We start from the raw sequence: 144,179 nt of genomic DNA, 5'->3' as shown, positions 1-144,179 counted from the left end.
TTTTGAAACACAGTGCAGGGCAGTCAGTCCTCCATGTTGGACAACATTTATCCTTCGACAACAAAGTGGTGATCTGGTCATTGCTGTGGGTTTCTGTGGGAGCTTGCTGTGTACCAATTGGCTGCCAGATTTTCTCCATTAAACCAGCTCAAAAGAATTGGCTGTGAAGCCATGCTTTTAGACATGCCAGTGTATAAAAGGCGTTACACAAATGTATATCCTTCCTACAGAAAACAGAGACTGGAGACAGACATTTTCACAAGTGGTGTGTTTTGCCAAACACCACCCCCATCCAGGGGAGAAACGTTGTACCAGCTGACTGCACTTCATCTGCCCCGGGACAGCCTACCCTCTTTGGAGCTGAAGGGATTCAGCGGCTTGCTGACGATGGTCGACTCTTTCTCCAGGAATGCCTTGACTTTGGTCTCCTTCTCAGCCTTCGCCAGTTCTGCCAGCTCCGTCTTCTTGACATTCTTCTGTTTCTCGTAAGCCTGGGAAATTAAGAGAGAAAACAAATTTTACAATTCTAAATACACGTAACCGAAGCGCAGGGTAATACCCACAATTGCCTGTGCAACAACAAGTCCCTGATGTCTCTTATGTCGATCAAATTGTCAGAATATAGTGCAACAGTTAGCACTCTGGAATTTGAATTCTGCCACCTGAGTTCAAATCTCAACGGAACCATGTTTCATGTTGACCGAGCAATTGTTAAATCTGGGAAGATACCTCTGGGTTATCGTAGCTGAGGGACCGTTTACTGGAGTCAGTGGTCTAGTGCTATTGTCGTTGAATCCAGAGACTGATGTTCTGGGAAGCTGGGCTCAAATCCAACCATGGCAGATGGCAGAATTTGAATGCAATAAAAATCTGGAGTTAAAAATCTAACGATGACCATGAAACCTGCCATTAAAACTCCATCACCAATGGCGTTTTAGGGAAGAAAATGTGCCATCCTTACCCAGTCTGGCCTCCATGTAACTTCAGACCCACAGCAATGTGGTTGACTCTTAACCACCCCTCTGGCTGAATGACACAGCTGTCTGACACAATCTCAAGGGCAACTAATGAGGTCACAACGCCTACAACCCATGAGTGATATATATTAAAAAAGCAAACACCAAAGCCTTTCCCACAAGTCACCAGGAACATGTCCAGGTGTAATCACTGTGGGCATTTATATACAACATGCATTTCTTCTGCCCTAATGGAGCTATCCGACACTATCCATAAAGAGCAGAGAAACTCTGAACAACACGTGGTTAAGATACTTTACTAAATCAATGTAACGTTAGTAACTTGAGCAATGCATCCAGTTCTGGTTGACTTTATCGAAGGACATGAGAATGTGAAGGATTTTTTTTTTAAAAACCAGAAATGGTACCACTATTGGGTCAGGTTGGAGAAAGTAGAGTTGTTCTTCATGGAGATTGAGGGGAGCTCTGATCAAAGTGTACAAAATTATGACAAGTTTGGACAAGATAGATTAAAAAATAAAAGCTCTTCACATTAACTGATGGTATAAGGGCTGGAACATGAGGAAGAACTTTTTTTAACATAAATGCAGTAAGTGGCAATGACCAAACAGAGCAGATAGGAAGAAACGGTTTCCACTCCTGCAAGGATTGAAATCGAGACAGCACAGGTTTAAAATAACTGGCAATACAAGCAAAAATAATATAGGATAAAAGCTTTAACATGCAGTGAGCATTTAAGGCCCTGCAAAACACAGTGTGCTGGAAGCATTCAGAAGAGAAATCAGCTGCTCACTGAAAAGGTGCCACAGACAGTCCCAGTTCATGAATGAGATCCCTTACAGGGGTATATTAACATTAATTACAATTAATATTAATGTTAATATTTATTGGCTTCCTCATTCTTATAAATGGTTCTGTATTGGGTTACAACTTCTATCAAACCGCCTTGCGATCGTATCGAGAATGGAACCTCACAGCCTGAGGACTGCCCGGGATTACAGGGAGAAGGGCACAAAGTAAGATATTCATTCAGAGAACCAGGTACAGATTGAAGAGGCCAGATTGGCATCCTTCTGCACCATAATGATTCGGTGATAACTCCTTCTGTACTGTGTATACTGGATTTAACCACAAACTCTGACAGGGGCTGGTTGACTCAAAATGACTGGATTGAAATGTCTCTCCCTTTATCCTGATATATTTGTATAAATGTGCGAATTAGAAGCAGGAGTAGGGCATTCGCCCCTCTCTAGCTTGCTAGGCTTGTCAATAAGTCAGTGGCTGAGCTGATTACTCTACATGCCCAGCTATCCTTAATAATCTACTCCCAACAATCTCTCACTGCCTTAAAATATGAAAGAATCTGCTCCCAAAATCTTTCAAGAAAGATTTTCAAACCACTGAGAAAAAAAATTCTCCTGGTCTGACTTAACTGGGTAGCTCCAATATTGTAAACCAGTGGCCCCTAGTTCTAGATTCTACCACAAGAAAAAACAGCCTCTCTACGTTTATCCTGGGCAGCATGGTGGCTCAGTGGTTAGCACTGCTGCCTCACAGCGCCAGGGACCGGAGTTCAATTCCAGCCTCAGCCAACTGTCTGTGTGGAGTTTGCACATTCTCCCCGTGTCTGTGTGGGTTTCCTCTCACAATCCAAAGATGTGCTAGCCAGGTGAATTGGCCGTGCTAAATTGCCCATAGTGTTAGGTGCATTAGTCAGGAGTAAACATAAGGAAGTGGAATGGATCTGGATGGGTTGCTCTTCGGAGGGTCAGTGTGGACTTGTTGGGCCGAAGGGCCGGTTTCCATACCGTAGATAATTTAATCTCGGGATCCTATGTTCCGGGAATATCATCTCATATCCTTACGTGCCATATTCTTACTGAGGAGGATGCAAAAAGTATCTAGGCAAGCTCAGTGAGAGGCATGAACATGGCAGATGGAGTATAGTGTGGCAAAATGTAAATTTATTCACAATGGTAAGAATAACAGAAATGCATGGATTTTGTAAATGATTTAGATTGGGAAATGTTGATGTCCAAAACAGACCAAAGTGTCTTTATCCATGTCATTAAAAGTTAACATACAGGTGCAGCTGCTGGAAGGTAAATGGCAAATTGGCTTTTATTTAAGGCAGATTGAGTACAGGAGGAGAGATGTCTCACTACAACTACATAAAAACTCGGTGAGGTGGCACCTGGAGTATTGTGTAGCAGTTTTAGATCCCTTATCCAAGGAATGGCACACTGTCTATTGAGGATAGATGCAGGAAAGATGCCTCTCCTGGCTGGAGGGTCTAGAACCAGGGATAGAGTATTGGAATAAGGGATCAGCTATTTAGTACTGAGATAAGGAAAACTGTCTTCACCCAGAGGCCAGTAAATATTTAGAATTCTTTCCCCCAGAGGGTTGTGGAGGTTTAGTCATTCAAGACAAATATCTGTGGGTGTCTAGATATTAAAAGGTACAAAAAGCTATGGGGATAATGCAGGAAAATAGCATTTTTAAGGAAAATGGTGGAGCAGGCTCAAGGGACTTCAGTCCTGACCTGAAATATCAACTCTCCTGCTCCTCTGATGCTGTTTGACCAGCTGTGCTTTTTCCAGCTCCACATTTTATTGACTCAGGCTCAAGGGCCAGCTATATTTCCTATTGTCCATTACATGGAGCAAACATGTGCTAGAAACCATTGTACACAGGACAGTTTCAATCTGTTCATTTGGTGTCGCGCTCTGTTGGGTCTGCTTTCAATGTGTTATCTCTTCCGATCTTTATAATAAAGAATCAGAGTCTCTATCAAGGGCGAATCAAAATTTCACTCCACATTCCTTCTTGCTATAATAAAAACTTGCCCATATGCGTCCTTCCAATAAACAAGGTCAACCTCAGCCAGAGGGTCTGGAGAATTCATGTCAGCCCGGTGCTCCCAGTCACAACACCATCCATCAGCTGCATTCTACCCAAACAAAAATTCATTCATGGACAAAAGGGCAGATTTCAATTTGACTCCAATTACAGTCATTAGCAAATCAGCACCTACTCACTTGACCCACACTGAAAAATAGGTATTTGAACAAATAGAAAGCTTCGGAGGCTGATGGGTGACCTTAAAGAGGTTTATAAGATCATGAAGGACATGAATAGGGTGAACAGACAAAGTCTTTTCCCCAGGTGGCAGAGTCCAAAGCTAGAACACATAGGTTTAAGGTGAGAGGGAAAATATTTAAAAGGGACTTAAGGGGCAACTGTTTCATACTGAGGATGGTGCACATGTGGAATTAGTCAAAGGAAGTGATGGACACTGGGACAATTACAATAGTCAAAAGGATCTGGATGGGTATATGAATAGGAAGGGTTTAAAGGGATATAGGCCAAATGCTGACAAACGGGACTAAGTTGGGTTAGGATACCTGGTTGACATGGACAGGTTGGACCAGTGGGTCTGTTTCCATGCTGTACAGCTCTATGACTAATTCCTGTGGAACATCATCCCACACAAACAAACAACTTCTGGCAGGGAGTGTATGGTTATCAATAGCAACATCCTCTCAATTCATAGATCGCAAGAAAGGAAGAGAAAGAGGAAAATTGGGGAAGAATGCAGACAGAGTTTGAGAGAGGCAGTGGGAGAGTGAGAAAGGGAGACAGACAGAAATGATAGAAAAGAATGATATTCAGGTGAAGGGGGTAGCAGGATGAAGAGTTGAGAAAGGGAAATCTACCTTTATTTTCTTAGCAATTTCAGTTTTCTGGTGCAAGATATATTCCAGAATTGCTTCCTTTTCATATATATAACCATCAGGCCTGCATAATGAAAAAAAAACAAGAAATATTTAGGGACAAATCCTTCACCTTTTCAGCATTAAACACCAATGGATTTACGTTGAATAATATTCTGACCAGGCAGAGGATAAATACGCTGAGGAATACACTTTTAAAGGTTTAATGCAGAAACGGCATCATGTTAAGAAAGATCTTTCATTTTTAATCAGGTCTGTTACAAGCTCAGTGCCAAAGCACTTGACAGCCAATGGAATGCTTCTGAAGCATAGACATTGTGGTAAAGTAGGAAATATGGACAGAAGTTCTCACAAACAACAATGAGATTATGGGAGTACAACAACAGCATGATTACAATAAAGGTCTGGCAACCCAGAGTCCTGCATCAATAGCCAAATTCATGAGTTCAAGTTCCACTGCAGAGGCTGAGGAATTTGAAGGCATGTAATTAATTGAGAACATGAAATCTGAAACTGCAAGAGTGACCATAAAACTTCTGAACTGTTGAACAAACACCAGAGAGAACTCCAGTGTTACTGTCTATTTCTGGTTGTAACCATTGAGTATCCTGCAACTATTCGTTACCGAGACAAGTATAGGCAGATTTGCTCATTTTGATGGGAAGAGTGTTCAGAATTACAGAGAGCAATCCCAAAATACAATGATCTTGGGAATCTGATCTAATAAAAATGTGATTGAATCACTTGCTTGCAGAGAGCTCCAAGACTGACATAGAGAGACCGGGCACCAAAATGTTTTGTCTTGCACCCATCATCAGGATAAATGCGAGAATGTCAAATTTTAAACTGTCACAACAATTCATACTAAAAGGAGGAAAGCATGTTGATTGGTTAACAAGTTGAATCTGATTCTCTGTGGCAATGTCTCAGCCAAAGTATCAGCAAGCAGATAGGCTCCCGTGTAACCCAAAGACAATGCAAGGCTTGGGCATATTCCTTCTTTTTGCAGAGAATGGATCCCTGTAAATGAATGTACGTCATTTCTGGTAAGTGTAAACGAGCCATGTTGCAAGTTCAACTTATTACATAATACGCTGTCTATGTAGATATTAATGCACTTAAAATCTGAATTTTTAAAAAAATTCAATTAGGGGGTTGACAACCTCACAGGCTAGGCCAACATTTCCTGCCAACATAGGGCAGCTAACAGTCAACCACATTGCTGTGGGTCTGGAGTCACATGTAGTCCAGACCAGATAAGGATGGAAGCTTCCTTTCCTAATCAACATTAATGAACCAGATTGGTTTTCCGACAATCAACAAGCAGATTCTTAACTCCAGGTTATTTTTTCAAAATTGAATTCAAATACCATCATCTGCCATGGCAGGATTTGAACCATAGTTCCTAGAATATTACCTGGGTCCCTGAATTAACAGTGCAGCAATAATACCACTAGGCCATTGCCTTTCGCAATAAATACCATCAACCATATTCAAGAAGTGTAGAGGACAGTGAAGAAGGTTACCTCAAATTACAATATGATCTTAATCAGATGGACCAAAGGGCTGAGCAGTGGCAAATGGAGTTTAATTTAGATAAACGCGAGGTGCTGCATTTTGGAAAAGCAAATGTTAGCAGGACTTATACACTTAATCGTAAGCTCTGAGGAGGTGTTGCTGAACAAAGAGACCTTGGAGTACAGATAGCTCCTTGAGAGTAGTCGCAGGTAGATAGGATAGTGAACAGGCGTTTGGTATGTTTTCTTTTATTGGTCAGAGTATTGAGTACAGGAGTTGGGAGGTCATGTTGTGGCTGTACAGGGCATTGGTTAGGCCACCTTTGGAATATTGCATGCAATTCTGATCTCCTTCTTACCGGAAGGATGTTGTGAAACTTGAAATGGGTCAGAAATGACTTACAAGGATGTTGGCAGGGTTGGAGGATTTGAACTGTAGAGAGAGAGGGTGAATAGGCTGATCGGTTTTCCCTGGAGCATCGAAGGCTGAGGGGTGACCTCAGAGGTTTATAAAATCATGAGGAATATGGATAGGATAAATAGACAAAGTCTTTTCCCTGGGGTGGGGAAGTCCAGAACTAGAGGGCATTGGTTTAGGTTGAGAGGGGAAAGACATAAAAGGGACCTAAGGGTAACTTTTTCACACAGAGGGTGGAGCATATATGGAATGAGCTGCCAGAGGAAGTGGTGGAGGCTGGTACAATTGCAACATTTAAAAGGCATCTGGATGGGTACTTGAAAGGAAGGGTTGAGGGATATGGGCCAAATGCCGGCAAATGGGACGAGATTAGGTAGGGATATCTGGTCAGCATAGACAGGTTGGACCAGAGGGTCTATTTCCATGCTGTACATCTCTGACTCTATGACTCTAATTTGATTTGCTCAGTCACCATTAACCTGATTGCAGATACAGGAGCTACTACCACGCATGGAGACCCCAGCAGGAGTTAGATTTGATTCCAAGGGATCTACAGCTTCCAAGAGAGGAATACCAAAGGGTGGGAAAATGAGAAGGACTCACGTTATAACTGGATCTGTGCAGGGTTGCAATGACAAACAGCAGCAGTCAAAATCCTTGATGGCATCTTTACTGAGGCGCAGGGATTGTGTCCCATACCCCGAAACAGCTGAGGGAGAAGGGAGAATCAGTCAGTTTATTGGGATCACAGCAGCAACCTTAACCATGGCAAACCTAATTCTGTAGCTATATGGACAACACCGATCTAATCCCGCTGAATACACTTCAGACCTCAGCGCTTGCTTGATCATGCTCCACAGCAGAGCACTGTGCACCTGTCTGGCAAAGGTCATGGCACTGATACATCTTGCCGACACAGAACTGAATGCAACACTGCAGCATCATAATCTCCTGCTCCACACCGCTCCTCGGTTTCCTGGCTTCACAAACCATGCTGCTGCACACATCCACTGTGATGAAAATCCACGAGCTGGTTGAATGCTTCCGTGCTGTGCCTTCCTTACCCCTTCCTCATCCACAATGACCTGCTCAAGCCACTTACTGCCAGCCTTCCATCTCAGCCTGACACAGAGCAACCTTCCTGAGTAGGTCCATCCACAAACACCCTTCGGATCAAGGACACAAATTCATGAATAAATTCCTTGTGACAAACCCCCTCTGTCAATTGGTAGACTTGGAACTACAATGGCACAAGTAGCAGCTCTTGTTAAGCAGGTTCAGGACAAACAAGACTCCTGCACAGATAACTTACACCACGGAGGCCTCAGTACAAAATCTCTTTAGCACTTCTGGAGAGGCAGAGATACTGCACATTATTGAGGAGTAACCCCTTTATAGAATGTAGCAACTAATAACCTTAAACTCAACAAATAATGAGGCAATCGCTTGGATCCAGGGATTTGCATTCACTAAATAAATAATTCTTGAGAGAAACAGAGCAAACAGTTCAGGGTGATCATTGGTTTTGGCTCAGACTATGTCATAATATCTTTGATCTGAAAATGTTAGCTCTGTGTGTTTCTCTTTTCACAGATGTTGCCTGACCTGTGGAGTGGTTTCCAGTTATTCACCTATTAGTTCCAATTGTTAATATCGGGTAGACCATAGATGCTTTTATTACAAAGCCAGTTTCATCCTCATCTCCATCTCTCTCCCTCGCTGCTCTCTCAAAGTGACCTGAACTATGGGCAATCTCAGCGAGTTGCTCAACCCAGAAGATCTCTTTAGAGATGTCTGATCCTGGCTGTTCCTTCCACTCAACCTGCAGCATGTCTCCTCCCACTTGGCCCCACATCCTGAAGAAAAATAACCCTAGTTGCCATTGAGAAGGTGATGGGGAATGAATTACCTCTTGTTCTACTGTAGTCTGTTCATCTGAACGATTGTATGGTGACGATGTTCCTGCAAGACTGAAGGAAGATTCAGAATTTGACCAGGTGACAGTAAAGGAGCAGACTAGCTACATCTTCCAGTCAGTGGCTTGGAGGGGGACTTGGAGGCATGGGCCTTGGGACACCTCCCATTTATAACTCATGTACAATATCAAATTCACCCTCCAATCTCCATCCCCGTACCTGTGTCCTTTTTCTTCTCGTAATAGGTATATACAGCCCCCGCTGTGCAGTTCTTCCCGTGTCTTGTCATCACTTATACATCAGCCGTATGACCTGTAGGGACAAAAAGATTTTCAGCAAGCTATAAGGAAGGCTAATGGAACATTCACCCTTATTGCAGCATGAATTGAGTACAGGAATGATGAAGCTTTGCCTCAATTGTATAGGAGCTTGATTTAGTTGCACCCGTGTGTAGTTTTGGTCCCTTTATCTCAGGAAAGATATTATTTACATAAACAAAGTGCAGCAAACAACTTAACCAGAATTGTTCCAGGGACAACTGGACTATCCTTACGAAAAGAAATTGAGCAAACTTGGCTTTTATTCTCTCAAGTTTAAAAAAAAAGAGAGGTGATCTCTCTTAAAATAGATGCAGGCAAGATGTTTCCCTGGTTGGAAACTGGTTGAGTTCAGAAACAAGGGACATAATTTTAAAATAAATGGGATGAGAGATGAGATTTTTTTTTTAACTCAGAGCACTGTGAATCTTTGGACTTCTCTATCACAGATGATCATATAAATTGAGTCTTTGAGTCTGTTGAAGGTAGAAATTGATAGATTTTTGACATCCAAGTGTTCAGGGTTAAAGATGGGAGTGAAGAAAGGCATTGAAGTGTTCAATCAACCATGATCGTTTGAATGGTAGGGCAGGCTTGACGAGCTGAATAGCCTATTCCAGTTCCTATATTCCTCAACATCAGTGAATACAATGTCAATGGGGAGATAGTGACAAAGCATAATGTCACTGCACGAGTAGTCCAGACACCCAGTCTAATATGCTGGGATCATGGGGACTTTAAAATTGAATTAATAAATCTGGAACACAGAGTTTCAATAACAGACCATATTAACAATCATCAATTGTTGTTAAAGACAGTTTGGTTCACTAATGTCCTTTAAGGAAGGAAATATGCCATCCTCAACCAGTCTGGGCGAAACACATCTCCAGACCCACAGCAATGTGACTCTTAACTGTCCTCCAAAATGGTCTAGAAGTCACTCAGTCCAAGTGTAAGTAGGACTGATCACATTTCATAAAAGAACAACAAAAATCAATTAAGCTTTTCAGCCCATCAAAACTCAACAAGCAAAATCTTAAGTAGAAAGGAGTTAAAATCAAAACATGATTACTTCACTGTTAAATACAGAGTGTTCCTATAGAAACTCTTGACATTTGAAAAACATCCATTTCATATGCATTAAATGTCAGGATAGCTTATAATCTCTGACAAAGAACACAACATTTTGCATTAATCTGAGAAACCACAACTGACCAGTGAAACCATTCTCTTTTAAACAAAATTTGGTGAGGGATAAATATTGGCCAGGACACAAGTGAGAACTGCATTCTTCTTCTTCAGACAGTGACCATGGGATCTGGTACATCCACTGCGGGACAGACATTTCTACTTGAACGGCTGCAGCATATTGTTGGGAGAGAGAGAGAGAGAGAGAGATCCAAGTGTTTGGCCCACCAATACTGAAGAAATGACAATGTAGTCGTGGCTTGGAGGGGAACTTGAGGTGTTCCTACATCCAAAAGGTGGCTCCTCTGACAGTCCATGAATACTGCACTGGATTGTCAACTCAGGGCTATGGGCTCCATCGAGGTATCCCTAATGTACAGGCTGAAAGATGCATTTAAAAACGCACAATAATACATAGAATAAGGCTATTCGGCCCACAGTAGCTGCACTAGTACTTTCATATACACAGCCTCAGAGCCTTACAAAGGTTCCCCTTCAAGCATTTATATTTAATGCCTTATTCAAAATTATTACTTCTTCTATTATTACAAACAAACATTTACCAAAATACCCCTTTAATTATAGACTGCTTGACTATTTTCATCCAAACCTGTACCTTTAATTCTCGTCTCAGATTCACCCAAACAGCACAGGGCCCCAAACAGGAAGTGCGTTTGTCTTGCCTCAACCGGAAGGAAACGGAGGCACCGGTGCAAGGGCGGATGTGATTCCAAGGGCGGTGCTGGCGGCCGATGAGCATGCGCACGCTTCTACGTACGTGCCGTAAATATTAAATTACTCGGCGTGAATATTGACATGAAACACGGTAACACATTCTAACAAAGAGACAGAAAGTTGGGGCCGGTTCGCTGTTGTATTTGCAGCAAGTGGTCGGGGGCCTTCAGCCGATGGTCAGCGACTGGCCAGTGTCAACCTGCGCGCGCCCCCTACAGCTCTGGAGGACCACTGGTCCCTGCAGCTCCCCTTATGTCCACCTGACACTATACCTGGCCAACTGTGCTCCTAATTACCTGTATTATTAAACTTCCTTGTGAGATCTGTATTGAGTATCACAGATTGTTACACTGTAGAAAGAGAACTTTCAACTTTGTGGGCGGCACGGTGGCACAGTGGTTAGCACTGCTGCCTCATGGCGCCAGAGACCCGGTTTTTTTTTAGATTAGATTACTTACAGTGTGGAAACAGGCCCTTCGGCCCAACAAGTCCACACCGACCCGCCGAAGCGCAACCCACCCATACCCCTACATATACCCCTTACCTAACACTACGGGCAATTTAGCATGGCCAATTCACCTGGCCCGCACATCTTTGTGACTGTGGGAGGAAACCGGAGCACCCGGAGGAAACCCACGCAGACACGGGGAGAATGTGCAAACTCCACACAGTCAGTCGCCTGAGGCGGGAATTGAACCCAGGTCCCTGGCGCTGTGAGGCAGCAGTGCTAACCACTGTGCCACCGTGCTGCTTGGGTTCTATTCCCAACTCAGGCGACTGACTGTGTGGAGTTTGCACATTCTCCCTGTGTCTGTGTGGGTTTCCTCCAGGTGCTCCAGTTTCCTCCCACAGTCCAAAGATGTGCAGGTTAGGTGAATTGGTCGTGCTAAATTGCCCGCAGTGTTGGGTAAATGTAGGGGAATGGGTGGGTTGCGCTTCGGCGGGTCGGTGTGGACTTGTTGGGCTGAAGGGCCTGTTTCCACACTGTAAGTAATCTAATCTAATCAACCCATCCTATCTGCTCTGTTTTTCCAAATGACCACAAGATGAATGTAGGCCATTCAGCCATTGAATCTGCTCCACCATCCAATTAGATCATGTTTTTCTGACACCAGGTTATAGTTCAACAGGTTTAATTGGAAGCACTAGCTTTCGGAGCTGCTGCTTCATCAGGTGGATGAAGGAACAGCGCACTGAAAGCGAGTGCTTCTAATTAAACCTGTTGGACTATAACGTGTTGTGTGATTTTTAATTTTGTACGCACCAATCCAACACCGGCATCTCCAAATCATGGTTTTTCTGATAATCCTAAACTCCACTTTCCTCCCTTTTTCCCATAACCTTTGTTTCCCTGACTGAGTAAAAACTCTCAGCCTTGAATATACCAAAAGACCCAGCCTCGACAGCCTTCTGAGGTAATGAATTCCATAGATTCACTACCATCTGAGGCAAGACCCCTCTCAGCTCTGTTAAATGGGCATCTATGATTTAGCATCTCAATATCCTACCTTATTTCCATAACCTTGCACATTACTCTTATTCGAATAAACATCTTATGCCCTCTTGAATGTCTTGATTAGACCTGCCTCCACTATACGACCAGAACGTGCATTCCAGACCCTAACTAGTATTTGAATTCTCTTTCTCTCACATTTAATTTTATTATTTTGTCAATTACTTTAAACCCATGCCCTCTCATTCTTGATCCTTTTTAGAAGCAGGAATAATTTCTCATTATCGTCTCTGTCCACAACTCATGATTTTGAAAATTTTAATCAAATCTCTTTTTGGGATTAGTCAGCATCTGTTCATAAAACAAAAATCCAGTTTGGGCTCATGCCCACTTTTCTTCTTCTTCTGTTTCAGCTTTCCAATGGTTGCAGTTCTCTTTTCTCTCCACATCTTTACACAATTGTTGACAAAGTTGATATCTATATTTTTCTTTATTCTTTCAAGGGTAAGGGTGTCACTGGCTAGGCAAAATTTAATACCATCCTTAATTGCCCAGAGGGAGGTTAAGAATCAACCACATTGCTGTGGGTCTGAAGTCACATGTAGGCCAGACCCAGTAAGGATGGCAGATTCCTTCCCTAAAAGATGTTAGTGAACCTGACGGGTTTTTCCAACAATTGACAATGGATTCATAGTCACTACTAGACTCTAAATTTCAGATTTTTATTGAATTCAAATTCAACAATCTGCCATGGCGGAATTCAAATCTGGGTCCCGAAAACATTATCTGCGTCTGTGGATGAACAGTTCAGCAATAATACCACTAAGTCATCGCCTCCCCCTATAAACAAATTATTCATGGGCATGGACATCACTGGTAAGGACAGCATTTATTATCTATCCTCTTTTCTCAGGCAGTAATCAGGATCAAGGCTGACTTCCTTCCACTCCAGTGTTTTGAGTTGACTAAAACAGTTCAACGCCCAAATTAGGTGGGTGGTATTTTCTGAAGCGGGGTTGTTGGGACGATCATATTTCACACACTCCTTACATTTGGCACTTCGCACTTGGCCTCCATCTAGGTATATCGGAGACTTTAAAAATAATTGGCACCTTCCTGGATGATCCTTTTCCAATTTTTGCAGTGGGCATGTTTTATTTCTTTCAGAAAAGCTTTGAGGAAGCCCTTGAAGCATTTCCTTTGCTCTCCTGGTAACCGTTTGCCATGACAAAGCTCGGAGTAAAGAGCTTGCTTTCAGTGTCTCATGTCAGAACAGTCTATCCTGTTTTAAAGACTGTTCCAGTTCAAGTCAGGTCACCATATTCTCAAGGAGGAGTAAGCAGTTGGGACTAGTTTAGTTTGGGATTATGTTCAGCATGAACTGGCCAGACCAAAGGATCCACATCCATGCTGTTTAAATCTTTGACTATGACAATTACAAAAGGGCAATTCATGCTGACCCGACCAGCAAATACCCATGTCCCATTAAAAAGGATTTTAAAATGCCTAATTCCTTGAGAAGTTGGTACTTACTTACACCCCACACTTCTTGAATCATTGCAATCTATGTAATGAATGTGCTCCTATAGTGCTGTTAAGAAGGGAGTACCACAGTTTTAACACGATTGTGAAGGAAAATTGAAGCTATTTTTCTAAGTAAGTATGGCAATCTTTAGGAATTTGAGATTGTGGAATGGAGAATTGCTAGCAAAACATCTGATGCAAGTGCAAAGTTAGTGATACAGTCATTCTGCACAGAAGCAGACCCTTTGGTCCAACTCATCCACACCGACTACGTTTCCCAAACTAAACTGGTCCCACTTGCCTGCATTTGGCCCATATCCTTTCCTATTCATGTACTTCTTCAAATGTCTTTCAAATGTTTTAACTGTACCTACATCCACCACTTCCTCTGGCAGTTCATTCCACATATGAACTATCCTCCATGTGAAAAAGCTGCCTGTCAGGTCCATTTTAGATCTTTCTCCTCTCACCTTAAAAATATGCTCCCTAGTTTTGAAATCACCCACTTGAGGGAAAATACTTTTGCTATTTAGCTTATCCAAACCCCTTATGATTTTTTAAACCTCCTATGCTCCAGCCTATCCAGCCTCTCCTCATAACTCAAAACCTCCAGTTCCAGCAACATCCTGGTAAATCTTTTCTGAACCATCTCCAATTTAATAATATGCTTCTTATAGTAGGGTGACCAGAACTGTAGACAGTACTCTAAATGTGGCCTCACCAACGTCCTGTACAACGTCAACATGACATCCCAACTCTTATAACGATGGTCTGAGCAGGCGTAGTAAACACATTCTTAACCACCCTGTCTACTTGTGATACTGTATGGGTGGCATGGTGGCTCAATGGTTTGCGCTGCTGCCTCACAGCACTCGGGTTCCCAGCCTTGGGTGACTGTCTGTGTGGGGTTTGCACATTCTCCCCGTATTTCCTCTGGGTGCTCTAGTTCCTTCCCACAGTCCAAAGATATGCGGATCAGGTGAATTGGCCATATTAAATAGCCCATAGTGGGTGCATTAGTCAGAGGTGGATGGGTTGCTCGCTCATCGGAGGATTGGTGTTGTTGGGCAGAAGGACCTGTTCCCACCCTGTAGGGAATCTAATTCTGAAAGAACCTTGTACCTGAACTCTTACGTCTTTCTCTTCAATAGCACTCCCTAGTGGAGTCATGTGCTTTTGCTAACATTGAATCACAGTTGGATTTAGATTGGGTAAAGAGAAAACAACATCAATGCATTCTCCTCCTGATCCTGATAAAGATCTATTGGCAACATATGCTCCTTAGACATCACCTTCCAAAACCCTCAACCCCTACAATCTCGAAGGACAAGGTACATGGGATCACCACCACCTGCAAGTTCCCCTCCAAACCACACACCATCCTGACTTGGGAATATATCAGCTGTGCCTTCATCATCATGGAGTCAAATTCCTGAAAGTCTCTCCCTCACAGTAATCTGGGTGTCCTTACACCAAATGGACTGCACCACTTCAAGAAGGTGGCAGTTGAGGTAATAAAAGCTGGTCCAGCCAGCGGGACCGCATCCCATGAATTTTGTCAGATAAATGTGGGATTGGCAGTCAAACAGGGGGCTGATGATCCAGTACAACTGAGATCCCGGAGAAGAACAGCCGATAGGACATGGATGGCCATTGGCACCCATGGGAATCCACACTACAAAATAAGTCAGTAGAATTTATGAAGTTAAAAACTCTATTTATCAAAAATAAAGTTACGCTCGGCCGACTTATCACTGAAAAGTCACTTGACTGTGATGTCTAGGCAATGGAAAACAGACACCAGGGAATCTGGTTATGAACACAGCTTCTTTTGTTTGAAACTACCTTGATGTCTGAAAATGTGGAGGTCTCAGATCAGCAGCAAAGAAACGAGGAGCAAGGGATGGGGAGCAGGGTGGCAGGAAGAAAATGGAGGGAAAATTACAGGCCACATTTTACACCGGTGAGCTCGCTGCCTTCTCTAGAGTTCTTCTCAAATATGGAAATATAGAACTAAAGGTATGAGAGTATAAAGACAGAGATAAGACTGGTCTGTGGTTAACCTGATGACTGGAGGGAGATGGTGTGGTGACAGTAATTCACACACACTCTCATCTAACAGGAGCAATTGACTCATTCTCACTATCACAGAGTGTTAGAGATAGGATCCCACCACTTCCTCTTACCATAATTCTACACCCTAAGTTGAAAATGAGTCTACCTTTTTGCAAAAAAAATGTAATTTTTCATAACAAACTTACAACAGTTTAGTACATGTCAGCTAGGGATCGAAATAAGAACTTCATGTGACTCATGTGAAATCCCGTAGCCCCTACCAAAAACACACTACAAACTAATGACAGCCCCAAACTTTGTTGGTGCCCCCTCCCCCGAACCAGTGGACTTGCCAACTTCACCAGCTGCAACCTGGTGATGGACCCAAGTGTCGAAATCTTAGGTTTGCAAGGACCTTCCATGGAAAACTTGTAGAACTCTCAACCACTTTGAGGATTTGCAGGAGGCATATCTCCAATGTGGCCATTTCCCCTATGAGTTGAACAAACTGACATTGTGACTGTGGCCAATCATTTCCAGAGGACTGCCCACAGACTGAACCCCTTATAGATCCATCCCTGGTAGCTTCATAGCCATTCACACTGTAGCGGATAAAGCTATTGAATGGATTGATATCCTCAACATTGATTTATAACTCTTTCACCAGCCATGTACTGTTATGTCTCACTGACGTGGCAAGATCAAAACCAAATCCTGCTATTGCCAAAATCGTAGCAAAAGTTAAAGATTTTTAAATGTATACAGAATTCCTCAATTTACCTCCCTTTTAGACCAAGTTTACTGGAATCCACAGGCCAGGTTTCTGCATGTACCAAGGAATGACTATTAATTGCAAATAATTCAACTGCAACTCCAGGGCAGCAATATTGGACTGTCAACATATAACTTTACCAGTTAAAACTCCCTTATAAGCTCCCCCTCTCCAAGCAAACATAGACAGGAAAAACCAACTTGTGTGTTCTAGCAGAGGATAAGACCGGGCAGACAGTTCAGTTGGGATCTGGATCAGTGGTGCTGGAAGAGCACAGCAGTTCAGGCAGCATCCAACAAGTAGCGTTCAGTTGTCCTTGTCCACAAGGTTTGCTAAAATGATTCTTGTGCTGATCAGAATACAGCTTCTCCATTATCTTTCTCCAGATATTTTCATCTGTAAGATCAAAACAAATAGGAACAAGTGTAGGCAGTTCAGCCCCTCGAGCCTGCTCTCCCATTCAATATGATCATGACTGATCTAACATTCTGCACGTCCACTTTCTTTCCCTGTTCCCCATAAACCTTAATTCCCCAACTGATTAAGAATCTATCCGTCTCAGCCTTAAATATACACATGGATTCTGGCCTTGCACATCTCTGTGAAAAGGTGTTTCCAAGATTTAAAACTGTCCAAGAGAAGAAATTCCTTCTCAACTCAGTCTTAATTCTGAGACTGTGCCCTCGGGTTCTAGACTGTCCGTGAGGGAAACATCCTCTCAGTATTTACCTTGTCAAACCTTTTAAGAATCTTACATATTTCCGTTGGATCTCCTCTCATTCTTCTAAATCCCACTGAGTACAGTCCCAACCTGTTTAACCTTTGCTCATAAAACAGTCCATCCATACTGAGGATCATCCTGGGGAACCTTCTCTGAACCGCCTCCAAAGAAATAATATCTTTTAAATAAATGGACCAAAACTGTTCACTGAATTCCAGATGTTGTCTCACCAGCATCTTGTACACTTGCACTAACAGGTCACCTGTTTGCAGGATGCATGGAGCAACTGGTTTCCAATTATTAAGGTCCTTAATTTGTCAATGAAAAGTCACGGCTTGCAGTAAGGTAACACAGCTTATATAAGGGGGACCAAATTGGCTCTCCTCAAATGCTTTTTACTGCAAAGAGCAGCTTCTCCTCTTCCAAAGATCCGATAGCTTCTAACAAAACATTCACAACCCAAAGTTGTTCAGCTACATGAGAGCTGATCCCGTAATTGTTGACAGGTCGAAGGTCTTTGTCATCGTTAATCGGTAACTAGTCCATAGACCAATCAGTTATTTTGTCAGCCAGAGCCTCATTTGTGCACATTCCTTGGCTCCAGCTCAACTGCAAACTAGGCTTGCACTACTGCCATGTAAACAGTACTTATAATGGGTTTTGTGTTATAAAGTGCAGCAATCCTTTAATCTTTGATTTTCAAAACAATACATTTCACAATGAAAAACCCAGAAAAATAAAAAGATATGTCTTTCTAATCCACAAGTTACAGGATACTCACCTCTGAATCACAAGTTTCTGGGTTCATGTTCCACTCCAGGGGCACACTGGCACTGCAGTGCTGAAGGAGTGCCATCCTTCAGTTAAGATGTTAAACTGATGCCCCATCTGCCTGCTCAGGTAAATGTAAAAGACCATGTATTACTATTTTGAAGAACAGCAAAGAAATTATCCTTGGTGACCTGGCCAACACTGAGCCCTCAAACAACATCATAACAAATTGAGATTATCACATTGCCTTTTGCAGGAGCTTGTGGTGTGCAAATTGGATATTTGACATTATATAAGTGACTGTGCTCCAAACAAAATTCTTAAATAGCTGAAAGGTGCTCAGAGCAATGCAATGGCTGTTAAAGGTGCAATTATTGCAATCGTCTTTTTCTTACGATCTTCTTCCTTCTTAGCCTGTCCTTCAGGATCGATAAGTCCTATGTGTGACTCAGCTACGTGTTAGCAGACGTTTGGAGGGTTTGGTGTACAGCTGTTGGGCTGCCTCCAAAGCCTCAACTTCACTCCTGCAACTTGACAAAGTCTTTTGAAATATTCAATGCCTTGCTGAATGAGCTTGGAGTGGGAAAGTCCATGCCTTGATCTTCTGTGCATTGGCAAGGATGTTTGATCTCTTCAGAGCTGGTCTGAGGATGACATTTACAGTGCAGTTCCATGGGTCGTAGTTGATGGCCATTGATTCACCCAATTGAGCATCACTGTTATGTGTGGCTTGATATCGAGTGGGCAGTGGGCAATTCAACCATGTGGAGGATGTGGCATTATTGCTGATATACACATTCAATCCTATGGAGGCTGGGAATTTAGCTCCTCCTCCCTTAAAGGTCCAGGACAAGGAAGTACATCAGAGCTCAAGAACTGAGGCCGTAGGGAACCCATTGTGCTTGAGTTGAGGGTGAGGCCACCTATTTAAGACAGGAGCTCATGACTTCTGTCCCTGATGTCCCACTACAACCCAGAACCCTTGAGTTTAGAAGTAGCCACCTAAATAACAACATAGTTGAAATGATTTTATTGCAAATTGGAAATGCAAGCTGACTTGCATTTTTGTTTGAGCTCACAGGGTTATTTTCTACGTAGCTCACAAAGAATTATAATACTGGAAAATTTATCGCCATGGTGACAAGCAATTTTTTGATGCCATAATTGAAAACAAGCCACACAATTTTCTCTCATCTTTCCCCCTTGAAAAGAAAAACTTGCATTAATTTCACAACCTTCTTGTTATGGGAACATCTCAAAAATGCTTTGTAACCAATGGAGTGGTATTATTGTAGTGTTGTAAGAAACAGGGCAATTTATCACCGCAAGCACCTACAAACAATGCCATAATCACCAGATCATCTGCTTTTGTGATACGGGTTGAGTATCAGGGAGGAGAACAGAGAGAACACCGTATCTCTGGGAATGTGCAGGTAATGTGCAGAACACAACAGCTAATTTATATTAGTTAATTTTATTCAGTAAGCTTCACAAGGTCAAGAAGGAGACATCCCATCCAAAGTGAGATATGGTTTGGGGAATTTAAACATAGAACATTACAGCACAGTATAGGCCCTTTGGCCCTCGATGTTGCGCTGACCTATGAAACCAATTTGAAGCCCATCTAACCTACATTGTTCTATTTTCATCCATATGTCTATCCAAAGACCATTTAATTACCCTTAAAGTTGGCAAGTCTACTACTGTTACAGGCAGTGCATTCTATACCCCCACTACTCTCTGAGTAAAGAAACTACCTCTGACATCTGTCCTTTATCTATCATCCCTCAACTTAAAGCTATGTCCTCTCATACTAGCCATCACCATCCAAGGAAAAAGGATCTCACTGTCCACCCTATCTAACCCTCTGATTATCTTATATGTCTCAATTAAGTTACCTCCCAACCTTCTTCTCTCCAACAAAAACAGTCTCAAGTCTCTCGGCTTTTCCTCATAAGACCTTCCCTCCACGCCAAACAACATCCTAGTAAATCTCCTCTGAATCCTTTCCAAAGCTTCCATATTTTTCCTATAATGCGGTGACCATTACTGTAAGCAATACTTCAAATGCAGCTGCACCAGAGTTTTGTACAGCTGCAGCTTGACCTCATGGTTAGAAAACTCAATCCCTCTTCCAATAAAAGCTAACACACTGTATGCCTTCTTAACAACCCTATCAACTTGGGTGGCAACTTTCAGGGATCTATGATCCCTCTGCTCATCTACACTACCAAGAATTTTACGATTAGCCCAGTACTCTGCATTCCTGTTGCTCCTTCCAAAGTGAATCAACTCACACTTTTCCACGTTAAACTCCATTTGCCACCTCTCAGCTCAACTCCGCAGCTTATCTAGGTCCCTCTGTAACCTACAACATCCTTCTGCACTATCCACAACTGTACTGATCTTAGTGTCATCCGCAAATTTACTAACCTATTCTTCTACGCCCTCATCGAGGTCATTTTATAAAAATGACAAACATCATTGGACCCAAAACAGATCCTTGCAGTACACCACTAGTAACTGAACTCCAGGATGAATATTTCCCATCAACCACCAACCTCTGTCTTCTTTCAGCTAACCAATTACTGATCCGAACCGTTAAATCACCTTCAACCCCATGCAAGTGCAATAGCCCACCACGGGAACCTTATCCAACACCTTACTGAAATTCATATATGCCATATCTAATATGCCATATCAACTTCTTTACCCTCATCACCTGTTTGGTCACCTTTCTCAAAGAAAAATTGGGGTAGGCAATGTGGGAATTCAGTACAGAAGAATAGAGGATCACTTTGCTTGCTTTTTTTGGTTCATAGTTTGGAAGGTTATATTACAGGATAAGTTGAAGCTTAGGATTCAGGGCCGAGCACAAAGCAGTGACATCACAGGAAACGCGTATGTTCATTGGTTGGTGTTAGTTACTAATTTACCTAGGTAAATAGGGATATATTTACAGAATACAAAATAAAAGAATGGTATGAAATTTTTAAAAATCTAATTAAAGACTAAGGATTTAAAATAGAGATACCAGGCCGGACAATGTATAGTAATTGCACGATGTGGGACCTGTTGGACTCATTGTGGTTCCTAGTTTGCAAGTGCTGGTTGCTTGAGGAAGTCCAGCTCAGAATCTGAGCTTGGAACACTGCGACACAACTTGGAGGGAAAGAGTTACCTGAAAGCTGTGTTTCAGGAGGGAGTCACACCCCTTAGATTAACTGCCTTAAGTTCGGTCAGTGGTCAGGGGCAGGAGGGTATGACTATAGGCAAGGCAAATAGAGGGATCCAGGAGGTAGTGCTGAAGGAGTCTCAGCCCTTGAGCTTGTGTCTAACAGGTTTAAGGTTCTCACTCCCTGTGTGGATGAGAGTGGGGGCTGTAGAGAGGGTGAGCAAACTGACTATAGCATCATTGTAAAGCCATTCAAAAGGGGGAAGAAAAGAAAAATGTAATTATAATAGAAGATAGTATAGTCAGGAGAATAGACACTGTTCTCTGTAACCAGGATCGAGAGTCCCAAAAACTGTATTGCCTGCCTGGTGCCCGAGTTCAGGATATCTTATCTGGGCTGGAGAGGAAGGGAAAGATCCAGTTGTTGTGGTCCACATGGGTACCAACGATATAGACAGAAAGAGGAAAGGGGTTCTCTGAGGGAATATGAACAGCTAGGGGCTAAATTGAAAGGGAGAACCAAAAAGGTAATAATCTCTGGATTACTACCTGAGCCACAAGAAAACTGGCACAGGGTCAACAAGATTAAAGAGGTAAACATGTGCTCCAGAGATTGGTGTGGGAAAAATGAGTTTGAATTCATAGGACATTGCATCAGTACTGGAGGAGGAGGGAGCTATTCCAATGGGATGGGCTCCACCTGAATCATGCTGTGACCAGAGACCTTGTGAATCACATAACTAGGACTGTGAGTAGGGCTTTAAACCAAACAGTGGGGTGTGGGTTCAGTTGCATGGAAAGTTATGGAAAAGGTTAAAGGTGGGGACGGCTCAGCAGAGGTTTCAAGAATAAGCAATAGGACAGAACAAATGGAAAGAGTCAGACGTCTAACTTCAGGTACAACAGATAAGGTGACAATTATGAGAAGGGGGCAGTCAATACAGGACTGAGGGTGTTGTACTTAAATGCATTCAGTATACAAAACAGGGTAAATGAGCTTATAGCGCAGATTGAAATTGGTATGAATGATGTTGTGGGTATCACAGAGACGTGGCTGCAAGGGGATCAGGGCTAAGAACTAAATATCCAATGTGCCTGATAGAAAGGACAGGCAGATGGGCAGAGGGAGCGGAGTTACCTTGTTCATGATAAGTGAAATTAAATCAACAGCAACAAGTGGTATAGAGTCGGAAGATATAAAATCTGTATGGATAGAGTTGAGGAACCACAAAGGACAAAGACCCTGATGGGAGTTGTGTACAGGCCTCTGAGCAGTAGGCAGGGTGTAGGAAAGGAAATAAATCAGGAGATAGAAAAGGTATGTGTAAGAAAGGCACTGTTACAATCATCATGGGGGACTTCAATATGCAGGTGGACTGTAAAAATCATTTCGATAGTGGATCTCAAGAGAAGGAATTTGTGGAATGTCTATTAGATGATGTTTTGGAGCAGCTTGTTGTAGAACCCATGAGGGAACGGACAAATCTGGATTTGGTGATGTGTAATGAGGCAGACTTGATTAGGGAGCTGAAGGTGAATGACCATAACATGATAGAATTCATCCTGAGAGTGAGAGGGAGAAGACTGGATCAGATGTAATGGTATTACAATTAAGTAAAAGTAACTACAAAGTCATGAAGGAGGAGTGGCCAGAGCTGATTAGAAGGGGAGCCAAGCAGGGAAGACAGTGGAGCAGGAATGTGGTAAAAACAATGACTGCAGATGCTGGAAACCAGATTCTGGATTAGTGGTGCTGGAAGAGCACAGCAGTTCAGGCAGCATCCAAAGTGCAGCGAAATCGACGTTTCGGGCAAAAGCCCTTCATCAGGAATAAAGGAGCAGGAATGGCAGGAGTTTCTGGGGTAATTTGGGAGGCTCAGTGGAAATTAATCCCAAAGAAGAAAAAACATGTTAAGTGGAGGATGAGGCAACCATGGCTGACAAGGGAAGTCGGGGACAGCATAAAAGTAAAAGAAAAAGAATAGTGGGAAGCCAGAGGATTGAGAATCTTTTTAAAAATCAGCAGAGGATAACTAAAAAAAGCAATAAGGGGATTAAGATGAAAAATGAGAGTAAGCTAGCTAGTAATATAAAAGAAGATTGCAAGAGTCTTTTTAGATATCGAAAAGGTAAGAGAGAGCAAAGAGTGGCCATTGGACTGCTGGATAATGAGGCAGTGATAATGGGGAATAAAGAAATGATGGAGGAGCTGATTAGGTATTTTGTTTCACTTTTCACAATGGAAGACATCAGCAGCACAGCAGAACTTTAAGAGAGTCATGGAGCAGAGGAAAGTGTAGTGGCCATCATTAAGGAGAAGGTGCGAGGGAAACTAAAAGGTTTGAAGGCCAATAAATCACTCAGACTAGATGGACTACACCCCAAGGTTCTGAAGGAGGTAGCTGAGGAGATTGGAAAGGCATTGGTGGTGATATTTCAGAAATTACTGGAGTCAGGGACCATCCCAGAGGACTGGAAAATGGCTAATATTACATCCCTATTTAAGAATGGAGAGAGTTAGAAGACAGGAAACTGTAGGCCAGTTAGCCTAACATCAGTCATTGGTCAGACTTTAGAGTCCATTATCAAGAATGAGATTGCGGAGTACTTGGAAGTGCATGGTAAAGTAGGGTGGAGTCAGTACAGGTTTGTCAAGGCGAGGCCATGCCTGCCAAATCTGTTAGAATTCTTTGAGGAGGTAATGAGCCCTTTGACAAAGTGGGTGGGGGGAAGCAGTGGATGTGATTTACTTAGATTTCCAAAAAGCCTTTGATGCGGTGCAGCACAGGCAGCTGCTAATAAGGTAAGAGCCCATGGTGTTAGGGACAAGGACTGTGGGGCATGGATAGAAGATTGGAAGACTGGCAGAAGGCAGAGACTAAGAATAAAGGAGTCTTCTTCAGGATGGTAGCCAGTGACTAGGTGATAAATTTTTCAGAGTAAAATTTGAACCCATTGCCTTCTGACTCATGAAGAAGTCCTTTCCATGGTTGATAATTTGGCAGTCGTTCTTGTAAAAAAGCCCCAATGATTAGTTCCAGGTTGGGTGACAAAACTGACAAAGGCAAAAGTCATGTTATGTTCAAACCATTTACTGTAAATAAGGAACAAGAATTGATCAGGAATGGGCCATTGAGCCCTCAACCCTGCTCCTCCAATCATGGCTAAACTAACTCAACAACTACTCAAGCACATCAGAATTTTGGAAGACTTGGCAGTTGACGGAACACTAGTTTAGTGCAACGCATGATCTTACACAGCATGAGCATACCATGACTATATTGGATTGGCTGCCACATATAGTCCAGTGCTGAAAATGTGTTGCTGGTTAAAGCGCAGCAGGTCAGGCAGCATCCAAGGAACAGGAAATTCGACGTTTCGGGCAAAAGCCCTTCATCAGGCTTTTGCCCGAAATGTCAAATTTCCTGTTCCTTGGATGCTGCCTGACCTGCTGTGCTTTAACCAGCAACACATTTTCAGCTCTGATCTCCAGCATCTGCAGACCTCACTTTTTACATATAGTCCAGTGGCAAACAGACAAATCAAACGAGCCTTTCTGGATGGCTTCAAGCTGCTTGCTTGTTTTTGAAGCTGCACTCAGAAAATTAAGGAAAGACTTGCATTTTTATAGCACTTATCACAGCCACTGATTGTCTCAAAGTGTTTCATAAGCGATGAAATGCCCTTTGAAGTGTAGTCACTATTGTCATGTATGGAACACAACACTTAATTTGTGTTTAGTGAGCCAACAAATTTGTAAAAAAAAAAGTATATATTCAATTTTCAAAATGTTGTTCACTTGTTTGTGAATTTTAAAGGGGTGGCATGGTGGCTCAATGGTTAGCACTGGTGCCTCACAGCACCAGGAATCTGGGTTTGATTCCAGCCCTGGGTAACTGTCTGTGTGGTGTTTGCACATCCTCCCTGTGTCTGTGTGGGTTTCCTCCCACAGCCCAAAGATGTGCAGGTCAGGTGAATTGACCATTCTAAATTGCCCCTAGAGCTAGGGGGAATGGGTCTGGGTGGGTTACTCTTTGGAGGGTTGGTGTGGACTCGTTGGGCTGGAGGGCCTGTTTCCACACTAGAGGGAATCTAAATGCGAGCAAATAATGGATTTTTTTTCAAAATATCCTGCATTCCATCAAATTTGTATTTCTCTAGAGTATGATAAGTTTTTGCCTCATGGTGTATCCCCATATTGTGATAGTTGGTTATGTGCAGTAGAAAATATATAGAACAAATAATTGTTGAACCAACAAGTTGTATCTAAGTGTGCACAATATTTGTATGAAACAAGAAACATACTGCTCAAACCATGCCTTGCAGCAGCTGCCTATTGTGCTTGCTACATCAATCACCTTCCCTGATAACTCTGGCCTGACTATCCTTGGGTGAAATATCCATCCCCAGATTTCAACTCTGCCCATTTCTCACTGTGTCCACTTTGGCCTCAACAGGTTTTTCAGCAAGAAAGTTGCAGATTTCCACCATCCTGTGTGTAACCGCACTTTCCAAATCTGCAATCTTGACCAACGGGAATGATAAGGGCAGCAGTTGCATGGTAACATCACTACCCACAAGCCCCCATTCCAAGTCATAGAGATTTCTGACTGGGAACTATATCCCCATTCTTTCAATTTCACCAGGTCAAAAATCCTGGAAGTCCCTCCCTAACATCACAGTGGATGTCCCTACACCACAGGGAATGCAGTGGTTCAAAAAGGCAGCTCACTATCCTTTTCTCAGAAGCAACTAGGCATAGGCAATAAATGGTGTTGCCCATATCCTAGGAATAGTTTTTAAAATGCTTGATCCTGACTTTATCTCTGAACAGCAAAAATCTAATTTGAAGTTGATCTATTGTTTCCCACTGGACAAGAATGGTGCATTTTAATTGTAGTTAATTAGCAAGAAAACACTTTGAGGCCTCCGAAGGTCACGAAAGGTGCTATAGAAATGCAAGGATTTTTCTTCCTTGTATTGGGCTTCCCCACCGGATGATAAAGATTTTCTCCAAACACCCGATCCAAATAACTCCTTGAATCATCTCAAAAAACCTCACAGATTGGCCCCATGCGAGAGGGATACAAATTACTGCGGATGCTGGAATCTGAAACTAAAAGAGAAAATGCTGGAAAATCTCAGCAGGTCTGGCTGCATCCGTAAGGAGAGAAAAGAGCTGACGTTTCGAGTCTAACTGTTAGACTTGAAACGTCAGCTCTTTTCTCTCCTGACAGATGCTGCCAGACCTGCTGAGATTTTCCAGCATTTTCTCTTTTGGTAGCAAGTATATCATATCAGTTGCATGACACTGTAATCTTTCTGCTATAAATTCTGTGTCTTATTATTCTGCTCCACAGCTACCTACTTAAGGGGCAGCACTCTGAAAGCTAGTGCTTCCAAATAAACCTATTGTTACCTGGTGTTGTGTGATTTTTAACTTTGCCCAGTGAAATAGATTCGAGTAAAAAATGAGGTCTGCAGATGCTGGAGATCACAGCTGAAAATGTGTTGCTGGTTAAAGCACAGCAGGTTAGGCAGCATCTCAGGAATAGGGAATTCGACATTTCGAGCATAAGCCCTTCATCAGGAATCTTTCCCTCCCCAAGATTCCTGATGAAGGGCTCCTGCCCGAAATGTCGATTCTCCTGCTCCTCGGATGCTGCCTGACCTGCTGTGCTTTTCCAGCACCACTCTCATCTTGACTCCCTCCCCCCCCAACTACCATCACCAAAAGTTCGGTATCGAGAGAGTGGCGAACGAAAAGATGAGAAATTAAATTGATTTAGTTTCCCCCCCTTTCTTTGTTTTCTAGGAATTGCTCGCAAGAGGTTTTTCCATCCCTCGAATCTCCAGGGCCTGTCCTGGGAAGGTGGCAAGGCAGAATCGTGTGGCGACTGTGGGGGGGAGGAGAAGGAGGAGGAGGAAAGGCGCTACATAAATGCACTGTGATCGCTGCTGCATTTCCTTGTTACCTGTCGCGAGCACGTGATGGGCGGCTGAGTTAACCCAGTCAATGATCAGCGCGTTTTTTTTTATTCTGTCTCTTTTTTTGGGGGGGAAGGTTGTTTTCCTCCCGTCTCCTGTTTACACCGATCTGAGCTGTGGGAGGAGGAAGAGGGAAGTTGGCGATTTGTGGAGAGGGCGAGCCGCTGCTGCCGAGGATCCGGGAGGTTTTAATTTCACTCCAATCAATTGGTCCTTTCCTCGCTCACCCGAAACTGGACCCAGAGAAGGTCAGGCGGGGATCGTGGGTTTCATGCTGTAAGTTACAACTCAACTCGCAACAGTTTTCGGTTCAAATGTGTCCTTTTATTTCCGTCGGGAGAGGGAACCGTCTCTCCCCTAAATCAGCGAAAAGAAAAAGATTAGTTTTTCCAAACACTTATTACTTTTTTAAACGTGAGCGAGCGTCAAACTCCGCTGTCAGACTCGGTTCTCCTGTTTATTCAGGTTTTTTTTCCCCCCTCACTTTAATTTTGTTCTTTTATTGTTTAACTCCCTCGTCCCCGGGAGGATTCCATTTCTGGATTCAGATACGAATCGGTATTTTAATTCTGTCGTAACCCGCGCTCCCACGCACAGGCAAAAGGTGGGACCTTTTTTTGGTGAGTCAGTTGTAAATAAAAGCCGAAAGTGGGAGATCAATGGGGTCTGGGAAAGGCCGGAGCTCTGTCCAGGCTGGTTTCCAGTGAGTTTGTGTTTAACCCCCTTTTACCCCTTCCACATGGATCCTCTCCGGAGTCCTGTTTTGCCACGGCCCCTCTGCACTGGCTAGTTTGTATTTCCCCATTCGGTTCTGGGGAGGGTGTTGGGAGGGAAGCTGTTTGGTTAAAAAGTGCAATTAAGGCGAGCACACTTGTTTTGTCCTTCCGTCCAGGGAAGCTACTTAAGTTGAGCCCATCAGGAAAAGTTCAGGGCATTCCTTTCAGGCCAGTTGGGTTGCCTTTTCAAGGTTCTGGCACGGACCCAGTGGGCTGAATGGCCTCTCTCTGGGAAGAGGCAAAGTTTTTTTTTAAAAAAAACAAAATGATCACTGGATGTGGGCTAGACAGCACTTAGTGCCCATCCCTAATTGCCCAGAAGGCAGCTAAGAGTCAGTGGTGTTGTTGTGGGATCCTGTGTAGGCCAGACCCAGGTGAGGAAGGACATATGCCATCACTAGAAGGTGTTAGCGACATAGAAGGGATGGTTACATGGTGAGATTCAAACCCATGTCCCCCAAACGTTAGCCTAATTACCCAGAACCTTAGTCGAGGGCATTTCCTACTGCATCAACACTCCCCAGTGAAGAGGCAATGGGGAAAGAGTCAGGGATTAACATACAGGCTTATGTATGGACAAAGCTGACATGTGTGAGTATATTGGCTGGCTGGAGCCTGGGATAGTGGGCTGAATGATGACCTTCTGTGCTGTCGGTGTGTTAATTCCATGTAAAATAGAACTATTTTTTTTCAACCATTGTCAGTAAGGACTTGTTGGGCTGAGTGGCCTGTTTCCATATTGTAGAGATTCCATAGATTATTTCAAGATATTCCTCCCTCCCTGGGATTTTAGTCCATTTGTCCATCACTTCTTGCAGGTAACAATTTGTTTTTGGAATTTGTTTGCAACAAGATAGAATTTACAGCTCCTTACTGTTCCTGAGATTTGAATTTAAAGGACTATTTCAGATTCCCCATTCTGTTCTCTGTGAGGCACCTCTGTGATATCACCTGTTGGATACTAAGCTGGCTACGCAGAAGGAGAGCTACACACTGTGCTGAAGCCAGGAGGCCATAGGAGCACGACCCCCTCCAGAGACCTGAGCACAAAGTGCAGGCTGACACCCCTTGGCAGGGGTGAGCTCTGAGGGAGTGCAGACCGGCCAGAGTTGCTACTTTTTGAATAGTGAGACCAGATGGAGACCACATCTGTCATTCTTGAGGGTGGTTGCGGAAGACACTATAGCACTGTTTTGAGAAGGAACAGGAGAACCCCAGGGTCTAAGCTGGTATTTATCCCTCGATTGACATCACAAAGTTAACTGGTTGTTATCACAGTGCTGCCTGTGAGATCTTGCTGTGCTCTGGCTAAAACCTTTTCTCCATTCCAACAGCACTTCATTGCATTGGGATACCCCCCATGTAGTGAGGGGTACTATACAAACGCAAGTCTTCTGATATTCATTTCAATTTTTAGATTTTGGAGGAGAAAGAGGTGCCTTGATTGGACAATATAAGATCCTGGGAGGTTTTGACAGGGTGGATGTGAAGGGGCTGATTCCTCCTCGGAGAGTCTGAAACCAGGGGTCATTGCTTACAAAAATAAGAGGTTCCCCCCTTTTAAAACAGATGTTCTCAAAAATGGAAAACTGCTTTCACAGCGTTTTGAGGAAGTGAGTGTGTTTTTACAAATACTTTGAGACATCTTGAGCAAACGGGTGAAAGGATATTTGGGGGGAGGGGGAGGTGGGAATGTGGAGTACATGTATTTGGAACAGCCTTAATCTCAGCAGAGAAAGCTTGAGGGGCAGAGTGGCCTACACCCATTCCTAATGTGTAGGTTCATGGATTCCAGCTGGGATCTCAGGACAGTGATTTGGAATGGAATCCTTTTCTGATCATTGCCCACCTGATTTCTCATTAATAGGGGTACTGAGGCCAATGCTAGCCCTCTGAACATGGGGCACCTGAGACCAGATCATTTAGTACAGCTAGCAATTAGGAAACATGACTCACATACTCCAGTTGGACTTGGCTTGGCCAACTGACTGAAATGTACAGAATTGCACAATTTGACTTTCCCACTTGTTCACCAGGCACATCTGCAGTTGGTTCAGACACCCAGAGGTTAAAGGGAGGGTGAAGTCCACCTGCACTGAATCATATTGGCCGAATCAAGACCGAAGGCAAACAATAGGCTCAGGTCAGGATAGGGAGTGGCGGGAAGGGCAGAAGTAGGGAGAAAGTAGGAGGACCAAAACAAAGTGGAAACAGAAACCCTGTCCATCCATATTGTGAATGTCTTCAGCCCAGCGAGGAATGCTCACAGCCATATGAAATATTTTATCACTGGCTCATTACAATTGTCAGTGACTATTTGTACTTTAGTTCATCTATGCGGATAAAACCTACAGTCAACCTCTTGCAAATCACTTTCATTTTAAACGATTCCAGAGTTGTCACTTCCACCACAGAATTCATTCTGTACTTTGACAATGCTGTGTCATATAAAATACTGCGTTCAGTCCTATGAAATATCTGGAACGTGTGCACAGTTTATTACAAGTTAATATCCAGATGCCAATTCTTGCTGTATTTTTAACCACCTTCACATCTGATGTACAGCGGAAGTCGATTATAAAACGTAGAACAATCCAGTAAAGGCCCTTTGCCCATCACGTCCAGGGCAAAATCAGAGGTCACATGACACCAGGTTATAGTCCAACAGATTTATTTGAAATCACCAACATTTGGAGCGCTGCTCCTTCATCACGTGAAGTCCATTTCACCTGACAAAGGAGAAGCACTCGGAAAGCTTGTGATTTCAAATAAACCTGCTGGTCTACAACCTGGTGTCATGTGACTTCAGACTTTGTCCATCCCAGTCCAACACCAGCCCCTCCGCATCACTTCTATGCAAATCATGATGCCATTCTAAACCAATCCTGTCAGCCAGTACATGGTCTGTATTCCTCTGTTCCCTGCCTATTTGTGTCTAAAAGCCACTTAAACATTGCTATTGTTATTTGCATCGACCATCTCCCTTGGCAACATGTTCCAGGCACCTACCATTTTCTGCCTTTTTAAAACAAAACTTGCCTCTCACAAGTCCTTTTAAACTCCTCTGATTATCCACCCTGTCTATGGCTACCATAATTTCATATATTTCTATCAGGTTGCCCCTCAGCCTCTGACACTCTAGCAAACTCAATTCAAGTTTTCTAATCTCTCCCCAAAGCTAATATACACCAATTGAGGCAATGGCATGGTAAACCTCCCCTTTACCCCCTCTGAAGCCCACTTCTTTCCGCTCCCCCCCCATTGTATAGCATGGATATTGGGATCCAAAAATTAGACTGCAATATACATGGGCCAGGTTATTTTCCTAAAAGTCTATTTATAACTAGGAAAATGAAGACAAATAAAGATTTGCCGATTTTGGGAGATATGAAACACCGTGTGCTGTAACTAAGTATGAACCTTGTTATAATGAAATTCCATTGATTTATTGCACTTATATAGCACCATTCACTACCTTCATTTACAACCAATAAAGCTGCCATTGGCAATCACTTGCTAATGAGTTTGATTGTCCACCTGGGAAATTCCAATAAAGTAGCTTTCAAACAAAAAACGAAATCCTGCTGGAAATCTGAAATAGCAACAAAGAAAATCTGAAAAGCTCGTCAGATCACACAGCTTTCTGAGGAGGGAAGGTTTCTGTTTGTCTCCACAGATACTGCCTGACTTCTCAGTTTTTCCAAATAACATTTAAAGTTACTGCTGTAATGTAGGGACATGCAGCAACTCATTTCTGATTAGCTTGCAAGCAATGAGATAATTATATAGATACCTGTTTGGTTTTAAGTTGATGTTGGTTTGAGGGATAAGTAATGGCCCTGAGACTAGTTAGGGCTTCACAGCTCCTCCATTGAAATAGTTCCTTGGGATCTTCTACAATGCACTGAAAGTTGCGATATAGACTTAACCAAAAGACGAATCATCCAATACTCCAGAATTGATTGTATTTTAAAAGTTGAGAATCTCCCATTTAACTCTGGAAATATGGATCTTTCTATATTTCAGGGGCCATCCTTTTCAAGGTAGATGAGAATTTTATTTCTCCCCTCAAGGGTGTTGACAGTTTGCAGCATTCTCTTCCCTAAAGGATCAGTGAAGGCTGGATCATTGAATATGTTCAAGTCTGAGCTGAACGGATTTTTTGACTGAGGGTTAACGGGACGGACAGGAAGGGGAGCTGAGGCCACAATCTGATCAGCCACTGACTTCTCAAATGGCAGAGGAGGTTAGAAGGACCTGAATGGTTGATTCTTAAATCTTATTTCTTGAGTTGTGTGCTCAAGTATGTGAAAGAGAAATTGAATCCACTGCTTTCTGGCTTCAGGAGTACAGCAATGTCCTCTCTAATCCGTTAAAACCTCATGCTTCCTTCGGTGGAAGATTAATATTGGAAATTTGTAATGTAGGGGCTAAATACGAGCCAGCTGAGGTGATGTTTTCATACTGTTTGGTAGAGTGGTTCTATCCACCTGACAAGCTAGGCAGAGTCTCCGTTTAGCATCTCGTCCAGAAAGACAGTGCCTCTGACCATAGAGCTCCCTTGGTGCTGCACTGAAGTGTCAAGGTGGGTTCTTCACTCAAAACTCTGCCCCGTTAGGCATGAAACCATAATCATAGAATCCCTACAGTGGAAACAGGCCTTTGAGTCCCACAAGTCCACACGGACACTCTGAAGAGATACCCATTCCCCTACCCAATATTTACCGCCTGTAAACTGCACCTAACCTATACATTCCTGAACATTGTGGGCAATTTATCACGGCCAGTTCACCTAATCTGCACCTCTTTGGACTGTGGGAGGAAACTGGAACAAACCCACGTAGACACAGGGAGAACATGCAAACTCCATACAGACAGCTGCCCAACGCTAGGATCGAAGCTGGGTCCCTAGCGCTGTGAGGCAGCAGTGCTAACCACTGAGCTACCGTGTTGCCGACTTAGGGTTCAATTGAGCCAAAAGACGAGAGTAATTTTTGTTGTGAGGCCGCACATGGCAGAATATTCACTATCGAAGGTTCAAGTATGAAGGACTATTCAGTCAAGGTTCCTGAGGCAGCTTGGAAAGTTTGGCTCTGAGATTCAATCAGAATTGGGGGCAAAAAGGTATTTTAAATTCACACCTGGATTCTGTTTTTTATTTTGTAAAAACGATCCAGCCTTTAAGAGGTATGAGGGTGTGAGATTGGAGGTTGGAAATAGTTGAGAGTTGTCAGCACTGCTGTTGGGTTGAATCTGATAGTTTACATTGAGGCAGGGGTGAAAGGTCAATGGGCTTAGCGCTGGACAACGACAACACACACGTCTCTATCAGAAAGTCGAGACTGGATCTGACACCAAGCACTCGAAGTGGGAATGTTTCAGCATCTGTTTGCTTGACACAGTTGCTTTTAAAATTAATTTATTCTCCATCTGTTATAAAATTATTCTAATTTTGTTGGTGTGAATCTTGCTGACAGTTGGGAGATGTCAATTAAGAGTTTGTCCGTGGTGATTGAAAGCTTGATAGTCGCTGCAGCCAACTGTTGGTTCATAAAGTTGTCTTCTTGTGGTTAGCCTCCCAGCCGGCTCTGTGTTTGGTTTGCGAATATCTGTCTGTTTGAACAGTGAGTGCTGACAACTGGACCTTCCAGAAAAACAGACGCCTGACCGCACAAGGTAGCTGAGTCAATGGGGATGCAGTCACTTCCCTGGGCGGCCCTAAGTGCAAGTTCAGCATAATTTGAATCACCTTTCTTTTAGCTGTTGACAGCTGCAACTAATTACATTTCTATAGCACCTTTTTTTTTGTGTGGCTGTGGAATGTTGCTTTGTTGTTGTTGTTGTTGCGCTATGGGGAACACTGGGCTTGGGCCCTTGTGTCCCTGTTACTGAATTGTGGGAATGCAATAAGAAAAAGGCAGAGATCCAACTGCACAAGCTTCCCATCCCAGGCACTAACACTTTTCTATCTGGAGATGAATCTTCAGCCCTCATTTCCACCAGTATTCTCTCGCGCTGTGCACTGTTTACTTACTCACTTGATACTTGCCTCCCTTCCATTCTGGCCTCTTTCCCTCCCCCACTTCCCACCCCCCGCAGTGTAACCTTTACTGTGAAAGATCCCACCAACATTCAGGAATGGGGAACGCAAAAATCATTGGCTGGTTCATTGTGGCAAACCCCATCTGTTGAACAGTGGGCTTTGAACTGATGAGAGTGGTCTTTGCCAAACAGGTTCAGGACAGAACAGGGTCCCTGTGCAACCAACATCCACCACTGAGACCTCTGTACAAACCCCTTCCACACTTGTGGAGAGGCACCTACAATGCTGCACCTTACCCAGAGTGTCCCTTCCTTAGACTCAGTAGTCGATTCATCAGTTTAAACTCAGCAAGTAAGGAAGTGATTGCTTGGGGTCAGGGATTTGCAGTCACTGGATAAATAACTATGCTGTACTGCAGGATCTGACTGTTTGCTGAGATAACCATTATCCAACGAGACTGTCACTACATGTAACCCAGATCACCAAATCTTGGCAAGCTGTTTAACTTTACACAATCTCTTACAAGTTGGTGTATGGGGACACTCCATGTAGTTTAGAATGTGACACACTGCAACAGGCCTGGTGTAGTATAAACTTGCTGTAACTTGCTTGGTAGACACAATGGAACTGAATTTGGGTAGTTGTTCTTGATTTTCAGGGCGTGTCCCCAAAGGGTGACTCAGTTTGTCGACAGGATTATCAATACTTGAAAGCTATGACGGGAAGGAAACCAGTTTTTTTTTAGTTTCACTTTCACATCTGTGGTCTCGGTTTTACGTTTAAGATATGACAAGTTATGTAATATAGTTCTCTTTGTTTTAATGAAAACATCCCCCTCTTACTGTGTGTGGAGACTTCCCATCACAATTAATCTGAACATAAATCTTCTCTTTGAAGTTTGGTTGATTAATGAATACCATTCCAATGAAGGAGATACAAACATGCAAAATAGGAGCCATCTGCATACTGCTCTGTAAGACCATCTGTGATCTGCCCCAGGCCTCCAGTCCTCTTTTGTGCCAGTTCCTTGTAGCCCTCAACTCCTATTTCAAATGTCTATTTAGTGCTTCCTTCAACCCTGTCAGTGATCTACCCTCCACAGCTCTCTGGGGTAGAGAATCCCATGCATTACCTACGCTCTGGGGGAGGAAATTCCTTTGCATCTCAGTTTTAAATGAGAGCCCCCTTATTCTGTAATTCTGCCCCTACTTTGAGATTTCCCCACTAGTGGAAACACCAAACATCTAATCTGCTGAGCACATTCCTTGACAGTGACCTTGTCATGTTGCTGTTTTTTGGGATCTTGCTCTGTAACTTGGCAGCCGTGTTTCCTACATTAATATGGTCACTCTTCCTTTATTCTAGTAAGGTCATGGGGAGTGCTGCTGCATAAAGAGACCTTGGCATGCAGGTTTATAGTTCCGTGAAAGTGGAGTCGCAGGTAGATAGGATAGTGAAGAAGGCATTTGGTATGCTTTCCTTTTATTGGTCAGAGCATTGATTATAGGAGTTGGGAAGTCTTGTTGTGGCTGTACAGGACATTGGTTAGGCCACTTTTGGAATATTATGTGCAATTCTGGTCTCCTTCCTATCTGAATGATATTGAAACTTGAAAGGGTTCAGAAAAGATTCACAAGGATGTTGTTGGGGTTGGAGGGTTTGAGCTATAGGGAGAGGCTGAATAGGCTGGGGCTGTTTTCCCTGGAGCATCGGAGGCTGAGGGGTGACCTTATAGAGGTTAATAAAATCATGAGGGGCATGGATAGCATAAAAAGGCAAGGTCTTTTTTCCCTCAGTACGGGACTCCAGAACTAGAGGGCATAGGTTTAGGGTGAGAGGGGAAAGATATAAAAGGGACATAAGGGGCAACTTTTTCACGCAGAGAGTTGTACATGTTTGGAATGAGTTGCCAGAGGAAGTGGTGGAGGCTGGTACAATTGCAACATTTAAAAGGCATCCGGATGGGTATATGAAAAGAAAGGGTTTGGAGGAATAAGGGCCAAGTGCTGGCAAATGGGACTAGATTAGGTTGGGATATCTCGTCAGCATGGATGAGTTGGACTGAAGGGTCTGTTTCTGCTGTACGTCTCTATGACTCTCCTTCCTGTGATGTGGGGATTGTCAGCGAGGTCAGCATTTTTTTTTAAACCCATCCTTAATTGTTTTGAATAGAGGTACTCACTGGGTCATTTCAGAGAGCAATTAAGAATCAGCCACATTGCTGCAGGCCTGGAGTCACATGTAGGCCAGACCTGATCAGGATAGTATATTTGCTTTCCTAAAAGAGATTCGTGAACCAGATGAGTTTTTTTTAAATCAATCAAGGATTGTCATTGTGGTCTTTTAATGTTTGCTTTCTACAATTGAGATGGTTGCCTTATGAGGAGAGATTGAGTAGACTGGGACAATACTCAATGGAATTTAGAAGAATGAGGGGGGATCTTATAGAAACACATAAAATTATGAAGGGAATAGATAAGATAGTAGCAAGACGGTTGTTGGCAGGTGGATCTAGAATGAGGGAACACAGCTTCAAAATAAGGGGGAGCAAAGGGTTGTGAATCTGTGGAATTCCCTGCCCAGTGAAGCAGTGGAGGCTACCTCATTGAATGTTTTTAAGGTGAAGATATGTTTTGAACAGTAGAGGAATTAAGGGTTATGGTGAACTGACAGGTAAGTGGAGCTAAGTCCACAAAAAGATCAGCCATGACCTTATTGAATGGCAGAGCAGGCTCGATGGGCCCAGATGGTTTACTCCTGCCCCTGGTTTAATGTTAGTATTGATGGAGTTGAAATCCCACCAGCTGCAGTTGTGATTTGAATCCATGTAACTAGGGAATAAGCCTGGGCCTCTGGGTTACCCGTACAGTGACATTGCCACTACACCCCCGTTACAATTCATTTTGGAACAGTGCACGGCTAATTAAGCTTCGCTATCCCACAGGCCATCTCTGGTGTGTAACTACCCAATTAAAGTATCAAGATGATCAGTTTGTCTGACTGACAGATATTCAGGACAAACATAATTTCACAAGGGTTTCATCATTAACATGAAAATAATAATTATAAACACTATTTTAACAAATACCACAAGAGAGATGATTAAATTACTATTATGTAGCTTAAACCAAGTCCCTTTGATCTCCTCACTCCTCCCTTGCGTTCCCCCCACCTGATCCCCAATAAGGTGGACAAAACAAATCATTTGTTTGTTTGATGCAGATGTGAGCAGGAAATGCAGACCAAGAAAACAATTTCTGTAGGTCACAAGTCCTGACTACAAAGATTAGATTCCCTACGGTGTGGAAACAGCTCCTTCGGCCCAACAAGTCCACACCGACCTCCTAAGAGTAACCCATCTAGCTTCCCTCTGACTAATGCACCTAACACTACGGGCAGTCTAGCATGGCCAATTCACCTAACCTGCACATCTTTGGATTGTGGGAGGAAACCGGAGCACCCGAAGGAAACGCACGCAGACACGGGGAGAATGTGCAAACTCCACACAGTCGCCCGATGCTAGAATCAAACCTGGGTCCCTGGTGCTTTGAAGTAGCAGTGCTAACCACTGAGCCACCGTGCCAACCCAGAGATGGAGAGCTATTTCTCATAGTTGTTTTGCATTTAGCAATAACGTTATGATTGTCAATTAATCGGATGGGTCTCATACAAGGAAGGTTCTTGACTTTCCTTTTGAGTCTGCAGTTCTTTTTTTATTTTGCCTGACAGAGATGCCCCGGACTGGACTGCATTGTGCTTGCAACTTTCTAACAAACTACAGCTGAACCAATCCAAAGACATCACCAGGCAACCTTTCCAAATTCAAAGAGCCCTGGTGCTGTAGTGTCTCACTGTACCTGCCTCCCTGCTCCAAAAAGTAACATTGGCATTGTTTAGATAAACTGTTCAGCACATGATCCCAGTGAATCTTGAAATCTGTGGGGAAAAAAAAACTCTCCTGGTACTTTCAAGGCTGCTATACAGATAAACTGTAAAATGCAAGTTTTTTAAAAAATGCCCAAAAGGGAAAATACGTGGTCACTTACCCCCTACCTCACACAAGACCACATTTCAAAAGTGCATCATTGCATCTAAAACACTTTTTCTTTACAATTTTCAAGATCACAGAAGCAGCTATAGAAATGTGATTTTTTTCCAACTTTTCACGTTTTGTTACATTATTCACAGTTTCTTCTACCTCTCTATCTCTGACATTTTGTCTTTAACTTTTAATGCCCTCAAAGGTGGTCCAGCAAGCCATTTATTTATTACTTTAAACCAAAGTAAAAAAAAGACAGGCACCGAGATAATGGGCTGAATGGCCTCCTTCTGTTTTTCAAATTCTAATGGCTTGGGAAAATAAAAGAGGGACTGAGTTATAATTAGCTTGACACCGCTCTCAGGCTCAAAAGCTGCTAGCTCAGGCTACTGATGATTGCTTGTCCTGAATTCACTGGAAATTAACAATTCTTCTTCATTGACTGGCCATTGCCTTTGACAGCACCTTCCAAACCCATGATCGCTCCCACCTGGAAGGTCAAGAGTGGCAGATGCATGGAAACACCACCATCTGCAATTTCCCCATAAGGTTCTCACAATCCTGACTTGGAAATATCTCGCTGTTCCTTTGGTGTCACTGTGTCAAAATCTTGGTGTACTCACCCGAACAGCATTGTGGGTGTACCTACGCCCCTACATGGACTGCAGTTATTAAAATAGGCAGCTCGCTACCGTGTTGTCCAGGGTAATTAGGGACAGAGAGAGGCCAGGGTAATTAGGGAGGTTAAACGCTTCTCATGAATTACTAAAAAGTTATTTCCAGGATTTTTATAGGAGCAACAACACAGTAAAACCATATGGCAATTTAACAAACTAAATTGAGTTATTTTAATTGTATAACATTGTTATTAAATATCTTTTAAAAATGATTATGGATAAGGCCTATTTGGCATAGAGTCATCCAGAGACCACAGGGATTGGGGGGAGCTTTCGGTGAAACCATACATAGAAAGCTCTGGTATTGAGTCAGAGATGTACAGCATGGAAACAGACCCTTCGATCCAACTTGTCCATGCCGACCAGATATCCCATCCCATCTAGTCCCACCTGCCAGAACCTGGCCCTTGCATTCTACCTTGACCATACACTGGAGTCTAGGAGGTTGGGTGAAGGACATCGGAGATCTGCGGGGTTTTTCACAACAAAAATGGTCTATTTCTTTCTTTCAATAGTTTATATTTATATAGCAACCCCTTTTTGTTTTGAACGTAAGTGGCTTGACGGTACACAACTTGCAAATTACTGAAAAAAGAGGTTGTTTGAAGGTTTTATTTGATTGCTTAACAAATCAATGCTGTCCAAGGCATTACCCTGGAGAGAACAACTGGGAACGATAGCCTGCCCACACTCCAGGGAATTTAAAATAAAAAATCTCATAGCTAGAACATACTCCTTTCATTTACAGAGAATGGCTCACCGTATCTGAATTTATGTCACTTCCAGCCAGTGCAAAAGAGCCATGTTGCCAATCCTTTCCCAATGTAGAAACACAAATTGTTGTGATTGATGGAAATGTTGATATTTTGCCCTGATGAGTACAAGGCAAACTGCATTTCCTCCTTTCCCTCTTTATTTAACCCCATCAATACGTGATATGTCAAAGCTTCATATGTCTCTCTCTTTTCAGTAATGAAACATTCAAATGTGCTTCATAAACTCTTTATATACAGAAGGTCACTCTGAGAAGAAACAGATTTTTAGATCAAATGACCAAAAGATGGTCAAAGGAGGAGGGAGGTGTTGCGAGAGTGTTTGAGTTAAGAGACCAGATAACTTTTTGGGGAGGGGCATGGTGTTGGCCACCAATAGTAGAGCAATAAAGTTTGAGGATGTACAAGAAGTCACATTGAGTTAAGCACTGATTATCTCAGTTGTGGGACTAGAGGAGATTGGAGATCAGGAGGGGTCTGTGCTATGGAGGGATTTGAAAACAAGGGTAACAAGCAAATCGAGATGTTACTTAACCAGGAACCAGGATCCAGTAGCCAGGGCAGGGGATGAAACTTGTTGTGGCATAGATAGTCGAGTTTTGGATGGCCTGGTGACGTGATCAAATCTAGAGCCTTTGAATGACTGACCCAAACTTTCTCTCCGTAGTGGTAACCAGTGTACCTTCTGTCATTTTGTTGGAACTAGGGGCTCCTCCAGAATGGTTACCAGTCAGTTATTATATGTGGTCCTTCTAATCTCCACTCTCTCCGAGACTCCTTTGATCGATGCACGGACACTGCCGCAACAAGGAGACATTCAGGATGAAGGTATGTCCACTTTCTATGTCCTTTCCCTTTCTGTACCTGTTCCATAAATAAATCCTTCTAAAATAAGAAAACCGTTTTGCTGTACATTGACACAGGGCATTATGTAAGAAGATTGAGAGGGTAGATGTGATGAAGATGTTTCCAATTGCACAACCCAGTGCCATAAAGATAACACGGTCATTAATAAATCCAAAAGGGGATTGCAGAGGAAGCTCTTTATTCAGAGTGTGGTAGAATGTGGAATTCGCTCACACAAGGAGTGGTTAACGTGAATAGAACAGATACTTTTAATGGTGACTGGATAAACAAGACAGAAATTGGAAGTTATATTGATGGGGTTAAATAAAGAGGGATAGGAGGAAGCTCTTGTGGAGAATAGACACTGCTATGAAGCAATTAGGCATGTTTTTGTGCTTTGAATTAAGTGTAAGTTTTCAAATCTCATGGCCAAAGCTTTCTATGACTTGAATCTCAATTCCATTAGAATGAGTCTTTATGAACATTTCATATTAAGGGTTTAAAATTCATATGTATTTATATATTTTTTCTCTCCTCCAATTGCATCCAGTGTTCCTCGAGGAAAGCCAAGCAACTGGCTTCTTGCGTCGGAAGCTGATGTACAATAGCTGGGATTTTGAACTCATCACCCCTGGAAATCTGCAGCGAGAATGCTATGAAGAAATCTGCAATTATGAGGAAGCTCACGAAATCTTTGAGGATGACGCGAAGACAGTGGGTATCATTTGAGAGCTGAGGGACTAGAGGCTCTTTGCTTTGAAGGGCCTGAGGTTGGTGACCTTTCCGAATGAATGGCCTTTAAGACAATGGGCCCTAATTGTTGCCCTGGCATGGCATTTTGTGGTTTCAGTTCTGTAATGGCCTAATCTGTCAACGTGTCACAACTGCCAGCTGATCCAACATCAAAGGATCTTTTTTCATGGACTTAATCATGGCCCTTCCTTGCCACATATTGTAAAGTAGATTTGGTGCGAAGGGGATGGTTTGGATGATGTGCAGGCACCACACTCTCCTTCACTCCACCCTAGAGCTGTTAAATGAGGCTGCGTAATGGACTGGAAAATCAGATTCAGGATCCAGACGACTGATAGCACGGCCTCATCCAGTCAGGGACCAGGATGGGTAGCTGGTCAAGGCATCAGAGTTGGAGGAATTTGGGGGTGGGAGGGGGGGATTCTTGTCTGCTGGGTTGGAATTGTAACTCCAGTCCCAAAGGTGAAAGAGCAATGCCTTTAACAACAGGGCCTTGCAACATTAAAGACTTGTACCATCACGGCTACGATGTTACCATGCATTCTCTGTCAGATCTGAAATGATTCTGCCTTTTTAACACTTCAGGACGTCCTAAAGTGCTGTATAGCTGCTTAAGTTCTTTTTGAAGTGTAGTCACTGTTATGATTAGATTAGATTCCCTACAGTGTGGAAACAGGCCCTTCAGCCCAACCAGTCCACACTGACCCTCTGAAGAGTAACCCACCCAGATCCATTTCCCTCTGACTAATACACCTAACACTGTGGACAATTTAGCATGGCCAATTCACCTGACCTGACCACATTTTTTTTGGACTGTGGGAGGAAACTGGAGAACTCGGAGGAAACCCACACAGACACGGGGAGAATGTGCAAACTGCACACAGACAGTCGCCTCACTGCTGCCTCACAGCACCTGGGACCCTGGTGAGGCTGTGAGGCAGCAGTGCTAACCACTGAGCCACCGTGCTGATGTCGAAATTGTGGTACTGTATTTGCACACAGCAAGCTCCCACATTGGGATATGAATAGTTCATATTTTAGTGTGGGTGATAATTGAGGAATACATTTCATCTGGGACACTAGGATGAACCCCTTGTTCCCTCTAACCACCACTGCTCCACCGCCAACTCCTCTTTGAACTGTGGATGTGGGAATTTTTTTAATATCCATCTGAGACATGGTTTGACATCACGTTATTTTGTTATTCAAGTTTATTTTGTTTTTCAGCAAGCGTTTTGGGAGAAGTATGTGAAAGGTATGAAACCAGGTAAGCAACAGCGAGCTTCATTGTAACTGACTAACTATATCAGATTAGCACATGATCTATGCCAATTGGTGAACTTTAGCGAATGGAGAGTTGGGGTGTGGCTGAAGCCACTCTTTAGGGAGCGTCTCAAAGCCTTTGAGAGGACAGAAGAGACTTGTTGGGATTGGAACAGGAGGAACTGGAGAAGACAGTGCTGTGCTGCTTGGGTAGAGTAAGAGCAGGGATAGTGGAGGTGTTCAAGATTTTGAATAGCTTTTATGGGGTACTTGAGAAATTGGTTTCACTGGCTGGTGGGTCAGTATCCAGAGGGCAAAGATTTAGAAGTAATTGTCAAAAGAAATCGAAGCAACGCACGCAAAACATTTGTTATGAAGCTGAGAGGAGATCCTAATTGAATTATTCAAAATCATGAGTGTTCTGGACAGAGTACATTGGGAGAAAATGTTCCTATTCCTGAAAGGATTAAGAACAAGAGGGCGTTGATTTAATGGAATTTGTAAAAGAAGCCAAAGTGATGTGAGGAAAATCTTTTCCTCTCACGAGGCAAGTCTGGAACACTCTGTCAGAGAGTGTGGAGGCAGATTCAGTCAAAGCATTTGAAAGAGACTTTGATGGTTATTTGAAAAGGAACAGTTTGCAGGATGCTATGGAGTAGCACTAAGTAGTGATCATTTGGACAGCAGACGTATTCACGATGGGCTGAATGGCCCCCTGCATTGTAATGCATCTCATCTGGAGTGTGCTCAGCTCAGGACATTCAAGGTATACTTGTGATCACTATGCACTTTGGTAATGTGGTAAAAGATGGGGGGGGGGGGGCTTCTGTTTTCTTTGAACCTTCATCAGAAATGGTTGAGTTACGTCCAGCCAGGAAGGCAGACGGGACAGAGGAAAGGCAGCACCTTTGACTGTGCAGCACTCCCTCAGTACCTTACAGGGAGTGAGATAACTTTATGCTGTGCTGTCTGGAGTAAGACTTGAACCCACAACCTTGGGGCGAAATTGCTACCCCCAAAGCAGGAAATGGGTTCACCTTTTTTCTCATTAATTTAGCCAAGCAGCCAAGCCCTCCTGATCTTCAAAGTGTCCCTGAAATGGTTCAACTTGGATTTATAGATTATTTTTAAACAAACTATTCTGGGGCAGGTCAGATTTGAACTTCTGGCCCAGAGATAGGGCACTACCACTGCATTACGTTAGCTTCAGTGTGGAGCTGAGTGTTTGTAATTAGCAGGAGTTGTTGTGTAATTGTATTTGTTGCTCATCTTGAATTGCCCTTGAACTGAATAGGTTATTTTGAGTCAACCCCATTGCATTAGAGTCACACATAGGCCAAATGCAGTAAAGACAGCAGATTTCCTTCTCTCTTAAAACAAAAATTAGTGAACCAGATGGGTTTTTTTTTCAACAACAACTAATAATAATTTCATGGTCAGCATTGATTAGCTTTCAATTCCAGATTTTACATATTGGATTCTGATAGCCATTCCAGTGGGATATGAACCCATGTATTCAGAATATGTTCCCGACGACCAGTCAACCCAGAACAAAAGGTCACAATTTAAGAATTTGGGGTCGGCCATTAGGACTGAGATGAGGAGGAATATCTTTAGCCAGAGAGTGTGAGCCAGTGGAATCCTCTGCTTCAGAAAGCAGTTGAGGCCAAAACATTGAAGGTTTTCAAGAAGGAGAGAGTTATAGTTCTTAGTTCTTTTAAAGGTGTCAAATGGTATCTGGACAAAGTGGGAACAGGGGACTGAGTTGATTGATCAGCTATGATCATGTTGAATAGTGGAGCAGGCTTGAAGGGCCGAATTTATCTATTAACTGGGACTCTGGAACTCTAGCCCAGTGACATTACCATGACTCCATTCTGTCTCTCTTTTCCACCACCGATGTCCAGACTGAATCTTCGTTGTTTGTTCCTCAGATGGCCCCACTGCTCACAGGTTTGACGTCGCTGGGCTGGTAGCAGGACTGATTGGTGGATTTGTTCTCCTCATCCTCATTGGGCTGCTCGTCATCTACTTTTGCAAACAAAGGGGGAAGAGAGCTGACAGGTCAGTCCCGGAGTTTAAACAGAGTCCATCTACTTCTGACTTAAAAAGTATTCTGCTTCCACCATCCTTTCTTGGAAAAAGTGTTCTAAAGACTCATAGCACATGCCTCATCTCCATTTGAAATGGGTGACCCCTGGTTTTATAAATAGCTCCCACCCCAGTTCCGTGTCCTCCCATAAGGGGAAGCTCTACTCTGTATTCACTCTGTCAAGAGCCTTCGGGATCTTGTGTGGTAAAGCTGTGTGTGTCTATGTGTGAATTTTGCCAAATGGACGGAGACTGTTCAGCCCATGGTGGCTGTGTTGGCACTCTTTTGAAAATTGTATCCAATCTGTTCCCACACTCTTTGCTTTACTCACACTGCCTTGCAGACGTTTTCTGATTCCTTTTTGAAAGTTACTGTTGGATCTGTCCAGATCCCATGGAAGACTAAAGAACACACCCGAAACATGTTGCTCGCCTTCTCCCTATTGGTTATGGACCTTGCTTTCCTTGTCCTTGAGGAATAGGCCACAGATTGATGGAACCAAGTTGTGGTAAACAGCTGGGGTTCAATAGTCCCAAATCGCTGGGCCCACATCTCCAGAAGGACACGGGCACAGAGCACATCGGAATCTGGACAACTCGGCACAGAGTCCGCACTCTGTAATGGTCCACCCAACAGCACCACAGACCACAACACACAAATGGTAGCGTTTCCAGAAGATGTCTCACTGTCCTCTTCAAGGGTAGCCAGATGGTGAGCAATGAATGCCAGCCTTGTTTACATCCCAAAAATTAGAAGGGACAATTTAAAAAGAGAAATGCGAGAGACTGCAGAAGCTGTGATTGCTTTCCTTCCTGTAGAGAAGTCCAGGAAGAGATTTAATCGAGTGGTTCCGATGGACCAGTTTCCTCCAGTAGAATGATCAATAACAAGAGGACCCGGATTTAAGATCAAGAACTTGACAAGAGAGGAATTTTACAGTGTTATTGTGATTTGGAAACTATTGCCTGCAAGGGCAAGGAAAGCAGATTTCATAATAACTTCCCTAAAGGACATTAATGAACCAGATGAGTTTTTTAAAAAATTATATTCGTTGTCACCATTACTGAATGGAGTTTCCTGTTCAGGTTTACTAATTGAATTTTATTTTGTGGTGGGTGTTGAACCTATTGTCCCCAAGGGCACGGGTCAGGCCTTGTAGTTGGATGTCACAGTGAGTCGGGCAGCCTCCGTGGAGAGAGAGCAAACTAATGTTTTGAGTCTAGATAACTCTTCATCATCTAGCAGCCCTTGTGATAGAATGCAGAAAAGTCCATTGCAATACGGAACTAGAGAGCTGTGAATCCCACCACAGATGAACAGTCTGCTGTCACCCATTTGGAGGCAGAGTGGCTGCTCTTGTTAACTTGCCTGATGTCTTTGTACTCCTACCACCCAGGCCTCTTTTTCAGGAGAGAAAATTGTGGCATGGTGTGAGTTTGCAGGTGGGGGGAGCGAGAGTCTCCATGGACGTGCAACGGTTTCTCTTCCATCCTGGTTTCTAAACGTGTTTAATTTTCTTCCAGACCACCCGAGTATCGCGGGCGAACCTCCAACCCAGCCAACCAATCGGCTGCTGAGCCAAGTGAAGAGCTGCCCTTGACCAATCTGGAGACGAATGCCCCTGGGCTTCCCTCGTATGAGGAGGCATTGACGAAATCAGGACATTATGATGCCCCTCCCCCACCATACGCAGGGTCTGTATATTTACTCTTTGTTTTCTAGTTCTAAAACGTCTCACTTTGCATGAAAATTTTGTTTTGTCCCAAAGTCAAAGAGGCAAATTCCCAGAACAAACTGCTCAGTGCTAGTGGGGAGTTAAAAATTTGCCCCAAACTCATTTACTTGATTTTCTCAGTCCTTTTTTTTCCTTTAGGTTATTGTGGGGAGCTGGGTTATTTATTCATTCCCACTAATGCTGATACAAACACATTTTCTGTCACTACTATCAGTATTGTAGTGACTCCTTTATTTGAGTTTCAGTCCTTGGCTCAGTTGGTGGAACTCTAAGCGGCAAGCTTCCTGGTTCAAATCCACTCTGAGGCTTGAGCACAAAGGTGAAGTCTGACCTAATCCAATGGGAGTGCTGCACTGTCAGAGTGCCGTGCTTTGGTGAAACACAACACTAATTTTGAAGCTGGAGTGTACCCTGCTGCACGCCAATTGATCTATCTCCACCAACGTGGTGCTGGGCCGAATGGCCGCCTCCTCTTGGAATCCCCTCATTGAGGAAAGAGGCTATTTAGTCCGCACCAACCCTCTAAACAGCATCCCACTCGGACCCAACCCCAACCCTATCCCTGGAACCCTGCGTACTTTGGGCAGTTTATTATGGCCTATACCACCAAACCTGCATATCTTTGGATTGTGGGAGAAAACCCGGGCAGTCACAGGGAGAATATGCAAACTCCATACAGTCATCTGAAGGTTGAATTGAACCTGGGTCCCTGGTGCTGTGAGGCAGCAGAGCTAACCATTGAGCCACCGTGCTGCCCGCTTCCACATCATGTACTCCCGTGATCAGGTTACCTAGCTACTGCCTCGTGACTGTTGGTAGGTTCATGCTGAGCGCACATTGGCTGCCACATTGCCACAATACAATAGCACGCTTTGTCAGCTGTAAAATGTTCCGAGGTGGCTGGTGGTTATGAAAAGTGCTATATAAATGCAAATCTTGTGTAACTTTAGTTTTTTCAAATTTAGGATCAGGACCTATGGGAGTGCCCCATTATATCATAAAAGCTCCCTGATGGGAGGCATTCCTTGTAGGATGTCAATATTTGTCAGGATGGATTTCAGGAGTGTGCCGACTCTCCCTGGCTGCAGGGAGACAAAGAATGAGTGTACAAGAAGCGAAGGTGTCCACCTATTAATCTGTCTGCTCTCGTTCTTTCTCTCTCTGTGCAGTGGAGCTACACGTGAGCAGCAACCAAGCTGAAACTCAGCACCTTTGCAGTTTGAATCTGTGAGTCAAGTTTTGAGACATGGAGAAGGGAAGGAACGAGCTGCTGGACAGTATTTTGAGGATCATCATAATCATAAATGAAGATCATGATTTTACCAAACGAAATCTCCCCCCCCCACTCGGGCACCTGGCATCACATTCCTCCAACTAATCTTCTTGAGCCAACAAGTCGATCGGTTTCTTCAGGCGCCTTTTAAGTTGTAGCTCGTCTCTTCTCTTTCTTTTAAAACTTTGTAAATAATTTGTTGCTCCAGAACTGAACACTGGACTTTGCAAGTGCTGTTGAAATATTTCTCTGGGTAACCCATGGCTGGGTCTGAGGTGCCGTTCAGATGGAAGCACGGCTGGAGGTCTGATTTGCTTCGACTTCACTTGAAATTGCATCCCTTGGAGTCTCCTTTCAATCTGAGTAGCAGGACAGCAGCTGCAATTGGACTCGGTACCTCTGACCTCTTCTCTCTCTTTTTACTTCCCTCCACCACCTCCTCCCAGCCCATTATTGGGAGAGGGTGTGGATGCGCAATGGAATCGGGCACTATTTTCAATCCTGATTGCTAACCAGTGATTTGCGTTGCCAGGTTTTGAGTGTGCTGGGGAAATAGTGTTTGAAGGCAAAGCCCCATTTCAGGTGGCATTGTGTGAACGAGCAATTTGCCTTTAGGGACCAAGGGTTTTACCCTCTGCCCTCATCCTCTGGAGGGAGCATCACCTTAGGGAACCAAGGGGCAGAATGTGAGTAACAAGGGACTTTTTTTTTTCTCTCTCCCTATTTTGTAACCAAGAACAGGATTTCTCTTTGGACTGTCCAATTCCTCTGACAACTGAATGGTTTACTTGACTCCAGACTTCAGTTTCCTATGCCTCACCTGTTTCCAAAAGTCTGGAGGGAAATGCCAGTTAATCCTGATGAAGCCCTCCTCCTGATAATGATGTTGACCTTGACCCCGATCTATTGCGCCTCTTGCTGAAAAGAGAAGCAAAATAAAACAAACCATAAACGTTTACTGTTTGAAGCAATTCTGCATTTGGGTAGCAATTACTAAGCAGTCCCAAGTGTGCTAATGGCTGCACTAACCACCAATTTAAGGTCATCCATCAAGCTCATATGTAGCTTATTCACATTTGATAGCTGGAACATGCCTTCACTTGCATGTTCTCTGTAAAGAAAGGAAATTGTCCAAGACTTCCATCATTTTGTTTTGAATTTCCTGGGAGTATGGGAAGCCTGTTGCTTTCTCCATGGCAAGGCTTCACCCAACGAGAGTTGATTTGCCAATCAGCCGGCACTATTTTCTCCTGCAGTGTAAATTGTTGTGATCATGCCAAATTTGGCGTTCTTGCATTTGTCCTGATAAGCACAAGATGACAAGTTTGAACAACATGTCTGCCTTTTTAGCAGAATTTAACTTTTGTCCTACAGTGAGTAACCACTGTGACAAAGTGCTTTTCTGTATGTCCCAGGCAGTAGTGTATTAAGCTCAGAGTTGCTGCAGCCACATGTGCTTATTACCTACACGTTGTAGCCCAGAGTTACAGATAGTGATAGTGGAGGCTCCAGTATTCTTTTCATCAAACAACTAACCCAGAAATCTCTCCTGCCATTGCCACTTGCCTTTGGCAGTTTTTGAAAGGATTTACAGATTGATACTTAATCTGTTTGGTCACATTATGAACACACCTTCCTTGATTGTTGATCCTGGACTGAGACTTGAACCTGGAGCTTCTGAGTTAACAGGCAGAGGTGCAACCCACTGCACTACCAGTTGTCCTCTGCAGAAGCCTACTCTGGCTCCTATTTGGTACTTACGTTCCCTCACAGACTGTAAAAGCTCCCTTTGTATTATTAGCAAGAGAGGTTGGGAAGTCTCTCTGGTGTCCTGGCCAATATTTGTCCCTCTACTAAGATCAACACAGACAAAAACACGAGACGATCTGGCCATTTATCATACTGCTGTTTTGGGAGCTTGCTGTGCGCAAGTTGGCTGTTTGCTTTCACTACATCACAGCAACTACACCTCAAAAACGGTCAGTAAGATCCGAGGCCCACTTTCTCTCCTGTCTGTCCATCTTCACAGCCTGACCGTCAACATAGGCCTGTGAACACCCCACTGTCCTCAAACAAACCATGTACAGCTTTAACCTGAGCTCAGGAGCCACTGGCTTGCCTTTCCTGACCACTCCCCTTAGATACTAATAGCAAGACAGGTGGTGTGTAGGGGGTAGAATTGGGAATGTGTATTAGGTCAGGTTGATGCAGGTCACCAGAGAAATATGACCATTTTTTGCACCTCAGCTGAGTACAGACCATTTGCCCACTTTAGCCTTCCTACCATAGGTTTGAGTTGGCACTATGCTGCACCATGCTGACCTTTGCTTTGACCTGAACATGAATGCCATCCCTATGGAGTTCCACAATACTGGTTTGGGAAGGGAGGGGTCAGGAACAGTGCAGGGGTGGGTAGTGGGTACTGAACTCTGAGACAGTGCGGCACTAGGACTAAGTGGAGACTTTCTGTCTGCACCTGAGCCCTTCCTTCCAAGGGACATGCTGTCACAATGATGTCACCTTAGGATGGGGATTAGTTTTTGGAGGAGGGGCAGTCACATACCTTTATTGTCAAATGGTAAGGATGAAAGGAGAGAGAATGGACCTCCATCTGATATGAGAATGACCAGTGATTTCACTGCATTTGAAACAATTTTTCTTTGTATTGACACTGCCAATAGGAACTAGACTTATAAACTCTCCTCATAGATACAATGTAGTGATACCCATCAAGAAAACAAAAATGAGTGGGCCCTCTATTTAAGGTTAGGTGAGTGTCAATGACTGAGCTGGGGATGGGGAGCAGAATATGACCCTGTGAGATGCTACATGTACCACAGGTCTCTGTTTAGACTCATGGCCCTCAAGTAAAGCCTGAACCAGGGCCTTCTTGGGTGAGGACAGCCTGGATCTGTGAAGATGTCGCCAAGCAGAAGTTAAATGATTGTAGGGTTGCCAAAACCCATCAGCAGCCTTAAGCCAGACAATGGTGGAGGGAACAAAAAAGTCTTCCCTCCAAATTTGGGAAGCACATACTTGTGGATGTGAAGGTAGAATGTGGGATAGGCTGGTGTTACTGACTGTAATTAGGCCTACATTGGACCTTTGGCTAAAGAGTAAAATATTATTTCTCCCCCTGCCATTGCCAAAAATCTTAATGATAAGTGTTCAGTGAATATGGAAAATTATTTATTTCTGCTCAGAGGGGAAAAAAGGGGTAAAGAGGGTAGGTGGTGGCAGGAGAAAAGGCTAACTTTTGCGGTGTTGACAACCTCTGACCCTCATATACATGCGTTGATCACGGAGCAAGCCCACCCAGTTTTAATGAAATCTGTCACTGCAAACAAAATGCAAATTGGTTCAAGAATGTTAGACTCTTAAAGAGAATAACCTGAATGTTTACAGAAAACAAGTGATTAACACTTTTCTGGACTAACCCCCACCTCAACACAGCCCGTCTTGGAATTAATCCCAGAAATGGGAACTGTTGTCAGGGAAAAAACAGTCATTCCTGTATCCAACCTAATAAATTACGAATGGGGGTGGGGATGAAATGGTATGATTTCTGAACCTAAATTGTGGAAGGACTGGGCCTTGGTATTCATGTTTGGGTTTCCATGGTAACCAGGCCTTGACTTAATAACAGCACCTTGCCCATGCTAATTGATTTAATAAAGGAAGGTACAGGGAGGGTTCTGAGGACTTGGGACTAAGTGACAAAATTGCACCAGAGTGCACAATTTTTCAGAAATATTCCCAAAATAAGGTGAGGGAGGTGGGATTGAGGATGATTATTGCTTGTTATGTAATCTTTAGAGTAAAAGGAGTTTTTTTTTCCCCAAGCAGTAGTTCTCATTCCTGCCTACAGAGGGTGGGTTTAATTCTGATGTGGGGTTTGAGGGGGGAGGTCTCACTACAGCTTATCAAAACTTTAGTAAATCCTGTAAGTTATTTGTAAGACTGCGCACTGTACTAATGTCCTCAATTTTAGCAGAGCAGTGTGTGTTTCGGTATTGTCCTCTTGGCTTGCTTCATTGGGTAGTAGGGAAAAGGCGACACTTTGTTATAACAGACTGACTTCCTTTTCTTTGAATTGGGTGAATAATTTCCAAAGTGGATCACACTCATGTCACATTTTTGTCTCAAACTCTGCCCTCTTGCTGAAGGTTCAGTGACCCATGTTGTACTTGATTCCTATTTCAGCCTCCTTTCAGGGCACTGCGAGTCTACCAGCTCATGTGGAGCACCAGGTAAAACTTTTGGCTCATTTTTAAACAAAATATTAATAAAAACAATGCCATTCTGAGTTCAGCTTCCAGAATGTGAAGGGTAGACAAGAGACAATAGGTGCAGGAGTAGGCCATTCTACCCTTTTGAGCCTGAACCACCATTCAATATGATCATGGCTGATCATCCTTAATCAGTGTCTGGATTAGTGGTGCTGGAAGAGCACAGCAGTTCAGGCAGCATCCAAGGACCAGGGAAATCAATGTTTTGGGCAAAAGCCCTTCATCAGGAATAAAGGCAGAGAGCCTGAAGTGTGGAGAGATAAGCTAGAGGAGGGTGGGGGTGGGGAGAAAGTAGCATAGAGTACAATAGGTGAGGGGGGGGGGGGGATGAAGGTGTTAGGTCAGGGAGAAGAGGGTGGAGTGGATAGGTGGAAAAGGAGATAGGCAGGTAGGACAAATCATGGGGACAGTGCTGAGCTGGAAGTTTGGAACTAGGGTGAGGTGGGGGAAGGGGAAATGAGGAAACTGTTGAAGCCCACATTGATGCCCTGGGGTTGAAGTGTTCCGAGGCGGAAGATGAGGTGTTCTTCCTCCAGGCGTCTGGTGGTGAGGGAGCAGCGTTGGAGACGACCCAGGACCTCCATGTCCTCGGCAGAGTGGGAGGTGGAGTTGAACTGTTGGGCCACGGGGCGGTGTGGTTGATTGGTGCGGGTGTCCCGGAGATGTTCCCTTAAGCGCTGTGGTAGGAGGCGCCCAGTCTCCCCAATGTAGAGGAGACCGCATCGGGAGCAATGGATACAATAAATGATATTAGTGGATGTGCAGGTAGAACTTTGATGGATGTGGAAGGCTCCTTTAGAGCCTTGGATAGAGGTGAGGGAGGAGGTGTGGGCGCAGGTTTTACATCCTTAATCCATATCCTGTTCCTGCCTTATCTCCATAACAGTTGATTCCACTATCCTTGAGAGCTCTATCCAACTCTTTCTTAAATGAATCCAGAGACTGGGCCTCCACTGCCCGCTGGGGCAGAGCATTCCACACAGCCACCACTCTCTGGGTGAAGAAGTTTCTCCTCATCTCTGTTCTAAATAGTCTACCCTGTATTTTTAAGCTGTGTCCTCTGGTTCGGCACTCCCCCATCAGCGGAAACATGTTTCCTGCTGCCAGAGGGTCCAATCCTTTAATAATCTTATATGTCTCAATCAGATCCCCTCTCAGTCTTCTAAACTCAAGGGTATACAAGCCCAGTCGCTCCAGTCTTTCAGCGTAAGGTAGTCCTGCCATTCCAGGAATTGATCTCGTGAATCTACGCTGCACTCCCTCAATAGCCAGAATGTCTTTCCTCAAATTTGGAGACCAGAACTGCACACAGTACCCAAGGTGTGGTCTCACCAGGGCCCTGTACAGCTGCAGAAGAACCTCTTTGCTTCTATACTCAATACCTCTGGTTATGAAGGCCAGCATGCTATTAGCCTTCTTCATTACCTGCTGTACCTGCATGCTTACCTTCATTGACTGGTGTACAAAAACTAGTGTTGTTATAGTGTCACAGTCTGTGCACATTACAGTCTGGAGCTATGGGATATGATGGGATAGGCTTCATTGTTCTCTCCATTGTATTCCTGACCAGGAATCTCTCTTGCTCTTCCCACCTGAGTACAGTAGAGGGATTTGCAGCGTGCAACTTAACCTGAATGGCCAGCTTGAGAACGTGCCTTTCTTGGCCAGCATGTTTGCGAATGGGACTTGAATCCAGATCCTCTGGTTTATAGTGAGGACCTCTGGACCATAAGTGCAAGACTGTGTTTTTAAAAACTAACCTACCATACCTATTAGTGACTTGTCCCCCCAATTGCATAGAAAATGGGTGAGCAGGAAAAGGAGCTTTGTGACTGGATGCTCAATCCCTCTTCCATTTTCCCCCTACAATCATATGATATCCTTGGAAACCCAAACTTCCCTTAGACAAACTGACACTGGTAATTAGGTGGGAAAAATCCAGAAAACTGTTTGGGATATTGCAGGCTTTTCAATAAAGATCTTACCTTTCTAACATGATTTCTACCTCTGTCAGTATCCAGTTCATCTGCTCCTGGAAAGCTGTCCTATCTAATGTATTTGTCAGAGACTAAGCTTGCCAACCGTAGAATAATTTGACTTCTCAAAGCTGATGTTCTGCTACCTCCACATGGAGACTGTGGGACTAGCTGTGCCTGATCCAAACATACAAAATGCTGGAGAAACTCAGCAGGTCTGGCAGTATCTGTGCAGAGAAAATCAAAGGCTCTGAAGAAGAGTCATGTCATTAACTCTATTTCTCTCTACAGACATTGCCAGACCTGCTGGGTTTCTCCAATATTTTCTATGCCTGGTTTAGATCTCTAGCATCTTTTTGCTTTTATTATATGTGTGCCTGATTGCTGGTGGGGTAAACCAGTGTCTCCTACAGCGAATTGGGAGAATTGCACATTGTCTAGCAGATAAATGCAGGGATCTGAGATCTGCAGATAGCTGTTGTGCTCCATACCCAGTCTGTATCAAATTGGCTGATCTCGGTCACGTTGGGATGTCATGCTTAACTTAGCTTTAGGATGAGGGAAGGTTATTCCGCCAGTCTTGGTTTAATTTTAAGGACGCTAGGAGGAATAAAAGTCGGTTACCTTTTTGTATTCTGACCACGATCCATCAACATCAAGTTGTGTTTGCCTCCAAACTCTTGTTCTTGGCCCACACCAGAGATTGTCTGCTCTGGATCTACCGAAATTCCCTGAAACCATACCTCCGCAATAGTCAACATGAGGATGGCCGACAATTTTTAATCAAACCTGCCCTTCGCATCAGGTACATGTATGGTCCATCGAAGGTAATTCAATAAAACCAGGACTCCAGCTGACACTGTGGGCATCTCCCTTCTGTGAAATAAGCTAAACTTATCCATTACATCTTCTAGTGCAATGTTAGTGTCCTGACCTCTGAGCCAGCAGACCTGGGTTCAAGCCTCAGAGGTGTATAATGACAGGCCTGAGGTTGATTAGAAATTATCTATGGAAAGGAATTGACTGGGTCTGCAGAAATATGGAAACAAAAATTTGAGCAAGGTTATTCTGCAAACTAGGTCTCCGTACAAAACAGAACCACTTTACCTTGTGCTAGTTATTATGTTGGCATTTGACATACTTTATACAGTTCTGTAAGAGCTCTGTAATAAAATGGCTTTAACTTCACATCTTTTGTTTAATAAATTTCAATTTAAAAAGTCATTTTTTTTTCCCAGTGCAAGGATCATCATGGATTATCCCCAGTTTTCCCAAGTCAGTCTGTCAGTTACTCTTAATTATTCTTCTCTCATCAGTCTGGATTTGCCTTAGGTATTGAGTACAGTTAACGGTTTCAACTGGGTTTGGTAGCCATCCTGACTCAGAAAAGCATGGTTTCAATCCCCACACCAGAGGCTTGAGCCATAAAGTATGAAGGAATGCTTTCTATGTGGTACTGAGGGAGTGCTGCATTTCTGGAGGTCATGTTTGACAGATTCCCAAACCTGCTCTAATATTGTTTGAAGAACAAAGACTGTTCTTTTCGTCATGGGCCAGCAATTGTCCCATTAGTTACCTGGTCATTGATTAATTTCTGTTTGTGTGTAAACAGGCTGCACTTGCCCACTTGAGGAGGGAAGAAAATCCATTGATTACAAACACTTTGAGACCTTCTGTGGTCTGGCTATAACATGAATGTAACTTAGCAAGTTTTGAGAAGATTTGTAGCTCAGGTTGAGGTTCTGGATGTAGGTTTGATTAGATTAGATTACTTACTTGTTTGCTTGCTAAGCTGGAAGGTTCATCTCCCGACGTTTCATCACCCTACTGGGTAACATCTTCAGCGGACCTCTGAGTAAAGCACTGTTGATGATTCCTGCTTTATCAGTAATTATCAACAGTGCTTCAGCCAGAAACCCGCTGACGATGTTACCTAGTATGATGATGAAATGTCTGGAAATGAACCTTCCAGCTCAGCGAGCAAACCTACATCTATGAAAGTAAACTATACATGGTGGAGGATCGGGTGGGTCAAGAACTACCCAGCCTGTTCAGCAAGGGTAGGCTGTGTCATTGTAACGTCACCAGGTTAATTCACTGGGGAATTGGGTTTAAATTTCATCATGACTGCTGATAAAATTTGAATTCAGTAAAAAGCTGGTCTAATGATGACCATTGTCATTTGTGGGGAGGAAAACAACATCATCTGATTCGCATGTGGCATTCTCGGAAGGTGGATCCGCCTGATCTGTGACTCCAGACCTACAGCAATGTAACTGACACTTAACTGTCCTCAATAACCGGGGAGAGGCAATACCTAGTGACCTCGGTGACAGCCACATACCATAAATGAAGAAAGTAAAGCCTGGGTCACACTCGTAGAATCATACAATCGCTACAGTGTGGAAGCAAGCCATTCGGCCCAGCGGTTCCACGTATCTGAGAAACGTCCTACCCAGCCCCACATGATCTCTGCAACTATGCATTTCCTATGGCTAATACACCTAGCCTGAACACTCTGGGCAGTTTAGCATGGTCAATTGACCTAGTCCTTCTTTAGACTGTGGGAGCTAACTCTGGAGTTTACAGGGATAGGGTGGGTCTGGTTGGATATGTGGGCCTAATGGGCTGAATGGCCTGCTTCCACGCTGTAGTGATTATATGATTCTAGAGTGTGACCCAGGCTTTTATTTTCTTTGTTTATGGTATTTATTGCCTCTCCCCAATTGCTGAGGACAGTTAAGCATCAGTTACATTGCTGTAAGCTTGGAGTCACATGTCTGTCACCTGGAGGAAACCCACCCAGACACTGGGAGAATTTGCAAACTCCTGGCTACGCAGTCAGAACTGGACATTTCCCAAGCCCACACAATCTCATCACAGTGTATCCTCCAGCTAACACAACAAAGGCTGCCACACTGTCCCCAGTCAAACACCTCCAGCACAGGGACAGTGGAGGGTTAGATACAGCATAAAACTCCCTCTCCTCTTTTAAACTGAAAGTAAGTACACCTTTGTCTACTCTTTTAATCTGAAAGTAAAGCTTCTGCTCTTGTGAGCTGAAAGTGAAGCTCTCTATATTGTGCCATCAAACACTTTCAGGGCAGGTACAGCATGGGGCTAGATACAGAGTAAAGTTTTTTGAACTGAAAGTAAAACTCTCCTGACACTGTACACTTCAAACGTTCCCAAGAAGGGATAATATGGTCTAAAGAAGAGAGTAAAGCCTCCTTTTACTCTTTTAGATAGAAAGTAAAAGCCCCTCAATGTTCTCTCCGTCAAACACTCCCAGGTCAGATACAGGGAATTAAATACAGGGTATTCTCTCTACTCTTTTATACTAAAGTTGAACTGAAACTAAAGTTTTCTCCACACTGTTCCCATCAAATGCTGCTAAGACAGGTATAATATTAGGTTAGACACCGAGTAAAGCTACTTCCAGTCTTATCAAGTGAAATTAAAGCTCCCTCTGCACTGTCCTCATCAAACATTCCCAGGACAGGCATGGCATGGAGTTAGATTTAGAGTGAAGCTACCTCTACACTGTCCAGATCAAACACTGGGTTAAGAGTAATGCTTTCTCGACCCTGTCTCTAACAAACACTCTCAGGATAGGTACAGCACACAGATCAAATCCAGAGTAAAGCTAAAAATGTAGCCCCATATAGTTCTGGTCACTCTGCTATAGGAAGGATGTTATTTAATTGGAGATTTACCAGGATGTTGCTGGGACTGGAGGATCCGAGTTATAAAGATAGACTCTTGACTCTTGTCATTGGTGTACAGGAAGCTGAGAGGTGACTTTATAGAGATTTATAAATCATGAGGGGCATAGATAAAGTGAATAGCAAAGGTTTTTCCCTAGGGTGGGTGAGTTCAAAAGTAGGGGACATATTTTTAATGTGAGAGGAGGAAGATTTGAAATGAACTTGAGGTGCAACTTTTACACAGGTATGGTTCATGTGGGATGAACTGCCAGAGGAAGTAGTAGATGCAAGTACACTTACAAAATTTAAAAGACATTTGGGTGGGTTTAGGAATGAGTTAGAGGGAAATGGGCCAAACACAAGCAGGTGGGATTGGTTTAATTTGGGAAACTTGGTCAGCACGGATGGATTGGATCAAAGGGACTGTTTCTGTGCTCTATGATTATGACCCAACAATGTGTTTAACATTTTACTTAACCGCTTGCTTCAGTATTCTGAGGTTGTTCTGCTACATGGAAATGAGGAAGGGGGTCAGATGTGCAAACCTATTTCACATAGGCCCTGTTTGTCCACAGGGCAGATGGGGGACTGGTGGTCACTGCTGTGCTGATCCTCTGCTCCTCACAGATGAGTCTGTCAAAATGACCCTGACATAATGGATGCCAGACACCAGGTATCCCATGCCATCAGGTTGAGAAACTGAATACAGCAGAACACAGTGAGCACTTTGTCTGTGTATTTTAACATTAGAATCTGTCTCCATTCTATAATGCTTGAAATTTGTAATCGTTTCTGGACGATCAGATAGAATGGTTATTAAAAAGCACAACCTTTGGATTTGGTTTCAAATCCCATTTATCCCTCTTCTGATTTGAAAGACTATTTTTCTTTTGTTTCTTTGTCAACTTTTGACATGAATGCATGCATCTAAGAATCTTAGATTTGTGTTTCCATTCTGCTCTGTGTGTTTCCCAGTGAGATTCTGGGTGAATTTTTTTGTGTCTGTCTGTCTGTCCCCTTTTACTGGTTTGAGAGCTCTGAGGATTATATGATCCTCCCACCCACCCCCCTCCTCCCTCTTTCTCTCTGAAATGTATTCTGGGTATTGAGATCAGAGACAGGCAGAGAGAGAGAGAGAGAGCCTGAAAGATGGCCGAACCGTGAGTCCTCTTTTACAAGAAGTCTTTATATATACACATAAAAATATACACACACATTGCATGTTTTTTCTCCCCTGTGAACTGAAAGCAGATTAAGAAACCAACTCCACCAAAAATATAACAGCATCAGATCCAATCAGTCAGAAAGTGCAATCCAGGACTGTCTCGAAGGCTTGCAAGAAAAAAACCCGGGTTCCAACAATTTAAAAAGAGCCGAGAAAAACAACAACTTAAACTGAATTTAATGGATAGAAATTATCCCACTTCTGGATTTGGAGATCCCCTAGGTGCTGGACAAGGATGGAGCTACGACAGATCACCGTCAGGAGTGAAAGCCAGGTAAAAAAAAATAGCCTCCGTTTAATTTCCACCCCCACCTTCTCTCCCACCCCCCTCCCCAATATAAAGCCGGTGTATCTGAGCCTCTATAGGGAGTCGGAGGGAGTTACTCCTCTCTGCTGCACTTTCATTCGCAACTCGTCGGTTGCAAATATCGGCTACAATTTAGCAAAGTTAGCGAGCGATACAAAAGCGTTTCCTGCTTTTAAATGTAAAACGCAGTGTATATACACACACACACACACACGCACAAAGAGTCGAATTAAGGGCCTTTTTTAAATATGTAACCAGAAAAAAAATCATACATGCTGGAAGAGAGTTCAATAAGGGAGGGGGAAAAAACGAAGGGAATTGCAACAAATGTTCGATACAATGTCGCGCCAGAGAGCGAGTGGAAACTGATCAAAGCCAGCAGAGAAATTGACGCGAAACGCGATCGGGAAAGAATGGGATGTTATTGATAATAGAGCTCGGGGGCCCAGCTTTCCTCTCTCAGCCTTTCCCTCTTCCACATTTCCCCTCCCGTGAGCGTCCCGTGTTGAAAATGCAACGATTCCAACCCCCTCCCTCCACACACACATCCTCTCGTGTGCGTGTTTTGTTGCAAAAAAAATGAATGTAGACATTTCTTTTGCCCTTCTCCACGACTAGGCCCCGTTGCAATCTCTGTGCTTGCAATGTGAAAGTCCAACCAGCCCACTTTCCCTCCCGCCCGCTTTTCAAAGGCTGCATTTGGAAGTGTACTTTACGCCGTTAACATTTTAGGAGGGGGATTGGGGGAAAGAATAAATGAACACAAGTTGCAAAATTAAACATTGCAACCTTGCTGGTGCATTATTTAATAAAAAGAACCTGATGGGCCAGCATTGATATCCGAAGATAAAAGTGGGGGAGCTGCATTATTTGTAAATCTGAATTGCTGCCTTTGTTGACGTTAACCCCACCCCCTTATGTTTGGGGGGGGGGGGTGGAGGGGATTCGGGCAGAGGAAGATCCCACATTATTCCTGTAAGTTTTTGGGATAGGTGATATATTTCAGAAGGGGGCCTTGTATTTTTTTTTGTCTCTCTAAGAAAGCCAGGTCAGGTGTGTACAAAGTTCGATTCTGTATCTGTGCTGAGTTCGATGAGTTCAACTCGGGTTGTGAATTGACCCGAGGACCGTGATGGGAAGGGGTTGGTGTGGGTGACAAGGTGGCGAATATCAGGTGGGAATTGTGTTCTTAATCACTTGGGAAGTGCCCCCACAGGGCAGTCAGATGAGGGCTGAGAAACACCAACATTGATACTTCCTAAGCCGAATATCAGTGACCACCCTCTGGTGTGAACGGGCAAGGATATCATTGTGTTTGAAGCAGTTCAGAGAAGGTTCCCTTTTTTTGAGTTATCCTCTGAACAAGGTTGGACTGGGCCTGTGTTCAATTGAAGGTGAGGAGAATGAGAGGCCATCGTGTTGAAACCAGTTCAATCTTGAGGGAGCTGGACTGGGTGGATGCTGCGAAGATGTTTCCCCTTCTGAAGGAGACGAGAATGAGGGTTTTGAAAACGAGATGTCTCACTTTTGGGACGGAGCTGAGGAGAATCTTTTTTCACCCTGAGGGGGTATTGGTCTGTGGAATTTTCATGGGTATTGAGTAATAGTGGGGGTGGGTCATGGAGCCAGGACATGGACTGCAGTAACCAGACGAAGGCAGCTCAGCACCACCACCTCAAGGGCAATTAGGGGACAGGCAACAAAGACCAGCAATGCCCATGTCTGAATAAAAAAAAGGCAGGTTGACATGTGGATCAGCCGTGATCCACCTGAATTATGGATGTGGCTCAAGGAGCTGATTGGCCTGTAGGTTCACTCGACCGATCCCTGGGATGTGGGGTGAGTGGGTAATGTTATACTCACTGGAGTTTTGAGGAAAGACTGGCAATTCCATTGAAATGTAGAAGATTCTGACAGGAAAGGTGTAGACAATAGAATACCTGCAGTGTGGGAGCAGGCCATTTGGCCCCAAGATTCCTGATGAAGGACTCCTGCCTGAAACATCGATTTTCCTAGCTCCTTGGATGCTGCCTGACCTGCTGTGCTTTTCCAGCACCACTCTAATCTTGACATTTGGCCCATCAGGTCCACACTGGCCCTCCGAAGATGATCCCACCCAGAACCACTTCCCTACCCTATCCCTGCATTTCCATGGCTAACTCATCTAGCCTGCACATCTCTGGACACTGTGGCCAATTTAGCCTGGCCAATCCACTGACCTGCACATCTTTGGATTGTGGGAGGAAACCGGAGCACCCGGAGAAAGCCCACGCAGACACGGAGAGAATGTGCAAACTCCACACAGAAAAACACCCAAGGGTGAAATCTAACCCCAGTGTCTGACGCTGTGAGGCAGCAGTGCTAACACTGAGACACTGTGCTGCCCAAGGAGAGAATGTTACCCCTTGTGGTGGAGTCTGGAACAGGGGTAGCAGGGGGAGAATACAGTTTAAAATGAGGGGTCTCCCATCAAAGACAGAGGCATGGTGGGTTTTTTTCTCTTTCAGTCTGTGGAATTTTCTTCCCAAGATAGCACTGGGGGCTGGGTCTTCGAATGTATTCAAGGCTGAATTAGATGGATTGATTGACAAGGGAATTCAAGGTCATGTGGGGTTAGATTTGGAGAGTTGGGAGGGGTGTCAAAGATCAAGTTAGAAAGTGGATTTGAAGCCACACTCAGGTCAATGGAGGATCTGGCTTGGGGCCTTCTCCAGCTCCTATATGTTTCTAACAGAATTCCAATGAGACTCTGTCTTTGGGTGGGATTCTCTTCTCTATGTGCTGTCCCCTCTTTGAATCACTGCCATTTGGTGATGGGGGGGTGGGGAAGGGGAGGTTGAGTAGATTGGAGTTGAAGATTATGAGCTATTGGTACTGAAACTAACCACAACATTTACTATCTGAAACAGACAATGGGGAGTCAAGGTACTACACTCAATAAGGTTCCTACGAAGGTTTTGTGAGTAAATTTCTCTTGACAGCCCATGTAATGCCGTGAGCGTTCAGTTAAGATTGAGGGTAGAGATGATTTCACCTTGTTTGAGTAGTTTTGATTTGGGAAGAGTATTGGAAGCAGATTCAATGTAAGTTGCAAAAGGGAAGTAGATAAATATTTGAACCAGAAAAACTTGCAGAGCTCTGGGGGAAGTATAAGGGAGTAGGACTGAGAGCCATCACAGGCAGAATGGTCACCTCCTACATTTGAATATCTGATTATTAGGGGTTGGTTAGCTCAATTGACTGCTTTGCGCTGCAGAGTGACACCCACAGCATGGATTCAATTCCTGCACTGGCTGAGGTTACCATCAAGGTCCATCCATCTCAATCTGCGGGTTAACCCAGCAGCGGCCATCTTTCTCTAATGAGAGAGAGAGCAGTCTCTGGACTACGGCGAGATCACTTACATAATTCAACTTGTCAGTGTCTTTTTTCTAATCAACCTGCTTAGACATGTTATTACACACCCCTGGAGCAGATGGGACTTGAACCTGGACATTTTGGCTCAGAACTGGGGACAGTAACACTACCGCTGCACCATAGGAGTCTTCAGTCGACTCTCCCTTTTAAAAGTAGACATGGCCTTAATTAGTCATTTTCTGAAATTGCCTGTTTCAGAAATATCTGTAAATGTTCCATGTTCAGGAAACCATCGACCTTTCACCAAGTTTTAGACTGTTTTGGTGCAGTTAGGTTGCATGCAGAGTAAGGCACGGGGTACCAGCCAACTGCTGTTCAGTGATAGAGGGACCCAGGACATCTGGGTTCTACGACAGCACCTCCTGGGCTGTGACTCTCACTGCTTAGAAGGATAGAGGACAGCTGGGGGACATAGCCATGCCATCATATGCAAGCTTCCTTCTAATTCTGAGCACCTTGTGACCAAGATGACTCTCATCAGAAATGGTGGAGAATGGGCAATGTATAAAATCCCCTCAACTCAAGTTGTTTGCAGTTGAATGTTCTCTATCCAAATGGATGGTGTGTATAATGCTCCATAATTACCCACATCATCCTCAATAAGTAATAGAATCATGGAGTCATACAGCACAGAAACAGGTCCTTTGGCTTAAACTGAACTTGTCCCATTTGCCTGTGTTTGGCCCATATCCTTTCCCATGTACCTATCCAAATGTCTTTTAAATATTTTGCCAGTGATTTCTGTTTTGTAGGGGACACTGGGATGAGACATATTTTCTCAGTAGACTTTGTAGCCCCCAACCCCACCCCAGTATTATTGCAGAGGGAGCACTATCTTGGAGGAAGGCTGTTTTTTTGGATGAGATGGATAAAAATTGTGAATTGATCAGAAGAGTATCACGCAATCCAAAGATGTGCAGGTTAAGTGAATTGGCCATGCTAAATTGCCCGTAGCGTTCAGGGATGTGTATGTTAGGTCCATTAGTCAGGGGTAAATGTAAAGTAATAGGGTAGGGAAATAGGTGTGGGTGGATTACTGTTCAGAGGGTTGGTGTGAACGTGTTGGGTCGAACTGTCGGGATTCTATGGTTCTATGGGAAAGGAAAACCCTAAGACATCAAACTAAACCAGCTCCCCCAATCTGAGCAATTGTAGGTTCTAAATGATGAGAGCAGGTCTGGATGCATTAATTATAAACAGTAGCTTAAACAAAGTGCTAATGAATTCAAACAGAGGGCTGAAAGATATTTTAGATTTGCAATGCAGCTGAAACATATCACTTGGAATTCCCATGACACGTGGTGCAAGTTGTGCATCTTAGGAGACCGTGTGTGTAGCGGATATCGCTAAATGCTCAGTTCAAGCTCAGGATTTCTGAACCTGAAAGCTAACGACAGTGGAGAATCAGTGAGGATGGGAGTTTCCTCGGTCACACTTTATAATAGAATAGTAATCTCAGAGCTCGTGTATCACAAACCAGCCTATTAGTTAACTGAGCTAGCAGGAGTTGGTGAAGAAATTAAGAAGTGAGATCTTGAGGAATGCAACCTCCGAATTACAGGCTACACGTTAATGTTGTTGGTGATCATTTCGTTCAGAAAGACTCAAATGTTACTTATTTATGGTTAAAGGATCTGAAGGAAGTTGATAATAGTTAATGTAATGAGTTCAGACCTGGAATGATTTTACTGAGCCTTCTTTAAAAAAAAATAATTTGTGGAATGTGGCTAGGACAGCATTAATTGCCAATCTCTAGTTGCCCTGGAAGAAGGTGGTGGTGAGTTCCTTTCATGAACCACTGCAGTCCTTAGGGTGGAAGGTAAAACTGCTGTTGTCTTACCAGACCCACAGGGTTGCTCTTTCATTAGAGAGAGAAACAACTGGTGGTTTAACCAGCGAGTTAACATTGCCTCAGGCAAGGGAAGAGGTTGAGAAGGTGGGACCTTCATGGTGACCTCAACTGGTGCAGGAATTGAACCCATGCTGTTGATGTTACTATGCATTACAAACCATCCAGCTAACTTAGGGGTGTAGGGAAAGACATGGAAATTTTGGAGAGGAACATGCAGTTGGAATTGTTCCCCTACATCTGTCACCCTTGTCCTCCAAAGTTCAGAAGGCTTGGTGAGTTACTGCTGCGCATCTTGCAGATGCTACACACTGCAAACACTGTGCCTCAATGGTGAAGAGAGTGAATGTTGAAGGTGGTGGATCGGGTGCCAATCAAATGGACAGCTTGTTCTGGGTACTGTGTTGTTAGAGCTGCACCTATCTATGCAAGTAGGGAATATTTCATCACATTCCTAACTTAACATCTTACAGATAGTGGACAGGCAGTGAGCAGTGCTGCAGAATTCCTAGACTCTGACTGTTCTTATAACCACAATATTGATATGGCTTGGTCCAGGTTAGGTTTTGGTCAATGCTAACTCCTAGAATTAGCATGACATGTTAATTGTCACTTAAAATCCCAAGCCTAATGCTGTCCAGGTATTGCTGCACATAGACACAGACTGCTTCAGTTTCTGAGGAATTTGGAATGGTGCTGAACATTGCACAATCATCCCCATTTCTGACCTTATGATCAGGGGGAGATCATTGAAGTAATTGAAGATGGTTGGGCCTAGAATGCCCGAAACATCGATTCTCCTGCTGCTCGGATGCTGCTGGACTTGCTGTGCTTTCCCAGCAACACACTCTGATCTCTAGCGTCTGCAGTCCTCACTTTGTCCTAGGACACTATCCTGAGGAAACCCTGCAGGGACTCTTTAGGCCAAAATACTTGATTTCCAGTAACCACAGCCACACTGGGTATGATTCCAACGAGTGGAGAGTTGTCTCCCTGATTCCAATTGACTTACTTTTACTAGGGCTGCTTGATACCACAATCTGTCAAATGCAACCTTGATATCCAGGGCAGTCACTCTTCACCTCTGGAATCATAATTAAACCAATGAGGTCAGGAACTGAGTGGCTCTGACAGAATCCTAGTTGGTAGCACGTTGATGACCCTTCCATCATTTCACTAATGATGGAGTGTTGTGCAATTCTCCCTATAGGTGGGATGTGTTATCACTGGAGAGGGTGCAGAGGAGATTTACCAGGATGTTACTTGGGCTGGAGAGTTTCAGTTATGAGGAGAGATTGGACAAACTAGGTATTGTTCTCATTGAGTAGAGGAGATTGAGATGTATAAAATTATAAGGAGTGCAGATAGGAAGGAACTTTTCTCACTGATGACGGATTCAATGACCAGGGACATAGATTTAAGGTAAGGGGTAAAAGGTATAGAGGGCTTGTGAGGAAAACATTTTTCACCCAGAAGGTGGTGGGAATTTGGAACAACCCTCTGACAGGATCATAGAGGCAGAAACCACCATAACTTGAAGAACTATTCAGATAAGCACTTGAAGTGCTAAGGCATACAAGGTATGGGACAAGTGCTGGAAAATGAGATTGGCATAGTCAGTTGGTTGATTTTGAATGGCGCAGATGTGATGGGCTGAAGGGCCTTTTTCTGTGCTGTAGATCTCTATGACTCTGAGGAGACTGATGGGGTTGTCATTGGCCGGGTTGGATTTGTCCTTGCTGTCCATGCACAGGACATACCTGGGAAATCTTCCACATTGCACATGTCAGAGTTGTAGCTGCGTAGGAACAGCTTGGCTAGAGGCACAGCAAGCTCGGGAGTGCAGGTCTTCAGTATTACAGCCAGAGTGATGCCAGGGCCCATAGGCCTTTGCAGCATCCAACTGTTTCTTGATAACACGTGGAGTATTTTGAATCTCTTGAAAACTGGTATCTGTGATGCTGGGGACCTCAGGAGGAGATCAAGATGGATTATCCATTCAGCACTGTTGCTTGAGGTTTGTTGCAAATGGTTCCAACCTTGTATTTTGGACTGATGTGTTGTGCTACTTCATCATTGAGGATAGGAATATTCAGGGAACATCCTTCTCCATGTTAGTTGTTTAATTGTTCACCACCAGTGGATGTGGCTGGGCTGCAGGGTCTAGATCTGATCCATTGCTTGTGCATTAACCCTGTCTACAGCAGATCCTTTCTTGGGGGAAAAAAAAAGTTGGGATGTGGGCAATGCTGCCATTAGCTTAGTCCCTAGTTCTCTTTGAGAAGATTGTGACGAATTGCTGTAGTCTGTGCCAGCAAAGGTCTTGTTAAAATTGTAACTTCATAATTGGAACGACAGCAAAACACTTCCAAATCAGGATGGTGTGAGATTTGGAATTAGCGTTGTTTCACCAGGAGCCTTTGGTGAGTTACTGCAGTGCGTTTGCAGATGGTGCACACTGTAGTGCAGCAAGTGAACTTGGCTGTTGGTGGATGGGGTGCCAGTCAAGTGGGGGACTGCAATATCCTGTACAATGTCGAGCATTTTGGAAGTTAGTGGAGATCGTGCCTGAAATAATTCCACAGAGGCCAGTATCCCCATCACCAAGTCACCTTCAGAGTGAACAGAACCTTTGATGCTCCTGTTGATATCTGTCAGCCAGGGCTTCCTGATTTAGACCAGGTTAACAGCCCCACTCAGGGAACTCTGTGAGGTTCACCCAGCTGCCCTCATTACAATCACTAAATCCTTCCCCTGATGGGTTTGTGGACTTAGGCCAGTTCTGTTTTTTGTAGCTCCTACTGGGGTGTTTTATCACCAGGTCAGGTTTTTCCAACACTGCCTCTGGTACAGGCGGCAGGTAACACACACTAGCTTGCTTCTTGTGCCCGGAATGTCTCGGAAGAAATTAATTCTCTTCTTCAGGAGGCAAAGGTGTCGAGGTGGCGACACCCTCTATGGCCATCTCCACATTCCAAGGTAGCTTCAGAACTGGATGGAGAGGGAGATCCCACAGGTTCGGGAACAGTCAGACTGATGAGGAGCCAGGCACGTTTTTGCCCTGTACTGTTTGCAGCTTTCAGACGGTCCACGTGCTTGTTCAGGACTGTTACACATACCCGAACTTTATACATGACTGGACCTGACCTTGTGTCGACAATGCCTCTTACCCCAGCAGGGCCATTCTTGTGGTTCCTACACCAAGCTTCACTTCCTGAAGTAAACTGTCTCTCTCGCTTAGTGGAGCCTTGTGTCCGGCATTGATGTTCCTGATATCATTTCACCTACACCCCCCCCCCCCCCCCCCCCCCCCCCCCCCCGCCCACCCCACCCCCCCCCAGTTCCAGGAAGATCTGCTTTAACCTGGTTCAGAGCTTCTCCACATTAACAACTCTGCTGGCACTATCCTTGTAGTTGCTTGATGGGTGGTCAAACAGGAACCGGGACAGTTTGATATCTAGTGAAGCTGTAGGCTGTTCCTTTAAGACTGCCTTCAAAGGTTGGACTGCCCTTTCTGCCAGACCATAGGATGATGGATGGTATGGAGCTGTCCTTATGTGTCAGATACCATTCAACCGTAGGAAACAACTCAAATTCCCTGCTGGTACACAATGTGACCAAAACCTCTGAGAGTCCATGTATTGCGAAAGATGCGCACAGTTTTTCTATCATTGTCCCTGTGTTTGATGAATGAACTCTATACATGTCCAGCCATTCTGAGTGGGCGTCCACAACAACTCAAAACTTTTGAGCCCATGAAAGGACCTGCACAATCGTTGTGTCACTAAGGCCAGGGTTTACATGGCCATTCCCATCAATGAGGAGCAGCTGCTTGTGGTAACGTTTGTCCTTGTTAGCACTCTGGGCACTGTCCCATCAACATAGCCATGTCTGCATCCAATCCTGGCCATCAGACATAACCTCTCACCGACATCTTCACTGTAGAAACCTCTGGATGACCCTGGGGTATCTGATAGTGACCTGTGCTCGGGTCAATCACTCTCGCTCCCCATAATAATATGCCATCCTCCACTGTGATGTGGTTTCTCCGGGTCCAGAAGGGTTTCAGTTCTGGCTGTGACAGGCCCTTGGTTTCCCTCATCACCACCAGCCGTTTCAGTTTTGCCAGGACTGGACTTTTCTGCATCCAAAGTCTGATATTGTCACCTGTGACTGGAAGTGTGTCCAGAAACTTTAAAGCCAGTATAGACTCTTCCAGTGGTGGTACCATCAGTGGCGCATCTGCGGGGAGAGGCAGTTCAATGCATCCGCATTCGCTACTTGGCCTCCCAGACAGTGTTCCAACTTGTAATTATACACACTTAGATTTGGTGCTCTCTGCTGAATTCAACCTAAAGCTATGGGTGGCACTGCCTTGTCCCCTTTCAGTTGACCTAGCAAGGTTTGTGGTTCGTTATTATTACAAATTGACGCCCGTAAAGGTATTGGTCGAACTTCCTGATTCCAAATATAACAGTCAAACCTTCCTTCTCTATCTGGGCTTATTTACACTCTCTATTAGCCAATGTCCTGGATGCATATGCTATTGGGCATTCCTCTCCATTGGGCAACCTATGAACTAATACTATCCTGATGCCGTACGGAGAGACATCGCATGTCAGTAACAGGTCTCACTTGGAACCATAGTGTGTCAACACTTTTGAGGATGATTGCTGTTTCTTCACTTCCCTGAAAGCTATGGTTTGGCTCTGTGGCCATTTCCAAGGCTGACCCTTCATTAAGAGTTGAAGCAAAGGTGGCAGGATGGAGGCCAGGTTATGTATGAATTTTCCATAGTAATTCACCAGCCCAAGGAAAGAACTAAGCTCCGGTACAGATGTGGAAGCCAGGGACAACTTTGAACGACTTCACATTATCATACAACAGGTGTAACCTGGTTTTGTCAATCCTGTAGCCCAGGTATGTCATTTGGAGTGCCTAAAAAACACCTTCCCTTCTAAGATATATTGTCCACCTGGGATGTACATCGAAGGACTATGTCCGACTTCTCTAAGTGATCGTTATTGGCCCTCCTGATAAGTAACATGTCATCCAGATAAAGAGCAACTTGGGATAGACCTTGTAAAATGTTATCCATCGCCCACTGAAAAATTACCCAGGCTGATGATGTCCTAAATGGCTTGAATATTGGGACAAACTCTTGTGAGTGTTAATTCTGGAATACGTCTGGGAATCCTCATCGAGCTGCAATTGCAGGTACGCCTGGCTCATGTCCGGCTTCGGGAAGGACAGTCCTCCCTGCCAGCTTTGCAGGGAGGGATTGAGGTACTTCTCCAGCTGCAAAGTGCGGTTTACCGTATGTTTAAAATCCCCGCAAAGGCGAAACCACCTGTCGGGATTCACAATGGGTATGACGAGTGCTGCCCATTCCACAAACTGGACTGGTTTGATGATTCCTTTGCTTTCCAGCCTTCCAATTTCTCCCTCTACTTTTGTTCATGAAGGAAATGGCATTGGGCGGGCCTTGCAGAATTGTGGAATCGCTTCCTGGTCAACACACTAGGTGGCCTTGGCTCCTTTTAATCGTCCATAGTCATTCCTGAAAAGCCTCCGGATGTTTAATCAGGGCTTCACTCAGGCAGCCATTTCTAATTGAAAAATACTGAGTCAATCTAGGTGAACCTTTCGCAACCAATTTCATCCCATTAAGCTTGGGCCTGAACCTTTTACTACAATCAGTGGGAACTGAACCAGCTGCTTCTCATAAGAGACCAGATCTGAAGTTGTCCCCTTAACCTGTGAAGATTCCTTAGTGTAGCTTATTGGTCTAGCTGAGGTCTTATGCAAACTTAAGGGTTGGAATTCAGAGCAAATTTTGTTAAAGACTGGTTCTGCAATCACTGAAATAGCTGGAGATGGAGGTGGGGCTTTCCATGGGTGTACACTCTCCTACATACCAACCTATGAGTTCTCTTATTCCATTTAGGTCTCGTGGGATTCTTTTATTGTCTCAAGTCAACTACAATGGCTTGCTGGCCTTGATCCTGCGGAAACTTTTAACCATTTGACCGAGGCTTGGCTTTGTTTTGGAGTTCTGCTGTGGGCTCTCCGAGAGTCCCTCTATTCGTGATATTGCCTGGTTGAGGCTATGCAATTGTCTTTACTCAAGTAGTGTTCCCTGAGCTCAGTCAGAAGAGCGAAGATGTCCACTTCCAATTGAACACCTTGGAACTCATATGCTGCACTTGCTGCATTTTCCAGTGATAATGCCAGTTATAGTGCCTGTGTGAAGTCCAGTTGGACTTCAGCTAGTAGGTGGTTTTGCATGGTTATATCACTAATCCCACATACCGAATGGGCTCTCAGCATCTTATTAAGGGTCAAACCAAAGTTATATGCCTCTTCCAGTCATCTTAACCTCGTCAAAAATCCCGGTATGGATTCCCCAGTTGTTGAATTGCCGAGTAAAACTGATTGCATCTCAGAATTAAAGGAAGCTTGGGGTTGTAATATTCCTTACCTAAGTCTGTCAACTCTTCAAAAGTTTTAGTAACGGGTGCCTCAGGGGAAGTTAATCTTCTAGTAACAGAAAAAACTGCAGGTCCACAAGCTGTCAGGAGAATTACTTGTTGCTTTTCATCTGCTCAGTCTTCGACAGCAAGATCAAACTTCCCAAATAATTGCATAATGCCAGAAGTGCTCATCCCAACTCAAAGATGACAGTTGCGAGCAAATTTCTTCAGGAGCATTCTTTTCTCTCATTACCATCTCACTGCATTGCCATCACATTCCTGTCAAGAATTACTTGTTTCACCAGAGGCTGAGTAATGGATGAAAGAATCATAGAATTCCTACAGTGTGGAGGCAGGCCATTCAGCCCATTGAGTCCACAATGATCCTCTGAATCCCACCCAGACCCACTTAGCCTGTACATCCCAGGGCACTGTGGGCAATTTAGCATGGTCAATCCACCTCAACAGTTTTGGAAAAAGTGAGGACTGCAGATGCTGGAGATCAGAGCTGAAAATGTGTTGCTGGAAAAGCGCAGCAGGTCAGGCAGCATCCAAGGAGCAGGAGAATCGACATTTCGGGCATGAGCCCTTCTTCAGAAAGGGCTCATGCCCGAAACGACGCGATTCTCCTGCTCCTTGGATGCTGCCTAACCTGCTGCGCTTTTCCAGCAACACATTTTCAACACATATTTGGAGTCAGTTAATACTAAGTGTTGAGATTCTTGACCTCTTCAAGTCATTGTATTCTCATGGCTGCTCCAGTTGCACCAGGGCATCAGTATTGTCTTACTGCATCTGGGCATGGAGTGTTTCACTGGGAATGGTGCTGAACTCCCAAGCACATGTTCCACTTCTGACCTTATGAAAGAGGAGCAGCTAAGATGGTAGGGCCCAGGGGTTAAGGTGACTGACAATCCAACAACCAGAGTCCTCTTCCTTTTTGGATACGTAGGATTCCAGCAAGTGGAAATATTTTCCTTTGACTCCCACTCACTTCAGGTTTATCACAGAGGGCTCCTTGATGTCAAACTCGGTTGAATGCTGCCTTGATGTCAAAGGCAGTCACTTTCACTTCATCTTAAATAAATCCAGAAGCAAAGTTATTTTGTTACTCATTTGAAGGACATGGATGTCACTGGCTGGGCCAGCATTTATTGCCCATCCCAACTTGCCCTTGAACAGGTGATGGTGAGCTGCCATCTTGAACCACTGCAGTCTGCCTGCTGTGGGCAGACCCACAATGCCCTTGGGGGTGAATTCCAGGATTTTGACCCAGAGATAGTGAAGGAACTACGATATATTTCCAAGTCAGAATGGTGAGTAGCTTGGAGGGGAACTTGCAGGGGTTGGCGTTTCCATGTTTCCACTGCCCCTGTCTTTCTAGATGGAAGTGGTCGTGGGTTTGGAAGGTGCAGTCTGAGGATCTTTGGCGAATTTCTGCAGTGCAGTTTGTAAATGGTACACAGTGACTCTGGCTGAACCCAAGCGGAGCAACAGTGTATTGGTTCTTGTTGTGTAGGTGTTGCTTGATGACAGCTTCACTTTGTTAATCAGGAGTAGACCAACAGGGCAGTAACTGGTCAGGTTGGATTTGCCCTGTTTGTTTTTTTGTTGACAGAACACACCTGAGCAATCTTCTGCTTCATGGGGTGGCTGTGAGTGGGATAGTGGCCCTTCATCAGCTTGATTCAGGATCTGGAAAATCTTGGGATGTAGAGCTGGAACTGGGATATTATTGGCAACTGTAACCTTTGCTGTACCCAAAGTATCAGATTGACTGAAAACTGGCACCTACAGTGGCAGAGACCTCAGGGAGAGGTTGTGAGGAGCACCACTTAGCATTTAGAGTCATAGAGATTTACAGCATGGAACCAGACCTTTTCCATCCAATTCATCCAGCCAACCTAATATCCTAAAGTGATCTAGGCCCATTTGCCAGCCTTTGGCCCATTATCCCTCTAAACCCTTCTTATTCATTTACTCATCCAGACGTCTTTTAAATGTTGTAATTGTACCAGCCTCCATCACTTCCTCTGGCAGCTCATTCCATACATGCATCACCCTCTGCATGAAAAAGTTACCTCTCAGGTTACTTTTAAATCTTGCCCCTCTCACCATAAATCTATGCCCTCTAGTTTGGATTCCCCTAACCTAGGAAAAAACCTTGGCTATTCACCCTATCCATGATTTTATGAACCTCTGTAAGGTCACCTCTAAGCCTTCGATGTTCCAGAGAAAACAGCCCAAGCCTATTCAGCCTCTCCCCATAGCTTCAACTGACGAAGGAGCCGTGCTCCGAAGCTTGTGATTTCAAGTAATCTTGTTGGACTATTACTTGGTGTCATGTGAATTTTGACTTTGTCCACCCCAGTCCAACACCAGCACCTCCACATCATCATTGCTGGAAGTAGATTTACTCTCCAAATCTGTGAATTAATCTCCACTAGCTTTGAACTTGTGCCCCTGATTTGCTAGAATCTTTGGATCAAGAGTCCATTGACATTGCCATGTCTCCACAGCAAGTTAGCGGCTACTTAAGAGGTAGGTTAAAGTTCAACCACATTGACCTGGAACTGGAGTGGCATCAAGTCCCAGAGTGGGTGAAACTGGCACGTTTCCTTCCTTTAAAAGACATTAATTAACCAGATGGCTTTTGATAACAATCCTGGCAGCTTTGTGGTCATTTTAACCTCTGCCAACTGTTTTTAAAAATAAGCTGAATTGAAATTTTCAAATACTGAACTTTGAGCTGGATTATGACTGCAGTAACACAACTGTGACGTGCGTCTGCATACGTTATTTCTGTCAGATTGCGGGCTGTTCAGAGTGAGTCCCTATTTGGTTTCGGTTGCTTTTATAACTAATATTCCATTAATTTAGCTACTTGTCTACACTTCTTGAACAACCTCCCTGTGATGGAGGTTACCACGGGTCAGAGGTTAGGACTTGTGGATGAGAGATGGAAGCAGCAACAAGACAAAAAGCTGCCCTGAAGTTATAGATTTTATAAGAAGTAACATTGATTTCCATCCTCTCCTCTGCTGAGCTGCTCATGTTTGCTGAGGGATTGTACAGTGTCTGGTATCTCACAGTCTTCATTCATGCCCCGCACCTACAGAGTGAGCTTCGGCAGGCTATTCAACCACAGGTGCTTTGCAGTTGTGCCCGAGCTCTGGCTGCATTCATTTGTGTCCTTGGGTAGTGAGAAAAAGTGACAGCCCTTGCTAATTTATCCCGATCGTAGCAACTACACTGCTCTTTCCCCCAATTTTTCATTCCACAGCCCTCTTCCCCCTTGACCCTGCACCTCTTCCATCTTCTAGTTCTCTTCCTCCTCTCTCCTTCCTCTTGTCCTTCCTTCCCTCTGGCTCTCACATCCTCCATTTCCCACCATTCTGCCTTCACATCACCCTCTTGCACTAGCTTACCCTTGCCCCCTCCCTTATTTCCTTGCCCCCCTCTTATTTCCTTGCCCCACATCACCCCATCTTTCCTCCCACTTTTATCATCTCCTCCAATCACTCCCTCTGTCTCCTTTCTTGCTGTTCCCCTCAGTAGAGTACCCTGTGACTGAGTGAATAGGAATGTGGAAAACAGTGAAACGTTGGTTCAGGAGCTTCCCCAGTTTGTGCTCACTACCTGCTCACTGTCTCTCTGGTACCTCTGGATGGTTTGCAGCTGTTGGACCTTAAGACTTTGGAGGAGGGGAGAACTGACTGAGCCTGCCCCTTTGAATCGTAGGAGTAGCTGGAGGCCAGTCAGCCCATTGAGCCTATCCCACCTTTCCATCAGATCATGGCCTCTCTGCATTTAAGCTTGCACCAAAATCTCCACCACATTCCGATGTGGTCAGCCCTCTGATACTGTATTTAAATGTGAATCAAGTTGATGGAACTGATCCTGGCCATTGAACTCCAGTTGTCCAGTGGTTGCTGGGTGATGGCTGTCTCAGTTGAGTGACCAACTGCTGCTCTCAGGAAGGACATGGCACTTACATGCATGAGGTCCTCACTAACCAGTGGAGCTGTTAGCTCCAGCAAGAGTGAGAAATCTGGAGAGGGATGTCAATTCGAGTAACCTTCAGAGATGGAGCAGATTGTCAGGTTGATCCTATTGGGTATGTCCCAATCTCCTATCTCACCAGTTTGGACCCTGACCTGACGATGCTTCTCCAAACATCACTTATCTTTGTGTTCCCGTGCCTGAGAAATCCTATTGGATTCAATTTTAAAAACTCAGCAAAATATCCCATTAAACTTCACTGGAGACTGGAGCCGACCCCTTCCCTAAGGGAGTTTGAGTCAATTGGGCCTGTATTTACTAGAGTTTCGAAGAATGAGATGGACAGGCTAGATGCAGGAAGGATATTTCCCCTGGCTGGGGAGTCTAGACCCAGGTGTTACAATCTCAGGATGCAGAGTAGATTTTTTAGCACTAAGATGAGGATACATTACTTCATTCAGAGGGTGATCAGCCTGTGGAATTCACAAAAGCTGTGGAGGTTGGATTACTGATTATATTTAAAAAAGAGATTTATTTTTGGTATTAAAGGGCTATGAAGAGAAAGCGGGAATAAGACATTTGAGTTAAAGGATCAGCCGTAATTGTCTAGATTGGTAGAGCAAGCTTGAAGAGCTAAATGGCCGACTGCTGCTGCTGATCCTTGTGTTCCTATTTCTGCCTTTAGCGTTCTAGAAATGTAGAAACTAGGAGTAGGCCAATCAGGCCCTCGAATCTGCTGTGCTGTTCAAAAAGATCATGGCTGATCTGGCCTCAACTCCCCTTTCTCAACAAACATTCCCACCCAAAGCCCTCGATGGTCACTTCGAGCAATCATCTATTCTCCATGAAGCTCTCCAGTTACCCAACCTACACTGCTGCCTGGAAAGAGAATTCCGCACACTGAGTAAAATAACCTCCCCTAATCTATGTCTTAAATGGGGAAACCACAAATTTTTAAACTGCCTGCCCTGCACACAGCCCCTCCATGATAAAACAATAGGACCTTGATCAACAGGGCCACTAGGCCAAGGTGTTACAGATGGAATTTAATTTAGATAGACATGTGGGTAAGACCAACCATGGCAGTGCTTATACATTTAATGGTAGGGCCCTGGGGAGTGTTGCTCAACAGAGAGACCTACAGGTGCACATACATAGTTCCTTGAAAGTTGCGTTTCAAATAGACAAGCTGGTGAAGAACATTGAGTACAGGAGTTGGAGCATTATGTTATGGCTGTACAAGACATTGGTGAGGCCATGTTTGGAGTATTGTGTACAGGTCTGGTTGCAATCAGAAGGATGTTATTCATAGTCATAGAGATATACAGCACGGAAACAGATTCTTCAGTCCGACTCATCCATGCCGACCAGATATCCCACTCAATCTAGTCCCACCTGCCAGCACCCGGCCCATATCCCTCCAAACCCTTTCTATCCATGTACCCATCCAGATGCCTTTCAAATGTTGCAATTATACCAGCCTCCACCACTTCCTTGCCAGCTCATTCCATACATGTTCCAACCTCAGCATGAAAAGGTTGCCCCTTAGGTCTCTTTTATATCTTTCCCCTCCCTACCTAAGCCTAGCCCTCTAATTCTGGACTCCCCCATTCTGGGGAAGACTGACTGTTCAACCACGCCCCTCATGATTTTATAAACCTCTATAAGGTCACCCCTCAGCCTCCGACACTCCAGGGTAAACAGGCCCAGCCTATTCAATCTCTCCCTGTAGCTCAAATCCTCCAACCCTGGCAACATCCTTGTAAATCTTTTCTGAACCCTTTCAAGTTTCACAACATTCTTCCAATACGATGTTCTCAAAGCGGCCTAATCAATGTCATGTACAGCCAAAACATGACCTCTCAACTCCTATACTTAATGCACTGACCTGCAAAAATGGTTTTCCAAGGATGTCCCAGGGTTGGAGAGTTTGAGATATTGAGATATTGGGAGAGGTTGAACAGGTTGGAACAACCTTTCTCTGGAGCCTCGGAGGCTGAGGAGTGACCCCTTTATAGAGATTTATAAAATCACGAGGGCCGTAGATAAGGTGAGTAGCTAAGGTATTTTCCATGAGGAGGGGGAGTCCAAAACCAGGGAGCACAGGCTTAAGATAAGAATTGAAAGAACTATGAAGGGCAAGGTTTTTGTACAGAGGGTGGTGCTTATATGGAATGAGCTGCCAGAGGAAGTAGTAGAGGCAAGTACAATTATAAGATTTAAAAGACATGGATAGGAAAGGCTTATAGGGATGTGGGCCAAACACAGGCAAATAGGACCAGTTCAGTTTAATAAATTTGGTCAGTATGGACGAGTTGGGACGAAGGATCTGTTTTCATGTTGTATGACTCTAGGTCCCCTTGAGATGTTTATATGTTTCAGTACACCAACCTCTCATCTCTGTAAACTCCAATAGGTGTAGACCCAAACTTCTCAAACCTTCATCATGAAACAAACTGTTCCATCTCAGGCATCAGCCCCATGAATCTACAACAGGAGGAGGCCAATCAGGCACTCAACTCACATGCCTCATCCAATCAGATCGTAACTGGTCTGTGCATTGACCCTGACTCTGTTCTATAACCTTCAATAGTCCTTGTCTAACATGCAACAGTTGCAGTTTGAAATGTTGACTTGTCTGTGCCTCACTCCCACTTCAAACTCTCCCCCTGCTTTTCTGGGATGGGGTAGGGGTGTGAAAGTGAGGGTACAGAGACAGCTCCAGAGTCTACCCTGGTTTATTGAGTGAAACTGCGTGTCGTGGCATTGCCCTTGGACCATCTGTGTTCTCCTTTTAAAGCCAAGCCTCTTTATTCCAGACCTTCCCCCTCCACCCTGAAACCTGAGGGAGTATGACCTTCTAGCAAAGATAAAGTAACCCTCAGATATAATTTCAAACTGCCAAGGAGGGACAAAAACCATTGGGATGCACCGAAAACCCCAGGATACTGCCCCATATTGTTTCACTGGAAACTGGATCACTTTGAGATTGATTGCAACGCTCCCAACCTGAAGCTCGCGTTAACCAAATACAAATGCGAGGGACTTTCTGGCATAAGAATAGAAAAAAATGCTTACAGGCTCTGGCAGTTTGTGTGGGTAGACCTGTCAGTGGCTCGAGGGAATCCTTTGCTTCTTTTCTGAATGAATGTCCCCGTACGGTTCCATTCCAGCACTGCCCACCTTTACCTGTCTAATACTGTATGAACCAGATCTGCTTTAACGCCACTCAATTTCTACAAAGGAAATGGCATTGCTTTGCTCACCAACATATGGACAAGGAACATGAGCAGACAAGCAGGAAGAACACAGCAAGCCAGGCAGCATCAGGAGGAGGAGAAGTCGACATTTCGGATGTAACCTTTCTTCAGGACTGGGGGGTGGGTGTAAGGGGAGCTGTGGATAGAGAGATTACACCTGAAACATCGACCTCTCCACCTCCTGATGCTGCCTAGCCTGCTGTGTTTTTCAATCCTCCTGCTTGTCTACTTTGAATACTAGGAGAAAGTGAGGTCTGCAGATACTGGAGATCAGAGCTGAAAATGTGTTGCTGGAAAAGCGCAGCAGGTCAGGCAGCATCCAAGGAACAGGAAATTCGATGTTTCCTGAAGAAGGGCTTATGCCTGAAACGTCAAATTTCCTGTTCCCTGGATGCTGCCTGACCTGCTGCGCTTTTCCAGCAACACATTTTCTACTTTGAATACTAGCATATGCAGTTTATGTTTGTTGCTCAGGAACGTGAGCAGGCTATTCTGCCCTTCCAGCTTGCTCCTACATTCAATAAGATTTTAACCTCATCTCTACATCCCTGCATATCCCTTGATAATCTTTCAGCCCCTTGGTCATCAAGAATCCATCCATCTCGACCTTAAAAATATTCCAACAGCCTTTTGAAGAAAAGAATTCCAAAGACACTCGACCCGCCGAGAGAAAAATGTTTCTTCATCTCTCTTTTAAATGGGAACTTATTTTTAAATGATGACCCCTCGTTCTAGATTCTTCCACGAGAAGAAACATCCTGTCAACATCCACCCGATCAGGTCCTCTCAGGATCTAATATGTTTCAATTAAGTCACCTCTGACTTTTCCAAACTCCAAAGCGTAGGATACAGGCCAAGCCTGTCTAGCTTTTCCTCATAAGGCAATCCACTCAATACAGGGATTAGTTCAGTAAACCTTCTCTGAACTGCTTCCAACGCATTAATATCTTTCTGTAAATGCAGTGTTCACTATTATAAATGTAGTCTCATCAATATCGTGTATAACTGAAGTATATCCTTGTTATTCTTGTATTCAATTTCCCTCGCAATAAAACATAACATTCTACTAGCTACCCTGATTATTTGTTGTACTTGCAAATTGACCTTTTGTGATTCATGCACCAGGACACCCAGTTACAAATGGTGTCAGTATTGGCTACATCTAGCTCTGAAAATGTGTTGCTGGAAAAGCGTAGCAGGTCAGGCAGCATCCAAAGAGCAGGAGAATCGATGTTTCGGGCACGAGCCTTCCTTCATGCTGGAACGTCGATTCTCCTGCTCTTTGGATGCTGCCTGACCTGCTGCGCTTTTCCAGCAACACATTTTCAGCTCTGATCTCCAGCATCTGCAGTCCTCACTTTCTACAGCTAGCTCTCCCTGGGATAGATGAAACATCCTCTGTTCGAGTCCTACTCCAATGCCCTCCTTCTCCTTAGTGAGCCACATGCAGAGACATTAACTTGAGTGACCAAAACACAAGGCCAAAGGCAGCACCTTTAAGGAGGAGAGCACAAGAGAGGGGTTGGTGGAGAGGTTACTGAAGGGATTCTGGAACGTGGGACCTAAAAGGCCTAGGGGAAGGAACTGGGGTCTGTGCAAAAGGTCAGAATTGGAGGAAGGCAGAGATTGGTGGGACTGGAGGAGGAAGGTTACAGAAATAAGGGAGGGGGTTCATGACCACGGAGGGATTTAAGCTGGTGGTCGAGAATTCGAAATTCATAGATGGAGCTCAAGTTGTCCCACAATACAGGAAAATGAGGGCTGCTCCAAACTTGTTGGGAGTTAGGTTGTAGCAGAGGGGTTTTGACTGACCCCAAGGTTACGGAAAGTGGGAGGGGAAAAACTAACTCAGAGGGAAGCATAATACTCAAATGTGATGACAACGAAAGGTTTTACCGTGGGGAATGGGTCAAGGAAGGGAGACATGAGGAATATTGTGGAGGTGGAAACAGATGCTATTTGTGATAGAGAGGAAATGAGGTCCAAGGCTTGGGTCCAGGTCAAAGATTTTCTTTTGATTGTTAACTGAAGCTGCATCCATTCAGGGAAGTGGGGAATATTCCATCACCTTGCTGAATTGTGCCTTGTAGATAGTGGGTAGGCTTTGGGAAGTCAGGAGGTGTGGTGCTTGTGACAGAATTCCCAGCCTCTGACGTGCTCTTGTAGCCACAATATTTATATGGCTAGTTCAGTTTCTAGTCAATGATAAATAACCCCCAAGGATGTTGATAGTGGGGACATCAGCAATGGAAATGCCACTGAATATCAAAGGGATATGGTTGGATTCTCTCTCTCATTGGGGATGGGTCATGGCTTGACACTTGCCCGGTCTGCTCGCTTTCCAGTTGGCTGTTGGAAGCTTTGAGGATGGACCGAGGCAGAATTTCAGGGACAGGGTGTGAAGATCATGTGCTGAAACCTCCAGCAGAGTTGGCAACCCTCAGGGTGGGCAGTATTTAGGATCTAGAATATCCTGTGCTCAGTTGCTTTGTGTAGTTTTTAGCTGCAGAGTGACACAGAATCGTATGTAACTGGATCAGTAAAGTAAGAGCGTAGTTGACACAATACGGCATACTCTGGTATCTTAAAACAGAAGGTTGTGAGTTTGAATCCTGTGCCAGTGTTTTGTGTACACTATCCAGGACGACACTCTGTGTGTACTGTTTTATTACATGAGGTGTCAAACCAAGGCCTGCCTACCTCAGGAGGTGAATGCTCAAGGCGCACACTTGAACAAGAGCAAGGGAGATCTCCCTCGGATCCTGGGGCCAATCATTATCCCTCAAACAACATATCTAAACCAAGGCGGATGCTCTGGCCATTCATCACATTGCTGCTTGTGGGAGCTTACTGTGTGCGAATTAGCTGTTGGGTTTGCTACATTACAATGACTACACTGGTGTACTTGGCTGGAAAGTATTTGTGGAGCTTTTAAGATCTTGAAAGGCACAATATCAGTAAAGGGAAGATTGCCATAATCCCAAAGGACCATTGGCTGCTGTCAGACAGAGAGAGATGACTAATAGTGAGTTTAACCTGATGAGGTTAGGAACAGGGTGGCGTTGAGATGGGATGGCGTTCATAGTGGTCATACCCTTTGCAGCTGACCTCACTTTGCATCGCAAACAAGCTGTCCAGACAACTGAGCTAACTGACCCCAGTGCATATGGTTGTGGTTGTTAATAGTGAAATAATGAAACTTGGAGACATTTGAGGATTTTTCTGTATTAAATATTGAGGCAGATGGAGCCATTTAACTGAGTCACTAATGAGGTAAAAACAAGGGCTGCAGATGCTGGAAACCAGGTTCTTGATTAGAGTAGTGCTGGAAAAGCACAGCAGTTCAGGCAGCATCCGAGGAGCAGGAAAATCGACGTTTCGGGCAAAAGCCCTTCATCAGAAATAGAGGCAGAGTGCCACTAATGAGCCACCTCTAGGTTTATGATTACAGTGTGACATGTTTACATAGAAAATTCCTGTTACAAGTGGTGACCTGGTGATTTATGGTGGCAGTGTGGAATTTCCAGTTCCCCTTAGAACATAGAACAGAACAACATAGGAATGGGCCTTTTGGCTTACGATGTTATGCTGAACATGACGTCAAGTTAAACTATTCCCTTCTGCCTGCCCTTGATCCACATCCCTCCATTCCTTGCATGTTCATGTGCTTATCTAAAAGTCTCTTAAACGCCCCTATTGTATCTGCCTCCACCATCACCCCTGGCAGCACATTCCAGACTACTACCACTCTCTGTGTAAAAAAACTTGCTGCTCGTACCTCCTTTGAACTTGCCCCCTCTCATCTTAAATGTATGTCCCCCCAGTTTTAGGCATTTCAACTCTGAGGAAAACGATTCTGGCCATCAACCCTACCTAAGCATCTCATAACTTTATAGACTTCTATCAAATCTCCTCTCAACCGTTGCCACTCCAGAGAAAACAACCAGTGTTTTTCTAGCCTCTCTTTATAGCTCACACCCTCTAATCCAGGGAGTATCCTGGTAAATCTCTTCTGCACCCTCTCCAGAGTCATAGAGGTATACACAGTATATATGCTGACCAGCTACTGTATATAAATCTTCTCCCATTAGCCATCACTTGGCCCTCTAAACCCTTCCTATTCATATACCCATCCAGATGCCTTTTAAATGTTGTAATTGTATCAGCCTCCATCACTTCCTTTGGCAGCTCATTCCATATACACACCACCACCTGCGTGAAAAAGTTGCCCCTTTCGGTCCCTTTTATATTTTTCCACTTTCACCTTAAACCTATTCCATCTAGTTCTGGACTTCCCCACCCCAGGGTGAAGACCTTGCCGATTTACCCGATCCGTGCCCCTCATGATTTTGTAAACTTCTGTAAGGTCACCCCTCAGCCTTCGATGCTCCAGGGAAAATAGCCCCAGCCTGTTCAGCCTCTCCCTATAGCACAAACCCTCCAATCCTGGCAACATCCTAACAAATCTTTTCTGAACCCTTTCAAGTTTCACAACATCCTTCCTATTAGCAGGGAGACCAGAACTGCAGTAATTGTCAAAGAGTGTGGTGCTGGAAAAGCACAGCTGGTCAGGCAACATCCTTGGACCTGCTATGCTTTTCCAGCACCACACTTTACCACTTGGATCTCCAGCATCTGCAGTCCTCACTTTCTCCTAGACCAGAATTGCACACAATATTTCAAAAAGTGGCAGAACCAATGTCCTGTACAGCTGCAACATGACCTCTCAACTTTGTATTCTATGCGCTGACCAATAAGGGGAAGTGTACCAAATTCTGCCTTTACTGTCCTATCTACCTGCAACTCCATTTTCAGAGAACTATGAACCTGCACTCCAAGGTCTCTTTACTCAGCAACACTCCCCAGGACCTTACCATTAAGTGTATTAGTCCTGTCCTGATTTGCCTTTCCAAAATACAGCATTTCACATTTATCTAAACTAAACTCCATCCACCGCTCCTTGGTCCATTGGTCCATCTGATCAAGACCCCATTGTAATCTGAGGTAACCTTTGTTGTACACTACAGACTTTTATACTCCAACCCCTTGCAGGAGGAAGTTACACAGGAGTGGGGAAGGAAGGGGACAGCTTTGTTGGAAAATGGTTGGGAGGTGCATCTGGTAACAGGATGCTATTTATGAATGTGAATGTGTTAGAGAATTAATGTAGTTCAGTTAACATCATTTCTAGACTTTGTCAGAGGCTAATGGGTTAATTCTTTAATATAGCTCTTGGTGCTACACTCTCAGTGAGATGTTATACAGTAATCAGGCGTGGCCTATCAGACAATGCCTCAAGCCCCTTCCAGAAACAACAGACTTAAGGTGCTGTTCATCTTGTTGCTTTGTGTGGGAAGCAGAGAATCTGCAAAAAATAACATGTAGTTAAGAATGTCTTGGTTTTACCAGAGTTTACATAGCACCAAATTAACTACTGCTTTTGAGTGTGCTAGTTCTCAGTACTATCCTCATCTGTCACCAGTTGCACAGGACTTCAGAGAGACCACAGTACTGTGTGCAGTCTTGGTGTCCTAATGAAGGAAATACTTGTGTTGTAAGTGGTCACAGCGAAGATCCACTACGTTTAGTTTCTGGGATGAGGGGATTGTCCTCCAGTGCAATGCTGGGTACATTGGACCTACACATGCTGGTGGAACGGCATGATGGTCAGCAGAAACACAGTTCCTGTGCTGTACTGTTCTGTATTCTATCTTCTCTAGAGCTGAGAAGAATGAGAGGTGACCTCGTTATAACATAGAAGAGTGTGAAGGGATTTGACGGAGTCAACATCAAGAGGTTGTTCCATGGGCCAGAGAAATGAGGAGAGGAACATATGATATAGGAACAGGATTAGGCCTCTTGGGCCTGATCTGTCATTCAATAAAATCATGGCTGATCTGATTACTCCATGCTCTCCTACCTCCAATAATCTTTCAACCCCTCGCTTATCAAGAATCTAAAAACTCAGAGATGGGGGGGTGGGGGGTCACAGCTTCAGGATGAAGATCCTGTAATTTGAGACTGAGATCAGGAAAAATTAATTTGCTCAAAGGTTTCTGAGTGTTTGGAATTCTCTGTCTTAGAGGGTTGTGTGTTCTTTGTCACCGAATATATTTAAGGTCTAGATTGACTGATTATTGATCTCTGGAGGGAAATGGGGAGCAGGTAGGAAGTTGGGTTGTGATAGAAGTTCAACCGTGACTGTCTCAAATGTTGGAAAGGGTCAAGAGGCTGAGTGGTTAACATCTTATTGCTCAGGTTTGTAAATATGCAGCATCCATAAAATGTCCTTGTGCTTCAACCTATAATGCCTAAAGGTTTATTCAACTGATAGAGGAATCACACCGTCACTTGGAGTCACCTTGAAAGCACTTGGGACAATTGCACAGAGACCAGGACCTACTTTTCTCTAACAATCGGGAGGTGTGTCAAATGGAAGCCTTGCATTTCATGCAGGTGTCAGACTGGGTTTTGAGCTCAAAGCTGATCAAGGACTTGATCCCGTGACCTCCTGAGGAGAAAGTGAGGACTGCAGATGCTGGAGATCAGAGCTGAAAACGTGTTGCTGGAAAAGCTCAGCAGGTCAGGCAGCATCCAAAGAACAGGAGAATTGCTGGAGATCAGAGCTGAAAATGTGTTGCTGGAAAAGCGCATCAGAGCTGAAAATGTGTTGCTGGAAAAGCACAATAAAGTAGCTCTGAAGAAGGGCTCATGCCCGAAACGTCGATTCTCCTGCTCTTTGGATGCTGCCTGACCTGCTGCGCTTTTCCAGCAACACATTTTCACCTGTGGCCTCCTGAACCAGAGGTGAGTCAGGAGGCAGGACTGAGGGTAGTGGGTGTCAGTGTTCTCAAAGTGAGGTAGAATTTGGGTTCTAAGTTCTGTCAATCAAGTCTTTGGTGTCTAGTGCTCTCAGAAAGTAAATGAATAGGCTGTGAATTGTGTAAAATCTATTGGCTTGATAAATAAAAGAAAGTTTGTTCCTGCCTGGAAGACATTGACCCTTTGTAGTGATGCCCTGGGAATAAAGTCCTAAAGGGGTGAGATGAGGAGATGTCCCCCGTGTCCGAGCTGATACTTAATTCTCAGCCAATGTGATTTGTGAGAAAGAAACCGGAAAGCCACGCGTGATTGCACTGCAGTCTGTGGGAGCTTGCTGTGTGCAAAATGGCCGCCGCTGCAGTGACTACATTTTAGAAGTTCTTTATTGACCCTGAAATGTGTTGAGGATGTTGTGAAAAGGTGCTACAAAAATGCAGGGCTTTCTTTGACAATACATGGGAGCATGGGCAGCAGCCTCTTCTCCCACAAATCCCAACCCCCGCACCGTTTTGCAGTCGATGTCACCAGCAGTGGGTTTTCCTTCTGCTCCCTTTGTAGCTCAGAGTACTGAGACTAGTTCCCATTTCTGCTGAGACTTGGGCCACTTGGCGTAGACTCAATCCAGCCAGCTGGCTCAGTGACGCGAGAGGGTCATTTATTCCCTGAACCATTGGCATTGGCTGTGGCAATGATTAACCCAATGTGTACAAGGATTTCTTATGACCACATTATCAAGGGGATAGCGACGGGTGGGAGAGATCCGCAGATACTAGAAGTGGTTCAAAGCCATTTGGCTGTAAATATCAAGGGCTGACTGTATGAATCACACAGTATGTCTGCACCTTTTGTAGAATTCCTATTGTATAGAAAGAAGCCAATTGGCCCATCGAGGCTGCACTGACCCTCTGAAGACCATCCCACCCTATCCCCATAACCCCTGCATTTCCCATAGCTGACCCACTTAACCTGCACATCCCGTCACTATGGGCAATTTAGCACAGCTAATTCACCTAACCCGCACATCTTTGGACTGTGGGAGGAAACCCACACAGACACAGGGGGAAGTGCAAACTCCACACAGCCAGTTAGCTGAGGCTGGAATCGAACCTGGGTCCCTGTGCGGCAGCAGTGCTAACCACTGAGCCACTACTGCCCCTCTTCTCTGGAAGGAATGGGAGGCTAGAATTCAGTATGTGGTGTGTGTGTGTGTGTGTGTCTGTTTGCTAACAACACCAGCAGTAATGTTTAACCTGTGCAAGTCGTACCTACAGTGCTACTCCAATACTGGAACTGAGTGTCATTAGCCCTGTTATTTCGGACAATCTTAACAGTGATTACTGGAGGATGTTAATGTCTTCGAAGCAGCTCGGAGAAGGTTTATTGTACCAGTACCTGGAATGAGCAGATTTTATCTTGTGAGAAAAGTTGACAAAGGTGTAGACAAACTGTGTGCTTCATACAGTCAGCCTTTGATATCTGCAGCCAAGTGGCTTTGAACCACCTCTGGTATCCTCTATGGTTTAGAAGTGTCAGAGGTGATTTAATTGAAACATATAAGATCCTGCAATATTTGACTGGAACAGCTTATGGGTTCAAGCCCCACTTCGAGGAGAAAGTGAGGACTGCAGATGCTGGAGATCAGAGCTGAAAATGTGTTGCTGGAAAAGCGCAGCAGGTCAGGCAGCATCCAAGGAACAGGAGAAGGATTCCTGAAGAAGGGCTTGTGTCCAAAACGTCGATTCTCCTGTTCCTTGGATGCTGCCTGACTTGCTGCGCTTTTCCAGCAACACATTTTCAGCTCAAGCCCCACTTCAGAGACTGGAGCAGGTAATCTAGACCGAGACCCCCCAGTGCAGTGCTGACGGAATGCCGTGCAGTCTGAGGTACTGTTGCTCGGGTGAACAAGGCTCCACCTGCCCCCTCAAGCGAACGAAAGAGGTACTGGTACCTATGATATAGGAAAGAGCAGGATGGTTTTATCATTGCTGGTTGTGGCAGCTTGCTGCGTGCCAATTGGCTGACGCGTTTCCTAAATTATGCCAGCAGCTACAGTTTGAAAGTGCGTTGCGGGTCACAAACAGCTTTAGGTGCTATATAAATGCAAGCTTGTTGGTGATGGAAGTAAGCTTGTGTAGGAGAACAAAGACTAGAGTGATTGTGGCAGATTGGGCCTTTATCGAACAGCCTAAACTGAGGGGCCACAGACTTAGTCCAGTCCATTGACCCTGTTTGAAGTGGAGTCAGACATTTTCCCAACTTACTGGCCAAGATGCTGTCTCAGCAAGGGATGGACATGTATATATTAAGCAAAGGATCAGTCTTGGCCTGTGGCTAAGGAATTGTCTAGTTGAGGCACCAGACAGAGCATGGTGTGGAGATCGGGGAGACGCCCAGAACAAGGAGTGGGCATCTCGGGCCTGCTCTACCATTTGATCAGCTGGTGGCTGATCTGATTGTGGCCACTTTTCTATCTGCCCCCCGACCCCTGATGGAACACCCACAAAAAATATAAGATAACTACTAACTCCCTCTATCTGACTTGGCTCTTGAATACAGTCAACATCCCTAACTCAATTGCTGTCTGGGAAAAAGAATTCTGCAAACTAACAACCCTCAAGAAAAACATTTTCCTTATCTCCACCTCATTGTAAACCTGAGTCCCCTTGTTCTAGGCTTGCCCACAAGGGAGAATTTCTTAATGTGACCATAGTGACACTTTAGTGTACAGTTGGTTTTTCTTTCACGTGATGGTTGCATACTTGCGCTACCCCGTGATAAAGAAAAATCGTGCTTTAAGAACAGCGCTTAAAGTGTTGGCCGTGTAATCACATTACAGCCAACACATTTTAAAAGTTCGCACTTAAGAAACAATGTCCCCAATTCGTCAATTGTGTTACTGCGAATTTGCATTACAAAACATGCGTTACAGCGGACCGACCAGTATGATCCTGGAAAATCCTGAAGGTCAGACCACCTTGACATACACATCCAGAGATCCCTGAAGGTAATAGAGCAGGTGGATAAGGTGGTTAGGAACATGGGATGCCTTCATTAAACAATATGAAGAGTACAAGAGCAGGGAAGTTATGCTGGAACTGGATAAAATGCTAGTTAGACCACAATTGCAGTAGAGTGTGCAGTTCTGGTCACCACATTATAGGAAGGCTGTGGTTGCACTAATGAGGGATTTCCCAGGATGCTGCCTGGGCCTGAGGGTCTGGGTTATGAGGATTGATTTGATTAGCTGGGGTACTTTTCCATGGAGCAGCAAAGTTTAAAAGGGAGCCTGATAGAAGTGTGTAAGATTATGAGGGGCATAGATAGGGTGGCTGCAAAGGCACATTTTTCTTAATTGAAAGGGATCAAAGGGGCAACTTTTTCACACAGAGAGTGGTGAGTGTTGGAATGAGTTGCCAGAGGAAGTGGTAGAGGCTGGTGCAATGACAGCATTTAAAAGGTATCTGGATGGGTACACGAATAGGAATGGTTCAGAGGGTTAGGGGTCAAAGGCTGGCAAATGGGACTAGATAAATTTAGGATATCTGGTCGGCATGGATGAGTTGGATTGAAGGGTCTGTTTCCGTGCTACATTTCTATGACTCTATTAGTAATGAGTCAATGACATGGGGACGTAGCTTCAAGGTAAGAGGTAGAGACTAAGAGGAGAGTTGAGGAGCTTAAATACAACGCACCAACAGGTATAAGAACAGCTTCTTCCCTGGTGTTACTCTACTGCTGGATGGACCTCTTTAACTTCATATGATATTGATCTTGCTTTGTGCACCTCCTGTTGAGCCATAACATTGTATGTCTCGCTCTGTTTAAGCACCCTATGATCTGTATGTCCTCATTTGCTATGATCTGCTTGTATTGCTCACAAAACAATACTTTCCACTGTACTTAGGTACACGTGACTACATGAGTAGAGTAAATCAAATCAAATCAAATCAAAGGAGAAATATTTTCAATCAGAGGGTGGGGGATGTCTGGAAGATATTGCCTGCAACAGTGGTCAAGTCAGAAACTCTTATGCCATTTATGCAGTACTTAGATCTTCATTTGTGTTGCCATGGCCTCCAGAGATTTGGGCCAAAAACTGGAAAACAGGATGAGTGCAGTCCAATCTTTTTTTGACCAGCATGGGCCGCAATGGACCAAACGGCCTCTTTCTATGCAGTAAATGTCTGTGACTCTCGGAAGTCTCATGGTATCTATTCTTCTAAGTCCCCTCCAAGGAGAAAGTGAGGACTGCAGATGCTGGCGATCAGAGCTGAAAAATGTGTTGCTGGAAAAGCGCAGCAGGTCAGGCAGCATCCAAGGAGCAGGAGAATCGACGTTTCGGGCATAAGCCTGAAGAAGATTCCTGAAGAAGGGCTTATGCCCGAAACGTCGATTCTCCTGCTCCTTGGATGCTGCCTGACCTGCTGCGTTTTTTTCAGCTAAGTCCCCTCCAAGTGTGAAAAAGAGAGGAGTGAGAAACAAGAGGTTGCCAGGGAAGAATGTAAGGGAGAGGGACAGGAAGGAGCCATACCTGAGAAACCCAGAGAGAGGGGGAATGTTGGAGAGAATTGAGAGTCCAAAGCATGTCAAATGAATATTACAAGTGGCAGGTTGGGTCTGTTACTGGGTCTCTATTTTGGTCTTGATTTTAAAACATCATGCACTGCACTCTCACCCGCTCAAGGCTGTCACTCCAATACAGTGTGTAAAACGTTTGTTGCTGAGGGGTCAGGTGATGGTTAAACCAGTCAGCTCCTTTTAAAGAAAAGCACTTCTTTTCAACTGAATGCAGAAGAACGAGAATGTGGCTCCTGCTCGTTTTCTGTGGGATCCTGCTGTGCCCTCCCCTGCCACAGCTGTCAGTGTGGAGCCCATTGCCCTTGTAAAACAGCACACCGTAAGGCAAAATGCAAAGCTAAAATTTCTTTTGCCCCCACATTCACAGCCACTAGATTGTGAGTTGAATCAGGTTCCCTCTGGCTCATTCTGATCTCGTTTTCCTGCTAATCCAAGCCTCAGGGTCCTCTATATTGAAGACATTTCAATCAATCTGTTCGGACATGTTATTAACACACTTCTGGAGCAGATGGGCCTTGAACTGGGCCTCCTGGCCCAGAGGTACCACTGCACCACAAGAGCCCAATTTTAGCTTGGGATTGTTCCAACTAATCAGGTCAAGCCTTTCCTGTATCTACTCACACAAAGGTCTGGTTTTAGAAGTCAATCATTTTAGGCCAAAAGTCACTGTGTTGGCTTCTACATAGATAATGTTTTTGAGAGCTTTTGAACAAGGATGGAGTCTGAATCCTGCAGTTTTGGTGATGCTGAGTGCATTAAAACTGATGGAGCAATTTTAATAGGGTGTAAATGCCAAATTGAATTATGCAATTAAACAGACTTGCATTTCTATAACGTCCTTCACAACTGTGCAAACTCCTGAAAAGCTTTGCACCTAAGCCTTGATCTTATTGGATGACATAGCAGACTCGATGGGCTGATTGGCCTGTTTCTGTTCCAAGCCTTATTGTTTTAGGGAATGGGTGACAGGTTAGGGCAGAAGGTTAACTTGACTTGAGGCTAATCCAAGGATTTTCTGATGTGCCACTCTTTTTTTATTGTTCCCTCTGAATAATTGTTTCATTTTATTTAGTCTGGTATATGGAGGGTCTCGCAGTTCACATCCCGAAACAGACATTCTACACAGACAAGCTTATGCGACACCTCATCCTCTTCAAGGCTATGCAACCAATCATCATCCTGCTGGTGAGTAGCCATTTTATTTCCTTTTCACTCATTCACGGGATTGTGGGCTTTGCTGACTGCAATGACCTGCAATCACCATCTTGAGAAGTTGGTGGTGAGCTGCCAACTCGACTCATTAAGCTGTTGGGGAGGGAATTCCAGAACTTTGACCCAGCGACACTGAAACGTATACTTCCAAGTCAGGATGGTGTGTGGTTTTGCGGGGAACTTGCAGGTGATGATGTTCTCATGTACGAGCTGCCCTAAATGGCAGTCATTGGTTTGGAAGGGACTGGTTTAAGGAGCCTTGATAAGTTACTGATTGAAACTGTGCATTGTAACACAGCTTAGAAGAGAGATCAGTTTTGGCCAACATTTATCCCTTGGTCAACATTACAAAAAGCAGAATATGTGATCATTACCGTTTTGCTGTCTGCGGGAGCTTGCTGTATTGAAATTGGTTCCTTCCTTTCTTTCTTTAAGCAGGTGTTCGCACTCTTGAAAAGGATTTTCTTGGCTGTAAAGTACTTTGGAACGTCCTGAGCATGTGAAGGAAGCTTTATAAATGCAAGTTCTTTCTTTCACTAAGCACCTTCAGACCAAATTTCTCTAACCTTGGGTTTTTGTTTGTTTTGTGTTGCTCTAGGCCTGTCGGGGCTATTTGAGACCGGGCTTCACCACGCTGGCAGCACCACCCCAGACGCCTCTGTCATGAACCTCATCTCTGCTCTGGAATCACGGGCACCACAGCCTGGACCCTCTGCTTCTTCCCTCCTCTCGCAGTTCCGAACTCCATCCTGGCAGACAGGTGGGTGAGGCAGCTCATGCATTTCCCTCTCCCTTGTCTAGGACACCGCAGTCATGGTTCCTTCGCATTCCTTGAGCTGCTGTCTCGGCGAGGGATCGGGGCCATTTTAACGTTTCGCTAAAATGTTAAGACCTGCGGTGGTGTGAGAATTCTGGGTAATCCATGATGGGAGGACGGGAGACAATTGTGGCTCTAAGAGCTGCTCCTTTTTACGAGGCTTTTAACGGTGTTGGAGCTGATTTCCTTGATTTCTTGGAGCATTAATTACTGTTTTATAAGCTGCTGCATTGTTTTGGGCATTTAAAAGGATGGGTACATGAATAGGAAGAGTTGAGTGGGATATGGGTCAAATTCTGATCAATAGGACTTAATTTAGGATATCTGGTAAGTAGCGTTGAATTGGACCAAAGGGTCTGTTTCTGTGCTGTATATGTCTGTGACTCTATAACTGTATCCAAATAGTAACGATGTCCGTTAACTTAGTTTCTTGATGCCAACAGGGCAGGTTCAACGCCTGCACCACCCGAGGTCCCAGATTCTCAGTCTTGCCTCTCCCCTGAGGCAAGGTGACCCTCAGGTTAAACCACCACCACCACCACCACCCCTGTCTCTCTAATGTGAGAGAGAGAGAGAGAGAGAGAGACACTATGGTGACTTTACTTTCTCACTGTTACTCAAATGCTAACTGGACAGATTCACATTTCAGGTTTCTGGAAAGCAGTTAATGAAATAATACTGTGTGTGTGAAGGTACAAGCTCCCAAAAATTGGAATAAACACTTTGAATCAAGGTCAGGAATCACAACTAGATCATATGAACATATAATTATTCAGGCCCTCAAACCTGTTTCACTGTTCACCAAGTCTATTGCTGACCTGAGCACTCCATATTACCACCGATCCCAATAACCTTTAACCTTTGCTTATCAAGAATCTGCACAACCTGGCCTTAAAAATACTCAAAGGCTCTGCTTTCATTGTCTTTTGAGCAGGAGAGTTCCACAGACTCCTGACCGTCTGTGAATAAAAATTTCTTCTTATTTCTGTCTTCGAGGGAATCGGGTGGGGAGGCGGGGAGGGTAGTTATGACGGGAATAATGGGGATGAGGCAGGATGGTGGAGTTGAGAAATAGCAGGCCAGCCATTGGATGGTGGAGTAGGCTTGATGGACCAAGTAGCCAATGCCTTATGGTCTCATTGGTTACTAGACCGACGGATGGAACGAGAGGGTTGTCTTGCAAGTAGAGGTTGGACAGGTCCAGCTTGTTATCTGCAGGAGTTTAGAAGAATATGAGGAACTTGATGGGGATCTGCAGGCCTTGGCAGGCTAGAGATGCATGTTCCATCATAAGATGCAGGAGCAGAATTAGGCCATTTGGCCACTCAAGGCTGCTCCCTCATTTGATCATGGCTAATAAATTTCTCAAGGGAGAAAGTGAGGTCTGCAGATGCTGGAGATCAGAGATGAAAATGTGTTGCTGGAAAAGCGCAGCAGGTCAGGCAGCATCCAAGGAACAGGAAATTCGACGTTTCGGGCATAAGCCCTTCATCAGGGCTGATGAAGCCCCTGATGAAGGGCTTTAGCCCGAAACGTCGAATTTCCTGTTCCTTGGATGCTGCCTGACCTGCTGCGCTTTTCCAGCAACACATTTTCAGTTCTGATATATTTCTCAGCCCCATTTTCCTGCCATCTCTCTAACCCTTCGCACCATTACTGATCAAGAACCTAGCTATCTCTGTCTTAAATGTACTCAATGATTTGGCCTCCATAGCCCTCTGCGGCAATGAGTTCCACAGATTCACCACCTTCTAGCTGAAGAAATTCCTCCTCATCTTATTTCCAAAAGGTCATCCCTTCATCTTTGGTTATGCTCTCGAGTCCTAGTCTCTCCTGCTGGTGGAAACATCTTCTCCATGTCTATTCTGTCCGGGCCTGTCGGTATTCTGTAAGTTACAATCAGATTCCCCCACCGCCCACATCCTTCTGATCTCCATTGTCACAGAATCCTCAATGACTCTGTCAACCCTAGGATCATTCTTGTAAACCTCCTCTGGATCCCACAATGGCCAGCACATCTTTCTTAGATATGGGGCCCAAAATTGCTCACAATATTCTAACTGTGGCTTTGACATATGCGTGATGATGTGGTTCACTATCTTCTGGGTAGTCCCACTGACCACTAAGTGAGATGGACGTAACCATTGGCTTAAATAAAGACTGAGAGCCCATAGTCCAAGAATAAAAGATGAGTTTGTTGGCTGCACTCTAGTGTGAGTTGAAGCCTTTGCAAGGGGAGGCATGAACTAAGCAATTATTTTCCCCTGCATGCTCTTGTTCATTAGAATACACTGCCTGAAAGGGTGGAAGGAAACGGAATTTGGATAACTTTGTGAAAAGGAGAAAATTTGCAGGAAGTTGGATCAAAATGGAATAGTAGATGCAGAAAGGTCTTTGCAGGGAAGACCAGGAATCAAGAGGTCATCAATATAAGAGCAGGAAAAGGGCTCCCCTCCCCAACCTTACCCTAGTTCCAACCTTCCAGCTCAGCACCATCCTCATGACCTGCCCGACCTGCCAATCTTCCTTCCCACCTATCCGCTCCTCTCCGACCTATCGCCTTCATCCCCGCCCCCATCCACCTATTGTACTCTTTGCTACTTTCTCTCCATCCCCATCCCCCTCCCATTTATCTCTCCACCCTGCAGGCCCCCTGCCTTCATTCCTGCTCTTCAGATGTTGCTTGACCTGCTGTGCTTTTCCAGCACCACTCTAACCTAGACTCTGATTTCCAGCATCTGCAGTCCTCACCCTTGCCTGGGTCAATATAAGTCAACCCCAGATAAATCTGAGTAAATCAGGAGAAACTTCTTTGTCCAGAGAGCTCGACACCACAGGAATGATTGAGACAAATAGATGTATTTAAGAGGAAACTAGACAAATATGATTAGAAAATTATTTATGAAGTGAGGTGAGGTACAATGGGAGGAAGTTTGTGTGTAAGCTTTAGCGGTTTGAATTTTGTAGAGATGACGTTACTTTCGAAGTGGGTTGGAACTTATTTCCTGGATTTAATTCAATGCTTTAAAATGTCTACGCTGACCTTTCAGCTCTGCTTCTATTAGCTTCTCTGGGTCTGTTCACTTTCCTCTGAGTCAACATCCAGGCCTAAGCAATCAAGCCCAGTGAACGCAGATTGGTTACCAGGCTGTCATAATAAAACACAGAAAATGAAACCAGTGATCATGATAGACTGGTGAGGCCGAATGGTCTGTTATTGTACTATAAAACTGATGTAAAATAATGTCTCCTTTTGTTTTGTCTTTGTAGCCATGCACACCCCGGGACCCGCTGAATTATTCATCTCTGGAGCTATTCCTGGTTCTGGGACTTTTCCATCGTCATCTGCGCTCTCAGCCTATCAACACCCAGCCTCTTTCAGTGGGCGGAGTTTCCCTGTGACCTCGTCGTTGACCCTTCAAGATGCCACCTTCAGCCCGAGCTCCAACGGCCTGCTCTCGCCACATGATCCGCTGCTGCACATCAAGTCCTCTCAGTCCAGTGTCCCGTCCTCCCTGACCTTTGACCGCCTGGGCAGCGCCGTCCTGGGCACGGGCCTGCCATCTCAGAGCTCAGCATACCGCACAGCGCAGGAGTCGGCCTCCCGGCACCTGCAGTCACAGTTTAACCTGCTGTCGTCGCCTTTGGGGCCTTCGGAGCAGGCCTCTCAACTCTACAACACCTCGGTCTTCTCCAGCTCACCGGCCTCGGGCATCGAGAGGGCCATCCCACGGCAGGACAGCGTCATCAAGCACTACCAGCGGCCCACCGGTGCCCAGGCCCAGCTGCCTGCCTCTCACCACTCCCTGCAGCACTACCTCAGCTGTGGGGGGAGCCATAGCTTCCAGCAGATGCCCAGGCACTCCACGCTGTCATGCAGCCCGCTGGGCGAGCAGTCCCCGGTGAGCAGCGAGGGCGGCCAGAAGAGTTCCCAGGCCCGTGGCGAGCACTCGCAGAGCTACCGGCCCATCATCCAGTCGCCAGGCTACTCCTCCTCCTCCACCTCGTCCTCCAAGTCCAAGAGCTACTCAGCCTCGCGGCAGGCCCAGAGAGGCGGGGCCGCTGGCGCTGCCGTCACCCCCAAGTGCCAAAGCATCTCCTCCAGCGGCCAGTCGCACATCTTCTCCTCATCCGCCCCCAAGGCCAGCTCTGTGATCTCCACCCAGGCGCAGGCTCAGGCCTACTCCCCAGGCCAGTCACAGGCCCTGCTGGGCCTGAGCCAGTCCCAGAGCTACACGGTGTCCCAGGCTCAGAATCTGGCGGTGGCGGCGGTCACCCAGTCACCGGGCTTCAGCTCCAGCCAGTCGCAGGACCTGACCGCGGTGAGCAAAGCCCAGAGCTATTCGGGCAGCCAGCAGCCCCAGCCCCAGCCTCAGCCCCAGACCCAGCAGCAACAGCAGCAGCAACAGGCCCTGCAGACCTGCGTCAGCCAGGCACAGAACTACTCTCCGGAGCAGCTCCAGGGCCTGTCCTCGGTGGGCTCCATCCAGAGTTACAGCGTCCCATCAGAGCCCCACTCCTCAGCCACGCAGGGACAGAGTTACGGTCCGGCCCACTCACAAGGGATGCCGGCGGCCAGCCCCTCCCTCAGCTACGCCGCCGGCCACTCCCCGGCCTTGAGCTCCCACGGGCCATCCATCGTCTACTCCTCGGCCAGCCATGTCCAGAACCTGCCGGCCGCCAGCCCCTCTCCCATCATCCGGCCCCTGCAGTCCCCGACCAGCAGCCGGCCTCAGGGGGTGGGCTCCCCAGGGCAATCCCAGAAGTACCTCTCCTCAGTGCTGTCACCGTCCTTCATTCAGCCCCCTCACTCGCAGGCCTTCCAACCCTCGCAGGCCCCCCTGGAGCGGGCGCCAGCCTACGGCAAGGCCAAGGCTGACCAGGAGCTGCTGGCCTCGGAGAGGACGGAGGACGAGGATTTTCTGATCCAGCACCTGCTGGACTCGCAGAGCCCGCCGCGGGTCTCGTCGCAGAGCCTGGCCGAATGCGAGGAACGGGCCCCCAAGGGCATGGTCTACGAGATGTCCAAGTCTGAGGAGAGGTACCACCTGCAGAGTGTCATCCGTACCAGTTCAAGTTTGGACAGCCAGGTCCTGGAGATGTCGCTGCAGGGTCTGAAGGAGAAGAAGAAAAGCGAACGGCAGAAGGAATACGGCCGCTCCTCCTCGGACGCCCTGGTCACCTCAGTGGTGCACTACAGCCACCAGCCCAACAGCATCGACGGCCTGGCGCAGGACATCAAGAAGACAGTTGACCACCTCCAGGGAGGGCCCCACTTGGATGGTTCTGGAAAGGAGCTCGGCGCGGGCCACTCGTACATGCAGAAGACCCCGGAGCCGGGCTCCCGGGCACACCACCTGGGTCCCGACTCCTCGCAGCTGGAGAGCCATGGGATCCTGCAAGGCCAGGCTGGCTCGCAGCTGATGCTGGAGGCCTCGCCGGAGATGCAGCTGCCTCTGGGCCACCAGGCCCCTGGGCAGCCATCGCAGCTGCTGCAGTCGGTGCTGACCCACACCCAGAGCCAGCAGCAAGCCCAGCAGCAGATGCTGGAGGTCCACCTGCAGAGCCAGCAACTACAGGCCGCCCATGCCCATGCCGCGGGCCTGGACTCCCGCCTGCTGCCCGGGGAGGCCCGCTCGCCCCAGCTGGCCCCGCCCGACGCCATGGAGCGGCTGCCCCGCTCTGAGAGCATGCAGCCGCAGGAGATGCAGGAGTTCCTGGAGCCTGAGCTCCACCTGGAGAGCCACCTGGCCCAGGCCGGTCAGGTCCAGCAGCCTCAGCAGCAGCAGCAGCCTCAGCCCCAGCCCCAGCACCTGCTCCCCGAAGCCAGCGAACCACTGCGCCTGGACAGCTCGGAGGCCTCCCAGCAGGTCTCCCAGCAGCAGCTGGAGGGCAAGGACCAGTTCGGCCAGGGCAGCCCGCAGAGCGGCAAGCAGCGGTTTGTGCCACTCACCTCCATCTGCTTCCCAGACTCCCTCCTGCAGGACGAGGAGCGCAACTTCTTCCCGGGGATGGAGGACATGTTCTGCTCGGCGCCCTGCGGCAGTGAGGAGTACAGCAAGCAGTCATGCGGCGAGGAGGCCGGGCAGCCGATGGACCGGAGTGACGGTGGTGGCGGCATGAAGTCCGGCTTCGACATGATGCACTCGGGCCAGAGCTTCCCGAGCTACTGTGCCCCCGAGCCCGCCGGCGGGCAGCAGAACGTCCACCTGGACCTCAACCCGGTCGCCCTGAAGCCGGAGCTGGAGCCGCCAAGCGTGCAGGCGGAGCACCTGGGCCTGACCCCGCCCGCCCACGGGGGCCCCCCCACCGGCGCTGACCTCAAGTCGCCTCTGACTACCGCCAGCTTCTGCTCCATGAAGACCAAGAAGTTCCTGAAGACCTCCTCGCTCCACCTGCTGAAGAAGAAGGACTCGCCGCCGCAGCCCCCGAAGAAGAACTACGCCCAGGAGTACGAGTTCGAGGACGAAGAGAAGGAGGACGTGCCGGCCGACATCCGGCTCAACAACCGGCGGCTCCCCGACCTGCTGCCCGACCTCATCTCCAGCTGCCGGACCCGCACCAACCTCAGCCCCGTCTCCGACATTGACTTCTGTTCCGGTAACAACCTGAACGGAGGCAAGAAGAAGGCCAAGAGGGCGTCCAAGCCAAAGGAGAAAGGGCCCCCGAGACCCCGGGGCCGACCGCGGATCCGGCCCCTCGAGCCCCCCCAGGGCGTGGCTCAAGACGGACCCAAGAAAAGGGGCCGGGGCAGGGGAAGGGGCAAGAAGGTCACGGAGAATGAAAACGAGGGCTTCAAAATGGAGAAGCCAGTGAAACCCGGCAAGGTAACGGCATTTTTCGCTTCTTTCCCGATTGTTAGAGCGAGCGTGATGCAGACGTTGGGAAATTTTGGTGCTTCATGGGAAAGGCAGAGGGGCACATTGTTCATTCAGCTGAATGTGGCCTCGAATGATCTGGGACATGTCCTCCAGAAAGGGCATGGGAGGAAAATAGGAGCAAGAGTAGGCCATTCAGCCCCTCCAACTTGGTCCACCATTCCATAGAATCGTGTAGGGCAGCCACTTCACTGCCTGGTCCCCCTGAAATCAGTCTCTTTCTGACCTCACAAAACTGTGCAGGATTGTCAGGAGGCTTCAAGGTGATTGCCATAAGTTGAACGAGTGAGCAAACACATGGCAGATGCAGTACTATGTGGCTTGGTGTGAAGTTATAGACTTCAATGTGAAAAACAGAAAGGAAGAGTACGATTTAAATGTGAGGTTATTGGGAAGTGCGGTTGTAAAGGGATTGGGGTGTCCTTGTGCACTCTCGATGGAAGTAAACAGACAGGTGCTGCAAGCAATTCGAAAGGCAAATAGTATATTTGCCTTCATTACAAGAGGATTAGAGTTCAGAAGTGGGGATGCCTTCCTTCAGTATAACAGGGCTTTGATGAGGCCACATCAGGAGTATTGCATGCTGCTTTGGTCTCCCCACCTCAGGCAGGATATAGTCGCCGTAGACAGAATGCGACGGAGGTTCACCATGGTGATACTAGAGATGGCAGGACTGTCCTGTGAGGAGAAATTGGTTTAACTGGGCCTGAGCTATAAGGAGAGGATGGAAAAGCTCAGGTTGTTTTGTCTGGAACGGCAAAGGGTGAGGAGAGGCTTGACAGAAGTCTATAAAATTATGAGATGCGTAGATGGGGTTGACAGTCAGAACCTTTTCTCCAGAGTTGAAATGTCTGGAACTAAGGTGAGAAGGGGAAAGTTCAAAGGAGATATGAGGGGCAGATATTTTACACAGAGAGTAGTTGGAGTCTGGAATGCGCTGCCAGGGGTGGTGGTGAAGGCAGATATGATAAAGGTGTTTATAGGATTTTTAGATAAGGACATGAATATCCAAGGAATGGAGGGATATGGACCAATGGCAGACAGAAAGGATTAATTTAGTTTGGCTTCATGTTCAGCATAACATCGTTCCTGTGCTGTACTGTTCTATGTTCGATGTATTCACGAGAGTTTAGAAGGATGAGAGAGGATCTGATTGAAATGTATAAAATTTGAAGAGGGCCAGACAGACCAGATGTAGGGAGGATGTTTCCCCTGGTTGGGGGGGGGTCTACAACCAAAAGGACACAGTCTCGGGATTCGAGATAGATCGTTTAGGAGCGGATTGAGTTGAGGAAAAGTGTCTACCCCGCAAAGGGTAGTGTACCTGTGGAATTCTCCACTACAGAAGGCAGTGGAGGCCAAAGCATTAAATATATTCAAGAAAATAATTTTAAAAGCATCAAGATGTATGGGGGAAGAAAACAGGAATATGGCATTGATATAGAAAATCAGCCATGATCACACTGGATGGCTGAGCATGCTCAAAGGGCTGAATGGCCTACCCCTCCTAGCTTCTAGGTTTCCATTTGGCCTTTGATTTATTCGATGACCTACACAGCTCTCTGGGAAAGAGAATTCCAAACACTATCAGTCCTCTGAGAGAAGAAATTCCTCCTCATCTCCATCTTCAACTGGGAGACATCTTATTTTGAAAAAAACGTGGCTCCTAATGTTAAGATTCCCCCACAAGGGGGATCCTTTTGGGATCCATCCTGTGAAATCCTCAGCTTCAAATGTAAAGGAAATCAGACAAAAAGTTGCCAGGAAAAGCTTTGCGGGAGAATGGGATTCATTGACAAATTAGTTCAAAGAACAGCATGGGTGTGATGGGTTGAATAGCCTTGTTCTGTTCTAAGGTGTGAAGAGATTTCCCCAAACCTCACCAACACAGAAGGCTGTGGAGGCCAGGTCATTAAATATATTCAAGAAAATAATTTAAAAAGCATCAAGATATATGGGGGAAGAAAATGGGAATATGGCATTGATATAGAAAATCAGCCATGATCACACTGGATGGCTGAGCCCTTGTTCAACAACAACTCCCTTAATATAGCACCCTAAAGTAGGAGTGTTTAGAATTACCCAGGAGTTTGGGCAGTCTATAGTTCCACCTATAGTTCAGGTGACTTATTCCAGTTCTCACCTAATTTTTTTACCACAGCGATGTCGTGTTTTCCTTCCCCCAACCATTCTGCGTTGTCCTTTTCTCCCTTCTAGCTGTTCTCAGTTTTGGTTTTCGTCACAATAATTTTGTCTCTTCACTCGTGCCCTCAGTTTGAAGCCTGAACAACAACAACGTGTTGATGTGTGCACTTTTCCCTCCTCAAAGGGCAAGGTTCAAGGGTCAAAGGCGAGTGAGATTTTGCCCATCGAGGCTCCAGAGTCTGTCCCAGTGGAGAGCGTCTTGGAGAACAGTCAAACCCAAGAAAAGATCAAAAAGAAAATAAAAGAGGTGGAGGAGAAGCAGCCGGAAATGAAATCTGGATTCATGGCCTCGTTCCTGGACTTCCTGAAATCGGGAAAAAGGCAGCAGCTGCCAGCCACGACCTCTAGCCCGCAGAAAGGACGCCCCTCATCAGTCATTAACCAGCCATCGCAGGCTTCCTTCGGCCTGGCGCAGTCAATGCTGTCAGGTCCTCTGGACGCCTCGGAGAGCGACAGCCTCATGAGCTGCGCCAGTCCCTGCAAGAGGTTCGACGACGACCTCAAGAAGAACCTGGAGACTCTGCCGTCATTCTCGTCCGACGAGGAGGATTCCGTCAGCAAGAACCAGGACCTGCAGAAGAGCATCACCTCTGCCATCTCTGCCCTCTACGACCCGATGGATCGCAAGGAGAACGACACGACAGGTACCGTGCTTTCTTTCCAAACGTGAGGGAATCCATCAGGAATTCAAAGTTAAGGTAGGAGATCAGATCCCATTGTATTGACGTGGCAAAGCATACTCGAGGGGCCAAATGGCCTTCTCCAGATTCTAGGTTGTGAGCATAAAAGCAGGGAAGTTTTGTAAAATCCCACTTTGGGTTCAAATTGTGAGGAACTTGAGTAGTGTTTCCATTTCTAATTGATTTATTCTTGTCATGTGTACCGAGATACAGTGAAAAGTGCTGTACAGGCAGAGTGCATCAGGGTAACAGAACAGAGTGAGGAATGCAGTGTTACGGGGGCCGCTGAGTAGGTGCACAGAGAGAGAGATAGAGAGAGAGAGAGAGAGAGATCAGAATTACCGTTTGAGAGGTCTGATAATCGCAGGCAAGAAGCTGTCATTGAATCTTCTCTGATCACCATACTTCAGGAAGGATGTGAGCGTGAGATGGAGATGGACCAGAGTAGTCCTCGAGGATGAGGAGGCTTTAGCAACAAGGTTAGGTTATAGAACCTGGAGCTGTTGTCCGAGGAGACTCAAGAATTTGATGTGGTGTGGGGAGGTACGATGGGCTGGATGTCCACATTCTATTGAATCTCATGGAGTCCATGATTGTAGTTTTAATGTTAAGAGCTGAAAATGTGTTGCTGGTTAAAGCACAGCAGGTTAGGCAGCATTCAAGGAACAGGAAATTCGACGTTTCGGGCCAGAGCCCTTCGAATTTCCTGTTCCTAGGATGCTGCCTAACCTGCTGTGCTTTAACCAGCAACACATTTTCAGCTCTGATCTCCAGCATCTGCAGACCTCACTTTTTACTCGACTATTTTAATGTTAAGCACCAATACTGGGTAAAAGGGTCTGTTTCTGAGATGCTGCTGCCATGTAAATGCAGTTCAGAGCTCCCTTGGCGTTCCATGAGTTCATTAATCTGCATGGCCCATTTTCAACCTATCGCCATCAGGCCATCATTTCCATTTTCCAAGGGCCATTCTCGAGCGAGATCACTAGTGCAAAGTTTATCCTGGGAGGCAAATGGAATGTGTTGATGAGAGAGTCTCTTCATAAGCAACAAAAACAGAAGTTGCTGGAAAAGCAGCAGTAGAGGGAAATCAGAGTTAACATTTCAGAGTCCAGTGCCTCAGTTCTGAGGAAGGGTCATGGGACCTGAAACATTAACTCTGATTTCTGTCTATAGATGTTGCCCAGAGCTGCTGAGCTTTTCCAGCAATTTCTGTTTTTGATTCTGATTTCCAGCATCCATCGTTCTTTTGGTGTTTATTTCACTTTGCATTTGCTTTAATGCCCAGGATTGATTCCTGGGATGGTGTTACTAGAGAGATTGAGGAGATCTGGCTTGTAACTTTTTTTTATTAACCTATTTTTCTCTTCAACCTGTTCAGAGATGTTACTACACACGTCTAGAGCTGGTGGGAGTTGAATCCTCCCCCCCACCACAATTCCAGAGTTAGGGACAGTACCACCACATCTTATCCCAGTAGATTTCATAACATGAGAAGTCATGTCATGGAAACTTATAAATTTCTTACAAAGCTCGACAGAGTACATGCAGAAAGAATCTAGCCGGGGAGTGTCTGGACTTTGGAGACATATTATCAGAATAAGCAGTGGTTTATTCTGGCCTTAAATAAGGAATTTCTTTATTCAGAGGGTAGTAAAACCTTTGGAATTCCCTGCCCCATATTCAGTCATCGAATATGTTCAATCAAGGGAATAGTAGATTTCTAAATATTAAAGATATCAGGGATATGGGAATAACGAGGAAAAATGGCTTGCTATAGAAGATCAGCCATGATCTAGTTGAGGGGTGGAGCAGGCTTGAGGGGACAAATGGCCTGTTTCTGCATGCTCTTTCTTTGTTTCAATGCTAACCGTAATAGGAGAAGGTGTTTTACAGGGATGACACCAGAAGTGGGAAGTTATAGTTATCAGGATTGTCCAAATTTCAGGGGCTCTTTTGAAGGCTGATCCAAATGAAGTCATCAAGAGGTTTGAAAGGATAGGTTCAGAGAAGATTTGTTGAGGAGACAGAAACGAGCAAATCTAGTTGGGATCTCCGGTGTAAATTCTCTCCCCACAACACAGTTTGGAATTCTGCATCATGGTAATCCTGGCGGGGGTGAATATATCGATGCATTTAAGGGGAGGCTAGACAACTGGATGAGGATGTAGTAAATAGGTTAGAATACAGAGTCAGATGAAGTGGGGTGGGCAGACTTTACACACCAGCACGGACCAGTTGGGGTGAATCTGCGGCAAATTTGATGCTTAACCATTGCACCCAAATTGGAAATCGCCCACGACGGAGTTTCCAATGTCATGGTCGATTTAGGTTTTGTAATGTAGCAAATGCAGGAAAATTAAACCAGGAGGAAAGCATGCGCGTAGGGAGCCTCCCTCATTACTTCACTGCATGGGCATTAGAGAAAATTGTTAATACGAACCAAAATTAGGAGAGGCCTCTTAGCCAAAGGGCATGTGAATTTGCACTCATTAGCAGAGGGGGCAGTTGAAGTGAAAATTATCAGTTTGATTTGATTTATTCCAGTCACATGTATCTAAATACAGTGTAAAGTTTTGTTTTATGATCTACAGGCAGATCATAGCAAACAAGGACATACAGATCATAGGGTGCTTAGACAGATCGAGATGTATAAGGTTACGGCTGTGCAGGAAATGCACAAAGCAAGATCAACACTATTTGAAGTTAAAGAGATCCTTACACCAGTCTAATAACAGCAGGGAAGAAGCTGTACTTGAACCTGTTGGTGCGTGTGTTCAAGCATCTGTATTTAAGGTAAGGTCAAACAAGCACAGCAGGGTGAAGGGAACAGAGGATTCAGCAGATTGATAAGATAAGGAAAGATGAGAGGAAGCTCAAAGTGGAGCTTAAACACTGACTTAGATTGGTGGGGCTGAATGTTTCTATTCTGTATTCCCTTTGGGAAAAAAGAGGGAAATATCAGTGAAATTTGGGGTCGTTCGGGAAAAGACTGTTCCTTGAATCTGACTATTTCCATATCAATTGTGTTTGCCAGATAATATGACTGTAGAAGATAAAGAAGTCAGCACATCGCCTTCTGAGGCCTCCCAGCCAGAGCAGCCCATACCTCCATCTCCAGTCTTGCCGAAGGAGTCGATCCCAGAAGAAGAACCTTCCCCTGCCCCTGAATCCCCACCACAGCCGGAAGAGAAGGAGGCTCCTTCCCCAGTCAAGCTAGCCAAGAAACAGGACACGGTGGCCATTTATGGTGAGACTGACGAAGACGATGAGGAGAGTGGTGGAGAAGGTGCCATACGGAAATGGGATGAGTTTGTCATCAAAATTGATGACATTAAGGAACTTAAGGTATGATTTCCCACCCTTTTGCACATAAAAGAACTCTTAAAATGTTATCAAGATTCATATTATATTTAGCACTAAATAGTGATCAGTTTTGGGGATATCAGTCATGAGGAGGAACTTCTTGTTTCTTGCAAGGAAGTAGATAAAATGGCTGACATCCAAAAGGCTAGAAAATAGAAGTGACAATGTATTTTTTATTTGTGACTTTTGGGGTATTTTTTTCCTCATATGGACATTGAAGCTAGCTATTGAGAAGGAAATATTTCGCTAAATCGTCCTCTCTTTGCAAGAGAGGCCTAGGGCAGCTCTCTTTCGGCAGTGTACAGTTTAATCCTTTAGTAGTGCTCTGTATTGGGTTAGGCTTTGTCCTTTGGGAATGGTCTGGAAAGCCACAGTCACTACAGTTTGGGAGGAAGGCAATCAGCCCATTGGAGATCATGTCAAGGTTTGGGAATACTCAACTGGGACCACTTCCTAGAAGGCGAAAGTGTGCTAGAGATTAGAGTCAAGAGCGTGATGCTGGAAAAGCACAGCAGGTCAGGCAGCATCTGAGGACCAGGAAAATCGACGTTTCAGGCATTCGTCCTTCATCAGGAATGATGCTCGGAGCCTTGGTAGTGGAGAGATAAATGAGAGTGGGGGGAAGGTAGCTGAGAGTGCAAGTGGTGGGTGGAGGTGGAGGTAAAGGTGATAGGTTGGAGGGGAGGGTGGTGCAGATAGGTGGGAAGGAAGATGGACAGATGGGACAGGTCATGAGGGCGGTGCTGAGCTGGAAGGTTGGAACTGAGGTAAGGTGGGGGGAGGGGCAAATGAGGAAGCTGGTGAAATTCAGGTCCAAGACGGCAGCTCACCACCACCTTCTCTGAGAGTAGAACAATAAATGTTGGCTCAGCCAGTGACATCCATGTCCCATGAATGAATTAAAGTAAAACCAATGTTGTAATTTTCTAAGTAGACAAGCTCATGTCAGCACAGGTAAAATTCCTAGCAAACATGTGAACTAAATCTTGAAAACTTTTGCCAAATTATTGAGACAGAAATCTCAGTAGGATATATTGGTTATGTTACTGGACTAATAATCCAGGTGTGGGATTAGTAACAGAATAAACGTGAGTTGAAATCCCACCAAGGCACTTTGAGAATTTAAATTCATTTTAAGTAATCTTGTAAATTAAACAAATAAAAAGGAACTGGGTTAGAGCTGTTGAATTATTCGTTTGCTGGAGTTGGATGACAGGATGAGAATTTAATGTGACCTCTGCATAGTGATTGAATTAAAATTGCCGACTCCGCCCATTTCGTTCACTCGTAGGAAATAGGTATCACTGGCAAAGACAAGGCTAATTGCCCATTTCCTGTTGCTGTTGAGAACTTGTCAGTGGCCAGTTACGTGGTCATTATAGAGTTTAAAAATCAGTGAGCCAGGTTAGGTAAGAGTTAATAGGTTGGGCCTGTTCCCATTGGAGTTTAAAACAACGAATTATTAAAGGTGATCTTATTGCTGTGATATTAGGCTGTGGATGAGGTGAATTCTTGCAAGACCGTCTAGATCTAGGGGGCACAATTTAGAAATTAGGGGACCTTCATTTAAGACTGATAGGAAGACAGCTTGTTTATTTGGTCAGGCTTTGGAATTTTCTTCCCCAGAGCAGAGTGAGGCTGGATCACTGAATATATTCAAGCCTGAGTAAGTTGGATGTTTGATTGAAAAGGGTTATCAGAAGCAGACTGGAAGTCAGTGTAGAGGCAGCTCACAGTGGTCTTATTGAATGTGGAGTGGGCTCAGGGGGACTGAATGGTCTTTCCTAATTCTTGTGGGACAACCACATTGCTGGGGTCTGGAGTCAGATATAGTCCAAACTGAGTAAGGATGGCAGGTTTTTTTTCCCTAAAGGGTATTTGTCCAATGAGATAGGTTTTTCGTGCTGATGGACTATGATTATTGATTTTGTGTCTCCAGGTTATAAGTTCTGGCCACTGTTCTCTCCAAGCTATATAGCTGTTTGGTAGCCCAAAAGTTCCTTACTTTAGATAGAGTTAATGGTAGTTGTCTTTTCCCTTGGGTAGGGGATTTCAAGACTAGGGAGCACATTTTTAAGGTGAGAGGAGAGATTTAGAAAAGACGAGGGGCAATGTTTTACATAGAGGGTGGTTGACATGTGGAATGAACTTCCTAAGGAAGTGGTGGATGTGGGTACAATTACAATGTTTAAAGACATTTGGAGAATTACGTGAATAGGAAAGGTTGGAGGGATGTGGATCAGGAGCAGGCAGGTGGGCCTAGTTAAATTTGGGATTATGTTCGGCTTGGACTGGTTGGACTGAAGTGTCCGTTTCCGTGCTGTATGGCTCTATGTAGACGGCGTCACCAAGCATTTGAAGGGTCTTCACGCGTAGCCAACTCGCTTGCTTCAAAAAGAAATCAGCAGCATTCTTGGTCTAGACTAGTGCTCCCATAGCACTCACCTATCCCTGTAATTCTGATCGAGAAGCTGATGTTTAGCTTAGTGCAGAGGTTATAGAGAAATGAGCCTGAGATGTACAAAATTGTGCTGGGTTTTAATGAGGATAAACAGTGAGAAATGTTTATCTCTGGTGAGGGAGCCCATAACCAGAAGACTTAAAATAAATGAAGAAATAACTAATAGCCCAGTGAGTAAAAAAAATTATAAAAATAAAACTGAGAACCATAGATGCTGAAGATCTGAAACTAAAGCAGAAATAGCTGAAGAAGCTAAGCAAGTCTGGCAGCATTTGTGAAAAGTGAAACAGCGTTAACATTTGAATCCACTGATCTTTCTTCAAAACTAATTCCTAGTTCCTAGTTCAGAAATAATTCTGAAGAGATGTCACTGGACTTGAAATATTAACTGTTTCTCTCTCCACAGATGCTGCTAGACCTGCTGAGTTTCTCCAGCAATTTAAACAAAAAGTTTTGCAAGCAACTTTAAAGACACTAACTTTCTTAATGATTTGAGGTGTCAAAGGTTGATATGTGTAATGCAACTTCAATAATTATATGTTGAATCTAATAATGCTACTTTATTGCTGTGCTTTGTTGGTATTAATTTTCATGCATTAAAATGGAGTCATGTTGGAAAGTCATTTGCAACTACAGTGCTGTTTTGAGCCAGCTAAATATGGGAAATATATTTACACTGAGCTGAAAATGTGTTGCTGGAAAAGCGCAGCAGGTCAGGCAGCATCCAAGGAACAGGAAGTTTGACGTTTCGGGCATAAGCCCTTCATCAGGAATGAAGATGAAGGGCTTATGCCCGAAACGTCGAATTTCCTGTTCCTTGGATGCTGCCTGACCTGCTGCGCTTTTCCAGCAACACATTTTCAGCTCTGATCTCCAGCATCTGCAGACCTCACTTTCTCCTTGAATATATTTATACTGGCAACTCTCTGTGATCTTGAACACTCTGCCTGACAGGTCTGATTCATGAATTACTTCATAAAGGGATTGGGGTGAACACTGAAACTTTTACAGCTATAAACAGGCTATTCAGCCCATTGATTGTCACAGTAGCCTTCTCCCTTCGCTATTGAATTGTGTGCTTGAACTTGAAAAGCAAAAATTTGTAATGTTAAATGGAAAGGCTGGGAGGCTTTCAAAGAGCCAGCACAGGCCTGGTGGGCTGGATGGCCTCCTCTGTATTGTACCATTCTAAAGTCCAAAGGTGAGTTTTGTCAGGTTGCCTGGAATTGTTTGCTGCCCTTTGAGACACTAAAGAGGGTCAAACATAGAAACAAGGAGCAGAAGTAGGCCATTCAGCCCTTCGAGCCTGCTTCACCACTTAATGTGATCATGGCCGATCCTCTACCTTGACATCTGGCTTTCTCCCCAGACCCCTTGAGGTCTTTGAAATCTAAAAGTGTCCGGCTTTGTTGAATGTATTGCCATCAGAGTTCACTGTGGCTGACTACTTACACTACATCCTGTGTTGCAGCTCGCCATGCAGGCGGGAAACGAGCCTCCTCCAATCTGGCGGGTGCAGAAAGCCTCACTGCAGCAGTTTGTACCTGAGGTGCGGGATGGTCAGCGCCACTTCTCTTCCAGTGCTCAGGTAAGCTCACCTGGCCCTCCTTTCCACCCTTTTTTCTTGCTCTCACTCTCTCTCTCTCTCTCTCGCTCTCTCTCTCTCGCTCTCCCCCTCCTTCCCTCCTTCTGTCTCTGTCTATCTTCCTCGCACGCTCTCTTTCTCTCTCTCTCTCTCTCTTTCTCTCTCTCTCTCTCTCTCTCTCTCTCTCTCTCTCTCTCTCTCTGTATGTACCCCCCTTTCTCTCTCTATACACCCCTCCCCTCTCTCTCCGGTCTGGACAGGACTCACCTGAAGTGTTTAAGAACCCACAGAATGTAAGCAACAAAAGAAAGAGTGTCTGTGGCAGAGTGGGCAGCACTCCCACCTCTTGAAGTGCAAAGGTTCCAGGTTCAAGTCCCATGACATGAGTACAAAAGTCCAGGCTGGCACTCTAATGCAGTCCTGAGGTGACACCTTTGGGAATGAGATGTACAGCTGTTTGCCCTCTCTGGTGATGTTCCAAAACAGAAAATTCAATGGCATTATTTTGATGAGAAGCAAGTGTGTTCCCTTTGTATCCTGGTGAGTGCCTGTCCCTCAGCCAACATCTACATTTTAAAACAAAAAGCAGGTTGTCTGGTCATTCCCATATTACTGTTCACAGAAGCACAGTTTGCTACTGGGTTTCCAATAGTACAACAGCAACTATCCTTCTTGAATATGTCTAATGGCCTAGTGAAGTCCTGAAGTCATGGGAAGGTGCAGTACAAATGCAGATCTTTCAAATCGTTAATTTATATGTATCTGGAATTAAGGGTCTGATTATGAACTGTTGTTGGTTGTCAGAAAAACCCATCTGGTTCACCATGTCATTTAGGGAAGGAAACTGCAATCTTCACCCGGTCTGTACTACATGTGATTCTAGACCTACAGCACTGTGGCTGACTCTTAATTGCCCTCTGGGTAATTAGGGAGGAGCAATAAATGCTGACCTGACCAGTGATGCCACATCCATGAATGAATTTTTTAAAAAAGGCGTCTTTTGCAACTTATGTTCCTAAGTGCTTTACAGCCAATGAAGTCCTTTCTAAATGTAGTCCCTGTTGTAATGGATTAAATATGGCTGCCAGTTAGCACACAGCTAGGTCCCACAATCAGCAATCTGAGAAATGACCTGATAGTCTGTACTTTTTGATGTTGTTTGAAGGATAAATATTGGCCAGGACATTGTGGCGAAATCCCCTGTTGTTGTTTCCTTTGACGGTAAAATTTAAAGGGCAGGTGTGAGTGTCTCTGTGTTATATTTCCTTTCTTTTTTTTAAACAAGAATGGGGAGGAGCATGGGGAGAGAATTTCAGATATCGGGCTAGCCACTGGCTACCCTCTTGTCCCACCCTGTGAGCAAAGCAGTTACTGCCCCTGACAGCTTTCCAGAAAGGACAGTGACCTGGGATGGAAATCTTAGATTATTGTTTCACTCGTAAGCCTAGGGATTTGAGTGTGGCTGAGCAGAAGCAGCTGACCCAGCACTGTTCCGGAATCAAACCTGGTGTCTGTCCTGTAGAAAATAGTCATTGTTGAGTGTTGGTGGCTAGGTGCCTTTGAGAAGGTGATGGTGAGCTGTTTTGCTGATAACTCCAGTCTTGTGTGGTTTAGGTGGAGCCACAGTGCTACTAGGGAGCAGGATTCCTGGAATGTGACCCAGTGACACTGAAATAACAACCATAACAAAATACTGTGGATGCTGGAAATTTGAAATAAAAACAAAAAGTGCTGCAGAAACTCAGCAGGTCTGGCAGCATCTGTGGCGAGAGAGAAACAGAGTTAATGTTTTGAGTCTGATGTGACGCTGTTTTGAAATGCTGCCACACTGGACTCTTAACTCTGTTTCTCTCACCGCAGATTCTGCTAGACCTGCTGAGTCTCTCCAGTATTTTCTGTGTCAATTTTAAATCAATGCTATCTGATCCCTCTGTTCAAGTAAGTATCTCATCCTTATTCACTGTATCTGGGCCCCACATAACTTTAGAATGAAAATAAAATACTACGGATGTTGGAAATCCGAAATGAAAACAGAATGCTGGAGAAACTCTATAGCTCTGGCAGTGTATGTGGAGAGAGAAAGAGTTAACATTTTGATCCTGGTTTGCCTGGTCTTCGGAGTTCTGAACAAAAATGACAATGTTGTTCCACATGGGGATTATTAAAAAAAATTATTTGTGGGATGTGGACACCACTGATTGGCCAGCATTTACTGCCTTCCCTAGTTGCCCCTTGAGAAGGTGGTGGTGAGCTGCCTTCTTGAACCACGCTGGTCCATGTGTTTTGGGGCTGATCCACCATGCTGGGGAGAGAATTCGGGCATATGAAGGTGGAGGTATTCCCACGAATTTGTTGCCCTTGTCCTTTGTGGTTTTGGGAGGCGATCGTTGTGTCGTCTTCCATCTTGAAAAAAAAACATCTTTTGGCCAGGTCTGTTTAGAAAATGGCAGCCCATGGTACAATGAGGTGAGCAATGAAACCTTTTCCTCTTCCTCATTAGTATATCGAGTACCCGGATGAGGTGAAGACTGACTACCAGCGGCTGTACGTGAAGTTTCTGGAGAACGTGGAGAAGAAGGACTACGTGCGGATCTGCTCGAAGAAGCCCTGGCACAGGCCCCTGCACCTGGCTAAGAAGCAGGACTCTGTCGCCATCTCTGGCGAGACAGACGAGGAGGATGAAGAAAGCGGAGGCGAAGGTGTGTTCCGGGAGCGCGATGAGTTTGTCGTGAAGATCGACGACATCAAGGCACTTAAGGTAAAGCAACCCCCTGGTGAAAAAGCAACTTGCACTCAGGCCCTGGGACTAAAGAAAACAGTGTGCGCCCTGAAATCCTTTGCAGGAATTTCAGGCAAACCAAAATGGGTGCAGAACCATGTACAGAGGTATTGAAGCAAATAAAGTAAAGTGTGGGCATAGGGAAAGACTCATTTTTTAACGCTCGGAGGCAGAAAGGTTTTGAGAGGGATTGCCAGAGATTCAGCTTTATGTGAAGATATGACTATCAATGATTAGCGAAGGGAAGTTTAGGAATCTGCAAGAGGCCAGGATTTGGGGCAGTTCCAGGTCTGGTGGGTGATTACAAAGATACGGAGTGATGAGATCATCAAGGAATTTGAATATAAGGATGGGTAATTTAAAGCTAAAGTGTTGCTGAACCAGGAATTTGATTTCTGCCTTGTTCTAGTCTATGAATAAAGAGCAACATTTCATTGTACTTTCTGAGGATCATTGACTTTAAACCTTGAGGAGGTGATGGTCTGAATGGACTATGCCTAGAGATTTTAAGGTCCTCCCCTGAAGATGTCAGCTCTTGCTGGAATATGAAGTTGGTGCCAAGAGTATGCACCTAGGCAGTGCATACAGGTGGAATATTCTGCCACAGGTAGCATCACTGCCTGTTTGAACACGGTCTTGTTGAGGCCACTGTACTCTTTTACACTGAAAGTAAAGCTTCCTTGACACTGTCCCCATCAATACTTCCAGGACAGGGTCAGCAGGACATTAGATACACTGTCTACTCTTTTAAAACAAAGGTAAAGGTCTCTTGACACTTTTTCCATCAAACACTCCCAGGACTGTGATAGCATGGGGTTAGAAACAGAGTAAGCTCTCTTTACTCCTATAAACTGAATGGAAGGCTCCCTAAACAGCACCTTATGGGGCATAGTAACAAAACTGAGTCATAGAGTCACAGAGGAATACAGCACGGAAACAAATTCTTTGGTCCAACTCGTCCATGCCGGCCAGATTTCTCAAATTAAACTAGTCCCATTTGCATGCTATATTCTACTGAAGCTTTCCTATTCATGTATCTGTACAATGACTTTTAAATGTTGTAACTGTACTGCATCTATCACTTCCTCTGGCAGTTCTTTCCATGTTTGCACCACCCTTTATATAAAACAGTTGTCCTGCAGGTCCCTTTTAAATCTTTCCCCTCTCCCCTTAAAAATATGCTCTCTAGTTGTGAACACCCCTAACTTGGGGAAAAGACCTTTGCTATTCACCTTATCTATGCCCTTTATGATTTTATAAATCTCGATGGGGTCACCTGTCAACCTCCTCCAACCCAGGGGGGGAAATAAAGTCCCACCCCTCCAGTCCTGGCAAGATCACTGTGAATCTTTTCTGCACTCTTTCCAATTTAATACTATCCTTCCTATTGCAGGGTGACCAGAGCTGAACACAATACTCCAAAAGTGGCCTCACCAATGTCCTATACAGCCACAAGATGATGTCCCAACTCCTGTATTCAATGCTCTGACCAATGAAGGCAAGCATGCCAAACACCTTGTTCACGACCCTGTCTACATGTGACAATATTTACAAGGAACTGTCTACCTGAACCCTTAGGTGTCTCTGATCGACAACATTCCCCGGGCGCTACCATTTATGGGATAAGTCCTGCCCTTGTTTGTCTCACTAAAATGCACTTCCTCACATTTATCCAAATTAAACTCCACCTGCCACCTCTTGGTCCGTTAACCCAATTGATCAAGATACAGTTGTACTCTTAGATGGCCTTCTTTACTGTCCACAATACCACCAATTTTGGTGTCATCCACAAACTTAATAGCCATACTTCCTTCTCATCCAAATCATTTATTTAAATGACAAACAACAGTGGACCCAGCTCCGACCTCTGTGAAATATCGCTGGTCACAGGCCTCCAGTCCGAAAAACAACCCTCTTGTACCACCCTCTGTCTCCTACTGTCGAGCCTATTTTATATCCAATTGGCTAGCTCAACTGGATCCCATGTGATTTAAACTTACTAACCAGTCTACCATGCAGAATCATGTCAAAGGTCTTGCTAAAGAGTCCATGCAGACAATGTCTACTGCTCTATCTATTTGGTCACATCCTCAAAAAAACTCAGTCAAGTTTGTGAGACATGATTTCCCACTCACAAAACCATGCTGACTGTCCCTAATCAGTCCTTGTCTCTCCATATGCATGTCTCTAAATTGTGTCTCTCAGAATTCTGCCATTAGCCAGCATAACATCAGACTCTCATTGATCCATAGTTTCCAGATTTCTCCTTGCAGTCTTTCTTAAACAAAGGCACAACATTAACCACCCTCCAGTCTTCCGGCACCTCACCCATGACGATCGAGGATATAATTATCTCTGCTAGGAGCCCTGCATTTTCTTCCCTAGCTTCTGACAACAGGAGATACACGTGATCAAGTCCCAGAGATTTATCTACCTTTATGCTTTTTAGACCTCTAGCACCTCCTCTTCTGTAATGTAAACTGTTTGCAAGATATCACTACTTATTTCCCCAGGTTCCCGCACTTCCATGTCATTCTCCATAGTAAATACTGATGTGAAATATTTATTTAGTAGCTCACCTAAGTCCTGTGGCTCCACCTATAGATGGCCTCGTTATTCTTTAAGGGGCCCTATTCTCTCCCTTGTTGCTCTTTTGCCCTGAATGAGCTACAAATTTACGCGAACAAAATTTACGTAAGGAAATGGAAACTTGTTAAATTAATATACCATCGTCTGGAGTGATGATGAAATTCAGCACCTGTGGTGCCCACCGGTCTCTACATGCCCTTATCGTGCTGGTGAAACCTGCATGCTTCTTCTCTAGGGACACCCAAGTGCAGATGTATCCGTGAAAGAGTGGCAGACAATCAGAAACAATAACCCATTTGTGGCCTGTTGCCTGGACTTGTTAATGGCCACTTTGGCCAGGCCTGGGGCAGCCCCACGAGAAGGCCCATTGAATTGCCTGCCACTCCCCACACAGGAGCACAGGGCTGAAGCACAACCATTATTGAAGGAGCAGCCCCTTCGGAAAACTGAAAAGGGGCTGCAAACAAAAACATTCAGGATAAACGTGACACATGACCACAAAAGCTACATGTGGGGCCTGGCATCCGCCCTGTGGTCATATGGGACAGCTGTGTGCAGAACTCTCTACCAGATCCTTAGACCGTATCCCGAAGCAAGCTGCTGCTTCCTGAAGGGAAAAGGTGGGACAGCAATTGGAAAATCAACAGGTTCGTTACAGCTGGATTCTCCAACCGTTCTGAGACATCTGAGAATCTCCAGAAATTGAAGAATAATCTCCCAGGGCTTTGAGAGAGGGCTTTGGGTGTGGGGGAAGAGTTGGAGCAGCCATTCTGCTGCGGCTTTTTTCCCTGTTCAATGGTATTCCAAACCCAGTTGTCCCAGAAACACAGAGCACTGTGTCCCTCAGAGGAGCTCCGCAGTAACACTGGTGGTTGGCGAGGTGGGGGTGTTGTGGGAAGACAGGACCAGCCACCACTCTCGTTTTCATTTTAAACAGCAGTTGTGGTAAGTTTAAGATGTTAGTGAATGGATGGAGGTGAGGTTGGCAGGTGGGGTAGGTGGGTCAAATGCTGGGGAGGGAACAGGGTATGGTTTCAGAGGGGGGTAGCTGGATGTTCAGTAGGGGGGCACTCGGGGCATGTATTCAGGTGCTGGGTGGAAGCAGTATGGAATAGCATTTGAGTTATTGGTGAGGACTGCTGATAGGGTGGGATAATCAAATGGACTGGAGCTAGTCCAAATGGGAGGTCAGTGAGAATAATTGGTGGGAGGGTTTCGGGTGTGGTAACCCTCAGGTTAAACCCATTACCAGTCGTCCTTCTCTAATAAGAGAGCATGGTCCTTTGGAGTGGTTACCCAGGAGTTAGATAAGATTTTTTACAGTCTAACACTTGCGGGGTCACTTACCAGGTTAGCAAATTGGAACTTGTCCACAGGGTGACAGGGAGTGTGTGAGTTTTCTCTCAAATTTTCCAACCTCCTGGATAATTCACATGGACTGAGAGGATTGGAATTTTGGCAGGATCTTGCTCCGGGTTTTGGAATGTACATCTGGTCTCCAATAATCCAGGAACTTGGGAGATTTGGGCCATTCAGCCCTTCGGTGATAAAGCTAGAGGAGGAAGAAAGGAGGTCATTTGATTGGGTGAAAATAATGGGGGTGGGGAAGGTGGCAGATGGACATGGCACAGAAAGTTCCAGGAATGTGTTGAACCACAGCTTGCAGTGACCACGTGACAATTGATAACGCCTCTGCTTCCTTTGCCCACAGCTCGCCATGCAGGCAGGACGGGAACCTCCGCCCATCTGGCGAGTACAGAAGGCCTTGTTACAGAAGTTCACCCCCGAGATCAGGGATGGCCATCGGCAGTTCTGTGCAACCAGCAAAGTAAGGACACTCTCGCTGGCGAGAGGGCATTTGCATTTGTATAGTGCCTTTCGTGACTTAGGGGTGCCCCTTTACAGCCACTTGCAAAAAGTGCACTCGTCACGACCATAATGTAAGAAATCTGTGCACAGCAAGCCCTCACCATAGCCATATTCCAATGACCAGGTAATCATTCTGTTTTTTTATTTTGTGATGCTGTTTGAAGGATAGATATGATCCAAGACACCAGAGACGACACCTCTCCTCCTCTTCAAAATAGTACAAAAGAGTTGTACAAAAGAGAGACAACACTGTCCTTCAGTGTTGTAACTCTCTGCACTGCGCTGGGACGGTCAGCTGAGACTTTGTGCTATATAGTCTGGAGTGGGTTTCAATCCCATCACCTTCACACTCAGGAGATGGGAGGGAAAGGAGAGGGGAGTGGAGTACAACCAACTGATTCCCCCATGTCTCACCACCTGACTCCCCAAAGCCTGTCCATCATCTGCAAGGCACAAGTCAGGAGGGTGATGGAATACACTTACCTGGATGAGTGCAGCTTCAACAACACTCAAGACACCATCCAGGACAAAGCAGGCCGCTTGATTGGCACCACATCCACAAACATCCAATCCCTCCACTACCAATGCTCAATAACAACAATGTATACTATCTACAAGACGCACTACAGAAATTCAGCAAAGATTCTTAGACAGCATCTTCCAAACCCACGACCACTTCTATCTAGAAGGACAAGGGCAGCAGATACATGGGAACACCACCACCTTCAGGTTCCCCTCCAAGCCACTCACTACCCTGCTTTGGAAATGTATCTCCATTCCTTCGCCGTGTCAAAATCCTGGAATTCCCTTCCTAAAGGCATTGTGGGTCAACCCTCAACAGGTGGACTGTAGCAGTTGAAGAAGACAGCTCACCATCAGCTTTTCAAGGGCAACTAGGGACGGGCAATAAATGGTGCCCAGCCAGTGACACTCACGTTCCATAAATGAATGGAAAAAAAGCCAATGAGCTAACCAGGGATGGCCTATGAATGTTGACAATGATTGTTTCAATAAAGAGAGAGGTTCAAGAGGATCAGAAGCTGTTTCCAGTCAACAAATGTACATTTTCTTTATTCTTTCATCCAATGTGGGCATTGCTGTCAGCCTTTCCCTCATTGCCCTTGAATTCATTGGCATGCTTGGCTATTTTAGCGGGCAGTTAAGAATCTACTGCATTGGTCTAGAGTCATGTAAGCCAAACTGGGTGAGGATGGCAGATGTCTTTCCCTGAAGGAAATCGATGAACCAGATGGAGTTTTACAACAATCTGTGGTCTAGCTCTATATTCCTGAATTGTCAGTTGAATTCAGATTCCACGGAAGCCAAGTTGACCCTCTGGGCCTTTGGATTACAAGCCAAGTGATGGTACCATTGCCTCCCATCTGAGTTTGTGAAAACAAAATGAATTCATCCATAAACCGGGTGGGTGATTTTCCAAGGTGGTTCCTGAGTACCCTTACCCATCTGTCACCTCGCTCCCATGCTGTCAGTCGCCTCTCCCTCCAATACTCTTGATGTGGACACTTCAGCAGGATTCTCTCTAAACCACTGGGCTGCTCCAAGGTTCTGCCCATGCTGATTGCCCTGCCAGCACATTGACATCTGCTTCAGATGTTGCTGCCGCGCACAGACCTTTAAGGTCCATGTACTAAAAACAGTATTAGAGGGAATATTGGTTGAGGTCAAGAGCCTGTTAGCTGTCTCCAAGTTGACAGTTGCTGAGCAATAGGTGGGCTCACAGGCCTAACATATTCTGCCTTTTCCTGTTTCAGTATCTTGGCTACTTTGGTCACGCGAAAAACGAATATCAACGACTCTATGTTAAGTTCCTGGAGAACGTCAACAAGAAGGACTACGTCCGTGTGTGCTCCAAGAAGCCTTGGCATAGGCCGCAGCAATCCCTGAGGTACAGGCGTCTCTCTCCATCATAAAGCTTTCAGTTAGTGTTAGTGTCAGCTTCCTCCTTCATAAAGCATGATAAAAGGATTGTTTGAGAAACTAATGGGATCTTTGGATAATACTCAAATGGTAAACTCCAGACTAGGTCTTGGGGTCCAGTGCATGTGTGGGGGTTAGAAGTCCTGATTGGAATTGGGGCAGGGAGGGGTCTCACAGTGAGACTTTGAGTGTTCTCTCATTTCTAAGCCTCTTGGATCAGAAACGGGAAGCCTTTCTGATTTTTCCCCTTCCCCTCACTAAAAAGAAAATTTTGCTGCCATTTTCATGACCACCACCATCTCAAAGTACTCTTTAGCCACTGTTTGAAGTGAATATACTGTTGTCAATGGCGCATGAGCCAATTTGTGCACAGCAATCTCCTACAGACAACAACACGCTAACAATAATAAATATTTGTCTCCTCTGACAGTACAGTACTCCTCCTTGAGTGTCAGCCTTGGTTTTTGTACTCACGTCCTGGAATGGGACCAACTAGTTTCCCATTGCCCCCGATGACTGCCACCCTGGCTGAGTCCCCACTGGATTTTACCCGACAGAGTCAAGAGAGTGGTGCTGGAAAAGCACGGCAGATCAGGCAGCATCTGAGGAGGAGGAGAATCAACTTTTCAGGCATAAACCTTTCATCAGATGAAGAGATTATGCCCGAAACGTCGATTCTCCTGCACCTCAGATGCTGCCTGACCTGCTGAGCTTTTCTAGCACCACACTCTTGACTCTGATCTCCAGCACCTGCTGTCCTCACTTTCTCCTTTTCCTCAACAGGGCAAGGGTAGAGAATCTAAATGTAACACTCCCTCTCCTGGTACTGACTTGTCTCAAAATGTAACACTCCCTGTCCCAGTACTGATTTGTCAAATTTGGTCCTTTAGACGACAGAGCCAGACAAAGACCACTCCGAATCGAGTACCGGTTGTGGTTAAACCAGAGCCGCCTGCTCGGCCAGCATCGAAACCCAAGCAAAGACCATCCAAAGCCAAGGCCGAGCCCCCTCCCAAGAAGAGGAAAAAATGGCTGAAAGAAGTTGCTTCATCAACGGAATCGGACTCCACTCCCAACCAGCAGAGTGAAGAGGGTGAATGGCTTAGTTTGATTTCTCTTTGCCGCCATTTTGTATTTGTGTTGTGTTGATTGTTGGCTCAATCCATTTGGATTATTTTTATGGAGGAGATATTCAGGAGGTGAATGTCAGGGATGTGGAGAGAATGGAGCACTTTCTAGATTTGGGATCCATTGCTCTCCAGCTCAAGCATAAGAGAAGCTCGGTGCTGAGATAGGCTTCCTTCAGAATGCAACACTGAACACTGACATAGAAAGCCCTCTCTGCTCTTTTAAACTGAAAGTAAAATGAAAGTAAAGCTTTCTCGACACTGTTCCAATCAAACACTCAAGACAGGTACAGCACAGGGTTAGATATTGAGTAAAGCTGTCTCTACTCGTAAACTGAAAGTAAAGCTTCCTTGACAGTTACCCCATAAACACTCCTGGATTGGTACAGCACAGGGCTAGGTAAAGAGAAAAGTTCCCTCTACTCTTTTAAACTGAAAGTAAACCACTTTACACTGTCCCCATCAAACACTCTGAGGACAGGTACAGTACAAGGTTATATACAGAGTAAAGCTTCTAATATTCTTTTAAACTAGAAGTAAAACTCTCTGCTCTTTTTATCAAAAAAGTAAAGCTCCCCATATGTTGCCCCATCAAACAATCCTGGATAGCTACAGAGTAAAGCTGTCTCCATGCTGTTCATCAAACACTCCCAGGACAGTTGCACCATGAGGTTAGATACAGATTAGTGTTTGTCTGATTTGAAAAGGTTGATGACTTGGAGCTGCTGTCGCTCCCACACCCGTGACCCTTCTCCTTCGAGCTGGCAGTGGCCATGGAAGGTGCTGTCAATGAAGCCTTGGTGAGTTGCTGCAGTGCATCTTGTAGATGGTACACACTGCTGTCACTGTGCTATGATGTAGGAGGAGGATGGGTGCTGATCGGATAGGTAGCTTTGTTCTAGATGGTGTCTTGCAACTGGGGCTGCACTTTTCCAGCCTCGGGGGAGTATCCCATCACTCACTCCAGGGCTTCCCCATTTGATATGTCCTGTTGGTTCTTACATGGTTTAAGCTGAACCTACATTAGACCAATACATTATCTTGAGTGCTCAGCCTCACACTCCATGCAGTGTAAAATCTTGTTCCCACACCAGCTAATCACCACATTAGTGAGATTGAATAAAGGTCTGGAAGGTTGCAGGCTAGTGAATGCTAGATTAAAGTGGACTAAATTCTTTGAAGATAGGAATGGTAATAAACTACTGAGACGTTGGAAATCTGAAACAAAGTGAAAATGTTGAAGAAACTCAGCAGGTCTGGCAGTACATGTGCAGCGATTTACCATTTTAAGTCCAATATAACTGCTTCAGAACCCTGAACACTGAAATAGACTCATATTGGATTGAAAACGTGTGAATAAATGTGGTGATGTGCGACGCAAAGATACAAGCAGGCGCCTTAAAGGAGAAAACAGACAAAACGTAAATGAGGGTGTTGTATGAATGGGATTAGAGGGTGCAAGGTGACTCTGTGGAGTATATACCATCAGTATAAACCAGTTGGGATGAATGATCAGGACATATTGTATGAGTAATACAGTTCAAGCTCCTGTGGACTTGTGTAATCCAAACTTATGTTCAGTCCAAGAGTGCATGTATTTCTTGAGCAATCCCAGGTGCTGCAGAAATAATCTCACCCTGGGAAATGATTTGTTGAAAGTAAACACAATAAATGGACTTTGAAGTAAAACAAAAGTCTCTCAATGTGACCTGGAATCTTTTGAATCCCAGACAGTCTGCTGAAGTTGAAAGCAGTGTAGCTTTTAAAATGTCGCTGCATGGTTTTGTTTTTTGTTGCATCCTGCTTTCAGCAACAGGTATGCCACCACAGAGTGGTGGGGCTCTGTATTAGCTCTAACCCAACTTTTGTTGTGTGTGGCCAATGTGTACAGGGATACTTCCAACCCGCACGTGTTACAGCAGTGAGGAGTGTTGAAAGGAATGCTGGAACACATTGGGGAAGCACAATGGCTTCGCTAGCACTGCTGCCTTATAGTGCCAGGGACCCGGGTTCGATTCCAGCCTTGGGCTAATGACTGGGTGGAGTTTGCATATTCTGCCCGTGTCTGCATGGGTTTCCTCCAGGTGTTTCCAGTTTCCTCCCACAATCCAAAGCTTTGCAGGGTAGGTGGGTTGGCCGTGCTAAATTGCCCATAGTGTCCAGGGATGTATCGGCTAGGTGGGTTAGCCATAGGAAATGCAGGATTACAGGGGTAGAGTAGAGAGCTGCGTCTGGATGGGATGCAGTTTGGAGGGTCAGTGCTGACTTGATGGGCTGCATAGCTTCCTTCTGCACTGTTGACACTCTTGTTGCACGGTGAGGTCTGCCTGGGAAAATGGAACATGTAACTAAACAGGGCTAGCAGCATTCAGAGCAGAAAGAGACCATTCAACCTGATATGCATATGGACAGCCCTTTTTGAATGTTTGGTCCACTTCGCACAACTTATTTTGTTGCAGTTTTTGTTTCTTCTTTCCAAAACTACAACTGACATTTTACTGCACTTTCAGGCAGCATTCTCCAGATCCTAACTACTTGGTGTGTTTAACAAAAAAAAAGTTCTCCTCATTTCCCTGGCTCTTTTACTGGAATAAAATGAAACATTGGATTTAGCAAACTTCTACACATACTCAGGGTTCAAAAGTTTCAAGGTTCCACCCATGTATGGACATTATTGTAGAATTCAGGGCTGAAAATATTTGTAATTCACCAATACTCTGTTATAAAGTTTGAAACTGCCCTACTCAATCCATGTTAATTGCTGATGTGGAAATATATTGCAATAGAAAGAAGAATTTGTATTTGGACAGTATCTTTCACAACATTTGGACATCATACTGTTTTACAGTTAATGAAGCATTTTTCGGTTATTGATGATTTGGTGAATCAAGGAGCATTCGAACCAGTTTCTGCAGAACTAAGTTTTTTAATAAGTTACTTGCCAGATAAGCTATTTCAACTACAAGAGGGCACAGGTTCAAGGTGAGAAAGTTTAGGGGAGAAGTGCAGGGAAAAGTTTTCACTCAGAGGGTGATGGGTACCTGGAATACATTGCCAGTGGAGGTGGTGGATGCAGGGACATTAGTAACATTTAAGGTTTATCTTGAACGGGAAACGAACAGAGGGATAGAAACCTTGCATGGGCAATACGTAGCGAGTCTAAATAAGGAGTAGGATCATTGCAAGCTTAATGGGCTGAAGGGCCTGTACTGGTGCTGTGCTATATTGTATTGTATCGTTACATTGTGAATAGTCCATTATAGAGGTGCGATGTCATCACCACCACTGGTGGGAGGGTATACATGCAGTGTGACATGTTTACATAGCCAATTGCCATTGTAATTGTGAATGCAGGTATTTGTAGGTTGGTCCAGATGTGGAAAGTAATTTGTAACCAGGCAAGACTTACAGACAAGTTATTGTTTAAAAATATGTTGTTACTGCATATAAGCACCCTTCCTGAACAAGATCTACCAGCAAACATTCTTATAGATTGAGGAGTCGGAAATACAGCAAGTCACAAACAAGTCCTTGTGACAAACCTCACTTGTCGAATGGCAGGCTTTGTATGACCACAGTGAGTGTGATCCTTGCTAAACGGGTTCATGACAGGCCAGAGGTGCTATACATTCAAATTCTACCACTTGACCTCGATACAAACCTCTGACACATATGTGGATGAAAATGTAAATGCTGGTCCCTTTAAGGATGATGCAGAATGTTTGCCAGAGCTCGGAGAGCGCAGCTGATACTCATTGGAACGTAGGTTGAATGGGTTTTGCACTGGAAACCAACTAATTGAAAAACGTGGGTGATTTAGTAGTGGGGTTTAACAGATGAATCAAAATTCACGGGTGACTTAGTCATAGGAAAATAAATGTTCAGTTTGGTGCAACAGCACATCTGGATAGTAAAAGAAAACTAAAAAGATTATTTGGAAGGTTGTTGTGGTAGTGTCCCTACCTCTGGGCCAGGTTGCTTGGCTTCAAACTCCAGCGGTGTATAATAACATTTCTGAATAGGTTGATTTAAATAAAGACAGCTGGCTTTCCTTTAGAGAGAAGTGGGCACTGTGGGATGTGGAGTGCATTATTTTCCCATCAACTCCATTTCAACTTAGTTGCCTCCCCCTCTCCCTACCTTCCCCTTCGTTTTGTTATGGCCCAGTAGGCGCAGTGCTCCTTCTGAGGAAGGGTCACTGGACCCGAAACGTTAATTCAGCTTTCTGTCCACAAATGATGCCAGACCTGCTGAGCTTTTCCAGCAATTTCAGTTTTTGTTTGTGCTTGTTAATTGTTTGTTTTGTAGATTATTTGGGTGATTGGGTGATGGTTTATTGAAAAGAGAGGCTGGTTTCCACCAGAAAAGTTGATTTGGAAGGAGAGTGAGCAGCTTGGAGTTTGTATTGAACAAAGAAATGGCATTAAATGTTTGAGGAAGACAGACACCTTCTTGGTAAATAGACCAACAACAATATATCAGTGCAGAGACACAAACACATCCCTGAGGAGACCTCCTGCTACAGGCTCAGTAGCACACAACTCGCCTTAAACTCAGCAAATGAGGAGTCTGTCATTTGGGTTTTGCATTTGTGAAGTAAATGGTGTGTTTTAATTTGAACACAGACGATTAATCAGAATGCGTCTCTGTCCTGCAGAACGGATCCCAACTGGCCGCATTCTGAATACACGAGCCATGAAGGAGATGTACAAGAGTTACATTGAACTATTAGTCAGTGCGGCCCTTGACCCAGCCATGATCGAGACAATTGAGGCCAACAATGGTAGGAACTATGATGAAATTGTAAACTCTGTATATGTTTTGAGTGAGAATATTCAGCCTCATTTGCTGTTGTTTCCACTCCACTTTACTGTTTTCACTTCGTTTAGTTTTCTCCTCTCCATTACTACCCTTCTCAAGCCCCCTTAGCTGTGTCTTTTGAGCCGACACAATCCCTCTCGTCTCTTCATGTCTCGTTCACTGTTTCTGTTACTGATCTGTCCCTTACAGAACCCACTCTTGGGTGTGTTTGAGATATGAGTTTTAAAAGGAAAACTTGTCAAAGTGTCTGAAAATGTTGTGGGGTAGAGGGTGGCGTGGTGTTAAGGGGACTAGGTTAGTAAAGTGGAGACCCATGTAAATGTTTTGGGGCATGGGTTCAAATCCCACCCTAGCAGCTGCTGGAATTTTAAGTATGAAGGTAGTCCCAGTACTGGTGACCATGACAACTTTGATCGGTGGTTGTAAAAACCCATCCGTTTAGGGAAGAAAATCTGCTGTCCTTACCCAGGCTGGTATCATGTGACTGCAGATCCAGGGCAATATGGTTGACACTTAATTGTCCGCTGAAATGGACAAACAATCCACCTAGTCCATGGGCCATTAGGGGCAGGTAACAAATGGGTGCCTTGCCAGCAATGCCCACATCCCATCAAAATACAAGAAAAAAGGAATTAAACTGCTCTGGGGTTTGGTTGCTGATTTTGTCTTTGCTTTTTGGCTGTAGATGAACTTTATTTACCAACCATGAGGAAAATTGATGGAATTTTAACAGAACATAAGAAACGCGTGACAAAAAGAGTGTCTCTGAGCTCCTCACTCCAGGTATCTGTGTCGATTGCTTATTTAAGTAAAGAATACAGCTTGAGGGTCCATGGGACATGAAGGTGTGGAGTTCACATCACACAGATAAGGACGGAGCTCCTCAATGGCTCCTTTGTTTAACTACTTTGCTCAGTGTGAAAAAAACAACCTTCCTGGGATGAAATGGATTGTTTTAGGAGGAAAAGCTGTGCAGTTTGGGCCTACACCCTTTGGAATTTAGAAGAATGAGACAGGATCTTATTGAAACATAAAATCTTGAGGGGGCTTGACAAAGTGGCTGCTGAGGGTATATTCCCCCCAGTGCTGGAGTCCAGGGAGCACAATTTAACAAGTAAGGGTCTTCCATTTATGACAGAGTTCAGGGCATTATTTATTTCTCTCCTTCCAAGCAGTGGAGGCTGGGCCATTCAATGCCAAGTTAGACAGATTATTGTTCGATGAGGGAGTTTGGGTGCAAGGGAACAGGCAGGCAAGTGGAGCTAAGGCCATAAGCAGATCAGCCATGATGTCATTGAACTACAGAGTAGGCTTGAGGGGCCAAATGACCTACTCTTCTAATTCTTGTGTAATTGTAAACATTAGATACAATAAAATGCTTATGACGTGTAAAAATGCCTCAGGACACTTCTCAGGAGCTTAATCGACCAAACATTAGCCTGTTAAGGAACATCTTAACAGAAAAGATAGCAAGGTGGAGGGGTTTAAGGAGGAGATTGTGGGCTTAGACCCAGCTTTCTGAAGATATAGCTGCCAACAGAGGGGCAAATGCTGTTGGCATTTCACAAGGGTCCACACTTGGAAAGAACACAATTCTTAGAAGGTAGTGATGAAGGGTACAGAAGCAGGGAAGCGATGAGGGTTGAGACACTTAAATTTGAGGTGTTGGTGGCCATCTCTGCATGTGTTCACTCCTTAATCCCTGCAAATTTTTCCTTTACAATTATGTATCTTAGTCCCTTTTGGAAGTTAACATTGAGGAGAGATTAGATTAGATTACTTACAGTGTGGAAACAGGCCCTTCAGCCCAACAAGTCCACACCGACCCGCCGAAGCGCAACCCACCCATACCCTTACATTTACCCCTTACCTAACACTACGGGCAATTTAGCATGGCCAATTCACCTGACCCGCACATCTTTGGACTGTGGGAGGAAACCGGAGCACCCGGAGGAAACCCACGCAGAAACGGGGAGAACGTGCAAATTCCACACAGTCAGTCGCCTGAGTCGGGAACTGAACCCGGGTCTCAGGCGCTGTGAGGCAGCAGTGCTAACCACTGTGCCACCGTGATGTTGTGGTAAGATCACATGATTGTCATTCAGTGGCCCAGGCTGATGCTCCTGTGGGGCATGTGTTCAAATTAGTTGGTTCGAACTCAATTAATAAAGAACCTGCTACATAAAATATATTGTAGCCCCAGTAATGGTGAGGCCATCATGGATTGTTGTAAAATCCTTCTTGTTCATAAATGCCCTTCAGGAAAGCAAGTGCACCATCCTTACTGGATATGGCCTATCTGGGATGTGACTAGCTATTAACTGCCCTCTGAAAATGGCCTCACCAGTCACTGAGTCCAAAGGCAATTAAGAATTGACAACAAATACAGGACTTGCCAGTGATGTCCTATGATCTCTTTATGTGCATCACAAAAACTGGCTGTGTTTTAAAATAAAAGTCAAAGCTCCACGTCTCTTTTCTGATTCTATAGCCAATTATCATGCATTTATGACCTCTGATTACCAATTATCCTATAGGTGGAAATGGTTGCTCCTTATTTAGAATCATAGAATTTTACAGGACAAAAGGAGGCCATTTGACCTATCCTGTCTTATGTCAACTCCCAGTATTATCGTAATTTTTAAATCCTTAGTAATTATCTTCTTAACTACTGAAATAAAAGCAGTCGCAATTACTCTTATTCATATCAGATTAGGTAAGTTCTTATATTCCTGATTAACCAGCAAAAGCCCTCCGTACGTACTCCAGAGTCCTTGACATCCATTACGTATTACGTATAAATACTGTTTACTTACGGAAAACTGTCAAGCCAGGTGACAAACTCATACACATGGCATTAAAGACAACTAAGCTGCACTGTGTGCCTCCGTACTGAGGAAAGAAAGAACTAAATTAGAAAGTAAATCAACACAAATGTACATTATTGGTACCAATCTAGTGAATAATGTTACTTAACATTCAGGGTTAAGCTGATAGTGATAGGTGATATTTGTGCCATACAAATGCTAGGTGATGACCATTTCCAACAAATAGAATCTGACCATTTTCCCTTAACACTCATTGACATTGTGATCACTGAATCGCCCAATATCAATATTCTGAGTGTTATCATGGACCAGAAAATGTGCTAAACCAGTCATCTAAGTAATGCGGTTACAAGATTTGGACAGAGAGGCTAGGAATTCTGCAGTTAGTAACTCACCACCTGAATCCCCAAGGTCAGTTCTGTTTATCTATAACACACAATTCAGAGTATGATGGAATATTCTCCATTTGCCTGGATGGGTGCAACTCCAATAACACTTGAAAAGCTTAACACCGTCCAGGACAAAGCATTTTGCTTGATTGACATTGCATCCACCTCCTTCAATATTAACTCCCTTCACCACTGATACAACACAGCCATAACACACCTAGGCCCCTTAGACAGCATCTTCCAACCCTATAAACTCTAAGGCCTAGGTAGAGATAATACGTGAAGGTACCACCATTTTTGAGGTATCTCCCCAAGCCACATGCCATCCTGGGTTTGAACTTTATCGCTGTTCCTTCACTGTGGCTGAGTCATTTTTTAGATTAGACTTACAGTGTGGAAACAGGCCCTTCGGCCCAACAAGTCCACACCGACCCGCCGAAGCGAAACCCACCCATACCCCTACATTACCCCTTACCTAACACTACGGGCAATTTAGCATGGCCAATTCACCTGACCCGCACATCTTTGGACTGTGGGAGGAAACCGGAGCACCCGGAGGAAACCCACGCAGACACGGGGAGAACGTGCAAACTCCACACAGTCAGTCGCCTGAGTCGGGAATTGAACCCGGGTCTTCAGGCGCTGTGAGGCAGCAGTGCTAACCACTGTGCATGTTTCTGCAATTCCCTCCCTACCTGTACTGGGTGTCCTATACCCCCAGGACTGTAATGATTCAATACTCTTTCTCCGGGGCAACTAGAAATGGACAATAAATGTGGCCTAACGTCCCATGAATTAATAAAGAAAATGCATTGTCAGGTCAGTGAGATTGCTAAGAATTGAATCCAATATTTGGACAAATTTCTGTTTTAGCATGGCACTTAATTTGTCTGCTGCCAGATATGCTCTTGTCACATTTAGATCTTTAAAATTGTCACCATGATGTGAACTGACAAAGTTGCAGCAAGGAAAACAGGACACCTGGAACGTGTGTCTGCAGGATGAGCAACTAGAACATTGACTTAATCTATCAGATCGAAGGAGGAAGAAATTAGCAGCGCAAGGCCTGAGAAAATGTTTAACTTAAAGTGCATGAATTAAACTCAAGTTGGTTAGAGACACAGAGAGGACGAAAAATTAAGAGAGCGAGAAAGGAAAATGAATAGTTTTCAACATTTTAAAGTTAGAATTTACTAATCTCTAACAATAATTAAAACCCAAAGGAATAAGACTTCTCACTTAGAGTAGTTACCTTTCAGTGCCAGAGAGGTTGACAGGGACTAATGAACAATTATCATGTTATTAAAAAGTCATTTAGACTGGGATGCGTAGGACTTAACATTCTTGTATTTACCACGCATATCCAGCAAGTTCATTCCACTCAATGCAGGTGGACAATGAGATGCCACTTGTGAATGGCAGGCATCTTGGAAAGTAAATCTTTGACGAATTCGAGTCTCACTGTGCAAATGACCCTTGTGGGATGTTGCTGCAGCATTTATAGTTCATTAGTGCTGTGAGCTTTGCTGGTCTGTGGACTGGAGAATCTAGACCATTGGGTGACGTTTTGGCCATCTGCGTCTGGTGTGTTACAGGAGGGGCTTCAAGCGTTCCCCCAACTGGTTGTTGAGGACTGCGATGCGGACCGCAAGGACAACCCGGCCAGCTCGGTGAAGTTAAAAGTGGCTGGGACACCCTATAACCGGAAGACACTCAACCAACTAAAGAAGAATGTACCACGGACACAGGTAGGGCACCAGTCCAGTTAGCCCTGGCTATTTTGGGAGGGAGGCCGTTGAGTTTAACAGTGCAATCCAATGTCCTAGAGAGGGTCCAGGTGTGGGATGGATGGTGCTGCATAGTGAACCCCATTTTTCCAAAACAAAAGTCGCATTGCATCAGTGACATTGGGGGTTTGGGGGGAATATGAGGATGGTTGGAAGGGTTATTTCTAATGCTTGTTGTGTTGAATAGCTAATTGACCTGTCGCTCTCCCAACTTTCATGGCCATTCTGCTGAACACAAGAAGACCCATGAAATTGTACCTGAGTCAGAGACGTCGGAATGTAGTTGCAAGAGGTGGTCATTTACCTCTTGAGCCTGCCTGCCAACTGATTTTACTTGCTGTAGTTTTGTATCCCTTGTTAAATAAAAAGAAAAGGCAGGAGAGAAAACGCAAAGGACTCCAAATAAGTGAATGTTTTGTATGCAGCAAAGGGTAATGGGCCTTTTCATCTCCTGGCTGCCTGATTATCTCTAATAAATCTATGCTGTGTTTGATGCTTTACACCTTGGGGACTTGCTGCAAAGGCACACACTATTTAGTAATAGTGATATCTCTGTTTTTTGATATAAATCACTTAAAATTAAGCATTTTCAGGCTCTACCCCTCATTTTCACCAAATGCGTTGGCCAACAAAAGTGACCGGGGAAAATAATTTTTAGTCATTAACCAATGCTGAAGAATCAAATGATATTTGGTGCTCAAAAATCTGTTCCTTTTCACTTCAGTGGTGTAGAAATGGGTCCCATCAGTGGTATAAAACACTTGTTAGACCTCAGCTGGAGTGTCATGTATACTTGTGGTCGCCACGTTGTAGGAAAGGCAAGAAAACCGACATTTCGAGCAAAAGCCCTTCATCAGGAATCCTGATGAAGGGCTTTTGCCTGAAACATTGATTTTCCTGCTCCTCGGATGCTGCCTGACCTGCTGTGCTTTTTCAGCACCACTTTGATCTAAACTCTGGTTTCCAGCATCTTACGTTGTAAGAAAGTTGCATTGGAAAGGGTACAGATGTGATTTACAGGAATGAGACACTATAATGATGAGGATAGATTGAAGAAACTGGGACTGGTTCCCTTGGAGAGAAGAATGCTGAGAGGAGATCTGATATCTAAAAGAATGAGCGGACTGGATAGAGTAGATAAGGGGAAACTGTTCCCGCTTGTAAAAGGAACAATAGCATGAGGATAGACTTAAAAGTCATTTGCAAAAGGAACAAATATGATGTGGAAGGAAAAGTTTTTTTTCACTCAGTGAGTCTTGATGGAGTGCACTGCCAGGAACTTGTGCTGGAGACCAGTTAAATTGAGGCATTCTAGAGAACATTCAGTGATTATTTGAGTAGAAATAGTGTGCCAGGGTATGAGAAAAAAGGAAGGAGATTGGCACTAATTAATGATGCCCATTTGAAGAGCTGTTGCAAACATGATAGGCCGACTGGCCTCCCTCCGCCCTGTAATTCTATGCAAGTATTCGATACTAGTGTGGCTGTTTGAATTCTATTATTGCAGTTCACTATCATCGAGACTAGCTCACTTTCAAACATTCTCTCTTGCACATTAGCAAATCAATAAGTTGGACTTGCACTCAGCAATCTCCTTTTCAAACAGAATTCTTCACTGGGATAGAGGTCACATCAGTAACGCTGTATTCTCCTGGACTGGTTTTGATAGCCTGAAAGAGACGGTGATGAATTTTTCTGGAATGTGATTACCCCCTTTTTGTTTTTGGTTTACAGCCTCTCCCAGGTGATTGGATAACCAAATGGGTGGGGAAGTTGGGAAAAGGAAGAGTGTGGGATTGGGTGGGATCTGTCTAATCAGATGGCTGTGACCATCAGGTATAGGTTTGGTGAAACAATGATTTTTTTTTCCCTATCTACCTTTGGGTTTGTCTGTGCACATTTGAGGAGGGGAGGTGGTTGCTGGCTGGTTTGCAGGGTGTCTACAGACTGGCAGTACCCATGCTGTGCCCTCATCGATCACTGAGACCGTCCTTTGCTTTGTTTTCCAGGACTTCCAAGTGGAGGCAGAGAAATTGCAGTTTTACACTTTGTTCCACTCCCTCCATCACTACAAATACCACACATTACTGCATTGTAAGGAGCAGGTGAGCTGGTTTCCTCTCTTGTTCAATTCTTCTCATCCTCCTAAATGCAACATTTAATCTATTCTTGTTACCCCTCCCCACCTAACTCCCTGCCATCATCTCACCAAACGCCTATCCCTCGGTAATGTGGAGGAATTAGAGGAGCCAGAGTTATTCTCCTCAGAAGGTGGATTTTACGGCACTTTTCATCATTACAAAGGATTTTGATTGAGCAAATAGGGGCAAATGGCAGGAGGGCTGGTCATCAAGGATATGGATTTTATGTGATTGGTCAAGGAACCAGAAGCGGTGTGAGGATTTTTTTAAAAGTGTATTGTGATGTGTTGTTGTAATTTAGAATGTGCTACCTTAAAAAGGCAGTGGAAATTTGATTCAGTCAAATTTCAGAAGTGAATTGGACGAATACTTGCAAAGAAAGATTCATAGGGAAATACAGCAAGTGCAGGTGAAGTGGATCTAATAGGGTTGTTCTGGCAAAGAGCAGGGACAGGCACAGTGGGCCGAATGGCATCTTCCCATACTGTCTGATCTACTTGTGTAAGCCACAAAACAATCCATATGAATTCCCTCTGTCTGGGCTTTCTTTGAAGCATGGATGGTGGCTCATTGATCTAACTTCCTTGTCTCCTAGTACAGACAGCAGAAATGAATGACTTCCTTTAGTGGAGTTCCATTCCCCAGCTCTGTGATGAGGAGATCAGTCAGAAAGTGAAGTGCTTGCTATTGGTTCACACTCACAAGCAGGCTCAGTGGGCCAAATGGCTAGCTTCGTTCAGTGTTTCCGATTGGTTTATTTTTGTGTGAAAGAAGGCATCGCTGACTTCTGTTGCCCCTCTCTAATTGCTCCGGATAATGTGGTGATGAGCTGCCTTGAACTGCTATAGTTCATGCGGTGCAGGCCCACCAGAGTACTGTCTGGGAGAGAGCATCCTTGTGCCAGGAAGGGTTCTCTAAATTGTCATTCGCCAACTCATTTTATGAGCTTCGTTTGAAGATCTTTGTCTCTTCAGGAAGGAGGTACTCCATTCAGAGAAGCAGTGAATTACATTATAAGCCCAGTTATAGATTATGGTACTGTAGTGAGTTAAAGACTGATTGCTCAGTTGAATTCTTCTCAATCTGGTTAACACCAGAAAATCTGTTGCCAGGGCTTTGTTTTGTAGAGAGGTTCCTTTTACACGTGAGCTGGAACTCAGCCCATGATGAGGATGAGGTGGAAACTATCGGGGATTCCCAAAAGGAAATTGGATGGATCCATAGAAATAACACCGCAGGGCTACAGTGATAAGTAGGAAAATGGGACAAAGTGGATTCCCCTGCAGAGAACCAGCCTGGGGGCATTGGGCCATAATAACTCACGGTGCTAACAATCCTGTCCCTTTTAGGGAGAGTAACTGTCAGTGTAATATGGAGTGTTATAAACGTGTTCTGGTGAAAGGTGACAGACCTGAAACCTTAACTCCGTTTTCTGGTCTGTCCCTGCACGGATGCCTGGCCAGCTGTTCTGATATTTTCTGTTTATATTCCAGTCCTATACAATCTGATTCTCAACAAGACCATAAGAAATAGGAACAGGAGAAGGCTATTCGGTCCCTCAAGCCTGCTTCGCCATTCAGTGGGACCACGGCTGATCCGACATTCCTCATGTCCACTTTCCTGCCCTTTCTCCATAACCCTTGAATCCCTACTGATCAACAATCTATCTATCACAGTCTTAAATATACTGTGACAAGAAGTTCCAATGCCTCTCAACCCTTGGGGTAATCAGGGGCTTGGTGATAATATTGACCTGGTCAGAAGGTGTGATAGGTAGAGGGAGGATGGCAGATTGGCACTGCAGGACATTAGTTTCATTCATAATTAAACCTGTCCCCTGCTTTGGTGACAGGCGGACATTTAAATCTCTGATGGAGACGCAAAGCCTTTAACTCAGGCTTCCAAAACTGGAATAATCAATTCGATGTTTAACTGTGACCATATAGAGCTGTAGGAATTGTTTACTCCTTAGCTTGTGATACAGACATCAGAGTATTTTTAAGAACAAATTCTTTTTTTCTCAGAAATTGTGCCATGACTGGTGACTGGTTTTAACATGGCTGCCCCATCTTTCATGATCCATTTTTGAAAGAACTATTATGAGCTAAAATTAAACCAAGCTTTCAATGCAAGAAAAGATAGCGACTAGGGATTCAGCAGCACAGTGGTTATTGTGTGAAAATGGATATCAGGGGCCTGAGTGATTTGAGTTTGAATGCCTCCATGGCAACCAGGGAACTTGTGTTCAATTGATTAAATAAAATCTAAAATAAAGATCGTAAAGATTAAATTACTGGGTTGCAATGGTTGCTACTGAGTTTCCATCTGCTTTAAATTAGGTTCTTTAGAGAAGGAAATCGGCTGTACTGACCCAGTCTGACCTGTATGTGCCCTCAGACCACCAGAACCAAAGCCATTTTAAAATGGTATTTAAGAAGGTCATAGAGAGTCCTACAGCATGGAGACACGCCCTTTGGTCCACACTGGTCCGTGCCGACCAAAATGTCCATCCACGCTAATCCCATTTCCCTGCCCTTCGCCAATATCCTTCTAAACCTTTCCTATCCATGTATTTTCCAAAAGCCTTTTAAATGTTGTTAATGTACCCGCCTCAACCACTTCCTCTGGCAGCTCATTCCACATGTGTACCACCCTCTGTGTGAAAAGGTTGCCCCTCAGGTTCCCTTTTATTCTTTTCCTTCTGACCTTAAACTGATGCCCTTTAGTCCTTGATTCCCCAACCTTGGGAAAAAGACTGAGTGCTCTCGCCCTATCCATGCCTCTCATGGTCATATACACTTCTATAAGATCCCCCCTCAGTCTCCTACACTCGAAAGAAAAAAGTCCTAGGTCCAACCTCTCCCTAGAACTCAGACCCTTTCCACAATCAGTTAAAAATGGGTAATAAATGCTGATCTTACCAGAAAGCCCTACATCCTGTGAATAAACTTTTAAAAAGCCCTGAAATTCAATGCCCAAACTTTTTTAAAAAAGTATTTCATAGATACGAGTGTCACTGACCAGGCCGGTATTTGTTGCCTATCCCTTAACTGAGTGGCTTGCTAGGGCTATTTCAGATGGTAGTTAAGAATTAACCACCTAGCTAAGGGTCTTGAGTCACAAATAGCTGTAAGGACGGCGGATCCCTTTCCCTCAGGGAGGTTAACTAAACAAGGTGGTCTCTTGCAACAATTGATTATAGTTTTATGGTTAAGCCTTGTTGAGACTAGTTTAAATTCCAGATTTTATTAATTGAAATCAAATTCCACTAGCTGCCATGGGCTGATTTGAACTCATGACCCCTGAACAATAGCATACGAGTTCAATGAAGTTCCTACTATGCCACTGTCATGGTTAGCAACTGTCAATCACATAGGAACTCCCTGTCTGCCTCTCCCCACTCCCATTCTTGCAAAGAGCAGAGGGCATCAGAACAATAGATAACGGGTTAAAACTTAATAGAATACTGAAAGGAGGACAGTGGCTATCTAGAGATCCCTGTACCATTTGATAAGTGTAAGGACCTTGAGGTGATGACCTGAGCATTTACGACACAACATGACAGATGTTGTAAAATTAGTGAGAACTGCAGGATTCTCACTAAATTTACAACAAGAGCAAGATTTATGCTTTGAAACTCAGGAGGAGGCCATTTGTTCCATCTCTGCATGCTAGCTCTTTCCGTGCTCTACACCTCTGATTTTTTTTTCTCTAGCTATCCACATCAGTACAAACATTTTCTCATTGTTGTTTGCTTTTTTTTTTGTAGTCAAAAACCAGATTGGGAGAGTAAATAGCCTTTAAAGATGGTCAAAAAATAATGCAGATTTGCGATTATAAAGTCCCGTGGTTGTACAGGTTTTGAATATTACTGATGCAAGAGAGGTACTGCCAAAGCTTTTCATCTTCCACTGCTATGGATGAATGTAAGAATGCCAAATTTCAACTGATTGCAACATTTTGTACCACAGGAGAAAAGGGTGCTGACTGGGTGGTAAAACATTTCTGTCTGAGGTGTTGGCTTCAGTTTATCAGATGGGCTTGTAATGTGGCTTGTCTATGCTCACTTGAAGCAACACACATTCGGAATCAGAGACCCACTCTCTGCAAACAAAAGGAATATGTTTGAGACTTTGAGTTTATTTTTGAGTGACAGGGAAGCTTGGAGAGCTTATAGTGCCCCACAGCTTACCCCTGGGCCAATTAGAATGCACAGGTGATGGTGTTTGGATGTTGCATTTGCTTTCTGTCTCTTTCTGCAGACGGACACTCTGTCGGAGGTGAATGAGGACCTGGGCCAGGAGGAGATTGTGCAGCAGTGTATGCGGAATGTAGCGTGGCTGGAGAAACTCTTTGACTCGTTCAGCGAGCTCCTTACACAGGTGCAGCAGCAGTGTGCGTGACATCTCCCGTGATCAACAAGGCTGCCCAGGACTATCCTTTTTCTTTCTCTCATTCCTCCATTCCCCCTCCACTCCATCCCAGATCCCCCCTTACTGCCACCATGTTGTTCCCAGTCCCTGTCCCTCCCTCCGACGCTGGACTCTATGTCCAATCCGAAAGGACATAGGACTTGACATCAGTGATCAGTGGAGCTGGCCTGACTTTCATCACCGGATTTACGGTTTTATTTTTTGGGATTGTTGTTGTTGCTGTGCAGTGATTTCAGTACAAAAATATTCAGTTAGGATTGTTGAATGACTTATGACTTTCTTCCTTGCCCCTCAGATAAATCCTGACAGCCTAGGCCTCGACCTGCTCTCAGAGTATTGAGGGACATTGAGGCTTTATGAAAATGGCAGCAGATGTGGGGCATGCTGGGAGGAAGGAGTGTGGGGGAAATGCCGAGTTGAAAGCCTTGCAAAAAAAAAAGTGGTAGTTCCTTTTTTTGCAACCCCTCCACCTCACCCACCTTCCGAACATGCTGTCTGCCATTCGGTGAGATGAGTTGTGGCCTACTCACCAATGCTCCGTTTGAGGGTCACGTATTAATCTAGTTGATTAACGGTTTCTTTTCTCACTGGTGAAACTGCGTAAAAAAACACAGCTGGAAGGTGGGTGTTTGAGGGGATGGGGTGAGATGGGATGGGGTCAGTGATCAAAATGGCTTCCACACTGGCCATAGTGACCTGAAGTGTAGCAGAGAAAAAGAAACAGTGTTTAAAAAAAAAGAAAAACAACATTAAGACAAAGGTTACATTTTCTTTTATTTTTTGAAAAAGACAAACTTTCATTTAGGTTTAGGTCAGACTGCCTGTCACGATTTGTCTTTTAAAAACAAAAATGAATTCAACCCCTTCGGGAAAGTAAACTATGATCATATCCTTGCCTTTAATCACAATCCACTCCCTCGCTCTCAATTTTCCTCAGATTCCAAATTTTCTAAAGAAATAGTCAATATTGGTTGGAGCACTGCCTCCTTTTACTCTGATCTGATCCGATCCGGGTCTCATGTGGTCAGCAAGGCAGACTGCCTTCTGTTGGTTATTCCTAGTGTTGGATATGTGAGATAATGGATAGCCCGATATGTGATAGCTGACACCTCACCGCTCTGGGCAGGTTGCCGACAGTGGAGGTAAGGGTGGCAATGTCTGAGTTATAATTGTCTTGTTCTTCCCTCCCCAACCCCCATTCCACCCCTACTCGTCGCTGTCTGACCCTTGTCAATTTGGAAGTTGTAAACTATCACTGATCCAGCCTGATCTGTCGTCCAGTACTGACTCCTCCATCACTAATCTCACCTGTTCCCTGAACGCACCTCCTTTATGCCATCCAGTCCCAGCCCCCTAGCCCCTTGACATTTGCTTAATCCTAACACCCCTCGACATCCCCACCCCCTTTTCAAAGGCAAATTCCTGAAATATAACAACTTGACCTAATTATTGGTCGGTCCAGGGAAGAGGGCGTGGATTTTTTGTTCCCTTTGTAGGAGGCAAGAACAAAAGTCAGAGGTGAGCAAAAAATGTCACACATGTAAACCATCAGGCCGTATGACTGACCACCTGGGTGGGATGCTCCCTATCCAACTGTCCCACTGGGCACCCCTTGGCTTTTCCTGGGGATTCCCTTGAGTGTTGTGATTCCCTTTCTCCGAATACGCCATTTTACTCAGTCACTTGCTTTCTTTGCTTGTCTCATGAGCTGCTGATGTGGTGTGCCAGCGACTTGAGCAGAGATCTGATTGCGATGTTATATTTGGACTTTTCCCCTGGCCAACTGACCAGGACAGAGTTAGGATATAAAATAGGCAACTTGTCAACACGTTAAGTGTTTCTGCAGAGATTCCAGTGCTCTCCTAATTTGGAAACTTCAAAGTCCAATGTAAATCTTTTCTTTTTACTGCTCGGGCATTGGAAGTGAGGTGGGGTGGGGGAGGTTGGAGTGAATTGCTGGCTTGTCTAACTTGTGCTGTCTCTAAATTGATCTTAATTATGTGGTTAAGAGTTTTGAGAAGCCAATCTATCCAGTCAGATAAAGTCTACGCAGTTGCCATGGTGACTGGGCAAGTTTGCCAGTGAAAACTGACCCCTGATGTCTGTTTTCCCATTTTGGTTGCTTACCCCTCCCACTGGCCCCACCCCGTTTTCCAATCCCAACAGGTAAACAAAAAACCTGGAGGGTTCTATTTGTAAGTTAGTGTGCTTAATAAGTTAAATTGAACCGAGATGACATGAAAGTGTAGGAATGTGAGATTAAATGCTGGATCAGCCATGTGCTGCATATTTAATGAATAGCTTTGGGCAACACTGCAAATGGCTGCCATTCAAGTGGGCATGTGACTGAATACTCAAAATGGCTGCCTTCAAAAGGACTTGTGACTGGATAGTCAAAATGGCTGCCATTCTGGAGGACATGTGACTGGATAGTCAAAATGGCTATCATTCTGGATATGAGGCAGTTGGACACTACAGATGGCTGCCTCCTTGGAGAGTGTGTAATTGAATATTAGCGAACAGATGACTGTAAATAGCTATCATCTTCAAGAATGAGTGGCAACTGAACACAATTTTATTCTGGACCTGGGAGGTTGGGTGCAATTGGAAATTTGAAATGGCAGCCAGTCTGGGATGGATATGACATATGGCTGTCAGTTGCGAAGGGCGAAAGACTCCAAAGATTGATTTCTTTGGAAACAGGTCCCTCAATCAAAGAAGACAATCCTTCCCTCCGAAAATAGGCCTTGTTAGGCAATCCCACCGCACCCCTGCACCACCTTATAACCTCCCACCTACCCCCCTCAAAAAGATGAACAGTCTAATGTTAGCAGTTGCTTCAAAGAAAGACATCCTGGGGTCCCGTTGACATGACCTTTGACATGACCTTGGTGGATGTAGGACAGGAATGGAAAACAGGGATGGCAAGGGTGGTGGGTTGTGATGCAGGGGAGGGGAGAAATCCCAGTAAGAAAGGAACTCTGCGGGGAGCAGCTTTGAGCTTTATTTAAAAACTCATTAAGATGAGGTTGAGTGTGACACACTGCAGCAGGTTTTGGACCTTACTTTCCGATTTTAATCAATTAAAAGAAAATCTCCCCCTCATCCTTTTAACAAGAGAATTAACTATTTAAAAAAAAAACAAAAAAAATCTAACGCTGGCTGAATATAATTTAATCAAGTTTTCAAGTTATTTAAATGCATTTTACTGATTCCATGTCTCTCTTTCCTTCCAGTAAAACAATTTTACAAAAAGAAATTAGATTCTGTCCTTCTTGGGTGCTGAGTTCTCTGAAGCGCTTTTTAAAATAGTGGCTACATGCCAAATCTCCAGTGTATATATTGTACAGAGCAAATGTCCATGTACTATATTATATTTGAGAGAGGTAATCAATTCTTAACAGAGGAAAAAAAAAATGCAAGGTTGCTTAGCTGTGATGTTCAGTCTGACTGGACCTTATTAGTACCTGGTTTATATAATATGTTCTGAGACTTGTCAAGTGTCCTATTTTATTCAGAAAGGTAGTTTACAACAAAATGGATTGGTGCACCCCTACACAGAGAGGCAGCAAGTGGAGGGATGAACTTGCCTGTGATAGGACTTGTTTAACCCTCCCACTTTAGCATAACTGACTCGGGCACCCTGAACTAATGGCTGCAGCCCTACGGGTGTGGATCTCGGTTGCTGCCAGGAGTTGGGCAATAATTTCAGTTCCTTGGAAGTGAGGGACAAATGGAAATGAAATTCAGCCAGAACTGCTGCTCCTGATGCCATTGAAGCCCCCACTGTCTGCAGCATTGTGTGTGTGTGTGTGTGTGTGTTTGAGAGAGTGGGAGATAAGAGACTGAGAAGAACAGTACTGCAGAGCAATGATGCTTGGCTCAGTTGGATTTCACACGGGGCATCTGTCAGCTCAGGGTGTTGCGCAGAGCTATGATGCCTGTCTGGGTTGAACACACACCATGACTCTCTGGGCTTGTGCGCGAAAGCAAGTCATGGGGAAGGATGACAGTGTGATCAGAGGGTAGAGTAAACCTGTAACGACACAGTCGTTTTCATCTCTGGTCAATCTGAAGGCCACAGTGGAAGATATTAGCTGAAAGATGCCCTGTTCTGAACTGGGATATCAATTTCTGACTGCATAATGTGACACTTGTCTGGTTTCCAATTTTCCCCTCCCACATGGCTATATCCACAAATGACATTTTTGCCCCATTAGTTTTTGTGAGCACTTGAATATTAGGCATGAGATCCTAACCTCATCGAAACCCCAAAAGGCTCTGGTAATATCACGCCTAGCCAACCATCTGTATGAATGTGCCAGAGAGTGATGCTGCTTTTTATCTTTCTTCTGTCTCTGAGTTTTGTTCCCCTTTCCACGTTGTGTACATAAGACCATAAGACACAGGAGCAGAAATAGGCCATTCAGCCCATTAAGTCTTTTCCACCGTTCTCTGAGATCATGGTTGATCTGATAACCCTCCACTCTACTTTCCCACCTATTTCCCTTAACTCTTGTTTCCTCACATATTAACAACTTGTCTATCTCAGCCTTGAGTATACTTAATGACCCAGCCTCAACAGATCTCTGTAGTAAAGAATTCCACATGTTCACTACCTCAGAGCAAACATTTACTACTCATTTACTACTGTCTTAAGTGTATGACCCCTTATTCTGAGGTGATGCTGTCTGGTTCAATAAGGTCACCTCTCATTCTTGTGAATTCCAACATTACTGGCCTAATTTCTCAAGCTTTATCCTCCATACCTGGAATCAGCAAACAATTTGCTGTGTGAAATTCTGGTGGATTCGCATCTATATAGCAATGCAACATAGCTGCTTGTTGTCATTGTGGGAAACTCAGAGCCAACACTTGAGCACAGCAAGCTCCCACAAGCAGCAATATGTGAAGGACTGGATCATCTGAAGGTTGGAAGATCCATGTAACCCCAGTCGAGGCAAAGCTCCCCTGGCCCTGTTCTTCAGAACACTGCCACTAAATCTTCTATGTAGCACATCCACCTGAGAGGACAGATGGGGGCCTCGTGACCCAACCAAAAGATGGCATTCTCTGATTGTGCAGCTCTCCAGCAATACCATCTGAGGCATTTTGATGCCTGACTGAATGTAAGTTGTGCATCTCATCACCACCACTAAACCCCCGACCCCCCAAAAAACCTTAATAGCACTGATCAGCCCATTGTATCCATACTAGCCTTCTGCAGAGTAATCCAGTCAGTCCTGTTCCCCGGCTCTACTATTGTCTCTATTATCTTGCTCAAGCAGACATTCCTCTTGCGTTCACACATTGCTATGGCGATGGTGTATTGGCTGTTTAGAAAAGTTGGCACATTATCTTGAAGCTTCATTCCAACATTCAGGCACTTGTCCACCAGCACCGTCACTGGATTGTGATCTGAAGTAAGAGCCTGTAGCTGAATCACTAGGATGGGAGAGTTGATTTATTTGAGTCATTATGATTTTTGTGTATCCTGTGGATTAAAAGAACTTTTAGGGTTTACTTTTCACTAATTTATCAACAATGTTTGGATTGGTGGCTGTGTGTCTGTGTGAATGGAGCAAACAGTAGGTAACCCTTGGATATGGGAAATTTCTTCTGGCCAGGGGCACAGGAATCTTCTAGAACTTGCATTATATGATGTATTGGGTTGCCAACTCTGGCTGGACAATTTCCTGAAGGTTTCATCACATTGACAACCTCCCAATCACAAAAAACTTTGTAACAACTAAAAACCCAAAACTTTCGGACTGAAATGTCAAAATGTTTCCTTGATCTTGTTCCCAGGTTTTAGCTCCTAACATTTTCCATGGAGATTAACCTATTTTTCTGATTGACCTGTTCGGGGATGTTATTACACACCTCTAGAGCAGGTGGGACTTGAACCCAGGCCTCCTGGTCTAGGGGGTAGGGACACTAATGCTGTGCCACAAGATTGTCATCCCCTGGAGATTAACCTATTTGTCAACCTTGGGTACACCTGCCCAAACAAGGAGCATTGTCAACCCTAGACAGGTGATGCCATTTTTTCTAATCCCTTAACCACGCCTGTATCCTCTCACTGGATGCTGCGGTTGTAAACTGAGGGTTGACCATCAGTTGTGCCAACTGGACCATTCACTCTTCCTGAAATGCCCTGGGAGATGCCCATTGGTTTGGTAAAACTAGTTGGGACTTTGGGAAGGGGGAAGAAGGATTTTTCATTGGATATTCTTCCTGAAATCACTATTGTCCTGCCCTCTGAACAAGCTATTGAAATTGTTGCTCCTGTTATTTATTCATTGGATGTGAGCATCAATGTGTACAGTCCACCCTTCACTGACTTGCTGGGTCACTTCAGAGGGCAATTAGGAGTCACCCACATTGCTGCAGGTCTGCCACATTGCATTTAGGCCCATCTGGGTGAGGAAAGCAAATTTTCTTCCTAAGGGGAACCAGCTAGGTTTTATTTCCAATTAAAATTAAAATTCCCCAGTTTCCATGATGTGATTTGAAGGCATGTTTCCCGATTATTCCCTTCACTGCTGAAGTAGATGAGTGAGAAAAACAAGTGAGTGATTGGACCTGGGGAATTTTATTTTCTTTTAGAAACAGGGGAATTTGCTATTAATTCTCGGAAGGACTACCCCTTCCCTTTTCTAGGGACTTTTCAAGAGAATGATCAAGCCACTCCTTGTTGGTGCCTCAATGAACCAGTTGAGTTTCTTACTGTCAGTCTGACACCACTTGGAAGATTCCTGAGTGGGACTTGGGTAGCCAACTCTGATTGAATGGATTCCTGAAGTTTCATTGAGTAATCTCTAACAGCCTCATCCCCTGCTCACCCTCCACATCTATCATCATGACGTTTCCACTTTCCCACAGCCACAATGTCCTCCTCACCTATCGGTTTTTTCATCCCTATTTTTCTAATTTTTGTTTTAACCCAAAGCAAAATCCAGTTTTTTTTTCATTTTCCATCCAGTTATCTTTCATGCCCAATATAATTGTTCTTTCTCTCCACTGGGTATACTAATCTCAGCAACGTCCTCCACAATGAACCTTTATAATTTTTGAAGGTTCCAGGATAATCCCACAGGAGCTGGCAACCACTAGGAGAGTTGGGGACTGAAGGGTATGAATGCAACATGGTTAGGTGATGGGGTGGGAAAGGTAGAGTAAGGGGTAATGGTTTAAGAAGTGTCTCAACATGTCACAGAGCCCCTTTCCACTGGGGTGGCACATTTGATGACTAGGAGTGTAGGAGACCACCTTGCACACTTAAACTATGTTTTAAGTTTCTGCAGTTTACTTCTAAAGGCAGCGGTGTTGGCACATCTTAAACCTTTTTTGTTGTAAACTACTTTTCTGAGTTGCAATGTTTTCATCCCTCTCACAGACACACATACACACACACACACTCTCTCTTTCTCTCATTATGTACTACTTATTATTGACTTTTTTTAATGATGTGTTTTAACTGTACAATGTTATGGCCTGAAAGGTATTGTTACTGTTTCTGATTTGTGTTTCTGTATTGATGTTACATATATTATATATTTTTAATTGTTTAATAATGTCCTGCAAATGTTATTCTTTTCCTAATACTACCCTTCCCTCCCCCACCCATCGGCCCCACTTCCCTCGCAAAATGTAAAACTTGCGTTGTATACTGTGTCCACAGAATGAAAAAAAAACACATTCTTCCTCTGTATCGTTTTTTTTCTAAAAAAATAGTTTAACCTCTTTTTGTGTTTTAAATGATGAATAATTCATTCGCTGCTTTCTGCATTTTTTTAAAAACCTGTTTTAATACGGTTGTGCGTGACTAGACTCGTGTCTTCTTGTGCTTCATGGAGCTAAGATGCTGTACTCAGGAATGGGTGCCTTGGATTTAAGCACGATGGGCACCAAAGGGTCTTCAGGGACAGACCCCATGAATGCTGGGTGCCACGCACCAGGAAGAGGAAATTGCCCTGTCCAGGATACACCAGTGCAGACCCTCCAGTGTGATAGTGAAGCGAAAGAAAAGATTAAATTGTGGAATAGAAGTACAAACGACCATCATTGAGTCAATCAAGCCAAGGTCACTCATTAAATTAAATCAGTCACCCAAAGGAAATTTAGAGCTATTCAGCCCTTCCAAGTTCACTCCACCATTTGGCAAAACACTGACTGAACTGGTTGTGGATTCAAAGCTGCGTTTTAATCTGCACCGCCTCCCTTCCACAAAACTCATTAGTTCTTCAAACATTTTATCTCACTCAGCAATAAATTCAATAGTCGACACCTTGACTTCCTTTACCCAGATTGATTCTGTTCTCCTTCATCCCTTTTGCTAACACAGTCCTGAAAGTAAGTTCATGCAGATGAATACACAAACTGACAGATTAGGAGCATGCATAGGCCACTTGGCCTTCTAAGCTTTCTCCACTATTCAATAAGATTGTGGCTGATTGAAATAATCTGCATTGCCACCTGTCCACAATAACATTTTACCCCCTTGGTCCTGAAGAATTCGTCTACCTCTATCTTAATGTAATCTTTACTTTATAAGTGGAGAAAGGGTTTCATAAGCTGAAGCGCAAAGGGACTTAGGAGTCAGAGTTCAAGATTCTCTTAAGGTAAACATGCAGGCTCATTTGGCAGTTAGGAAGGCAAATGCAATGTCCGCATTCGTTTCAAGAAGGCTAGAATACAAGAGCAGGAATTTAGATTAGACTTACAGTGTGGAAACAGGCCCTTCGGCCCAACAAGTCCACACCGACCCGCCGAAGCGCAACCCACCCATACCCCTACATTTACCCCTTACCTAACACTACGGGCAATTTAGCT

General features: G+C 44.7%; 3 protein-coding genes across 3 annotated transcripts in view; 2 read left to right on the top strand and 1 right to left on the bottom strand.

Annotated features, from left to right (window-relative positions):
• Positions 1–10,779, bottom strand: part of nosip (nitric oxide synthase interacting protein) — a 22,421-nt gene extending 11,642 nt beyond the window's left edge. Inside the window, exons 1-5 of the mRNA XM_060849353.1 lie at positions 10,687–10,779; positions 8,785–8,877; positions 7,253–7,358; positions 4,697–4,778; positions 350–491 (exon numbers count right to left, since the gene is read on the bottom strand). Coding sequence (XP_060705336.1) covers positions 350–491; positions 4,697–4,778; positions 7,253–7,358; positions 8,785–8,854 — 400 coding nt within the window. The 5' untranslated portion in view covers positions 8,855–8,877; positions 10,687–10,779. The remainder of the gene's footprint in view (positions 1–349; positions 492–4,696; positions 4,779–7,252; positions 7,359–8,784; positions 8,878–10,686) is intronic.
• A 16,492-nt stretch (positions 10,780–27,271) lies between these two features.
• prrg2 (proline rich Gla (G-carboxyglutamic acid) 2) lies at positions 27,272–51,376 on the top strand. The gene is made up of 7 exons (XM_060849548.1): positions 27,272–27,540; positions 40,279–40,400; positions 40,969–41,132; positions 42,399–42,438; positions 44,369–44,498; positions 46,050–46,220; positions 47,431–51,376. Exons 1-7 carry the CDS (start codon positions 27,293–27,295, stop codon positions 47,459–47,461), a joined length of 906 nt encoding a protein of 301 aa, XP_060705531.1. The 5' UTR covers positions 27,272–27,292; the 3' UTR covers positions 47,462–51,376.
• A 7,258-nt stretch (positions 51,377–58,634) lies between these two features.
• Positions 58,635–143,119, top strand: LOC132831478 (proline-rich protein 12-like). The gene is made up of 17 exons (XM_060849641.1): positions 58,635–58,666; positions 58,758–59,005; positions 90,512–90,624; positions 91,250–91,411; positions 94,739–98,295; positions 100,676–101,195; positions 104,269–104,579; positions 108,530–108,646; positions 111,144–111,401; positions 115,723–115,839; positions 117,653–117,786; positions 118,709–118,911; positions 123,603–123,728; positions 124,452–124,549; positions 128,579–128,731; positions 130,780–130,875; positions 135,174–143,119. Exons 2-17 carry the CDS (start codon positions 58,911–58,913, stop codon positions 135,312–135,314), a joined length of 6,201 nt encoding a protein of 2,066 aa, XP_060705624.1. The 5' UTR covers positions 58,635–58,666; positions 58,758–58,910; the 3' UTR covers positions 135,315–143,119.
• Positions 143,120–144,179: the final 1,060 nt, after the last annotated feature.

This window comes from Hemiscyllium ocellatum, chromosome 33 (genome assembly GCF_020745735.1).
Source record: "Hemiscyllium ocellatum isolate sHemOce1 chromosome 33, sHemOce1.pat.X.cur, whole genome shotgun sequence".
In the NCBI taxonomy this organism is placed as follows: domain Eukaryota; kingdom Metazoa; phylum Chordata; class Chondrichthyes; order Orectolobiformes; family Hemiscylliidae; genus Hemiscyllium; species Hemiscyllium ocellatum.
The sequence above is the reverse complement of the archived record's forward strand: the minus strand, read 5'-3'. Positions and strand labels throughout refer to the sequence as shown.

Coding starts and splice junctions, on each gene's coding strand:
- prrg2 (XM_060849548.1), top strand. CDS start 27,293: ATGATCAGCGCGTTTTTTTTTATTCTGTCTCTTTTTTTGGGGGGGAAG. Junction 41,133..42,398: donor TTGAGGATGACGCGAAGACA/GTGGGTATCATT, acceptor TTTGTTTTTCAG/CAAGCGTTTTGGGAGAAGTA. Junction 44,499..46,049: donor AGGGGGAAGAGAGCTGACAG/GTCAGTCCCGGA, acceptor ATTTTCTTCCAG/ACCACCCGAGTATCGCGGGC.
- LOC132831478 (XM_060849641.1), top strand. CDS start 58,911: ATGGATAGAAATTATCCCACTTCTGGATTTGGAGATCCCCTAGGTGCT. Junction 104,580..108,529: donor ATGACATTAAGGAACTTAAG/GTATGATTTCCC, acceptor CCTGTGTTGCAG/CTCGCCATGCAGGCGGGAAA. Junction 111,402..115,722: donor ACGACATCAAGGCACTTAAG/GTAAAGCAACCC, acceptor CTTTGCCCACAG/CTCGCCATGCAGGCAGGACG.